Source organism: Limanda limanda, chromosome 12 (genome assembly GCF_963576545.1).
Source record: "Limanda limanda chromosome 12, fLimLim1.1, whole genome shotgun sequence".
Classification (NCBI taxonomy): domain Eukaryota; kingdom Metazoa; phylum Chordata; class Actinopteri; order Pleuronectiformes; family Pleuronectidae; genus Limanda; species Limanda limanda.
The window spans coordinates 18,488,565-18,630,707 of NC_083647.1; the positions used below are offsets into that span (position 1 = coordinate 18,488,565).

General features: G+C 41.8%; 9 protein-coding genes and 1 non-coding gene across 10 annotated transcripts; 5 read left to right on the plus strand and 5 right to left on the minus strand.

Moving 5' to 3' along the window:
* Positions 1-411: 411 nt before the first annotated feature.
* Positions 412-4,353, minus strand: LOC133014953 (transformer-2 protein homolog beta-like). The gene is made up of 8 exons (XM_061082165.1): positions 4,321-4,353; positions 2,875-3,008; positions 2,606-2,765; positions 2,017-2,205; positions 1,800-1,915; positions 1,540-1,680; positions 1,278-1,348; positions 412-1,076 (listed from the first exon to the last, which is right to left on the minus strand). Exons 1-8 carry the CDS (start codon positions 4,351-4,353, stop codon positions 1,066-1,068), a joined length of 855 nt encoding a protein of 284 aa, XP_060938148.1. The 3' UTR covers positions 412-1,065.
* A 583-nt stretch (positions 4,354-4,936) lies between these two features.
* senp2 (SUMO specific peptidase 2) lies at positions 4,937-11,688 on the minus strand. The gene is made up of 17 exons (XM_061082432.1): positions 11,388-11,688; positions 10,605-10,666; positions 10,421-10,533; positions 10,011-10,077; positions 9,807-9,888; positions 9,484-9,652; positions 8,448-8,554; positions 8,268-8,350; positions 7,900-7,948; positions 7,738-7,819; positions 7,484-7,636; positions 7,266-7,397; positions 6,609-6,833; positions 6,378-6,457; positions 6,208-6,292; positions 6,028-6,123; positions 4,937-5,939 (listed from the first exon to the last, which is right to left on the minus strand). Exons 1-17 carry the CDS (start codon positions 11,564-11,566, stop codon positions 5,877-5,879), a joined length of 1,827 nt encoding a protein of 608 aa, XP_060938415.1. The 5' UTR covers positions 11,567-11,688; the 3' UTR covers positions 4,937-5,876.
* Positions 11,689-12,802: 1,114 nt separating this feature from the next.
* pcnt (pericentrin) lies at positions 12,803-52,314 on the minus strand. The gene is made up of 59 exons (XM_061082578.1): positions 52,175-52,314; positions 51,178-51,207; positions 48,836-49,012; positions 48,347-48,490; positions 47,382-47,531; positions 46,360-47,294; positions 45,902-46,246; positions 44,969-45,326; positions 43,993-44,397; positions 43,667-43,885; positions 43,220-43,315; positions 42,947-43,090; positions 42,232-42,466; positions 41,935-42,014; positions 41,518-41,815; positions 41,088-41,188; positions 40,768-40,879; positions 40,411-40,537; positions 40,063-40,182; positions 39,902-39,977; positions 39,311-39,379; positions 39,097-39,208; positions 38,944-38,984; positions 38,652-38,863; positions 37,813-38,266; positions 37,404-37,601; positions 37,197-37,268; positions 36,652-36,756; positions 36,197-36,349; positions 35,358-35,504; positions 33,517-33,677; positions 33,139-33,311; positions 32,773-32,954; positions 32,524-32,686; positions 32,059-32,301; positions 31,387-31,619; positions 31,045-31,152; positions 25,195-25,215; positions 24,587-24,823; positions 24,327-24,500; positions 24,004-24,156; positions 22,969-23,148; positions 21,893-22,867; positions 20,613-20,783; positions 20,297-20,486; positions 19,787-20,121; positions 19,575-19,677; positions 18,868-19,040; positions 18,513-18,779; positions 18,208-18,338; positions 17,695-17,824; positions 16,725-17,516; positions 16,393-16,599; positions 16,063-16,281; positions 15,539-15,765; positions 15,368-15,447; positions 15,156-15,276; positions 14,915-15,042; positions 12,803-13,291 (listed from the first exon to the last, which is right to left on the minus strand). Exons 1-59 carry the CDS (start codon positions 52,220-52,222, stop codon positions 13,260-13,262), a joined length of 12,072 nt encoding a protein of 4,023 aa, XP_060938561.1. The 5' UTR covers positions 52,223-52,314; the 3' UTR covers positions 12,803-13,259.
* Positions 52,315-53,308: 994 nt separating this feature from the next.
* Positions 53,309-55,426, plus strand: zgc:112416 (uncharacterized protein LOC550509 homolog). Its single transcript, XM_061082166.1, is given in 8 exon segments — positions 53,309-53,386; positions 53,492-53,548; positions 53,699-53,756; positions 54,054-54,127; positions 54,295-54,549; positions 54,647-54,707; positions 54,806-54,942; positions 55,232-55,426. Coding segments are annotated over 8 exon segments (915 nt in total).
* A 1,511-nt stretch (positions 55,427-56,937) lies between these two features.
* On the minus strand, positions 56,938-57,010 carry trnak-uuu (transfer RNA lysine (anticodon UUU)). The gene has a single exon. It is a non-coding gene; the product is annotated as a tRNA-Lys (tRNA).
* A 349-nt stretch (positions 57,011-57,359) lies between these two features.
* atg9a (ATG9 autophagy related 9 homolog A (S. cerevisiae)) lies at positions 57,360-66,652 on the minus strand. Its single transcript, XM_061082661.1, has 20 exons — positions 66,535-66,652; positions 66,228-66,283; positions 64,823-64,974; positions 64,674-64,717; positions 64,533-64,597; positions 64,237-64,386; positions 63,913-64,054; positions 63,646-63,786; positions 63,410-63,530; positions 63,130-63,305; positions 62,915-63,037; positions 62,569-62,756; positions 61,670-61,823; positions 60,948-61,127; positions 60,579-60,791; positions 60,019-60,251; positions 59,766-59,883; positions 59,389-59,662; positions 58,817-58,962; positions 57,360-58,719 (listed from the first exon to the last, which is right to left on the minus strand). Exons 3-20 carry the CDS (start codon positions 64,923-64,925, stop codon positions 58,711-58,713), a joined length of 2,580 nt encoding a protein of 859 aa, XP_060938644.1. The 5' UTR covers positions 64,926-64,974; positions 66,228-66,283; positions 66,535-66,652; the 3' UTR covers positions 57,360-58,710.
* Positions 66,653-89,084: 22,432 nt separating this feature from the next.
* myo10l1 (myosin X, like 1) lies at positions 89,085-117,329 on the plus strand (the record flags this gene model as incomplete). Its single annotated transcript, XM_061083115.1, has 42 exons — positions 89,085-89,198; positions 99,189-99,347; positions 100,671-100,858; positions 101,648-101,782; positions 102,393-102,517; positions 102,653-102,666; positions 102,806-102,890; positions 103,087-103,193; positions 103,517-103,646; positions 103,739-103,857; positions 103,965-104,111; positions 104,217-104,317; positions 104,589-104,655; positions 104,799-104,891; positions 105,019-105,087; positions 105,170-105,252; positions 105,569-105,671; positions 105,761-105,841; positions 105,933-106,057; positions 106,186-106,303; positions 106,428-106,534; positions 106,625-106,917; positions 107,033-107,946; positions 108,229-108,352; positions 108,442-108,583; positions 109,307-109,411; positions 109,566-109,661; positions 109,769-109,862; positions 110,013-110,068; positions 110,378-110,520; positions 110,781-110,975; positions 111,196-111,353; positions 111,437-111,557; positions 111,706-111,854; positions 112,507-112,655; positions 112,733-112,940; positions 114,554-114,690; positions 114,902-115,025; positions 115,429-115,776; positions 115,858-116,034; positions 116,140-116,331; positions 117,225-117,329. Coding segments are annotated over 42 exons (6,300 nt in total), but the record flags the coding sequence as incomplete, so codon positions are not given.
* Positions 117,330-121,508: 4,179 nt separating this feature from the next.
* On the plus strand, positions 121,509-127,993 carry pttg1ipa (PTTG1 interacting protein a). The gene is made up of 7 exons (XM_061083218.1): positions 121,509-121,691; positions 122,460-122,512; positions 122,735-122,843; positions 123,087-123,189; positions 125,068-125,130; positions 126,585-126,631; positions 127,235-127,993. The coding sequence occupies exons 1-7, from the start codon at positions 121,598-121,600 to the stop codon at positions 127,270-127,272; spliced, it is 507 nt and encodes a 168-aa protein (XP_060939201.1). The 5' UTR covers positions 121,509-121,597; the 3' UTR covers positions 127,273-127,993.
* A 1,299-nt stretch (positions 127,994-129,292) lies between these two features.
* Positions 129,293-133,481, plus strand: sumo3a (small ubiquitin like modifier 3a). Its single transcript, XM_061082318.1, has 4 exons — positions 129,293-129,425; positions 130,345-130,473; positions 130,640-130,711; positions 130,839-133,481. The coding sequence occupies exons 1-4, from the start codon at positions 129,405-129,407 to the stop codon at positions 130,899-130,901; spliced, it is 285 nt and encodes a 94-aa protein (XP_060938301.1). The 5' UTR covers positions 129,293-129,404; the 3' UTR covers positions 130,902-133,481.
* A 1,652-nt stretch (positions 133,482-135,133) lies between these two features.
* Positions 135,134-142,062, plus strand: LOC133015989 (thrombospondin-type laminin G domain and EAR repeat-containing protein-like). The gene is made up of 13 exons (XM_061083286.1): positions 135,134-135,215; positions 136,280-136,503; positions 137,009-137,379; positions 137,782-137,872; positions 137,993-138,149; positions 138,234-138,365; positions 138,451-138,521; positions 138,914-139,075; positions 139,173-139,380; positions 139,492-139,724; positions 141,183-141,361; positions 141,535-141,636; positions 141,909-142,062. Exons 1-13 carry the CDS (start codon positions 135,134-135,136, stop codon positions 142,060-142,062), a joined length of 2,166 nt encoding a protein of 721 aa, XP_060939269.1.
* The last annotated feature ends 81 nt before the right edge of the window (positions 142,063-142,143 follow it).

A 142,143-nucleotide genomic window follows, 5' to 3' on the forward strand; every position in this document is an offset into this window, starting at 1 on the left:
AGCTCCCCTTATTGTAGCCATTTTAAGTCGATTCACTCCAAATCAATTGGTGTGGATTATGAATATTATCTAAAGGGACTTAACATAGTGACTTGGAAACCTAATGAATTATACAGATGAGATAATAATTAAAAACATCTAATTTGAGCTGTATATTGTAAAGCAGCCAAGAGCAGTTCATCAAAGTTTAAAACATGTCATTTCCTGTAGCCAGCAGGTGGCGCTTCAATGATGAGTCAATATTGATATGTATCTGATCAGGGCGGGACTGTGAATGTGTGAATGAGGTTTGAGGCTGAAAGAACAATACACAGAGGAGTTATAATAAATCCCTCTTTTTTCATATTTCAAAATGAAGCGATGCTGAATACAAGAATTCAGACAAATCATTTTTTATTTGTCAAGGGAAAAAACTTTATATCTTTGATCGGACTTCATGGTTCATCACTGGAAGCGCCCCAGCCTCTAAATCCACGGGGCAAAGTGCACATTACATGTTACTACAGTAAATAAACATATTTACAACCCTCCCCAAATAGTACTTACTATTATAAAGAGATACAATTTGTGTTTAAAACACATCACTGATCAAACAACGTAGGAATTTCAGCTACATACAAACATTAAATTAAAACTTGTGATTTAACTTCCACCGAAAATTCTTCTAATGTAAGACGGTAAGTCTGTCGACTTGAGCCGATCAATCATAAACAAGCCAAAACTTACTTATTTTCTATGTGTTCATTAGCAATAAGGATGTCTAAAAACTGACATCAGAAAATTCATTAAGAATGAAAAGTCATATTATTTGTCGCAGATCTGGAGCATCGCAATTTTCTCGATGATACATTTTAAAACACTATTTTCATTGTTTCTTCCAAAAAGATTAAATCATCAAAAGAGCTGTGGTTCTCTCACAGACACATTTCAGGAAAACTCTATTTCATCTTTAATACAAAGCAACTCCAGCATCTGATAACATGAATAATCAGGTAGATAAACAAGAAAAAAAACATAAAAAGAAACAAGCCATGAAATTAAATCTGTCGACTCTTCTCATGCAGCTCAGTAGTGACCTGTGAAGAAAATGACAAAAAGGATATGAATATATTAAATAAATGTTAGTTCTAGTGGATCCAATAACTTACAATCTGTTTCAATGACAACTAATGTGTGAAAGTTGAACATCTGAATTTTTATAAGAATTGTAAATATATATATATAATATATATTCTAATCGCTTCAGTTGAACAGACAGAAACATGGTTTAAACTTACGAGGCGAGTAGGACCGGGATCTGGATCGAGAGCGGTACCCCCTGCTGTAGTAAGGAGATGGAGATCTGCGCCTGGAGAGAGAAGAAGAAAAACCCATAGCTCCACATGTTTAATATCAATTAGTTTGAATCAGGCAATTCTGAAAGCGGAATTTGGCTTTGAGGATTATTTTAAAAGACATCTGGCTGACTCAATTTCAGTTAGAATAGGTGTTATTAGCAGAAGTGCTATCAATGGTTCAAACGGGCAACAAAGAACCTACCTGTATGATCTATACTCTCTGTCTTCATAGCGATCATAGTCACGGTCGTACTCTCTGTCGTAGCCTCTGTCATATTCCCTCGAGACGCGACGTGACGAACCACCACTGCTGCTGCCGCTGCCGCCTCCACCCCCACCCCCACTAAAAGACACACAGAATTAAGTTTACTGGCAGCCTGGAAGACACCACAGACAGTAACTTCCAGAAAATATCTTGCCTCTAGAAATATATGAAGCTGATGATGTTGGAGAAACACTCACTATGTGGGACGCCCCATGTAGATTCCAGGGGTGGGGGTGTGGGCTCGTTTTGTGATGGAGAAGTCCACTCGGATCCTGCGTCCATCGAGCTCCATTCCATTAGCACGCTCCTTCGCCTGGAACACGACCACAAATAGACTTTCACAATAAAAAACTACTTTCTGTGAAATGAGAACTAACACAATTAATACATGTTACCCCATCTTGTTCTCCATACCTCATTGGAGTCCTCACGATTTTCAAAGTAGACGAAGGCAAAGCCTCGCGAACGACGCGACTGTTGGTCGCACACGATGTTGACGTTACTCAAGGGGCCGTATTTAGAGAAGACATCCCTCAGGTCCCTCTCGGTTGTGTAGAGGCTCAATCCAAACACACCCAGGCAGCTGTTGGGATCTGGGTTGGCCTGTGAGAGAGGAGAATGTGAGAATACTGTGGTGTAAAAAGCTGTTCATAAATACATGTGCATTGTATATGACATTCATTTGATGCATGGGAATAAGCTGGAAATTCACCGAGCGGGATAGAGTAGCAAGCAATGCTTAGAGGTGATAGCTGACAACATTTATGGATTTTCCATGATTTGACAGATTTTGTTTAGAAATTAAATGGTTTGCATTTCAAATGTTCAAGCTTTGGATGTAAAATTCAGAAAGACTCACTGTGCACAACAAAAGGGGTTTCACTCATGATCTTCTCAAATAAAGACACTGGACACCAGTTCACCTCTGTTCAAGTGCTGTGAAGGTTATCCAATCATAAATGTCAGATTCACAAACAGAGCACATATGAAAGGCTCTACATACCCGGTTACCAAGGTGTCTGCGTCGGTTTGACATGGGGGATCGGCTGTGGCTGCTTCGGTGACGGTCCCCCCCGCTACGAGACCTGCTCCTGGATCCACATCGGCGAGAGCGGGAACGAGATATGGAATGGTGCCTGCGTGAGCTTCGGTGGGACCTGGACCTGGGGACAGACGTAAATGTAACACCTACTTCCAATACGCACATAAATAACGGTTAGAGAAATGTAGTTTAAAAATCGACTCATCACAACCAACTGAAGCCCGTCTTACCTAGATTTGGATCTAGATCGAGAACAAGACCTGGACCTGGATCGCCGGGAGCCCTCTTTGGAGGGTGCTGGCGAGTGGCTGGTGGATTTGGCAGAGCCCCGAGGGGATGCACTCCTCGAGCCGGGCCGAGAGTCCTACACACACCGAGGTCAGAATCACTTCACTGAAGAGGGTTGGCCAAAATACAGGAATCAAGGGGTCAGAAGGTGGTGGCGCTCGCCCTCCACTTGATTCTTTCAGAAAGAGATCACCATATTTTTGATGTTCAACAGGTTTTACACAAAATAATGAAATTTGATAATATAAAGTTTTACATGTTAACAAATGTTCAAAGTAGAAATTTTACAATTTAGCTTGAAAATGTGATTGAACAAAAAATAAGCCTAAAACATACGTAAGTATGGACCAGTGATGTGTGTGATTAAGAGAGGAAATAAAATGTGCATGCTTTAGAGACAGAAACAGGATGAAATAGAGCAAATTAGTTAGGAAATTACTCATACCCTGGTAAACTTCTGATCTTAACTTCATTACTTCTTTAACTTCATTACTTCAACAACAACCCCTTCATTTCTTCTTTCTTCTCTTTGACATTATGACTTCTTTTCTCCTCCTCTTCCCCCATTTACCATCTGCCATTACAACACTAGAAGTGGGGACAGATGTTGACCGCTTCTTTTCAGCATCCAACACATTAGCATGCATCAACACCATCAGCGCCAAACATAACAACTTCGCATCTGAAATCGTCTTCCGCCTTTTTCTTTCTTCCAACCTCAACCTTAACAAAGAACAAACAAGGGTGATAAGGCATGATGTTGGTTTCTGTGGAAAACCAGAAAGGTACAAAGAAAACATTTGCAAAAGAACATAGATCAGATGAATACATGTCTGTATGTTAGCTTGACAAAGTCTCAAGAGCTGCAACACAAATCATCTATTTGGTCAATTTATTAGTCTGAGTATTTTCTTGATTTCATCTCAATTATTTGCTTCATTTTCCCAACGCTGAATATTTTCTGTTTTTTAAACATTTGTGAGTTTAACCTCAAGACATTTATTGTAAATCATCATTTTGATTAATCGATTAATACAGGAAACAATTTAACCAATGATGAAAAATAATCAATAGTTGCAGCCTTGGTGGTTTTTAGTGATAATTAACAACCATTCACCAACACTGTTATATCGGTCAGTAATAGAGAGGTGGGCTACACCTGAAGCTGGGCTTTTTCGGCCTCTTGCTTTAGCTGAGCAAACATTTACGCTACGTTTATTAAACTATATTACCTATATACGTTTAATACATCTAGCTAGCAAATGAAGCTACGAACATTCTCACACAGAAGACATGAAGTGCGTTTCCATCATCAGCCCTGCAGGCTCTGCTAAGCTGCCTTAAATAACATCAGCTGAACGTCTTATTTTTAAAGGGGGTTTTCTCACCTGCTCCCTGAACTCTTTCTGGTTGTCACTCATTTTTTTTACGTTGTCTGACAAAAGATGCGTAAAACCCTAAGTGCTAAAGAAGCGTTAACGACAGATTCTACGTGATAGTGACGGATTAACGCGACATAGAGGAGACTGATCGGAGGCGGTGACGGACTGCAGGAGCAAAACAGCTGGCGGTTTCCTGTCAGCTGGACTTTCAGAATAAAAGCGTATAAAAACACTTTAATTTTCTTAACGTAAAATTTTTAAGGGAAAATAAATGTTTAAATTTTAATTAAGAGCAACAACAACATTTGAGTGTTACACTATTACGACTACCACTGATGCAATTGATCTTTGAGTGTAAAGTTTTTATAATTTAGGACTATAGACTGTATTTTAACAGAGAACCAACACTTACCAAAGCTGTGTCATATTAACAATACCTTGGACTTTATGTTGTTGCTTTATGCAAACGCTTAATTTCCTATTGTTTTCTAAACTATTCAAGCTTTAAATGTATTGCTTTAGTATTTCACAAAAACAGAAATAGAGCTGCATGACCTGTGTTAAACCTCTGTGGTCTACATCTCGCTCCATGTGAACCCTCGGAAAAAATATCAAACTCCAATTTAAATAAAAATACTTTATTAAAGGGGAAAAGAAAAATCACATTTTCATGGCATCTCAAACATGCATGTGTGTACAGTAGTTTGTTAAGCAGTATGCTCTAGTGTTTCTCAATGTAATAGCCTTAAGTAGCCTCTTGCATTTTGATCATAAAAAGGTTCACATACTTACGGCGCCTTATGTTAAATACGGGCAACCAACTATCAATGCTCATTCATGGAGGAAAAACAAACTATACACACGCACTCCAAAAACCCTTTCTCATTCAGTCGTCATAAATAATAGCAAAATATATATATTACAAGCATTCAACCATGCATTTGTCTGGAAAGGAGGTATTATAATTAATTATCTCTACGTCAGAGATGTAATTCCACAACCAATGTATTTCTTTGCCATCCACCGTGTTGATCGCAACTGGAAGAGAACAGCCAAATGACATTAACAAATCAGTGACTACAACAATTTAAATAACAAATTTTGAGTCCAGCTCCTCAGATGTGACTTGGATATAATTATGTGTGACTCAGTAATTTACAAAAAACAAAATAAGAGCATGTTGAGCTCAGTGTAGGAGGGCTGAAGGCACTTCAGGCAGTACTTTTAACCAGTAAACCTAACAATCCAAAGTCAATAAAAAAAAAGCTGTTCTGTCAGTAGTGCCAAAGCTTGTATACATATCTAATAACTTAATACTGTCTCCAATTAGAACTCAGAGATTACAAAACATTTATATGTCCCCGACCGGAGAAGGGACATGACCGACTCTTAAGACTAGTGTTTCATCTGCCCGACTGGGTTTGATTTCTGTCCAGTTTTTGGCCCTTTTTTTCCCCTTCACCAATCACCATGTGGTTACTGTACACAGATGTTCCTTCTGTTATCCGTTATTAAAGTCTCTGTTGTACAAGGGTTAACAGACAGGAGATTGCTGTGACTCTCTATAGCAGCTTCTGATGGAGGATTTCCCAAATCATTAACTTCCTGAACAGCGGCATGTGGCACTGAAGAGACACAAGCAGATGACACTTTCAGTTTAGAGGAATAGAATTACAGAAAAGCTATGATATTAGGTGAATATACAGTTCATACCTGTTTGAAGGTGAAAGGCCTTCCTTTTGCGATATAGTCAGCGTATTTACAGGCAAAAACACCACAGTCACTGCCATTTTTCTGCTGGGGAATATCCTAAAGGAAACCACAATTTATAAATTAACCGCACAGGAACGGACATATTGTTATAGTCATGCCCTTCATCCCAGTTGGACTTACTGTGGCCCTCAAGCTTCCTATTGTCCATTTGGCACCTTCGAGCTCTCTGCATTTCTTTACTTTATGCTCCTCTTTAAGATAGAGGCTGGAAAATTAGCACAATGTCAATTACGTAAATAACATTTAAATGGATCAGATAACTACATCTTAAAAGCACAATGGGGACTCACAGTAATTGACTGCAGATGTCATCATGTCTCTGGCCCATTGAGTCATATGACTTCACTGTCTTCGAATTAAAATCAATGACCTAGAACGAGTGTAAGAAGAAACTTTAAAACAGGTTTAATACCAAGTTTTTGATTGACAAATGAACAATTGATGAAAGAATCACAAACTTCAATGAGGAATAGACAGAATACATAATCAATCTAGAGTCAACTAAGGTTGTTCTGACTCACAGCCATCGCCCAGTGGACACCCAGATGCAGAGGGACCAGGACGAGGTCGTAGAGGAAGAGGTCGACGGCTTTGGTCCAGCGCTTCACGGCAGCGTGTCCTGCAGCCTGCCCCCCTCCTCCCCCCCGCAGCTTAGGGAAGAAGAAGGTGCTAAACGAGTAGACTCTTAATCCTGTTGCTTTGACAGAACAGCGCTCCATGACCAGGGACAGGTAGAAGTTCATCACCTTGGCAGAGGAGACAGAGGAAGCAAAATATAATACATGTTGAAAGTAGACATAGGTCACATAACTGACTGCCTTTAATTTGATCAGGAGAATACAATTTGCAAAAACAAAACAATAGGTTGATCTATTGATTTATAATTCATATTTATACATAGTAATATATTCAGTATATTGTCAGCATAGAAGGGGGAATGCTCACTATGTAATGATCACATTTGCATTAACCGCAATTTGGAATTCCATATTTGAGAAAGCAGGTTATGCAACAAACTGTATCCATAGCAACTAGCTATAGTAGCTGCTTCCAACAACAAACAGAACATGTGATTTCAGATTTCCATATTTTACTGGAAGATTCAACCCCTAACCCAGTGAGAAGTGTCAATGTGTAGCAGCTGGAGAAGCTGTGGAGGAATTCTAACTGGACGTTACCTCATCATTGAGCCAACTGCCTTCCTGCAGCGTGGCCAGGTCTCTCTGTGTGATGCGAAGTTTGAAAGCCGCACTTAGGACGAGGTTGGGATCGCTCTGAGCCAACGCACCGCTCACCTCCATTGCCATGTCCTACATAAAAACAGGAAATGCAATGAAATAAACTGTATGGATACACAGTGAGAATAAATCCAAGTATCTGAAACATTTAATCGTACTTTTGTCAGCTTGGGTATGTCTTCATCGCTGTGCCTGGCGTGTGCTGTGAATGCAGTATGTGTGTCAGGCAGACTGACAGCAGGAGACTCTCTGTCCACTAGACTGAGGCGAGACGCTACTTCAGCAGAGAGGTCCAACTCTGCAGCCTGTTTCTGCCAATACACGGCCAGAGGTAACAAGTTACAATTAGGTTTCCATTATAACTGCACGAGTGCTGTGACACTCTGGATGAGAGACAGTGGGAAATAGTTACCTTTGTATTCCTCACAGGTTCTGTGTTCTCAAAGCTGCCACTAAAAGACTTGCTGAAAGTCAGGCCGCCGCCGCCGCCCCACCTGGAGATGATACAGAGAGATGTTATATATATAAATAAAATTCATCGACACACACACATATGAAGAAATAATACACTAACCTGTCCTTAGTTGTAGATGCATTTCTCCATGTAAACATGCTTGGGGCAGCTGTACAACAGACACAAATGTCAGTTCAACGACACATTTTCAATGATGAAAACAAATTTCTGTGAGACGTGTAAAGGATCTGTTTATTTAAGATGTGAGGATGTGACGATCTGCAGCATCTATATTTTCTGTGACAGTAAATTAAATTGAGATTTTTGGCTAAAGCAAAGAATTTGAGGACACAAGAATTGTTAGTTGCTGTCTTGGACTTAATTACATATTACTGGGACTTGTATAGAAGAAATATAAGCTTAACTCAAAACAGACACATTTACAGATTCTACCTCCTTTGAAGGTGAATAATGTCCACGTATCTTACCCGTGTATCCCGTCCTCCTGGGCACCGGCTCAAACGTTTTCCCTGAAGCAGCAGGTTTGTGATCACTCTGTGACAGTGACTCACTGGGAGATAAAGGAGAAAACGATCAGTTCATGTCCAACAGTTAAATGTTGAGTGGATCTTGTTGGAATTTCTCCAAAACTCAACTTGAATACTCACTCCTGTGGTTTTGTTTGGTTGAAAGGCAGTGGTTGACTCTTGCTGTATTTGTCTGTCACCATCTCCAGCAAGCGTCTATAGTGCTCCTTATTATTCTGCTTTATGGCCTGGAGGCAAAGCGGAAACACATAACTAACACAGACAACTGGTACAGAGTCTTAAAGCATGACTTTTGAGCCGATTCTCTTGGTAAATATAAAACTCAAAACTGCAATCTGGATGCTGAGGAGCAGGAGTTATTTAATATAAATTACACAGCAATTTTGCAAGTAGAAGCCAGTTAACTAGACTTTGTAGAACAGACGCCTGAGCCAAGAGACAGAATTTGTGCTTAGTAAGGTTACTTGCTAACGGTGGTTCACTTCCTACTGGGAAAATAGGCAAAGTAACGTATGCTGAACACCTAACCTGCTCCAGAGCAAGTCATGTTTGATATAACAGATCAACTCATAGGAAAGAACAACCTGCTGACCAATCAAGTTTTTTTTTTTTTTTTTTTTTTTTATAAATGACATCCTGATTCGTAGAAGATCCTAACCCGACTGAGCACATTGAATTACGTTTTCGTATTTTTTTCAAATGTCTGTTTGACATTGCAAGGGCTGCAGCTGAACGACTAAAGCTACAATTCCAATTCCACGCAATGGCAACACATTAATTTAATGAAATCCACAAATGTAATTATAACCAGACCTACGTGTGAACCAGTGAAAGGGCAGTGACATTTTAAGCCTATTAAATTACATATTAACACACTCACAGATTTTTTTGTCAGCTGTCCTTCCACATTTGGCAGCAACTGTTGTTTTTAGCCTGGATTATGTGTTAAACTTATTTGTGTTATATTAGTTTGCTCTTCATTTGTAAAATATGCCACTCTGCTGCCAGTAAACTTGTATCATCTACACTTTATAATTTACATGAAATCTTGCCTCTAGTGGCATCAAGGAAACTAAATGTTTAAAGAAGTATTCAAATATACAAACAAATTATATGACCAACATCAATGATTAATACAAAAAATTCAGTATTTCACCTCTTCCACAGTAAGACTGGGCTTGTAGCAGCGGTTGTGACCGAAGCCACTGTAGGTTGGGTCGGAGAGAGTGGTTGCCACCCTCATAGTCGACCTCGGCGGCAGCAGCTGAAGGGAGGCTCTCCTCTCTCTTTCCTTCCCTCTGTCAGGGAGGCCTGCAGGCGTCCCACTGGATTCAAAAAGATTTGACACATAAGCAAGGGAGCTTCTTCAAAAGGTGACACTGTTGAATCATTAACGATAAGGCAGCTCTACAAGTATGATCAGTAGTGGATTAATGAAAAGGTTTTGGTGCAGCTAATATAAAATACTGGACATCTTGCCTGTATTTCCTCATTAGAGGAGGTGAGGAGCTCTGAAAGGGATTCTTGCCTCCCCTGTCATTCACTCCACCAACTGGTTTATCTGTTGAATAAAGACAAAATGACAATGTGATTTAAGAATGGATAACACAATAAGAGTATGGATGAGACAAATAAGCATTAAAAAAACAGTATTTTCCCTCAGGAGTAGCTGCCTCCACTCACCCATTCTCCACTCAGTAGTGTTCATCCACGAAGTGTGGAGCTCATCTATCCCCATCAACGTGACAGGCTGAATTCACAGAGAGATACAACAACAATAAACGATGGAGAAAACAAACATAACAATCGAGCATCACACAATAGTTGGGCTTACTTCCTGATCTTCTAACAACTCTGTGTATGGCTGAATGTGTCTCAAATGCAATTTAATTAAGCATGTTGTGATCAGATTTTTCTTCCCAACTCAACTCCACCCACGTAGGTCTTAGCAGGTTTATTTTGTGTAAAGAATATTCAGTGTTTCTCACCACATGTGGAAAGGCTGAACTTTGAAGTGCTCAAACTGTATTCGTGGTTTTTATGCTCAGGATTTTCTGGTCAGGTTAGAAAATGTGGATCCATGGAACACAAACCTGTGTGTCTTCATAACGTCTGGGTTCCTCACGCCTGGTCGTCAGAGGTTTGCGCAGCCTGAGCAATCCAGCTACCCCGGCCACAGTCTTCTTCAAAAAGCTGATGACTACATCTGAAGCACAGGACAACAAGTTTATACGTCTGGAATCAAAATATTGAGATTGTTCTTAGTTGTAAACAAACCTCGTCTGCGTCTTTTCACCTCTACTGGGTCACTGTGGCAAACGCTGCCTGCAACATCAAGACTGTAACACAAAAATACAAGATTAGACTTCAGTGATTCTAACGACATCTCAATGTTATCGATGAAGATGTGACAACACCTTCAGTTTGTTTCTCTTACAAGTTGCCAGTACATTAGTTACATTTGGCTAAACCTAATGTTGTATATAAATAAATAATTCTGAAGTTGATAATGTTCAGTCCTTGTTTATCTCAACTCTGTTATAGAGAAGTGTTGAATCGCCTTCATCATCGAGGGCGATTTTGATGATGATGAACCTGTAGTTGACGTGATTCTTTCACATTTAAACAAATCTACACTTTCACTACTTTGTATTTTCAAGAGTAATATTGTTAACATATGAGAGGCCTAATATGAAGTAGAGATGTGTGTTAATATGGTTCAGCTCAGGAGAGTTCAGCAGTTAACCTGGTACAGTTGTTGTGTTGTGCTAGCAGTTTGCTAACAACACAACAACTTGGTAACAACAACAGGCGAAATTCAGGATATTAAACAAACAACTTTGCAGTTTAATGTCGCTGATGATTCGCCCTGTTTATCGGTCACTTCATCAATCAATCAATCAATTACCGTCGGTCAGAACTTCAGGTGGCTCACGTCCAACCCGAGTTTACACACGTTTCATAGATTAGCACCCGAAGCCGGTGAGTGTTAACACGTAGAATTGAATCGTTAACACAAAGAGAGGTTACAAACAATAAAGCTTTTCTCCCACCACCGACCTCTGGTAGTTCCGTTTGGCCGCCCTGCCGTGGCTCTGCTGCCGCTGTGCTTCTTCTGTGACGGAGGGTCGCCTGGCTGTCTCCCCGCTCACGTGCCCTCTCCCGGGCCACTCGGTGGGCTTCTGCCCCGTAACGGGCTCAAACAGCGACGAGAGGCCGTCCACTATCCATCCATACATCCCCGACAAATACGAAAGAAGGGAACCGGGGTCTTCCGCGCGGTCCAGGACTGTTTCGCCGCAGAGAGGACGTCAGGCCGACGATGTGCGACACAGACCGCTCCGCCGTTATGTTAGCTTAGCATAAGCATCGCTGTGTTGACGCGCGGCGGGTGTGCGTCACTGACAGCTTCACGTAGGGCGAACGTTCTGTGTGTCGGGGGCGAGCCGCGCGGGCGGAGTTGTAGCGTTGCAGCTGGGTGGAGACACAAGCGGTGTGTGCGGGGTTACAAAACTAACGAACCCCTGATCTAGGAAGTAAATCGCGTCAGAGGGACATCCAGACTCTGATTGGCTGCTGCGGAGCTGCTCAGGTCATCACTGCTGCGTCATAATGGTAAAAATCAAGACATGAGAAATGTTGTCATTTATAAAAAATATTTTAAATAAAATTCAACTGGAACACACAATTGACGAAATTTTTTTTTTTTTTAAAGAAATTTCAGATATTTTTCAGTTATTTAAATTAGACTTTAATTATATGAATTAAATAAATGTACATTTATTGCAGTCTCACAACAAAAGGAGACTATATACAGTATATAATATCTAATATTCATATGACAAACATAAAAATATACTCTACATTATACACATTTGTTCTGTTATACTAACACATGTTAGTTTTCCCATTATTACTAATATATAACACTTATTGATATATTTGTCTTTTGTATTTTTATAGTTTGTACATTTTTTGTCTGTGGATTTCATATAAGCAATTACTGGTTTCTCCCATAACCCACACTTTAAAAATTCGTCTCTGCATTTTGTATTAGTGTAAAATAAAATAAACTAATGTGTGTGAATTGTGTCCATTTTATTTATTTATTTTTTCTTTTTCTGTGTGAATGAGTGGCTGTTCGAGGGGATATAAATGAAAATGTTTGTAAATTCGTAATAAAAATGGATATGCACTTGAAACTTCAATAAAAAATATTGTTAAAAAAAAGAAATGTGTATGAATTTTACAGAATCTGTTTATCAATGTTCAGCTATTTTTTCTCCTCATTATCTTGAAGGTCAGCATTTAGACAGAGTTCATGGATAGCCAATAGAAACTGGAGTCAGGTTCCCATTTAGGTCCAAACATGCTTTTGAGTAAAGCTGATTCTGAGTTAAAGAAGCGCATCAAACACAAAGCACATGACATTAAAAACAGCCGTTTCTTTGTTTAAAAACACTCAGTCCCGTTGGTTTGTTGTCAAACATTTGAATTATTTATTAACTTTATGGTAGAAACATAGATGATACAAAAACAAATATTCAATAACACAACCTCTAGCTATGTTGATCATGGATTTCCAGTGTAAAGCCAGTGCACATTTGGACGCATGAACATTAGTCTTATGTACATAGTAACAACAGGGTATAAAACATTAGTAGAAAAATAGCAAACAGCAATATTCAAAATTAAAACATTTGTTCTAGCAACATCTAAAGAGTGACCTTCAAAAAACTGAGGCACAGAGAATACAAAAGTTGCATTAGAAAATTTAAAAAATAATTTATGTACGTATAAAATTCACACCATCAGAAAAAAAAATCATCTTACATCCTATATTTATTTCTTCATGTTTCTACATGGGTGTAAGGCATGGAAAGATTTGGAATGGTGTGCTGACAGGATACAATCATACGTTCAGTGGACGGATTACTTTTGGTCGGACTGGAGAACAGACGGGCCTAAGAGAAAAAAAATAAAAATAAAGTATCAGGAAATGCAACAAATAAACTTAACATCGAGATTTGCATAAATAGCAACAACACTCATGAATCTTGACTTAAGTCAGCTGTTATTTATAACTTTATAATAAAACCTCAGTCATCATTCTTTTCTAATTAAGAAAGAAAGCTTAAAGTAAATGATAAATGAATGAGATAAAACTGAACTATTGTACAGTCCAACATCAATTATGTAATCAAAGATTATTTTTGCATAAATCAGCTCGAAAACAGCTCTGATAGAAAAAAAGACTAGAAGACCTATATTGTATTATATTATAAACATCAGAAAATATTGCAAAGGCAGGTTAACAGAACATCTTCATATGAAAATATTAAATTCTGTAAAACCACACATGAGCAAATGGAGCTGCAATTGTTTGTTGTCTGATGGTAAAGAAATAACCACATACTGCATCTACTACACCAGGTGTGGCTCATTATACTGGTAGAATTATAATGGTATTGTTTTTATATGATTCAGTGCATTTATTAATAATTATATATACATTTAAAATATATAACTTGTGATAAATGACCAAAGATACATTTCACACTTTCAAATAAAACAGAAGAGGGTAAATGAAGTACACTATACATTATAATACATAGGTAGATTTTGATTTGTTTCAAGCTCAGATTTGTGAAAATGCATGAATACGGAAGCTCGACGGGTGATTTAAATCTCAGTTGTCAGAAAGCCCAACACCAATAGGACGTCAGCTAGAAATAATATCACCTCAACCAAGTTTTCCTAATTTTTAAGCAAAGTTTAAATCTCTGCAAGTTGATGTTAGTATAATTCTGTCATGTTCTGAAATAAAATACATTCAAACGCTTTGAAATATACTCAGTTATATTACATATTTGTAATCAGCAGAAATGATCCAAAATGTGAATTAACAACAGCATGACACAGGTATGAATTATATGAGAGTCCGAAACCTGGAGGACAGACTGGAGTGTTGTCACCTCTAATATCTGTTGCACTCCGTGACTGCTGAACTAATTGGGAGGAGCATTTATTGTTTGGTGGAGTGAGCCTGTCACACTCACACTCACCTGGACCGTACAGGTAAAGTGGCGACAAGCAGCTCAGGTACAGCCACGTCCCGTTCTCCTGCAGCCAGCGCTGCCGGTAACCAATCATATCACGGGAACAGGCTGACCGTATCTTCCTTTCCTCTTTAGCGAGTCTATGAGTCTTGCTTACTGGGTTGGGAGACGATAGAGCACAGAGGTATTGTGGGATATGATAACACCGTCCCAGAAAGCATAAGGGTGCCCGTAAAACATTATTATTTTTCCTATAATAACGTTGTACCGTCTTGTACTGAACTCGTCCGGGGAGAAAAAAAGTGATCCAAAGAAAGAGGCTTGCATCTCAAAGCAAAAACAAATACACCCTGTGCCTTGTGTGCACACGCTTTTTTGATTTGGTGCCCAAAACCCACGAAGGTGAGCTGATAATGTGGGATAAAGGAGGATACTGTGAAATGGGTACCACTACCAGTGATTCCATTTCTTCCATCTTGGCCCATTCAAGTTTCCTGTTTCACCCAACTTGTAGGTAAAGCTTCTCACCTTGCCTGACTCCCACCAACCGTTGTTGGACTTTTTCTAGATGGTTGATATATTCTGTCAGTGATCCTTCTGGATCCTGAGTCGACCCCCCAGGATGCCCATAGGGCAAAGCGGTGCTGGAGTTTGACCTGAAGGAAGACGAAAACAATTAGTTTCAAGTAACTGACAAAACTGTTAAGTCTTAAACTTAAATATTTCCAGTCTCAAGTAAAAAGACTCTTTGATGAAGTGGGGACCAAACCTGTTGTGCAACCTGAAGGGTGATTTGCTGGGTGGGACGAGAGACGACACTGTGTCTCTTTTCAGGGACGAGTCGTAATTTGATCTCGACTGTTGCTGCCTCAGAACTTCAGCTTTAGGCCCTGAAATAGACGGTAAGATTTAAAATCCACCCACTCGTACAAACACAGACAATTGATGAATATTATGTTAAACTGGGTTCATCAGGCTGACCTGGAGCATGACCATTGACAGTCCCAGATACAGATAATCTTCTGATCGCTTTCTGCCATTTCCTTGTCAGGAACTTCATTCTGAAACAAAGAGTGAGGAGTTTGATTTATCCACACACAATGTCGAGGTCTCTCAAACTACTTTTAAATGCTGGTAAATATATAAAGCTACCTTAAGACCGCGATGACAACTCGTACAACAGCTCTAAATCTTCTGAGGGGTCGCTGCAGCGAGGAGAGTGGGGGTGCGGGCCACACCCCCATACGAGCGATGACACACAGTGTGACCTGCTCACAGTCCTGGAAACCACCCAGCAGCAGCAGCAGGTAACGCTTCTGGTACACCAGAGCCTTCCTGAAGCTCTCAGCACGCAGGTAACGCTCATACAAACGCTGCACCTGGAAACCAGTAAACAGAAGATTTACGTCAGTGTCTAACAAGGAGATTTATAAATGTAATTTGGCTGGTGCAAGTAGCAATCACAGCTTAATTCAATTAAGGTGCTTCATTCTCAAGTGAATGCTCCCTTGATACCTTTTAACTGGTAATGTCATAATTTTAGGTAAAGTAAAATATCTAAAAAACTGAAAACTGAGACAAATAATAAAACACTTTCCAGGATCACGGTAAATCTTTTTGAGTTACACAAAACATGGAGTAAAACATGTTTGTGTGTGTGTCCATTTCCTACTGACCTTGCTGTTGCTGATCACTTCATTGATGGGTCTGTTTTCAGTTTCGCCCGTCACCTTGGCGAGCTGGTTCTCCGAGTGGCGCAGCTGTCGCTCCAGGTAGGCGAGTCTGTGTTTGTGAGTTGCTCGATCCTGACTCAATAATGTCACACGCTCCGTCAGCTCAGAGTTCTCACTTAACATCTTCTCCAGCAGAGTGGAAGATGGCGACGTTGCTGAAATCTACAGTGAGAACAGAACATTTAACATTCAATAAAAGGTTTGTAGTGTTACTACCACCATCATTAATTTCAACAACAGTGCTGTATGTAATAATTATAACCACTTCTGTACCTGCTGGTTTTGTTGTGAGCTGCCTGCCTGAGCTCCGTCAGTTTGGAGCTGCTGCTGTGTGGATGCCGGCTTGTGTTGTTGCCCTGTGGTCCTTCCAGACATCCTCTCAGCAGCCATCTCTCTCTCGTCCCGCTCCAGCTCTGCCAGAGTCTGTTGCAGCTCCTGCATTCGCTGCTGATCCTGCTTCCGCAACAGCTCCAACTCACACTAAAGTGGGAAATGTGTATCAGGTGTGCTTCTTTGTCTCTAAAATTATCCTGAATGTGAGCATTGTATTTTCGTGAAAGAAGTGAGTCCATTAGAGATGAGTAAGAACTTTGTTAATATCTTACCAATTTGTTATTGGTCCTCTCCTGACGCCTCTCCCTCTCCATCTGATCTTGCCGCCCCTTACTCCTTTCTCTCTCCCAATGCTCCTCCCTCTCCCTCTCTTTGTCCTTCATCAGTCGGAGTCTCTCCTGCATCTCTGAGAGTTCCACCCCGAAGCGTCTGGACCGCTCTCTCTCCACTGCCAAAGTACTGCTGGCTTCCTGTTTCTGCTCCTTCAAGGTCTCCATCGCCACACGATGTCGAGTGGCGGCCTCCTGTTCCCTCTGCAGCTCCTCCCTCCTCGTTCTGTTCTCCTCTTCCAATTTCCCCCTGCTCTGCAGTAGCTCGGTCCTCATTTTGGCCATCACGGCTGCCAGCTCCTCTCCCTGCCTTCGCTCCTGCTCTAGCTGGCTGCGCATGTCAGAGATAAACTTCCCGTCTCTGGCTGAGTCGGCCTCATGTCTGCGGCTAAGCTCCTCCACCTGCCTGGAGCATCGGTCTCTCTCTTCGTCCAGCTTCCTGTGAGCAGCTGCAAGTTTTGAGTGAATCTCACACGAGCGGGATTCTGCTTCGGTCAAGAGACGCTGGAGTTGAGGCTTTTCTTTCAGGATGAGATCGTGTTGCATGGCAGAATGTTGACGTTCATCTTCTAGCTCCTTCTGGGTGTCGTCTACACGTTTCTCCAGCAGCTCACTGCGTGACTGTTCAATCTGAAGCTCACGCCTGAGGTTGCTGCATGCCACCATCTCCTGCTCTACATGACCCTTCAGAGCCATGACCTCTGACCTCTGCTGATCAGAGGATACTTGCATAGCCTGGAGGGAGAAGAGGTGGGTCATCTTTCAGAGTATAAAAATGAGAGCTGAAGCACACTTTGGATTCTTAGCACTGTCTGATCTTTGACAACAAACACTACAGAGCCATGATATTGGTTTTCTGTGTTTAAGCTAATGAAATGTATATTTGATACAGTATAAACTGTGCTCATCTTACCTCTCTCCTTTCTTCCTCCTCTCTGTCTTTACGGAGACTCAGAACTCTCTCCTGATCCAGTTGTTGTTGAAGCTCCTGGACTCTGGTTTGCTCTTCCTTCAAAGCCTCTTCACCTTCTTCTACAGCGAGCCTAAAAAAACCACAGCATTACTTAACACCACTTTTGGAATTATTACGTGGAAGCCCGTTTGTGTTACTGTGACAGAAATATGGTGAAGAGAGCTGTAGTTCAAACAAGGCCAAACAATACATAAAAACACATAAACAAATTGGGAGAATAGAGATTCCCTAAATGGATGGATCATTTTTGGAAGTTAGGAGGGCGACCAGTTACATTTATTGACATGATCCATAAGATAATATATAGTTATTCCGAATACAGCAAACCATCAGCTTTGAAATTCCTCTTTGATGCATTGTATACAAAAATCTTTACTTACAATGAAAATTTGATAATGGTGAATTGACTCATGTCTGATATATATAATGTAGATGGCTTGTGTCCTGTTGTACCTGAGCGATTGCATTTTGTTATTTTGCTCTCGCTGGGTGTCATGAGCACATTGCAGTTGTTTCTGTCTCTCCTCCAGCTCTGCTTTCAGTTGGGATTCAACCTGTCCATCAGTTTCACCCCTGTTGTCAGTCTGAGGGAGGAAGACAGAAGATCAGCAAAGATAGTCAACTGAAATTATGAGATGAGAAACCAGTACATAACATATATAAAGTAAAAGATAAAGTTTTACAAACAAAAGGTTAGAAAACCCCCAACCTCACTGTTGAGGTTTGTAAAATCTTAAATCAAAACTACAGAGACTCACTTGTGTGTGTCTCTGTGCCATTCGACAGAGCAGCTCTCGGAGAGCGACCACAGTCTCCTGCAGTGCCCTCTTCTCCTGCTGCCAGCTCATGGGGGGGTTAGAGGATGATTTATCCATTAGGGTGGAGCTATCGCCACAATGAGACTGCGCCTGACTCAATGAGATAGCGTTTAAGTCTGAGGCATGAGGCTGGGTTGAGGACGTGGCACGCCGCTGGGACAAGGTGAGAATTCTGCAGCTTTCTTGATAAACCTTTTTCAACAGATTCTGCAGAACGACAGGGAAAGAAACTGAGTAACAATTCAGGCTATGGGAGTTATAAATAGATTTACTGCCAAGTGTATATGAGGCCCACCTGAAGATCAGGAGATAATAGGTCATCGCTGTAGCTCATGCTACCTGCCGCACTGTCTGTGTTAGCCGTCGGGTTCATTCCTCGACAGCGGAGATACTCAACAAACTGAGCATCCAGCCTTTCAGTCTCTTCAAGCTCCACTTTCAGCCTCGCACCCAACTCTGAACTCACATCTGAATCACAAGAAGACAACAGAAGAGTTAAGTAGATAAGTCTGGTGAAGGTCTAAATTTGTATTACTGTCAACAAACTGAGTCTAATCAGTTTGTCTGTGTGAGTAAAGCTTTAATAAAGCTTGTTCTTCTGACCCAAAGAACTCTATTTTGTCCAAAACCTATTAAAAACACGTGAGTCAGACCCACCACTCCATTGACTGACATACTCACTAGTTTATTTTGAGTCAATCCCACACACACACACAGTCATTCTATGGTAAATATTAGTACACTCAATCTGCAGTTGAAAATAGTCCCAGCAAAATACATGATTTACTCTTGAGTAACATCTGCTAAAAATGTCAACAGTTTTTAAAAATCTATATTACACATATAAAAGTGGCATCTGGGTTGCTTGATTTTCTTGGAGACATTTCATATCTCATCTTAAACGCAGAGCGGCTGCCTTGACCTATCACCTGTTGATAGAAACCATCACGTGGATAATTGAAAATCTTCACTGATAACAGTCATTCATGTGCAAATACTCACTGCTTCCATATCCATCACTGGCCCACTCTGGTGCTGAGAGGGAGGAGGTCGAGCCAAGTAGAGACGGAGGTTCTGTCTGATCAAGTCCTTCCAACTCGCGCATCTAAGAAGAAATTTTAAAATATTTATTTATATTTGAACCCAACTAAAACACAGGAGCTTCTTGCAGAATGACAATAAAATAGCCTGTATAAAAGTGTCAGATGACATACTCGGTCGGTATCCAGAGAGTCAAGCATGGAGAAGTTGTCAGAGACGGAGGCCGATCCTGGGGAGCGGGTACTCCGTGTGGCTGGATCTGGAGTGATGGTCCGAGAGTGGGGGGGTTCCATCTCAACCCTGGGAGAGGTCTTGTGTTTGGGCAGATCCAGGCCGGTGCTGTTCAGTACGCTGAGCTCAGACAGACGAGAGCCCAGGACAGAGGTATGGAAACGCTGCAGGCTTCTGTCCTCGGAGCATTCCAGTTTCCTCAACAGCTCCGGAGAGCCCAGAGAGGCTTCGTCCCGAGAGACGCTCACGATGTCCTCAAAAGGTCTCTGAGAAATTTCTGATGATCAAGAAATATTTAAAAAGTTATTGTGAGAAAAAAATTCAGTTTCTTAGGGCCCTTAATTGTCATTAAGGGTCAAGAGATTAACATTGTTTATGCGAGAATAAAAAAATGTACCTATTCAATAATAGTGTAAAATTATTTAATAGTACAAAGATTCATTAAGTTTTACCTTTCTGTTGGTATTGCTGTTGATGATAAAGTGTGTCCTGCTGTTGACAGTGCTGTCGGAGCTGCTGTAGTTCTCTCTGCTGATAGGCTTGTTCCTCTTCCTGCACAGCCAGGTCCTCCTGCAGACGCCGGAGCTCTGCCTTCAGCCGCTGGTTGTCAGTCTCCAGGGCGACAAGGGCACAGTCTTTGGTCTAAAACAGAGGATCCAACCGTTACATTTATAATACTCCAGACTAAAAGATTAACTTGTAGATGATCTGTAGTTAATATTGTGTGCTCATATTAGTTAATATTGTGTGCTCATATTATATTCCCACCCGTCCTTCCTCGTGTAGTTTCTCAGCTCTCGTTGTACTGGTGCTCAGACCCTGTTTCACTGTGGTCAGCTGCCTCCTCACAGCCTGATGCTCGGCTCTCAGTCTGATGAGCTCGTCCTCCTTCTGTCTCAACGCAGTGTCTGCTTTAGCCAAAGTTGCCTCAGCATTTGTCTGATAAAAGGAGAAACATCCATAAAAGTATTGAGTGTCACTTTCCTGTACAGGCATGTGAATTCATGCCCTACATTTTTCGTTTTCTTTTTCCGTTTTTCCAGAGCCCTACATGAGCAGTTGATGAATGGAATTCAGTACTTTGCAAAGCAACAGCATTTAATTTGGCACCACATGTCGTACACATCTACAACTAAAGCTAGCTTGTGTACTGTGACCATTTGCCAAAAGCAGCTGTGCAGCAGTACAATCAAAGTTTGAAAGAATGCAAAGACAAGCAGCAGCAGAACTAATGTATTTCTTCTTTCGTTATCTATTTTATAAAAACCACAACTTGTTCTTACCACATCCTGCAGCGGAATAAAAAACAAAGTCCACCAGCTTTAAAAACAAGAGCTAACAAAGATTTTCCTCGTCCTTCCTCATTTTCATGTCACTTCCTCCGTGCAAGATTCTGCCGTCTCGCTGTAACACGTCATTACGCACCTAACTATAACCAGATGTGGTCTCGACTGCAGTTGCAAGCAAAAAAAACATTCCCTGTCTGGGGCCTGTTGAGGCTGGTTTACAGAGTTACTTGGTTGGCTTTGCATTAAAAAAGCAAAAAAACAGACTTAAAACCTAAATTCAATCAAGCTGCCCCAAATTGCACATACTTACAGATAGAATACCCTAAAGTTGCCCATTTTTTCCATCACAATCCATAAATTATTCAATTGTAAATCAGTGAAATTTACCAAAATTCTTTCTCACAATGTTAAAGAATGCGATAAAAATGTTTTTGTATCTGCCCCTTGATCCAGATCTGCACCATACCACATCCTTCCACCAAGTTTCCTGTTAATCCATCCAGTATTTTTGCTTTAATTTTTCTTAAAAGCAAACCAACCACCCAACGCACACAGTAAGGAGTGAAAACATGGGGCGATAAATATAATATGATTTATAAATCTTGAACAGATAACAGAAAACTAAGGTCTGCTGTGTACTATGAACTATGTATACAAACATTAGATGTTAAAAAAGATTGGTACTTAAATAAAACATTTAATTTCATAATCTTTTAATGTCATTAACCTTGAATAAAAGTTGTATCTACAAACACTCACCAGCACCTCCGTTTGAGTCTCTTTTTGATTGGTTTCCTTCTCTCTGACTTTAACCGTTAGGTCCTGGATCAGGCTCCTCAATGAAGTCACTTCCCGTCTGAGCATCTCAGTTTCCTCCTGAAGTTGCTTCTCCTTACTCCTGAGTGCTTCACTTTCAGCAGAAAGCTCGTTCTTCTGAGTCTCAAGTATTCTAATCTTTTCCCTTTCATCAGCAATCATTTTCTCCATATCTACCACCTCGGCTCTGATCTCCTGGGTTTGTCTCTCAAGTGTAAGGCTGGTTTCTCCGAGTACCTCCATTTCTAGTTCCATCTGCTGCTCTTTAGTTTTTAAACTTTCAATCTCTGTCAGTCGCTCACGTTCCACCTCTTGAAGATCAGTAACCAGGCTGGTAAGGTAAGCATTATCCTCCTCAGATGATTTCCTCTCGTCCCTATTCTCTTCTACCTGGGCTTTCATCTCCTCCAGCTGGGCTTCCTTGAGGGTGAGGAGACCTTGGAGCTCATCTACCTTTTCCTTCTCAGCTCTAAACCTCCTCCCCAACTCCTGCCCGTGTCCTCTGTACTCTTCCTCCTGGGTGTGCAGTAACCGCTCCAGTCCCTCTCTCTCTGCTACCGCTGTTTCCAGCTGACTCTGAGTGGCCTTGAGACGAGAGCGAAGGGAACGAGAAGCGGCAGAGTGAGTCAGACTGAGCTCTTGCTTCAGGCTACTCGGCCCTCCCCTCCTATCCTTTTCCTGGATGGTGTCGTGGTAAGGTTCTGGGCTGGGAGCGGGTGAGGGATTGATGCTGTCACCATCCTGAGAGTCGCTAACTTCATGCATGTTGGGGCCTAGTGTGGAGAGTTCTGCCTGCAGCGTGCTGATGACCTCGTGAAGGCGCTCCTCTTCTTCCTCTTTGTCCTGACGCACTCTGGTGATTTCAGACTGAAGATGTTCCACCTGTGAGCGAAGATCCTCAAGTTCAACTTCAATATCCTGTCAGGAAGATTAGAAACGGACAATTCGATTTTACATCACCACCTCATCGGCTATATTCTCACACTGTCTGCATGTATCTGTGTGTTGTTTACACTGACCTTGTTGTCCCCGGTGATCTCCAGCTCCTGTTCTAATCTTTGGATCTCATTGTTGAGGTGATCAATTTCCTGGTTTTTCTCCTGCAGTAGAGCTGAGGGGAGGGTCTCTTCATTTACTTCCTCCACCTCACTTTGCTCTTCCTTCTCCTCCTCAAGTATTTCTAGATTAGATACAGTCTCCTGCAGACAGAGTTTAAGATGCAAATTCCATTCAGAATCCAACTAAATAAAATAGATATTTGGAGTTTAAAGATTAACCAATGCAAATCTGAGAGACAGATTTTGACACATCAATCATAGATCGAACCAAAACTAGGGCTGCGAGGGGGACCGGGCAAATCCACTCCGCGGAAAGTATAAACGATTCACTTACTATCGCCGTCACGTAATGTCGAACCACGGCCACTAATCACAGATTAACGGTCCACACCATCAAGTGCAGACCACAAGGTGAAAAATGTAATGTAGATCTAATCTCTTTCACCTTTGCAACATCTAAGACATTAAAGGAATCTATGATCACTGACACTCTGACATTATACAGATACTATGGATACAACAACCTCATGTTTTGATGGCACGTAATCAAACTTTGACGCCATAGTCACACCGTGGGACAAAAACTCAAAAATCAATGTAATTTAATTCTCCATGTTGTTGATATGAGCCCTAACCGAATTTGAAGTTGTTACGTTTTTGCCACGCCCTTTTCAAATTACTCCAGGATATGTATATTATCACCACTTCTGCTAATATTGGTGAGTTTTCAAGCATGTCTAGGCACTAAAAAAGGCAATTAATTGGCATGAATAATAATAATAATAATCATGTCAATTTCATTTACTGCTTCTTCTTATAAGTATTAGATTTTCATAATTAAAGAAAAAAATGTCAAACACACAGTATAATCAGGGTCGACAGTGGAATATTGTGGGCTGTGTATCTAGATACACAATCTAGATCAAAGGATCTTAGAGGGAGAGATTAACACTACAAATAGATAATGATTTGGTGTAAAAACAATGTAGTTCTTACCTTCAGTGCAGCAATCTCCTCTTGGAGCTCATTGACACGAGCTGCATTCTGATTAGTCACTGACTCCAGCTGTAGTGTGAGGTGTTTTAGTTCAACTTCTTTGATGGTCAAGTCTCTGTGCACATTCTCCAGTTGGCCAAGCAGAACCTCAACCTGAAATGCACATTATTTTACATTAACAGGCATACCATACAAAGTTTATATACCTTTCTGGATACCTTTCCCCATTTGTACCAGCAGGTGGCACTGCAGCCAAATGTGCAAATAAAAACGCTAAATAATTGCTGCTACTTTCCACCATCTTTTAATCACATCCTACTGACCTCTTGTTCTTTGGTCTGTAGACTCTGCTGAGCAGTGTCAAGGGCATCCCTAAGCTCCTGGGTGGGGTCACGTGTGTTGTCATGGTAGCAGTGTCTCATATCATCCAGTTTGGACTGCAGGGCGGAGATCTGAAGCCTGCTGGACAGCTGCTGCTGCTCCAGTGCTTGCTTATCCTGGCAGGAGGAGGAGATGAGGGAATTCTTGAGAAAAAAGTGAAAGTGCACACTTATATAAACTGAAAGTGTTGATCTGTTCTTACTTGTGTGAGCTCCTGCTCTCTCAACTTTGCTCTGTGAAGCTCTTGTTCAAGTTGACCAATAGATCGGTTACTCTCAGCAGTGTTGAGCAGCGCAAGCTCAAGTTCTCTGTTACGCCCGGCTAGCTTGTCTATCTCCTCGTTGCGTTCAGCAAGGTCACGCTGGGCCTGCTGATTGGCTGCGAACAAGGAAGCTTGGTCGTCCATCTTGTCTTTGATGACAGCTTGTAGACTTTCCACCTGCAAAGACATACCAGGGACAAAGTTTTGAATAACAACTTTTAAAACTTAAATGGGGGAAAAAATTATTTGGGAATGGAAATTATGATTCGTAGCTAGAAAAACCAAGCCATGCCGTATCTGCAGCCACTGCTACCAAACACTGAATGAAGCCGCTCCAGAGAGCAGTGACATAGAGGTGAAGGACAAATGAAGTGCAAACCATGCAAATGAATGTTAGCAAACAGAAAATTAAATGGTTGATGAATTTTTGGCAAACGCATGAAGCACTAAAATTACTCTATGGATGATCGACTTAAAAGAACAATGCACACCATGCACGGGAGTCAGAGGAGCTTAGAGAGGTAGACTACGGTTTCATTTTTTGTTACCTGCTGAGCCAAGTCCTCAAACTACAGCGATCAGTTCAGCACAGGAGTAAACACATGGTAAAAGTCAGGCTCATTAACACACAAACAACAAACAAACAAACACATTCATCATGTCAACCTCTGTGAGTAGAACTATACATTTTTCAGTTAGTGCATGTATCATCCAATCAGCAAAACATGAGCAAACGCATCACAGCAACCAAGTATAAAAAAAACTTTGACACGGAAACTTAGTATCGGTCAATATATCACAAAAAATGTATATTATATATTAACACCAATGTCAAGGTGACCCGTTCACTCTATGCATTACATCATTAAGTGGCCTTTATGCAAACCTTATTGGAGGATCAAAACATCCCACAGATGTCTGCCATCTGCCTGAAAGGATAAACTGCTCGATTCAGGCGACAACTACTATTTAAATCCAGAAGTCTGTCAGCAACAGCTGCAAATTCCACTGCAGCCAAGATGAAGAGGAAACCAAAGCAGCCTAGTCTGATTTATCGTTCTGATTTGCTCAAATAAAATCCTTGTGCAGGGAATAATGCTTATCACAGAGTAAGCACATCGAGTGATAAGGTCACAAAATGGTGCTTGGTGGTTGTTACGGACAGTGTTCTGTATGTCCTGTATGTATACATGTGTTGTGTTCTGTCTTGTGTTGTTGTTTTGTTCCCACATCCTTATAGACTGGTGTTGCCTCCAGTGACTGGAAGGGGGAGCTCTCGGGCAGGACGTGCCAGTGAAGTGGCCAGAAGAAGAAGCATCATGGCCGCTCATCTCACCTGCATCCAATCTTCCAATCACCCCACCTGTGACAGATCTCTCGTCAACCCTTCCCCTTTAAATAGTCCTGTGTCTGTTTTGTTGGCGAGAGGAGGCTTTTGTGGTGAGCTGTGTCAGAGCGCTGATTGTTTTGTTTGGTCCTGATGTTTGCTGGTGTCTTGTGTGAGTTTTTACCAGTAGTTTAAGTTGTAGCAGCCTACTTTTGTTTTGTCTTTTGTCTTTGTTTACTTTGGTTGTTGTGCGCACAGGGACTACAAGGATAGGTAAGATACTCCGGGGTTTACATATCACACTCACGTAGGTTTACTGTTTGTTAATACCTCAGGTTAGAGTGAGCACCACCCGCTGTACTTTTGGGTGCTAAGCACCTGTAAAGGGGGGGGGGGATTTCTTTGTGTTCTTTTTCTTTGGTGCCACTGTTAGTCCTTGTTGATCCCTGTGTTGCTTTGTCTAAATAAATACTGTCTTTATCTTATATCTGGTCTTGTGTTTTGTGTGATTGCACCCTCACTTATTCAGACCTGTTGCATTTATGTTATGTCCAGCTACGAGCCACCAGGGGGCGTAACATAAATTGGGGGCTCGTCCGGGATCTTTGATCCTAATTAAGCAACAGGTTTGTTGAGTGTTGGTGTGCAGTGCACACGTCAAGTAGGCTGTTGATATTGGTTAGATTAGTTAAGGTTTGTGTTAAGGCTGGTTGAAACATCATGGACACGTTTGATCTTGCGTGTTTTCTTAGTGATCCTTCTGTGGAACAGATTGATCGCTGTAAAAAAAAAGATTTGTATGCCATTGCGGCACATTTTGAATTTTCAGTCCCCCCAAATCAGCTAAAAGCTGAATTGAAAGAAGCGGTCGTATGTATGTTGGTTCACAATAAAGTGCTTGGTACGGGCAGCAGTGCCGCTACTCGTGCGCCCACTATTCCATCCTCATCTTTGTCTTCTAACTCAGAGAAGGACATCAGGGAGGAAGAGGTAGCTGCGGCCTCTGATCTGGAGATTAAGCCTCCGCTAACTCTGCCCCGACTCTCTCCATTTTCCTCACCTAGAGCAAGTGATGATGCCCGCTATAGGCTACGCTTAGCGCGCTTGCAGATGGAGGCGCAGGAGAAAGAGAAAGAAGCAGAGTATAGTCACAAGTTGGCTATTCGTAAAATGGAATTAGAAATAGAGGCGGATTACCGCAGAATAGAAATAACCGCAGATAAAGAGGTGAAGTTAAAGCGCCTAGAAATAGAAGCTGCTGCTGCGAGTTCAGCTCAAACTCGGTCTGTATCTGCTGAATCCTCCGCGCCGGCGAGAGGTTTTGAAGTGAGCCGAAATATCGTGCTAGTACCTCAGTTTCGTGAGGCGGAAGTAGACTCATATTTTACTGCCTTTGAGCGAGTGGCTACCTCCCTGCAATGGCCAAAAGAGGTATGGTCTATAATGCTTCAATGTAAACTCACAGGTAAAGCCCAGGAGATTTTAGCTTCCCTCTCTCTAGAAGACAGTTTGTCATATGACACTATCAAGGCAGCTGTGCTTCGTGCATACGAACTCGTGCCGGAGGCGTATAGACAAAAGTTCAGGACATTTAAGAAATTGTCAAGTAAAACTTTCGTGGAGTTCGCCCGTGAGAAAGAGACTTTGTTTAATCGCTGGTGCAAGGCAAGCAACGCGACTGATTTTGACACTCTATCTCAATTGGTTCTCATCGAAGAGTTTAAGAATTGTCTGCCTGATCGAATAGTGACGTATCTCAATGAGCAAAAGGTTGGGACAGTAGGGCAAGCTGCGGTGCTTGCTGATGAGTTTGTGTTATCGCACAAGCAAACATTTGGGATTCCCCGATATGAGAGTAGGTCTTTTACTCCTTCTGCCTCGGCTAGAATGCAGTCTAGTCCGCCACGTTCCTTGCCTCTCCGCTCTAACGAGGAACGGGAGTGTTACTATTGTCACGAAACAGGTCACATAAAGGCTGACTGTTTTAGGTTAAAACGCAAGCTGTCACAGCCAAGCAAACGACCAAAAGAGGTTGGTTTGGTGCAAACATTGTTGGGTCCAGTGTCACTAGTCCCGGAGATGGAGGACAATACTCTGGAACCCTGTTACACACCATTTGTGTTGGACGGCCTGGTTTCCCTTAGTGCGAATGCGTTGAACCAGCATCCAGTGCGCATATTAAGAGATACTGGCGCAGCACAGTCTTTTATATTGTCAGATGTGTTACCTTTTTGCAATGACACTTTAAGTGGCTCCAGCGTGCTTGTGCAAGGCATTGAAATGGGCTTTGTGTCTGTGCCTCTCCATAAGATACATTTATCCTGTGACCTAGCAAATGGAGTGTTTAAAGTGGGCGTGCGCCCGTCTTTGCCCGTTAGAGGCGTCACATTTCTGCTAGGGAATGACATCGCTGGTGGCAAAGTTATGCCACTTTTAGAAGTTCAAGAAAGACCTGAGATTTTGCAGCCTGATGTGTTGGCTCAGGACTTCCCTGAAGTGTTCCCTGTGTGTGTGGTCACCCGTGCTCAAGCACGTAGTCTGGGTGAAGCAGTTGATTTGTCGGATACCCTGTTCGCTACTGAGGTGTCTGGCCAGACTCTTTCCCCATCTGTGATTATTCAGTCTACTGCTGAGCCGAGTGTCCAGCTTAAGGTTCAGGGCGATACTTCCACCACAGAGACAACTAGGTTGCCTATGGTACGAAGTAGTCTTATTGCTGCTCAGAAGGAGGACGTTACTTTAGCAAAGTGTTTTGCTGCGGCTCTTGCTCCAGAGATCGCTAAAAATAAAGAAATTGATTATTTTATGGAAAATGATCTACTGATGCGGAGATGGAAATCTCGCGCTGATTTTGATAATGAGTGGAGTAATGTTTTTCAGATTGTTGTGCCTACACAGTACAGACAGTCCGTGTTATCTCTGGCTCATGAACATCTCTGGTCTGGTCATCTAGGTGTTACGAAAACCTATGACCGAGTGTTGCGACATTTCTTCTGGCCAGGTTTGAAGCGAGATGTGTCTTCGTTTTGCCGTACGTGCCACGTATGTCAGATTACGGGGAAGCCTAATCAGGTTATCAAGCCTGCTCCTCTTCACCCGATCCCGGCTATAGGGGAACCCTTTGAGCACGTGTTGGTTGATTGTGTTGGTCCTCTGCCAAAAACAAAATCCGGTAACCAGTTCCTGTTAACAATCATGTGTGTAGCTACCCGGTATCCGGAGGCTATCCCTCTTAGGAGTATAACAGCTCAGTCAGTAGTAAGGGCCCTGATCAAGTTCTTTTCTACTTTCGGCCTTCCTAAGATCGTGCAAACCGATCAGGGTACCAACTTCCTTTCGGGTATTTTTGAACAGGTGTTAACATCCCTCTCGATATCACATCGGATCTCGAGTGCTTATCACCCTGAGTCGCAGGGGGCACTCGAAAGATGGCATCAGACGTTTAAGTCAGTGTTGCGCAAATATATCATGGAGACCGGTAGGGAATGGGATGAAGGCGTCCCTTTGGCTCTATTTGCCGTTAGGGAAATAGTGCAAGAGTCACTAGGTTTTAGTCCAGCAGAGCTGGTATTTGGTCACACCGTGAGAGGCTCTTTAAGGGTGTTAAAGGATCAGCTAACAGACAAGAGTTCGTCCACCCAGCGAAACGTGCTGACCTACGTGAGTTGCTTCCGAGAACGACTGCACGGGGCTTGTAGTATCGCTAGGGAGAGTCTCTCTGCTGCACAACAGGGTATGAAGCGGCAGTTTGATGAAAAAGCACTTCCACGTTCTCTACAGCCAGGTGACTTGGTTTTAGTGTTACTGCCCATTCTGAGTAATTCAATGAGTGCTCGGTTTTCAGGACCCCTGATAGAAGACGGAAAACCAGAGTGTGTCATATAAATATGTTGAAAAATTATTACAACAGGAGACGTTGGCTTTGCTGCTTGCGCTTCAATTTTTTGAGGTGTATGTTGGGTCTAGTGCGGAGCCTGTGGTGATTTACACAGACCACAATCCGCTGGTGTTTCTGCATCGCATGCACAACCACAACCAACGACTGATGCGTTGGTCTTTGTTTATTGAGAATTACAACCTGGTGATCCACCACAAAAAGGGCACCGAGAATGTGTTTGCAGACGCTCTGTCTCGCGTGTAAATATTGTTGGTCAGTAGTCCTCAAAACCTCTCTGTTGGAAATTGATATTGATTTTGGGTTTCCGGGATGGTTTAAGGTATCGTCAGCCCTGGGCTGACTCTTTATGGGGGGGAGTGTTACGGACAGTGTTCTGTATGTCCTGTATGTATACATGTGTTGTGTTCTGTCTTGTGTTGTTGTTTTGTTCCCACATCCTTATAGACTGGTGTTGCCTCCAGTGACTGGAAGGGGGAGCTCTCGGGCAGGACGTGCCAGTGAAGTGGCCAGAAGAAGAAGCATCATGGCCGCTCATCTCACCTGCATCCAATCTTCCAATCACCCCACCTGTGACAGATCTCTCGTCAACCCTTCCCCTTTAAATAGTCCTGTGTCTGTTTTGTTGGCGAGAGGAGGCTTTTGTGGTGAGCTGTGTCAGAGCGCTGATTGTTTTGTTTGGTCCTGATGTTTGCTGGTGTCTTGTGTGAGTTTTTACCAGTAGTTTAAGTTGTAGCAGCCTACTTTTGTTTTGTCTTTTGTCTTTGTTTACTTTGGTTGTTGTGCGCACAGGGACTACAAGGATAGGTAAGATACTCCGGGGTTTACATATCACACTCACGTAGGTTTACTGTTTGTTAATACCTCAGGTTAGAGTGAGCACCACCCGCTGTACTTTTGGGTGCTAAGCACCTGTAAAGGGGGGGGGGGATTTCTTTGTGTTCTTTTTCTTTGGTGCCACTGTTAGTCCTTGTTGATCCCTGTGTTGCTTTGTCTAAATAAATACTGTCTTTATCTTATATCTGGTCTTGTGTTTTGTGTGATTGCACCCTCACTTATTCAGACCTGTTGCATTTATGTTATGTCCAGCTACGAGCCACCAGGGGGCGTAACAGTGGTGAAAAAAGTTCCCCCTCATGCAGTATGTACACTTCCGATCAAGATGATGGGCCTCACCCTGTGTCCTTTGTTATCCACACTGGACGTTTGTCTGAGTTGGGCCTCCAGCCTTCGGATCTCCTGTTGGAACTCGTCTCTCTCATGTTCACGCTCCACAGCTTGCTCCTGTATTTATAGGAATTAATTACATGTTAGACTGTGTCTACTGCATTAAGCAATAACAGAAGGACCCGTCTCTGGCCCTCTGAAATAACACTAAAATTAATGTGAAATTAGTTTAAAGGGATGTATAAAACCTTTAAACTAATCTTAGCAACAATTACAGGGAAGCTAAAAAAGCAGATTAATTACATTTTGGCATCACATTATAATAAACATTTAATATATCGAAACATTCACCTCTATAAACTGCCGGTCGTGTTTCAGCTGTTTCTCCAGTGCTTGGACATGCTGGTTGAGGTCTTCAGTGTGAGTCTTGTTGTGCAGCTCCGTCTCCAGGCCCTTGGTTTCCTGCTCTTCCAAATCTCTCTCCAGGGCCCTGAGGCGCTGAGACAGAGACCTGTGGTCCCGCTCCGCCTGCCGCTGCAGGTCCAGTCTGTCCTGGGTCAAATGCTCCGTCTCTGCTAGTAGAGCTTCAAAAATGAGAGAGGAAGGTGAGGCTGACTGGTTCAGCGTAAATACATGGATGCTAAAGAATTTTGAAAAGCAGGCAAGACAGAAAAGTTACTGAATGCATTCTTAACGGATCTGATCTAAATCGCTGTTATATAAGTAAAAAACAACAAATAACACAGCACGCCGAGAGTCTTCGCTACAAGCTACTGACGATGGTAGAGTCTCAAACAGCAATCTCACACAACACTGCAAATATACTGCAAATTCATCCCCAACCCCCCAACACACACACACTCCACTCTGACCCACAAACCTGCGTCAGGATCTAAATTCAGCCCATGGCCTACGGACAGAAGATGCATCTGAGCACAGACATTACATAAGAGTATGATCAAGCTCACTACAGAGGCTGTGTGACACTATATTCTGTATTTCACAAGTTCTTCTTCCACTCACCTTTCTCTCGATCCCCCAGACCGGCAGAGAGATGCTCCTTCTGACGGAGGAGAATCGTGTGCTCCTCACTGAGCTCCTGGTGCTTCAGTCTGAGGCTATCCAGCTCCCCAGTGATGCTCCCCATCTTATGCAGCTTAACCTTAAGATCCTCCAGCTCCTCAACTAGTCTCTCTTCTTGTGCCTCCCTCTGCTGGAGACATTCATCTAGGACCACTTTCTCTGCCATGTAGCCATCTAGGAGCCCTGAACACAAACAGAATGAGGTAAGAAAAATACATAATATGCTTTAGCTTCTTGTGCTTAACATCATTAACAGATGGGTTATGTTTAAACTTCAGTTCAAGTCATGAAATTGGAGTACGAGCAGGATAGAACAGCGTTTTAAGGATCAGTGGATTAACGACTGTAACTTGGCAGCAGAAGATGAGTCAAGTGAAGCAAAGCCATTGAGGATGCAGTGCTCACCCTCGGCCTTATGGAGCTCCAGCTGGAGTTGACTCTTCAGCTTTGCGTCCTGATCGAGCTGCTCCAATAAGAGCTTGTGCTGCTTAAGGAGCTGGGCGGAATCTTCTCTGCCCTCAGAGAACTTCTCCTCCAGAGAAAGGTGGACATCATGACTCTGTTCCAGCTGGAAATAAATGAGAAACCCAAATTTATAAGACAACATTTCTTGCGCATTGTTGGGTGAGATCTGTGGGTCTATGCATCCTTTACCTGTGTGTTGGCCTGGTTGAGTAGCTCCAGTAGTGTGCCTACTGTGTGTCGCAGTCTGCCGCAGGCATTCAGAGCTGCCTCTTCTCCGCCAGGACTGATCTCAGTATCTGAAATGAGCAAGCTCTCACAGAATAGCTGGGTCAGCTCCACATCCTCTGTTGACAACTCTGAAACTGTAATACCTTCAGAAAAAAGGGAAAAAGTCAAATGTAATTGTTGTATTGATATAAATATTGACCCCTTGGTCTTTAAGGAAATGATTTAATTCATATCTGTAGCTCTAACAAAAATCCATGAACCAGCCTGAGCGAAAAAATAACTATGGTTGTGTCGTATAACTTCAGAATGAGCCAGAAGCCAACTTACCCGACTCGTCTGCATCTTTGATCCCTGCTGGGCTCTTCTGATAAGTCGCCTGCTTATATTTGTTGGTTCTGGTACTGATCTTTTGGCCAATTAATTCCTCTGTTGCAACGATGCTGCGAACAATCTCAATCAGCACCATCCCTATCTTTTCATTGGCCTTGTGCAGATTATATCTGGGAGAACAAAAGTGATATGTCAGACCAACACATACAACAAACCAAGTGATTAGGCAGGGACATAAGATATTTAAGCTATTAAACATACTGGCATGCGTCTTAAAATATCACGCGTAAATGAAAAGTAATGTTCAGAAACAAATAAAACACACAGATAACCCCCTTTTTTGTTATGCAGGTAAAAATAACTTATATCACATACCTTTGCTCTTTGGCATTGTGCAAGTCATCAGTGAGCATCTTGAGGTGGTTGCCCCCCTCCTGACTTTCTCTGTCCCTTCGCTGGAGGAGGGTGTCCAGGGTCTCCATCTCCGAACGCTTCCCTTCTAACTCTCCCTGCAGACAGCCAACCTCTGCCCGCAGCTGAAAGACAATGGACAAAGAGAACTTGTTAAATTAATCTACCATCACTAACCTACTGACTAAACTCACTGCCACCTGTGTAATGACATGTTTAGAAACATACTCAACTAATCTAAGGGACGGAAACTAGACATGACAACCGGTAAAGTCTTTGTAACAACACAGGTAACAAATCCACATGGTTGACAACATCTCAACAGAGCCAAGAGCATGACAAAAGCATTAGGTATGTTCTCCGGAGTAAAACCACTGGGAATCAAACCAGAAGGTAATCTGAGTCTGAGACATCGACTTTATCCAGATATCACAGTGAGCACATCCACTATCAACCGAAATACACTCAATCTACTGAAAGAAAAAAAGAAGGAGAAAATTTTTATTTAAAACCAGCTCAACCATACACACATATTGACTATAACCATCGGGCCTTCATGGCAGATACTTAAACTGCAGAAGTGAGAAAAGCCAGAATCTAGATGTACTGCTTCAATTTAGAGTTTTCTTTCATCCGTGCTGATTTTTTCTTACCTTTCCTTTCTCATGCCGTCCATTGTCCCCCTCTCCTTTCACCATTTCTTCCCTCTCTTTTCCCCCCTTCTCCCTCCCATCCAACGTCTCATGCAGCCACCTGCCTCTAAAAACAATGCTGTTGCCCTGACAACAACACCCGCCCTGACTCTCTTAAGCCTCTCCTGTCTAACCTCATGGGCTCTTAGTGTGTGTGTGTTAATATCTCACTATGAAAAGCCAAGCCAGGCAGGTGCCATGGAAACAAATATAAACATAAATTAGTCCAAAAAAACTTTTTTTAAATGAACACAGACTTAGACTTAGAAAGTAGAGCAATACCTTAGTAGTAACCAAGACGATCCAATTAAAAAGGTTTCAGTATGCTTCAAATCTCCACAACAACCAAACGACAACAGATTTATGGAAATTAACTCCAACACATCAAGGCTTTGCTCCATTGATTTCATGACAGATACAAATGAACAGAAGCAAATGCATGCGCAACAAACAAAATGCATGTTGCTATGCATTAGAGTTTACAAATTATTTAGTCCTCCTAAGTCTGTACTTTACTGTTCAACCAGAGCTGCAATAAATTATTTAGTACATTATCTTTGACTTTTTCTAATCTCTCAAAGAAAATAGTGTAAAAATGCACAATTTCTTGAAACCTAAGCTAATTTATTTAACCGTTTGATTTTTTTGATGAGGAAAAGTTTCAAAGTCCACTTTTAGAAGCAAAAGGTTGGGAATTTTAGAATTTTCAATTAATTTAGCTCTACTTTTTGCTTTAACAAAGAGAGCAGATGTATGACACACCACACATACCCTCCCCTAATGTAGCAGTTGAAATGTTAATGGCTTTAATAAGTTGTAATATTGTACAGGTGCCAAACTTCTGCACCAATATTGTTACTGTCCATTCTTAATTTCCAAATCATCAAATTATTTACATTTTCTCCTTCATCTCAGTATGTACTTTGAATATTCAGAATAAAACAACACATCTTCTCAGGCCTGTATAGTCCTGTCCCTAGCAAGCAAAGTGAGCAAAGTGAAGCTGCACGTGTCATCCTATTTTACATTTACTTTTACATTTGCAACATAATTTATAGGAAATCCCTGGAAAAACATAAGACAAGATTGCAGTTATTTCAATATATGCACTACCTGGGCCACCACAGCATCAAGCTTCTGCAGCTGGGAGGTGAGTTGGCTCATTTTGCCAGTGTAGCTCTGCTCCTTCTTCTCCTGCTCAGATGTGAAGCTCCGCCTCAGGTCTTGAAGCCCCGCTTCCTTCTGCTCCTCAAACTCCGTCTTTAAACAAAGCAAAGATGTGGGTTCATGAATTAAAAGATGCGAATCTTAAAAACCTGCAGAACCATGAAGGCATAAAATATCTCTGGCCATGTCTCGCTGGCTTATAGCTGACTACTGGGCTTCACATTTCAAATGGTCAAACGCTAAAGGTCTGGAAATAAAAAAAACTACCTTCAGCCTTAAAACCTTCAACATCAGAGGATAAAAAGCTTAGATCCATCCCATTTAGCCACTGTTCAGATGGCAGCAACACAAACACACGCAAGAGCCGGCAGCACAACAATTCAGAGCACAGGGAGACAGACGGACAAGAACACTTCTACATCGGTATATGATGGTGGGATTATGTGGAAACTGGGTTTGAATAAAGCTCCAGTGGGACAGAGTCCAAGGGAAAGAGCTATCCTTTGGAGTGAACTGGTGCAGCTGGGGCTTAGAGGGGGATGCGCCACAACACACACACACGCACTACAGCTCTCCATAATCCAGAGCGATTACATAATGGCGTTAAAAACAAGCGCTTTGAGTCAAATAAATACACAACTTAAAATAAAAAGGACCTTTAAAGTTCAATCAGATATTTTACGCATGAATTGTTTGTTCACTGCGTAAAGGGTGTTTCATTTCAAAGATTTCAAAACAAATTGTTTTTTTTCCCCGTTTCTCACAAGCATCTCTGTTTTTTCTACCTTCAGTTGATTAATCCTGTCCTGCAGCCTCTCCTCTGATTGGACTTTGAGGAGCTCCACCTCTTCTATGAAGTGCTGACGTTGCCTTGACGACTCTTCTTCAAGCTCCCGCCGACATGCCTCCAATTCCCGGGCGGAGATACCCCTCAACTCCTGCGGCAGGACACACATGCGTTTTAATACTATAATATTCAGGCAGTTGGTCAAATACTCAAATTCAAAGTGCTCCTAAGAAAAACAAATCCATGGCGTATTTGTGCGGCGCCACAAATACACTATTATAAAGGATGAACAATGACTCTGTGTAATCCTGCCTCTAATGGGCTGTAAGAGCAACAGAAGCAAGAGACGAGAACTCTAGTGACAACCATTAAAAACAACTCGCTAGGCAGAGCTTGAGATGTTCACTCATCCTGTAAAAGAAGGATTCACACACACTATCATGCATTACACACCTGTAGCTGGAGTTGGTGCTGCTTGATGAGCTGCTCTTTCTCAGCACTGTATGTGTGTGAAAGCTCCTGGAGTGCAGCATTGTGATGTTGCTCAAGCTCCAAAACCTGAGTGAACAGATCAGACCTTTAAGACAAATCTCATGCTGTATATTAAAAAGAACATAAATTGGGGGAAGCAAGTCTAAAAACTCAATTTACTCTTGAGAATGTTTTTGTACATCACCAAAACACTTGAATGGAATTTCATTATCTAAATATGGCATTGCTTACTTCGAGTAGGATTTGAGGACATAGAATTTGTACATGTCCTGAAAGAGCTATATTTGCACCAGCAGTGTTCACCAGCAATAATAAAATATCTCTTCCTCCAAAAAGATTTGTTTTCAGTTTATATTTGGATGTAAAATTACTATTAAAGTAAAGTACTATTAAACTATTATGTTGTGCAAATATAAAATCAGATCTCATTCTGTAACCAGTGTCCTCGAGAGAAGAACCTTCAAATTCAGTCTTTTTAAGATAGGACAAGATGTCAGGGAAAGTACCTGCATCTTCAGGGTCTCCAGAGCTGTGCAGTGTTCATTGTCTGAGGTCTCTTTTTGAGCAGCCAGCTCAGCCTGCAAGAACAAATCATGAAAAATAGAATTTAGGGAAAAGTCAACAGTAGAAGTTGTCAGCTATATGTATTTTGTAATCTGATTAACTGTATACCAAATGTTAGCCAGAAGCCCACCACTCTGTCCGCTTCTCACCTTGTGAACGTGGCTGAGCTCCGCTGCCATGGCACTAAACTTTTCCATTTGCAGCTGAGCCAGTTCTTTCCTCAGCTCCTCCCTGATGGACAGTTGTTCTGCAGCGTGGAGCTCAATTATCTGCAGACATTCTGACTTCTGCTCATTCAGATCTTGATGGTGCCCCTCTTCAAGCTGTCCCACTTCATCACGCAGTGTCTGAGATCAAAGAAACAGGAGCATTGTGAGCATTTTGACTTTCAAAAGGAAAATCCCTCAACAAACAGGGTTCCTAGGTTTCACCAAGTTCAATTTAAGATTTTAAAATGCTTTTTATATACATTTCAAAGACCTGCAGATTTGTTGTTTAAGGTAATGTCCTGAGTATGACAGTAACATTATGTTTTACTTATTATGAGTGCCTCCTTACTTGCACTTCCTTCAGGTAGGTGGCCTCCAAAGTGTCCATATTACCCAGCATCCTCTTTTCCAATACATCCCTCTCCTCTTGGTGTTTGCGAGTTAGCTCAGCTTCTAAAGCCTCCAGCTGAACCTGACTGGTCTCCTGCATCATGGCCTCCAGATTTGTAAGGTCTGCCGTTCGTTTGGAATTGAGGGCCGCTTCCAAGGCGACAATCTCTGCATTGTGTTTGGAATCGAGATCAGCGGCTTTGGCTACAAGCTGATCTCTGTGACTGGCACTAAGTGAATCTAGCTGTGCTTTGTGTTTGGCATCGAGGGTGTCCATCTCTTGTGAGTGTTTGTTCAGTACAGATTCTCTCTCATGTTCCAGCTCCGTTTGAAGTTTGTTCTTTAGCTCTGACACAGAGTTTTCGTATGTCTGGACCAAACGCTCCTCCAGCACTATTTTTTCCTCGAGGAACCTGAACCCAACAGACAAAAACAGTACTGAGCTTTGCATTTTATATGATAATTAATTAAAAGAGAAATGTATTAGAGCTACAAACATTAAAAACAAAAATGCACTTTTTCAGTAGCTACAACCCTAATTATATAACTGCACAACAAATCGAGCCTTTGCCCAAACCCGACAGACATTGTTTCTTTTGTTCCCTGATAAGAGGCATTTACAATTGTACAAATTGTATCAAATTAAGTAGATAACCCATCCAGCACAACCAAACCCGAATTTAATTAAAAAGGTTTGTCTAACAAGTTTGGGTTGGCACCTTTGTTCTGTTTTTCGGGAGAAAAAGCAATCCCACACATACTCTATGACATTCTGGTCTTGACTCAGACAGATCTCACCTCTCTTGAGCCTGACGCAGCTGCTCCTCACTCTGCTCCTGGAGGAGAGTAGTGAGCTCCTTGATTTCTGTTGTCATGTGTTTTTGTGCATTCTGTATTTCTGCATCATGCTGTTCACTCAAAGCAGCCACTCTGTCCTCCAGGGTGTGGATCATGGTCATCCTTGTCTGCAGCTCCTCAGTGTGACACCACAGCCTCAGTTCGACCTCCGCCTAATTAAAATCCACATTTCATTATAAGATCAATAAACTCAGGATTTAATTTGTTGTATAGATAGATTTTATTTTCTCACCTCAACCTGCAGAGCAGCCTCCAAACGGACTCTGGTAAGCTCTACGACAGAGGACAAGCATTAGCATCATCTAACATTACGATAATCGTTTTTTTTTCAAAACAGTGTATGTGTGTATGTGTGTGTGTGTGTGTGTGTGTGTGTGTGTGTTACCTTGCAAGTGTTTCTCAGAAAGTTTGGCTTTGAGTTGCTCCATCTCCAAAGCATGACGAGTCTTCATCTCTTGCAGCTCATCATAGTAATGGTCTGTGAGGTCTGAGCTCACCTGACACACAAGTGAGAAAATGAGAAAGTAAGCGGAAAGCTTTCCAGGAACATGTTTACGTGGAAACGCAGACATTAAAGATTGAGGGATTGAGTGTCTCACCTGCTGCACGTCTTCCTTAAAGGAGGATCTCAGATTGGAAAGCTCCATTGAGTGTTTCTCCTCCAATTCCTGGATGAGACATAGAGTCAAATAAAAATAATGAAATAATATTTGAAATAGTGCAATGAAAAAAAGAAATGTAATGCTGTTTAAATGTGTGGAAAACCTCACTCCACTAATTGAAATAAGAGCTTGCTAAATGCTCAACTTTTTCTAACAGTAACTTTGTATTTTAGCTTCTTATGTGCAATTAATTTCACTGTCCATATGTTCACACTGTACATTACATTACATTACATGTTATTTAGCTGACGCTTTTGTCCAAAGCGACTTACATTTTTAGTACACTCATACATATTATGTTTACACTGTATGTATACATATAATATAATCCATTTTTATTTGTTATATCCTGACATTAAAAGTATTGCAAGCTAATTATTATTACTAAACTTTAATATTTACTTTTGACTGCCCTCTTCATTAATAATAAATTATATTACCTTATCTAAAAATTCTAACTGCTCTACACCAAACATTATCTGACAACAAAATCTTAAGCTGATCAAAATCTTATGTTCACATCTTTACCTTGTGTTTCTCAAACTTGAGGCTGGTATCAGAAAGATCGTATTTTGCCTCCTCTGCTTCATCATGAGAAATGGAACTGAAGAGAAAGAGGCAAAGATGTTACTAACAATGTAAGATTTCAGAACATCTGTGTAGCCTTATTAAAAAATCTACTGAAATACCTGTCATTAGCAGTTTTATTCAAAGACTCTTCCAAAGCAGCTTCTACCATTCTTAGCTGGAGAAGAGCTATTTCCTCTCTGTAGCTCTCTTCAGTTGCTTGCAACCTCTTCTCGAAGTACCTAAAGGATGACGAAGGTAATTCACGTTTCATTTGATGGGATCAAGTAAAGCAAAAGGAATAACAGGAAAATTGACTGGTAACTTTTGCAAACTGTGGTAATTTAACAACATGCTGTGCAAAATCCATCTGGGACAAAGGTTCTGTTTCGATCCTAAACATCAGAGGACTATGTATGTTTGTGTGTGTGTGTGTGTGTGTGTGTGTGTGTGTGTGTGCGCTCACATACCTCCTGAGGCTTTCCAGCTCAGCCTCATTCTGCTCTTTGATTCCTTGTTTTTGTTCATTAAACTCCGTCTTTAGGCGCTCGATGTCATCAACACGAGATGAGCGAGCGATAAGCTGCTCCTTAAGTTCTGTGAGACCAGAACAAAGACAAAGACAGAACAAAAGAACAATAGAGGGTAAAAGAAAAAGTTTTATCAAGTTTCCTTTTCTTCCAGGCATCATATCACATTACAGACATTGTTAAAGTAAAATGTTTTTGATACCCTACTTGGGATGTTTTGACTATCTTAACTTTAGTAACTACAGTAGGTGAAATAAAGTTTTTTTAACAGAGGTCAGGCCAGGTCGTCAATGTTACCTCCTAACTCTTGGCGATTCGTCCTCATGCTGTCCAGCTGAGTCCACAGCTGAGCTACTTCCTCTTCAGAGTTCTTTTTCAGCAAAGTCTTCTCCTCCTGAAGGAGAAGTACCTGTTTGACAGAAAGGAAATAAAACAAAACCTTATTTAGATATGAAGATATGTCGATATGTATTGTTTTGTAGTCTCGTTATCAATGAATTAATGAAATGTCTTCAAAATAAAATGAACAAACATTCAAATACAAATAAAGATTGTTGAATTAATACAAGAATTTAAGGACAATTTGATGACGTGTTCTTATGTTCCAGTGAACTCACCTCTTTCAGAAGTTGCTGTTCCCTCTCCTCTAGATGTAGAACTTGCTGCACTTTCTCCTGCAGAACTGCCTTTTGACTAGATACCAATTCCTCCAGGGAACCTGATCAACATTCACAACACAGGAAGAAAAGCATTTTTCTCAATTATCACATAAAATACATAGGATGCAAAACAGAAAGAGCAACCTTTAAATCTAAACAACCTGACTTGCTAATTTTGCACAAGTCATTGCAAATTTGTGTGCAGAAATGGGGTGTTCTCAAAAGAAATGCCCTCCCCATCGGTCAGTCAGCATAATTACCTATGCTGAACTACACTCTGATGTAGAATATAAAAATTTGAACAAAACAATTCGTTCAAATTTTGTATCCCTGAAATTGTGAGTTAAGAGTTTTCCACATCCTTAATGAATGGATGGATGGAACTCACTTGCAGCAGCATCCCTGTCAGCCCAGGCTTGTTTCAGCTCCTCCTCAAGTTTTTGGTTCTCCTCCTTACTAGATAACTGGAGTTCCTTCAGCCTGGCCTGTGACTCCTTTAGCTCTGACTGGGTCTGCGACAGAGCTGCCTGGGCTTCAGATAGAGATTTGTTGATCTGGGTAAGGGAGGTCTGGGTGCTTGCGAGTTCTGTCTGTGTGGCAGTGAGGCTGTTCTCTGCCTCTGACAGAGATGTCAGGAGGTTTGAGCGGGCGCTCTCAGCCTCTTTCTCCCACTGCAACCTTAGAGCCTACAAAAGCAAAGGAGAAGCAAAAAGAGAGAACGATGATTCTCATCATAATAGACAATATGTCTGTTAAATACCAAAATTGCCTTGATCAAATACAACACAAATTTACAAAGTTTAACCTGTATCTCTTTAGCCTGCTTTTCTTCCATTGAGCCTTTCTCCTGAGCAACACGAGTTTCCCACTGCTGCTTGAATTCATCTGAACACACACAAGATAAAAAACACAAAAGAAAATAAGTTCACCTTCACCAAAGAATGTTGAGCTTTCATCTGTCAATGTGCTCTTCTTTAAACAAAAGAAGCTTCTAAAGAATGAGCATGATTCACCCAAATCCACAGTGATAAACATGTTGAGTGCACCCACGGGCAAGCATGAAGAGGAACTGAACAAATGCAAAACACTCATCTGGACGAACCCATGTCTCGTTGGTGCAGCTCCCGCAGTCTGTCCAGCTGCTCCTGGTCTGTCTGTCTGAGCTGGTCCAGTTCTGCTTGATGCTGGGTCTGCAGGGAGGCAGTCTCTTGAGCAAAAGTCTCCTTCAGGGAGGGCTGGACTTGGGTGACAGCAGACTCCTGAAGTTGCTCCAGCTGGGACATGTGGACATTGGTCAGGCTCAGACGCAAGGCCTCAAGCTCAACGGTCTTTTGGTCCTAAGGCAAAAGAAAGCATGAGGTGTATTTTTCGTTAGCTTTTCTGGAATTTATAATGACATCACATGGGGAGTAAAGAGAGACGATATTTCACATTTGAAACATTAAGTTCTCCTCATATTTCTCTATAGCTATTTATAACTACATTTGAAATTATCCTAAGTGTGAAAATTCCAGTACATGTGATAGCTAAGACATCAAAACTACGAAAGGGTTACATAAAGGAGAAAAATAGACAAATGGTATTATGTGTTATTAAACTGCATGCTGTGGCTTAAAGGGACTCTCACCTTTGTTGCATTTGAGAATTACAGCACATTCAAATCATCCCGCCTTCCTCCAATGCCCCACCCCTTCTTTCCCATCCGCGGTGTTTTATTTAAGAAACTTAACCAATTTAACCTTATCCAAAAAAAGTGTAAAAATGCAACAAAGGTGAGAGTCCCTTTAAGATGTTCCACAGTGCCGGTGTGTGTGTACCTGTGTCTGCTGCAGTTCAGCTTGGTGGGCAGCCTCTAAGCTCTCCCTCAGTTCCAGCGACAGCTCTGTCTTCAGTTGACTAAGCTCCTCGCTGTGTTTGACACTCAACTCTGACAACACCCTCTCATGCTCACGTTCAGTCACCTGCGGGGAAGATGGAACAGGAGGCATGATCAGTTGAAAAATACATAAAATGGCTCAAGCTAAAATAATACAACTGGCAAAGCATTTAATCTCTTAAAGACACTAAGCAAACTCTTCCGTCTCCGATACCTGTTTGATGAAGCTGATCTTTCTCTTTTGTTCTTCCTCCATACCGGCCTGCTGCTTCAGCAGCTCTTTCTCCAGGTGAGTGTTCAACTCAGAGATCTAGGTAGATAAGCAAAGGAAATAAAAGATTAAAATGCTGCTGGATCACCTATTTTAATTCTAATGATTTAAAACTTCTGAAAACTAATTAAACTGAATGTGGATCTGTTTTAGTTAATGTAGCAACTCATGGGGAAATAGTAAAAAAATAACAGTGATGCATTGAAAACTGATTATTTTGTTCCTTGTGCCTCCTAAAGATTGCATCACATTTAGTAGCTAGTAAAACCTCACACAAACAAATGTCCTGGGAGATTTAAATAAATGCAAATATCTATATTAGATGTTTTAGAAATGAGCACCATCATAAATCTATTAAATGATGCCCTGTGTGTGGTTTGTATATCTTACCTCTTGTTGATGTTTGTCCATCAAGATTTTTTTCTCCTGTTGGTGAGACGTCATGAGCTTCTCTCTGACATCCTCCACAGCCAGGACCTGCTTCTCCAGGAAAGCCTTGACCTCCTCATCCCTCTGCCTCCTCTGCTCCTCCATGAGATGTTTCACATCAAGAAGCTCTTTCTTCTTCTCCTGTCTCTCTTCCTCCCATTTTTCCTTCACTTCAGCAAACTGTTAAATGTTTTGCATACCATTTTATTTTTTCGTACACTAGTATTTCAAACAAACATGTTTACAACAAACGGATTAAAATAAATCAGCCTGACATCATCTCTTACCTCAACATCCTTGGATTTTAGCAGGTTCTCAAACTGTTCAAGTTCCTCCTCTAAGACTTGCTCCATTTTTTGTATCTGCTCGTCCATCTCTTCTTCTTTCCTCTTTTGCTCCTCCCTCTCCTGCACTGCCTGGGCCTGGGCCTCCTCTAGCTTATCCAGGTTTTGTCTCAGACAGAGGATCTGAGACTCCAGTTCATGCTTTTCTTTCTCGGCCCTGTCCAGATTGATGTTGGTCTTGTCCAGCTCGCTCTGCAGTCTCTCCACCTCTGCTGCGACATCCAGAAGCTGTGCATGTGTTGTGTCAAGCTCCTTTAATCTTGTTTCATCCGAGGTCCCTTGACTTAAGGCAGCGTTTAGCTTTGTTTTTGTCTCCTCTAGCTCTGATATGAGATGGTCACAATGTGCCTAGAGAAAGAAAGACAGAGACATTCCTTTAGGTTTCTGTACATTATATGTTATATGGTATGTTATTTTTATTTTGTAAAGCCCTTGCCTGCCAGGTCAAAAGATCACAGGTCCCACTGACTACGTACTTACTACATATATATTCATATTTTTTTGTTTTAATGTAATATTCCCCACTCCACCCGGTAAACATCTGCTTCTTTTTAATATTTTTCTGCTTAATTTTAATATGTTATACGTTATATGTTATATGGTATGTCAATTTTTTTTTAATTTTTGTAAAGCCCGTCTACTGCATAGATGCTGCCTGCCATGTCCCAAGAATTTCACTGCTCCAATGAAGCTGTCATTGGTGCATGAGACAATAAACTTTGATTTGATTTGATTTTGATTTGAATATATTATTTATGTTATTTTCAGTTCTTCCTCCATTATGCCCTTATCTACATATTACTGCTGTTTCATACTATTTCCATCTATCCAAATTGAATTGGGCTAGTCAAAACAAAAAAGGCACACAGAGTATATTCTTACCGAGCTGTTAACAGACCCACTTATCGTATTTTAATACCTGTAGCGTTTTCAACTGGTTGTCATCTCCGAGCTCTGCGCTCTGCTTCATCTCCTGCAGAGAGGATACGAGCAGCTCCGGCTGTTTTTGATGAGACAGGAATCCAGCCTCCTTCTCAAGCTCCCCCACCAGTTTATTTTCCTCCTCTGATGGAATCGTACCAGGGGCGAGCAGCGGAGTTTCAGCAGCTTCCTTTCCGAGCAATATTGCTGCTATCTCTTTTTCTCCTTCTTCCATTAAGGCACCGAGTTTGTTCTTCAGGTCGTCTTGTTCGTTCATCTCCTTCTCAACGTGTCTCCTCTTCTCCTCCTCAAGTTCCCAGAGAGCCTGTCTGAGCTCCTCTGTTACTTGAGCCCACCTGAAAAGACAACAGATTTAAAATGCTAAGCTTATTCAAATAATCTATGAGTAATCATGACACACAAGCTCACTTTGAGTGAAATTCATTGAGTTTTAATAAAAATGTAAAAAGTAAATAAATTAAATCAAATTAAACATATCTAAATGTATAATAGGTACTGGCAAATCTAATGTAATACCAACATTATGTATATTATTTAAATAACTAAATAGCTGTTTATTTTTGGGAGTAACTATGGCTCCATCAGCAGTGACACCACTGTCAGATTTTGTGAAGTATTATTAAGAAATGTGTAATCCATTAAAAAAATATATTAGAATCAAAATATTGACCACAAGATAAGACTTGCTTTTAATTCAGCTTAAGCCTTTCCATGATTCTGTTAAAGCCCATCATTATTTTACCCATCACTTATTTTTATTGGATTACTGTATATGTGTCTTTTTTAACTTATCTTTTATGTCTTTTACAATGTTATTTTTCCTGTGTACAGATCGTATCTATGCAATTTAACTTCTAATCTTTTTACCCATGCTTTTTTCACTGTGCCTCAACACCTGTGGATTTCTTACCTGCTCCTGGCCTCCTCCAGGTCTTCAGAAGTCTTGTCAACCTCCTCCCTCAACACATTCAAGTCCCTGTCTTTGAGAGCCAGCTCCTCACGGAGCTCGCAGCACTGCTGATTCAGCAGCTCTTTTCCCAGGTCCGTCTCCTCAAATTGCTGCTCGGTACTCCTGTCCAGATCTCCAGGGGTGGAGTTGTGAAGCCACTGAGACAGACTCTGAGGATTGGAATTTTCAGTCCCAGGGTCGTGGCAGTGTGGGATAGAGAGGCTAGATGTGTCGTTTTCATCGAGGAGACGGTTTGAAATTGAAATCAGGGGCTCTTCTCCCAAGTGTTCACTGCTGAGCTCAAAACTATAAAGAGAGGAAAAGAGATACATTAGGGGATTTAACTATAAATATGGAGCATACAACATGAAAATAGACCGACACTCATACAGATTAACTGCAACATGAAGTCCTCTCACCTGTGGTTTGCAGAGACATCCAGCTGACTACAGTGTTCAAAGCTTTCATTAACCAATGAAGATTGAGAGTGTGCGAGAGGAACTGAAAAGAAGTATCTCTCCATCATAATGTCCCCAGGTACTGATGCATTCATGCTGTCTTCATTGGGTCCACTTTCCAGATTGGCCTCATCCGCACTAATACTTTCATCACAACTAAAACCAGCTTTTGCTTGGTTCTGTCGATTTTTAGACGCTTTAAGTCCCATGACCTCTTCTTCTCTGAACTTCAGTTCTTTCTCCCTCTCCTCCAGCAGCAGCCTGACACTCTCCACCTCCTCCCTATGCTCCTCTTTAAGCATCTGCATCTCCTCTTCTTGTCTTTGTCTTTCCTCCTCAAGGCTCTGGAGACGAAGGGCAGAAGTGGCCACCTTTTCACCTAATCTTCTCTCTGCATCTTCTTCCTCCTGAAGTCTTTTCCTCAGCCCCAGTACTTCACTGTTCAGTTTCTCCTTCTCCTCTTTGCACTGCTGCATCTCAAGGCACTGGGACTGGACTTGGCTCAGTTCGTTCTGGAGATCTTGCAGCTGTGCCTCCTTTTCCTTTCTATCTTCTTCCCTTCCATTCTTCTCTCTCTCCAGTAAAGAAAGCACATGTTGGTGTTTCTCCAGCTCCTCAGAGAGTTTAGCACATATGTGTCGACTCTTTTCTTGTTCTTCTTCAAGCTCCGCCCTCAGTTTGTCCAGAACAATGTGGATCTCGGGGTCACCTTCACCGTTGAAGCCTTCAACACTTGTTTGAGAGGCAGCTCCTTCACTTCCTGATCCCTCTGTTGGCGCCTCCTTATGATTGAGGTTTGCATCTCGGGAGCCGTGGCCATGTTGAAGCTGTTGTCGATGAGTGTTGAGGACTTCAGAGTCTGACTGGCTTTTGATTCGGAGAAACTCAACACTGGTCTGTATGAAAGACAATTCAGATAATATTCAGTTTTCGGTCACTTCACCATAGCAAGTGTGGCTGTTGTAGCTTTGAGTGACACTAACCTGTTGGAGCTGCCTCTGTAGTGCCTGAATCTGTCCAGCAAGTGAGTGCGCCTCCAGCTGCACCTGGTCTCTGCTGGCCAGCGCATCCTGCAGGTTGGAGCTCAGCTTGGCAATTATCTCATTACGTTTCTCCACAGCCTCTTGTAATTGCTGCAAATATAAATCGATTTTATAATCACAGAAATACACACGGTCATACATGGACATCTTTCCGCAGGCAAAGGGCAACACAATTTGAGAGCATGGCATTTATTTATACAAGATGAAATTAATAACAGAAAAACTAAAAGTAATATTTTTGCTGCATGGTCAGATAGAAAACTGATTGACTACACGAACAAGCATCCTAAAGGTACTATGTACATACGAATAATCACTTTTGTAATGTGAAAAACAATGTGTGACCATATAGTCAAGATTATTTAAGGTAATTTTACAACAGTTTCCTGACCTGAGGAAACCCTGTTTCACCACAATTCTCTACAAAGACTTTCATATTGTAGATGTACTAAGCTGCAATTTCAGATCAGTGCACCCAAGCAGAAGGGGAGACAGTTACATTTACCATTTGGTTAGTGATTATGGCAGACACAGAAATTCACAAGCCCCATTAAACACAGTCATGGCAATACCATATAAAGACATCCATTGTCTTATTGTTTAAACGTAGAATGAAGACAAATCAATCTGTTTGACCAAACACAGCTAAATACTTGGCAACATGGTATGTAAACAAGAACAGTTTAAGGGCTCGGTTTCCATCATGTGAATTTGGAGCCTTGGATTCTAGTGCAGAGTATGTATCTAAGATCATACCCATCTTTACCATACCTGGTACTTTCTAGTCTTAAAGGCAAAATCAAAGAAGGGAATAAGACTGCTAAGTTATGTTGTAATCCATTTTTATCATGTTGTAAGAAATTATATATCCTTAATGTGCAGTCATTTAATATGCCTGTATATACCTTGAGCTGTTCTCTGCCAGTAAGTGCCAGTAGATCCTCATGTCTCAGCTCTTCAGAAGGGGACGGGCTTTGCTTCAGGGTGGGGGGCTCATCAATCTGTCTTTGTTTCTGCTGAACCACCGATTTTGCTGGTATTTGAGGTTCCTGGAGGATCAAATAGTTTTAGAATTAAGTATGGTTTTACTTTCTATTTTGTCACCTGCCATGAATATCTACGTTGATCTATTGTGGGTGAAGTTTCCCTTTAAAAAAGGTAGTAAATGGTGCCACAGTTAATACTGCAAGGTTGCTATGACAACACACCCTACAGGCAAGAAGATGGTTAGTGACCCATTTTTATAATGTATGTTTACAGAGCAGGGGGCACGGGCCACTTGTTAAAGCCTACAGTGAGCAAACAAAAAACAGACAAATTGTGGAGGTCGGTTCGTGTGAACCGTGAATAAAACGGAGTGAAGCCATGCAGTCCAGCAGCTGTGTGTGATGTACCTCATGGTTGGTCTTCCTGTTCAGCTGTGGTTCAGTGGCTGAAGGAGGAACTGGTTCTACGCGGCGGTCTTGCGTTGAGCCGTCATTCTGCGCGACAGTCGAGCCCTTCCTCTTCTGCGTCTTTTTCGCCGCCCCCGCACTGTCGCTTTTCGCCCGCTTCTGTCTGAAGCTAGCAAGCTGCGCAGGAAGGACAACGATAGGTAGATGGACACGTAGGTTAGGACCACTGAGCACCACCACACGATCAGCATGGTGAAGCTCAGGGGTCAAAGGTGAGAGACAGCTAGAGTCCAGAGTAATGTCCTCATTGGAAAAAAATTTAAGTAATCAAAACATCATTGTGAGATCATACAAGCAAAAAGTTGTTGAAAGTTCCCAATGCAGAAAAAAATAAAGATTGCAAGCCCTTATTTTGATGAGTCAGGATTGAGCAAAAAGGACAGTGCCCAATGAAGCAAGAAGAAATCCCACAGTCACACCCAAAAATAGACCACACCATAACCTGGCAAGTTCAGAATGAGTTGACAGTGCTATATATTCTCAAATCTCCAGATAGCAGTTTAAGCCCATGAGGAATACCGGTTTTAGTGACACACATTGGACAACCTCTCGGCAGATGAGAAACGAAGCAATGTTTCAAAAATAGATTAAAAACTTAAGGTAAACATCCATTTCCTTCACTTGATATTTTTCAGCTTTTAAAAAAAAGTCTAAAACAGACTCGTTGACTGAAGCTTTTTGAGAAAACAAAAAGTCTGCTCTGAAATAACCAAGGACAAAATTACATTACGAATCTTAGCCTGAGAAGTTCATCAAGAATAAAAAAACATCATCCACAATCCAGCCAGGATGTTTCGTTTGAATTCCAGAGTGACCGATTTGATAGAAATCCACCTCAGTCCGTCGCTCTCTCTCTCTGAGCCTTCATCTCTTCTTTAAGCAGCTTAAATCAGATTACAGCATTCACATTGTGACAGAGACCCTCATGAAGTCCTCCATCAGTGACTGACAAATCAATCAGAGACTCCCTTTCCTGCTGGTGCTCAGACGTGTCAGTTCCTCCGCATCAGGTCAGCTGCTTTACTGTCCAGTTGTAGATCTTCCAGATGGAATGCTCCACACCACATTTGACCCAACCCCTCAGCCTAAAGCTCCCTGCCAAAACAACGTACAGTGCAGAGGGATCCACAAACTCTGGATAGGGGATGGCATGTGTCTAGACTGAGGAAGGAGGGTGGAGACTGGGAGATGTACTCGCATGGAGAGGAGGAGACAGAGCTCAGTGTGAGGCGAGCAGCATCAGTGTGAATGCTCACTTCAATTTGAGCTTACATGTCCTTGGGAGAGCTACTTGTTGCTTTGTGCGATGAGTCACATACAGTACATGTGTGTGGCAACATTGTGTGTCCGTGCGCACCAATGTTTTTATTCTGCATATCACATGCCTGATTATAATGCAGATTGAAAGTTTGCTTTAGGGCAATACAATGCATCAACCAAACACTATACCACACCATCTTCTTCATTTGACTTCTAAAAAACAGTTTAATCATTCCTTCAGCTCTTCAATTAAGTCTCTTCCCACCTCACATCATTTTACTGCTTTCTTACCCCTGATTAGTTAAAACCCCACCCTTTGTGTCCTTTCATCAGCAGATTCACCGCCTCCGCCTGCCACAACACTCATCTTTGAAAGACACATCAGCCAGATGAGCTGTGTTTAGCTCAAGGCCACTTTTGCACTATTGAGTCAGACTAACCAGCTGGCTGGAGCTTCCTGTGGCCAAATCAGATTTAACTGGACTGAACACTGCCATTGTGTTCTACTATGTCAGCAGCAAGACACACCACAAGATGATGCTGTGGATTTAATGTGAACAGCTTTTAAATGTGTAAGTTTCATATATATGTATATATGTTCCATGCTTTCAATGTGGCGGAGAAATCAGAGCCTTCAGATGCAACACATACATACAGTGAAACCAACTGACAGCAACGAATCACCATAGCAACACCATTCATGCAGATTCAAGTGCAATGTCGGACCTAACTAAACCTCATGGGCTCACTGCACCACCTGATGGCCTGCAAGCAGCATCACAGTGTATGCAATCCCCTAAATTAGACATTTGTTTATAAAAAGGCACTGCAGGCTTCCTTTCGAGTTAATAACCTCGGAAATCTAAAGGGTTGACAGCATTTACATCATAGTGACAGAAACCAAAAGAAAGCCCTGATTGCCCACTTGATAGAAACAAAATATATAAATAAATAAATAATAATGTCAACAAACCAACAATCCCAAACAAAGTCAAATCCCAGTCACCAGTTGGTATACTTACTGTCTGGTTTCGTGGCATGTTGGTGGATTTCTGTCATAAGGAACACCAGGGCTTCAGATGAATTATTTCTTTTATAGCATTCAGCAGAGTTATTCATCAGCCTAATCTTTTCAATGTGCTCCACCATGAGATAGAAGGGAACAACATCTTACAAATGTAATTCAGTTAGATCACAACCGAACTAGATTTGGACCTAGACTGTAGACAACGTAGTGTGATTGTTCATATGAGGTCATTCTTGATTATTGGCCCATTACTAATATGGTCTAATATGGATTGAATAATGTGATGTACAATAAATATTCCTGAAATGCAACATTTGACAGTTACTTCAGTCATAGTGCCAAAATATCAACAACAAAATAAAATATATAGTCTTCGTTTTATATTTGACTTTTTTATATTAAGCTCTTTTAATCTTGCTTTTATTTTTATGTTTATTTAACTATTGCAGTGGTGAACTGACCAGGTTCTACTTGTTTGTACTGTTGGTTTATACTTTCATTTTCCTGTTCACTGCATATGACAAACCAACCTTGAAACCTGAAACTAAAACATGGGTTGTACTTGCAATGCTACAGCTCAGAGATAAATATTAAACTATTAATTTTTATGATTTCACAGGTTAGAAATGATATCCTTGGTCTGTGTACGTGCAGATGTCTTCCTGTTTTGGACTTCCAGTGTATCCAGATGGATTAATTCCTCATAACATCCGATTATCTTCCTACACGAGTGTTATTGTTGTCGTTAGCATATGTGCAGCATCGGCTAATGTTCAAAACGCGGGCATGTGGCGCGCTGAATGAATTAACCTATAAATGTCTGTGATTCAAATAGTAACTCGACTCTGAGTAGAGACTAACTAAACCATCGTACAGGCAGGGTGGACGTTGGTGTAGCAGCTAGGAGAACTAGACGTGGACGAATAAGTAGCTATGACAAAAGAGTTAGCTAACTGCTAGCATTAAGTGTGCGTTCCTTCTTAGTGACAAACCTTGGCTCTCCCCGCTTCTAGTTTCCTCTGCCGCTCGTCTTCATCCATCTCGGCTTAAACACAACCATTCAACGTTCAGGACGGAAGCACTAACTCCACTAAAGAGCAAACTTCTAGCACAAGTTCGCTCAAACTAAATCTTGGAGGTTCCACGGACACAACTGTCAACAGATCATATTCAATATGGCCGCCAAGACGTTCCAGCTCCGCCCTTATCGAGTTTGCTTGAATGAACGGGCCAATCACATCGTTGCTGTCCGTGTGTTCAGCCAATTGCGTTGAGGTTGGTTTAACCTCTTCCTGCATCGCGAATGACCCGCCTCGTATCTTAGACGTCACTCAAAATCTGAACCTAGCCGACCAATGAAATGGCTGTGTCGTGTGTGCAAGTTTGGATTTCCTCCTCTTGTAGCCAATCATGGAAGAGTGACACAAAACGCACATCTGTTCACTTTGCACTGGAAAGTTCAGTTGCGGAGGAGTTTCTATAGAAACGGATCAACCCACAATACTTAGTTATATATATTATATTTATTCACTTTACACAAAGTACAGTGACCAGAAAAGTTACACATTCACCTTCACCGTTGTATATTGTTCTGAACGTGTCATTTTTCTAATGTGTGAATTCTATGCAATCCCACATTGACTCCACCATGTTTGTTCCAAGGATAATTCTTTATGCCACTTGCTTTATATTAGTGGCCTATGACATACTGTAGAATCAATTTAGGAATTAATGAATAATAGTGTAAACATCAGAAGTGCCTAAAACCTTATTTACACTTTACTAAAACCAACGACAATGAAGTATGTCGTACAAAACTGTGTCAAAAGATTCAGGCTGAAGTTATTCAAACCACAATGATTTCAATCATTTGTGTTAGTTCTTACTGAAATTAGCACAGAATAAATCCAAGTATGGCATTGGTTTGTTTCTAGTGTTGACTGAACTTCTTTGGTTGCTAAGGAACAGCCTGGTTGCCAAACATCAATTAATTTATTCTTTTTTAAAGACATATCCACTGAAAATTAAATCTTTTATGTTGGAAGATTTACACTCTTCCCTCTCTCTTACATAAAGAACAGGTATGCAAGTCATGGTCAAGTGCCATTGGTAAACAAGGTTGTCTCATGGCAACCTCTGAATGCCTGCACTCAAACAAACAGGGCAACAAAAGGTTTGTGTGATTCCGAATGCCAAGATTTCAGGTAAAGTATTTACCTGCATGTCTAGTGTTGTAAGCGATTGTTGTCAATCCAGTACCGCAGCACATTACGATACAATAACAGTTCCTCTTTTGTGACATTTTGTAGGATGGTAGCTCCACTGTTAACCAGATGACAAAGCTCAAACTCAGACTGCTGGAGAAGGTAGGTGAGAAGATAGTCTGGAATTTTCACAACGCTTTTGTTTCAACATCAGTCACTTAAGGACTTTTTCTTCTCTAAAATCCTCAAGTAAAATTGTTATCTTGACTATTATAATTAAAATCAAGACACACATTTTTCTTACATTCCTAGAGACTGGAAAACAAAAAGCAGGATATGGACGACAGAGCAGAGTCGGCACAGTCTGCAAGTAAGATGACAAATAATTATTTGTGATGGAGAAAGTTGGTCATCTTCTTCACTAGTATAAACAGAAACCTATTACATCCATTTATGTTAAATTAGTTATGTACAAAGAAAACATACTTACTGCAAAAGTAAACCTGGTAGTAAACTGATGTAATGGTGAACGAGGAAGGAGTCTTGGGAACTTATTAAAGGAAAGTAACATTTTAAGAAGACACTGCAATGATATAGGCGGCAAACATTAGTGATAATAAAATGTTTGCAAGGTTTAGTTTGTGAGAACATGATTTTGTCTGCACAGGGACTTATGATGGGCATCTGGATGCACTGCATGTTGCACTGAGGCGAAAGCAGGAGCTCCTACAAAGACTGAGGGTCAGAACAAATGCTTTTATATTTGTGTTCCAAGATTATATTTTTTATTTACCTATAACTACCTTACAGAGGGATAAACAATACATAACTAATGTAACAAACACATAACAAACCAGGAAGTCCCCAAGAACTAATAGCATTACTTGTAACTGTCAATTCCTGTACAGGACCAGCATATGTTAGAAGACCTTCATAGACCTCACACCTGGGGAGGGTCCAGAAGAAATTACCAGTCCCATTTCGTCACTGTCCCACCGCGGCTGCCAGCACTCCCATCCATTGTACCCACTCACATCCACCACCCAGCCCCGGCTTTGACCCTCCAGCCGCCTCCACCACCTGCTGTGCCTCCGCGCATCATTCAACAGACTGTGAGGCACTCAGCATTAATCTCAGAAACAACCCACACCCCCAGATATGTTGTTTCAACTTGCAATCAAGACAGGAATAGTGTAAGAATAGTGCAAATGAAATATGCAAAAAGTAACCACGACCTCCTCTTTTTCTTTTTCACTTCAGCTCCCCCAGCATTCTCCACCTCAGCTGTATCCTGCTCTACGTTCAGGCAGCGTCAAAGAGGGTATACATGAGCAGATTGAGATATGTCTTATTTGAGTCTCTCTGTGTTCATCTGTTTGTTCATATACAGTGTATGTGTTTGTGTATGTTGCATTATAGACATGGTGGAATTAATGCTGATGCAAAATGCCCAGATGCACCAGATTATAATGCACAACATGATGCTGAAAGCCATGCCTCTTATGGCCCTGTCGCCAACCAGGGGACCCGATATCTGTGCCACCCACGTTGGACAGGTAAACACAAACACACTCTCTCTAACTAAAGCTGTATTCAGACCTTAACTCCGGAAAATATCTGAAAAATTGGGTCCAGACATTTTCTGGAGTTTGCCTTATAAATACAAAGAAAGCAGGAGGGGATTGTCTGGGTCAGTCAACATCAGGAAAACGTCAGTGTATGTCTGAAAGCTACTTTAGAATCAAAGCACAATGTTTCCACTCTTTACAAAACTGTCATCTCTATTTATATTCCCAAAAACGATATTTCTAGAACAGTTACCAAATAAACCCTATTTTTGTGCAGCCAGATGTCAGGACAAGAGGAGGTGCTGTCCATCATCATCATCACTACAGCCCTCACCCTGCAGCAACACAGCTGCCTCCTGTCAGTTACCCTCCATGGTTATCATCAGGCATCCCAGCAGGACAAGCAGGGGGTCACCTACCCCCCTTACACCATGCAACAGCACCAATCCCACTCCCAACTGTCAATGCGTAAGATGCACATGCACTAAAAGATAAATTTTATAAAAAGCAACATCACATTACCGCGATCCTTGCTTCTCTCCATTGGCTGAATTTATTTGAAGATTTTACCCCTTTTAAAGCACACCAGGGTCTGGCCCCAAGCTACTTCAGAGAACTGCTGACCCCTACTTTGGCTGTTCCAAAGTCCAGGTTGAAAACTAAAGGTGACCGTGCTTTTGCCCTCAGGTCCCCTCGGCTTTGGAACTGTCTACCTGACTAGATAAGGCTCGCCGAAGTTAAATCACATCTTTAAAACACATTTTTATAGACTTGCTTTCAGGGAATGTTGTGTTATTACCTGTTTTTTTCACCTTTTCTTGTTCATTTATTTTTATTGTCATATTACTCCATTTTTGTGTTCAGGTTTTCATGTGACAAAGCTCTATATTTATATTTATTATATTAACTATTAATTAGAACACTCATATGTTTCCGTCCACCTTGACGTGGTGGTCTGGCCTCCTTGTCACATTGCATCCTGCTGATTGCTATTTCTCTTTTATTTACGTTTTTTGCTTTGCTGTCAAGTTAGTTTCTAAACTCTGTATTAAAAAAGTGTATTCTTTTTATTACTATATTGTTATCATTTTTCCTAATATATTTTTATATTTTTTTACCTTTTTTTTTTCATTTGTCTGTTTCCTTACAGGACTCAAGTTTATCTCTGAGAATCCCTTGAGTAAAGTTTAAAGGAGAAGAATCCCTGTTTAAACAGCAGTGGTCAAACATTAGGAAAATAAAACTTCAATAACCAAGATTATACATTAAACCCATTGCGCATCATTCACCAATGGAGTTACTGTTGACACACTTTATTGTGGACATGAATCATGTATGAATGGAAGACAAATAAACCAGATAATAAACAGTGACGATCGTGGGAATCAAACTTAATCTCAGCACGTGTTTTTTTTACCCCCTTAAAAAAAACCACTTGGTACGTCACCTGAAGTGCGCAACCTATCGCGAAGTTTAGACTAGCCCTCTATTTAGTGAAGTCCATTTAAAGAGCAAGAACATCACGGACATTAACAGGTACGTTTGCTTACTAAGGTTTTAAGTTTGAGCAATTTATGTGTATAACGTAGTGATGACGAGATGAAGCTTCATGGCGCTTTGAAGCTCTCCATCCAATCGGTTCACTCGTGGTTCATTAAGTTTCGCAAGGCTTTGAACGTCACCACAACGTCATCAACACAAGCCTTTATACTATACGCACTTCACAACAATGCTAGAAATGTATCATGCTAGCTTAGCCAAACACCTGCATCGTAGTTGATTCGCATCTGGATAAAATGTTGCAAATTTAGAATAACGCTCGTTCATGCGCAATTTCAATGGAGACTTTACACACATTGTAGTACAACTCTTCGTGTTTCGCTTTCCTTCTTTTCAGTTTAGACTTTGTTAATTACAAAAAAAAAGAAGATTAATTCACGCTAGAAAATGTTCATCGGAGGGACGAGAGACGCAAAAGATGTTCGCCCGAACAGGGACTTGAACCCTGGACCCTCAGATTAAAAGTCTGATGCTCTACCGACTGAGCTATCCGGGCTCTGAAAACATGTACTTGCTCATTTACATGAAATATGTCGCAACCAGATCATGATTATGACTTGCAATATTATTGTCTAGATGCTATGTTAGTCAAATAGCTACATAGGGTGGCATGCTAGCCAGTTAGCACCTATGCCATTAGCTGTTAGCGGCTAACTTCGCTTAGGGCAAAGGTAGTGAAGAGCTAACGGGCTAACTGCTAACGTGTTAGCCTTCATGTCTTGCTGGTGCCACCGTTCAGACTTCTCGCAACAGTAAAACACAACGTTGGGTCAAAGCGACTCTCCGGCCCAGTATTAACCAGCCAGTCCGCGGCCATCGTCATAAAACTTCTCAACACTTCTTCGTTAATGTTTTCAGTGTAAACACAAAATCACTGAATCGTGTTTAATAGATGAGATTGCAGCTGTACAAAATGGTAGTTTACAGGATCTACAAACAGTGATCACTCTTTTAATCTAACTTTACAGCGTTGAACCACAACATTACCATCAATCGTCATGACACGTCCCTTTTGATAAATAAAATAATTAAAAAACTATATGAAAACATACAAACAATCCCTCAGTTGATTAAAGTGCATATTTCTCTTAAAGAACTGTGGCTTAATGTCATGCTGTGAGTGATCAGGATCTGATGGAGGGTCAGTATTCTTTGGGTGATGTCTGTACAACTCTTCAGAAGACGGATGGATTTAGTCATGCACTTGTGCTCGGGGCGTCTTGTATGACAACAAATCAATATCCCATGCTTTAAACAGCATCGCTTGCCCACAGCACCCATAGAAAAATAGAACAAATAAAACAATCAAACAGGTACACAGTAAAACCTGGGTGAAATCAGATGACAATGTGCTCACACACAGCATCTCTGGTTAGACAAAATTCTGGCCTTATAATTGTGTTAATGTGATGAGTTTGGTATTCTGTATGGTTTCTGTGACTTTACCCAATAACATTTATTTACAAATACCAGGCTTCTTTGTACAATCTATATTTAAAATTAGTTTCTAACTGTGCAAACTGGGCCAAACGTCAGGAAAAGTTTGATAACATTTTCAAAATGTCAGTCGAACTTTGTAAAGCAATGACTGCACAATGGAATTTAAAAATAGACAGAGATGCAAGCTGCACAGGCGTCTGATTCCAGAGCAGATATACACAATGAAAGTCTGTGTGTGACCAACATATTTTTGAATACATCCTGGTTAAATGCTGTTACTTTTAGACACAATAAATTCTTCAAATTTTGAATTACTGCAATCACCTTGTGGTCAAATTGTTTCTCAGGAGTGTTTAGAAGTATTGTTACATCGCAGCAACACAAAAACTGTCATTATGTATTCCCACGACACCATAAAAACTGTAGAATTATGTAACGTATCAATAGCAATTGTAAATAACTTGATCCTGTAGGTCCTCTTCTGACGCACAGATCCGTAGATTTACCCTGTAGGCATATAGGAAGTCATAAAGTACATCATGGATGTCACAAGCTCATTGTGTCCTTTAATGGCCGACAGTAACATGACTCTAAACTAGTCCAGATGGTTTCACTACTGGAGTATTTTCAGGGATCATGGCACATCTTTTGCATTCGCATCTTCATCTGCGTCCAATCAGATGGTCAATCCTGGGGTGAGGATATGATGAGTTGTCTATGGAAGGCGGGGCGATGATTCGTATTCACATGGCGCAGTTATGTAGTCTAAAGTGAGACAGAGGGAACAAAAATATTAGTTTACTTGCAATTTGCTTGGGAAAAATCAACAACACCATCCCAACCAATCTAACACAGTGTTCACCTTTTGTACGTTAGGAGGCATCTCATCCTCTGAGCTCTCCTCCGGCACTGGCCCGTGGTGTCGTGGTGCTCCCTGGCCGTCGTCTGCCCACCCTCCCATGGGGAGACGGGCTGACCTCACCACCTTCCCCCCTGCACCAAAAGAGTCTGGAGAGCAGAAAGTTTGGTTGTTCAGCAACACTGATCTGTACAGCACCGGCACTGCAGTGATCTCAGTTGGTGGTTTGCAAATACTTAAATAGCATGAGCCCACTTAGTTATTATATTAAACCAGTGTTAGAATGTAAAAATGTAAAAAACTCAGCTGCTCACTTTTGAGAAAGTTGAGAAAGTTTTGTGCATCATACAACTTGTTTTTTTATCCCAGAAGTTCTTCTCCTAAACTGATCTTACATCTTTTTTTATCCATTGTTTTCATTCATAAAACATAACAGTGCTAAAAGAAGTGCAAGGCCTTTGTGACAGTATCAAAAGAGTTAATATGATCTGTAATGTAATGTTAATCTACTATTAGAAGGAGACAAGAGAAATGTAACATTATATGAGATAACATATACAAACAGTAATAGATACCAGTGGTTGGTCTGCCATATCTCTGATGGCTGCTTCCCTGTGATGCTGCTGCCGCCTCCTGGCCCATGAAGGTACTGCTGGTGGCTGAAGCTGAAGTGGGAATGGCACTGGGACTGGGAACTGTGGTGGGGTAAGTGTGTGAGCGGGGTAAATTTCTAGAACGAGGGGTGGGCTGGCTCCTCACTTCATCTGGAATGCTGTCACTGCTTTCATCGCTCTCCTGCCTGTGCCAGGTGTGACGAGACACCTCGCCCAGGGACTGCTGTTTGTGAAGCTACAAGGACAAAACACAAAGATACTGTCGGACGTCTGATGCATGGGACTCAGGATGGAGAGGATCTCTATGAACATCTCTCATGTGGGCACATCAAACTTACCTCATGCATGTAAATTGCATGGATGCTCATCTCAGTGGAGGCATACTCTGATAGGACCAAACTGGTGAGCTGACCCTCCCATGCACTGCTGCCCGAGCTCACAGTTCTGGCATCAGTCCTACAGGAGGAGAGGGAACAAATGTGAAGACAATTATGAAATAAAGAGGAAAAACTGGGGATGAGAACAGGGAAGAAGGCAGCTAAGTGATTATGTTTTGAGTTGAGGCAAATTTACAAAGTAGTAGTTTCTTACCCCGAGCTTGCCATTGCTTTGCTCATGGCTGACGTGTTGCAGCCGGCAGTTTGGTGAGCGGCACTCAAACTTCCTCTGAGGTGCAGACTGCTGCTGATTGGGGAAAGAGAGCGCAAGGCAGATGCTCCGTCGCTTACACCAGCTGCGTGATTGGCCAAAAAGCTATCTCTGCCAAAATGGACAGAGCCCAGCGTGGAGGGACCTTCCAAGAGGTTTGCAACGAGGCTCCTCGGCTATAAAAGAGAGAGAGATATAGCAAGACGTTGAGACAGAGATGCACTTCCTCCTTAAATGTAAACCATTTAAGGAATTAAGGCTTGTTTACTTTAAGAAATTCAGTTATAAGGTAAATGAAATAAAAATTTGAGAAAACAATTTTGTGCAAAATTAGATTTAAATACAATTGGCAATATTATCTATTGTTAAAACGTCAATAATTTGAGAGATGCAGAGAAAGGGTTGGAGAGAACAGAGTCAATCTAATTTTACCTCTGAAGTGACAGGACATTTATCCTTGCATCACTGTGACACTGAACATGAGTGTTATCTTGTCTCCATACCTCAGACTCGGACAGCGAGAGTGGATGATTATCTCCAGGAATCCCGGTGGCCTCTCTGTGAACTCTCTCTTTCAACTGGCTGATGAAGTGTGTCGTCTCTTGAGGAGGCTGCCACTGAGGGTTGGTGATGGCAAAGTGCATCAGAGATAACTCTGTTTTTCCATCCTCCGCCTGCTGGTAGATAGACGCCTCTGTCTTCCCTGCTGACATCCACTAAAGAGGGAGTAAAGTTTTAAGACATACTCATTATTCAACTTTTAAATTAATGAATGTAATACATGCCAATCAGTTTATACCCAAGTACATTAAATGTGTCTACAACTGTGTCTACATGAGTGTATGACTGCACATGTTGTGTTGGTCCCTCACCGCAGGGTGTCCATGCTGCCTGATGTCCATCTGGGCAAAGGAGCACGTGTCACCCACCCCGATCACCTCCACCGTAAAGTTCCTGAAGAAATCAATGATCTCCAGAGACTTTCTCCTCAGACAGAAGATCAGGATGATGGGAGTCACCACTGGACTGAGCAGCTCCTCTAGAATAAAGACCTGGAAGCAAAACACATGGACATTGATGTAACAGTCAGGTACAGGGATTGAGCAAAGTTTTACAAAAACTAACATGAACATTTGATTCTAACAAAAATAATATTATATATTAATTTTGACTGAGATGTTGAAGAAATATTGTGATTTAAAGATTTAGAGTTTTAAGGTGCCATCAGATATGAAAGGAGGGATTGTAGAGTAAATCCACTCTCCTAACAAGTACCGACAAGGTATTTCACACTGAAACTCTACATTTCTTCAGTGGATATACAGACAGCAGAAATCAGTGGTTTTTAATGGTCTGGTTTATGACACTGTATGAATGCAAATAATATGTGAAAATAAAGTTTGCTATTAGAAAATGAATCTGTGTGTACATTAAACAATAATCTCAAGATTATTGTAATTGCATTGAAAGTTAAATAGGAATTCATGCTCTAAGAGAATTTGTCAATATTTTGCAAGTGTTGACATTTTCGAGTGAATTGAAATGTGGCTATTCTGAGTCTCGGTCTCTTTTCCTAATCAATATTTGTACTCACTGCTTTGTACTGGAAGAGCTGGGAGAACTGGTCGCGGGTCTCATATCTATGTGCGTTGCCCTGCCAGTGGTCGGGCATGTAGTGGATATGAGCCAAAATAACCCGCAACAGCTGCTCAGGACAAAACACCATGTGCTTATCAGGAATAAATGACCTGAAGAAAGAGAAATGGTGGAGAATTAGAACTTAAATCTTGCAATGTAAGTTGAAGTATATTGGATGACAGCTGGCTTTCACTGCCCTCACTAAACACTCCGTTCAAGGCAAATAAACAGTTCCCTCTGTTGAAACTCAAAAATCAAAGCAAAAGACGTTTCTACCTTTAAAATGTATTAGATAAATATAGGTCTAGAATTAAAAGATAAACCATACATCTACAATCTAAGGAATTCTGTGAGTCTTGAATGGTTTTAAGTAAGAAACTGAACTGCACCATCTGTTAGTAGAACTCCCTGATATTTAAGAATTTAATTCAGAGCTAACACACATATTAAGTAGTCAGGAGCTACTTAAGAGAGGAAACCCGCTTATTCCCATTTTCAGTAAACTGCCCAAGAGCATTAAAGGGATTATAAATCTGGGAAGCTTTCAAAGTGCAATAAAGGAATGGCTAAGGGATAACATACGCTAATTTTCTAGTTGGAGATTTGTCCCTTATCCATGTTGTATTTGTTTATCTAATGTTTGCTACTTGATATTTGTTTTACAGTGATGAACTTAATACTTCAAAAGGGAGGAGTGATCAACTAGCTAAGTTTCAGATGTGTATTAAGTTTTACTGATTAGCTGATTAAGGCTGTGCTACTATAATCTTTGCTCCCTCTTTTCCTTAAATCAACTGTGTGCATTTAAATAGATGAGACGAGCAGACAGATTAAAAGGTTGACGCTCATCCTGACCTGCAGACTGTGATACACACTCCCAGCAGAGTGATCGACGACAGAACATGTTCTACTGCAAGAACATCCTCGTCATAGATGGTCAGGGCGATGAGAACCGCCAGGAGAGACCCAGCAAAGAACGCTATATTTTTGGCAACCACCGTCAGCAGTGGTGAAAGGAAACAGTTCATGTACTTGGACGCAGCCTGGAGGGAATGGAAAGAGGAAGAGGAAAGGAGGAAACAAAATAATAATTAACACTATGAGCATGGATGAGAAGTACCAGTGTGTCATGGGACTTTCTGAACATCCATGTACAGAGGGATTCTGTGCATTTATTAAAAAGATTAGCTAGTCCACCGACCTTGTAACCTTTGCTGAGGCGTGACATGAGCTCGTGGTCCAGCTCGTTGAAGTGACGCAGGTAACAGCGACCGTAGAGAGACCAGCATCTCGCCCCCAGAGAACCAGGCTCTCGCTTGATCACCTAGATAAAGAGACATGCAACAAACTAGTGTCTAGGGCTTTATATAAAATATGTTGGTCTTTACAGTACGTATCTTGATCTGGAGCCTTTACCTCAGTGTAACTAAAGAAGGCGTAGAGAATCTGCCACACCAGAATGACCGGACACAGTAGCAGATTGGCGATGCCGATCCATAGGATGCGAGAGGCGAGCCTGTCAGCCAGCTCCAGCCTGTTGCCTCCTCTCTTATATTCTGGTTTTAGGCTCCACTCATTCTCAAACAGAGAGCCTACAGAGAAACAAATATTTGAATAAATGGATGTAAAATAGGCGAATATCAAAAGTAGACGCATATCGTACAAATATAATGAGTCGCAGTGACCATACACACACCTGGCCCCCAGAAGAAGATTAGCTCAAAATTGTACTTGAGCCCCCGAGTGTAGAAAACACTGTCCCCAAGCATAGGAAGTCGAAACCGAACAGGAAGGAGTGACTTATTCACCATGGCAACCTGGAGAAGAGCAGGAAGACAGCTTTGGTTTGAGGTCACAATGTTTTCTTATAAACAGAGACAGATATGTTAGTTTTGAACTGTGTTATTATGATAGCATCACAAATAAACGCACCATGTAGTTTTTAAAGCGGAGGATGCGGTGGTAGATGTCGAGCTCGGACAGTTCCTTCTTGTGGATGCAGATCTGGTGTTCTTTCTGGATCTCCACTATCCTGGCCTGGACCTCCTGCCATGTTGCGTAAGGAAGCTCTGACTGAGAAGAAAAGGCTCGGTGAAGGCTACATGAAACAATATATTATCATCTGAGACTATAATAAATCTGGCTGGGTCCATTTAATGTGAACAGAACAAATCCCATGACAGTGTTTATCTGACTAACCATGGTCATCTTGAGGGCATTGATGTAAAAGGATCGGATCTCCCAGTAACAGCAGACATTGTAGATGAACTTGACGAGCCGATGTAGCCAGAACACCCCAGAGATTATCAGCAAAAAGATCACAAACACATTGTCTCGGATACTAGAGGAGAAAATATGAACTTTTATCAGTAAATGTTAATGTACAGAAACGTATTCAGCAGCATTTCGGTCTGTCTGGGTAAACAACTTCACTTCAAATACATTTAAGCTTAATCAGTGACGACAGAGGGGATGATCTATTCAAACTGATATATGGTTGAAAGTGTAAATGTGAATACTCACTGAGCACTGCAGACGTTTACTGGAAGGAAGGCATCTGGCAAGGTAACTTTAGAGGAATCCGTGTGATTTACAAACTTGTTGGCAAAGAGGATGTCATAATCGACACAGTTAGCTAGAAATACGGTGAAGCCGACCACAAACAGCAATTGACTGCATGGAAAAAGAAAGGAGGAGGAGGTGAGAAAAGACAGGAATAATTAGGAAACATGAAAACATGGATGTAAGGCATATTACAATTCACAGACGTCATTTACTAGTCGGAAAAATAATATTTTAAGAAGGACAAGGATACGTACACCAGCTCAAAAATCTCTCCCAGCAGCATACAGGTGAATCCATTCTTCTGATGCAGATTATAGACGTAAGGAAGGTCAAGGAAAGCAAAAAACAATTCACAGAACAAAAATAATATTTGCCAACACAATGTTCAAGGATATTCTCTGAAAAAACAGGTCCAGATTTTCTATGTGGTGCCACTGGGCTGCAAAAGAAGAGAAGAATGTGATTCTCTATGCGATAAATTCATTATCAATTTGTATTCTGAGTGAGTGTGTGTGTGTGTGTGTGTGTGTGTTTGTTGTCATACATTTGCCTCCTTCAGGCACATGCATCAGCAGGTTCTCCTCTCCAGGGGGAGAGTCGCTGTAGGAAGCCTCCAGCCGCTGGTACTCTGTGTCAAAGTGGGCCATCGTGACAGCAGCTTCAGTTTCACCAAGTCGCCGAACCCACTGCTACAGCCTGGACAAGAGGGGAAAGCAGCGGAAGATGAGAGCAAAGGAAGAGTGTTCGAGATATGAAGAAATTGTAAAGAAAAAATGTAGAAAGCAATATATATAACAAAGAAATTGAGAGTACCTTACCATTGATCTTTGAGGAGAAACACTGCTAATAACACTACTAGTTTTTTCCCCCATTATTTAAAATTAATTTCTCAAGGAAAAAAAAAAAAGGAAAGTTCAGTTTCACCAGATCCTTCTGAGGAGAGATCAGCGACAGTGCAATAACCCGTTCCCTGGTTTCTTGCTTACTAAGAAGGTTCAAAAGTAGACCTGGTTAAAGTGCATTTTCCTTATTCAATATTGAAGCCTGCTCATGCTGCACATGCTTCACAGGGGTAGTATAATGCAATCTGTCATATTGGGAGTACAGATATGTATACGTGTGTGTAATTTCGTGCAGATTGGCTGGACCTTTGCAGAGGTATGCTCTCGCCATTCTTGTTTCTCTCTGCAGTTTGATGTGGCCATATGTGGCTCTATACTACTTTTGATTTACATCTATGTTACTGTGTGTATAAGCTAAATGTCAATTCAACAAACCACAATCTCAAATGCTGTGTGGTTGTAGGTTGCCCTTGATCGAGACACGTGTGTGTGTGCAACTTTCATCTGAGTGGGTAGTGGTGTGTGGCAAGTTTATGTGCTGGCTCTGTGGTCATAATCTTTAACTATCTTGTAAGATTAGCACTACTCTCCTCCTATCCACTGTGTACCTTATGACTGCATACTATGTTGCACTGTGAACTTTGTTTTGATTACTTATTTTGTTGCTTGTTGCGTATTTTTGTGTACCTTTATCAGAGAGAAACAGAATTTCAATCCCATCTATGTCTGGAACATTATCAGAATTGACAAACAGTTTACTTTGACTTTGCTCTAACACCTGGATATTGCATCTGCTCTTGTCAGTCATATAGAAACTTAGAGATGAGCTAAAACGAAACCATAGTAATATGCTACAGAATACAACTCAAAAAGTACAAATAATGGCACCTGGGCGGCAAAGAGAATATGGCAGGATGGCTCCATAATGCAAATGTCTTATTTAGAAGTAATAACACTGTGATGTTGTATAAGAGGAAAGGGGCGGTTCCCTTGGCATGGGGACATTACACCGCCGCTCCAGATGAGATTTAGCTCAGGTTATACACAGGTTCACCTCCTACAGGAAATACATGATACACCTTATGTCAGCTGAAGACGTTTTATTACCTCCATTGCAGAACAGCCCGTCCCGCCCAGCTCTTGTGTTTGCTCAACATGCCCAGCTGTGGAGAAGGAGGAAGAGACAGACACGTCGTTTAAAGCGAACACAGTCGATGTCCCCTCGGCAGGGACAACACAAGGCTGAGTCCACTCGGGGAGGGGGGTGGCTGGTTAGAGGGAACAGCGGGTTCAGGTGTTGTTGTTGAGCTTTGACAGCAGAGGCCCGTCTTCGAGATAAAAACAAACATGTCCCCTCCCGAGACCACCAGCCCCGTCCCGCCTCATGTGAGGGTCCCGTCCCCGAGAGACTCACCTGCTCCTCGGCCGTGTCACAGTCAGATCCCCCCCCTGGTTCTTCTTCTGGTGTCCGTGTTGTTTAAAAACAGTCTCTCCGGTTGCTTCTCAGTTTCGGTTTCCACACAGCAGCGAGGCATCTGCCGCGGCTGAGTGTCAGCGCCTGTCGTCCAATCAGAGGACGGGGTTCTCCAACTGCTAGCTCAGCAGCCAATCGTGTTCGAGGAGGGGCGGGCTCTGTAGTGATCCTCCATGACGGCTCCTCGCCACCGACTGTGTTGAACTGGTCTTGACTGCCATCGTCTGGTCGTTTATAGAAACACGACCACTACTACTACTATTGTTATTATTATTAATATAATAATAATTATTGTTGTTGTTGTTGTTGTTGTTGTTGTCGTACTGGTTATTGTTGAGTACAATATTATGTTCAATATTTCTTAATATAGTAGTACTAGTAATAAGTAAGTAATAATAATTATAAAGAATCAGAATTATTTTTATTGCTAAGTATATTTGCACATATTGGAAATTGCCATGGTGTGGTTGGTGCACTGTACATAAAACATAAAACAACAATATATACATTAAGACAACAATATATACAGTAAAATGTATATATGATTCTTCTTCTTTCTGCTCCTTTTCATTCAAGATTTGAGATGTTGTGTTTGCATTTCAATTGGTTTGTTTGGTCGATGAATTAAAGAAACTTATATATAACAATAATGAAAATAATACTGTACGATCACATTAATGATGTGTAATCCCTGATGTATCACCTATTACTCAGTGGTGTAGCAGTGAGGAGACAAGTCAAACTGAGTAGGCTCCCCCTCAACACGTGAATATAACAAACAAGGCTTTACAATTGTAACCTGGAGTTTTGATTTATGAATGGTATTAACATTATATTTAATGTGTTTGAGTTAGTTTAGTTAATGGCCTAAATAAAAAAGAAAATGACATAAGGCAACACCTCCCTAAAGAGCCATTTTGAATATGGAACATGAACAGATGCATATGAATTAGACTTCATGCAGGTATCGAGGGTAACCCTTTATTTCCGTTTTACAAATTGTTTCCTCAAGAAGTTTTCTAAAAAAATAACAAGTTGATTTCTTATTAATTACAGGACAAAGTGAGACTATGGTTCATTCATAACAATGTGAACTATAAATGAACATTTACTTGGGCTTAATGTAGCTGTTCTTTTAGGAAATCCTATTTTCTTTCTATCTGTTAGAACTGTATTCTTCTCTCCTTGCAAATCACCAAGTAAATAAACAAATTATGAGGAAATGATTGAACACTCATGTCAGACTCTTATGTTCTTTTTTGCACATAAGATTGTATGAATTAGATTTCGATAAGCGTTCAGCAGTTGACTCCACAGTAAACATGATGCTCTGCAAAGCCAAGCTCATCTTCTGTCGCTCTCTGCTGTGATGAATATTCATATATGATCGTTAAGCCTCTGGAATGACAGCTGGGCTTTTGTTCACTGTGTCAATGCAGCAATTACTCTGTTAACACATCACTGTGTGTGGGCTATATGTGTGTTAATGTGCATGTGTTTGTGTGAATGTGTGTGTGTGTGTATACCTTTGTGTATTTGACTTAATGATGAGGATTTCATTAACCAGTCTATCCAACGAGAAACTAATTATTGGGATTTATTATTACTTTCACTCCCAGACATGGTTATGGAGCAACACAACAGTAACACAAACACATAGACACACTCACGAATATACAAACACTGTCATTACTGTTCATTCTCTGACATTTCTACAGGTTCTTCATTCATCTAATACATTGTAACCTCCCTCTTACACATATGCAATAAAGAACAAATTATTTAACCATGCATGTCTGACAGTGTGTGTATTTGTTTGTGTGTGTTGTACATTTAAAAAAGGCAGGGGTGTCTTGAGTCAGGGGGGAGTCTGTGTAATCCAGTTATTATAGTGATCTGCGTAATTTAATCTGTTCTGATTAGGATTAGGCTTTATTCAACTTAATCCAGGAGAAAGAGTCTGTCACAACCCAGCGCACCACACAGGAACCGAGATGTTGAGACAACACACTGTATGATTCAAAGCGGTTGACTGTGAGTCAGAGTCTCTCTGTGCCTCTACACTAAATTGATGGGTCATGTTTGAGCTGATTACTTAAATTTGTATATGTACAGGAAAATAACTAAGTAAAACCAAATTGAAAAAAGTAAAATGCAGATGTTGCAGATGGATTAAAGAAATTCCCAATTTTTCTGTCCTGACTGACTCAGTGAAAAAATGTTTAACCTTTTTGCTGATCCCATCGGATGTAATACAAACAAAAAGGAATCTTAAATAGATTATCTCAGCATTTACTTACTGATTAAGTACCTAACGGCTACATGAAGCATTGACATAACATTTTAAAGATAATTTTATCCCGCTTCTAAAACGTTTATTGATTTACGTATTGTTGAGTTTATTTAAGATTTAATCACATTTATTAAATGCAAAATCTCAGCTTTTGAATAACTTAACATATTGTATAATTCTGACCGAAGTGTGTATGTGTGTGTGTATGTCTCTAAGCATGTGTGCTCTGCTGCAGGCTATAGCCGGATGATTAAATTACCCCACTGTCTGTCGGGAATTAGAGGGCTGCATTGACAGCTAATTTGTTCCAAAGACGTGCTGTCATGCTGCCATGCAGCCCATGGGTGGTGCATGGGGTTAGCAGGGTGGGGGAGTGGGGCGTGTCAGGTGGGGGTGCTCTGGGTGGGGGTAGGGAAAAGGGAAACAGGATGAAGTCATATCTCTATAGAGCAATTTAATTAGATCAAATCCTTTCCCGTGCATGCACCAATGTAACCCCCCCCCACACACACACGCATGCACACACACAGATACAAAACATCAAACAAACTACAGAATTTTTTTCTGAAAACATTGTAGTACAGTATACTACTGTTAGTAAAATAGTATTTGATGAAACGGCTTTGATCTTGAACATTCTAGGAAATTCCACACCTATAGACTGCAGCACCTAACTAACATAATTTCCTACTGATCATCTTGAGGCTTACCATCGTGAGCAGGATGTATTCAACCAGCAACAAACAGCTGAACAATAAGATTAATCCTGATTCAAACTGATCACGATGACTTACAACAGAAGAACCACTGGACAGGTCAACTGCAGGGATTGCCGGCCATTTCAACGAGATGTCAAATATCTTGAATATCTGTTGGGCAAGGAGAGGGCCCGTGGTCGCCAACACCGAGAGTGAAGACTCCAGCTTTGCCAAGCGCTTAATGAGGCCAACGAAAAGTTGTCCAAACTGCAAACCCCAGAAGAAAGAAACCCCTATAGCGACAGGGACGAAGAAACATGGCAGCCCAAGGACAAACCAGCAGGTCAAACTGTACAAAACAAACAGCTGAAGTCCCCAGCTGATCCTTTGGAGACTGAGTGGTTTGAGGAGACGCCCGAAAAGAGGAAGAAAAATCGTCTGGGACTGAGGAGGAGGAGGAAGAAGCAAAAGATCGTTGCGCCCAAACAACTGATTCACACAAAGGCCCACACAGAGTGTGCAACACATGATATCAATTCCTCGTCCGTGTTTGATTCAAGTGGAGATATATGACTATTATAGGTTAGATTGTTTTTTGTGTATGTGGGTGAGCGTGAGTGTGTGTTACATAAGCGTAAAAGAAACAACCTGAACAAAGAGATCTATGATCTCTGCTTTCTTCTTCTAACGATGAAGGGGAGGTAGAGGGGCGAGGGACCTAAATCTCCCTGTTTGTCCCGTATGACTCAGAGAAAACTATAATAAGACTCATGACATTTAACATTAAAAAAAAGAGTGCAATCGAGAAAACGCATATATCTGTGTAATGGAGGTGGAGATGGGGGAGGTCAAACATTCATTCATAAGTTGCTGACATGGCACATTTGGCCTGATGGGTTTTTTAATGTAGTGCTTGAATGTTTCAATATCAGACATATACTCCATGGTGGGCTGGTAGTAATTACAACCTGAACACGTACAATCCATTTGTTCCATTTAAAAAGAGGCCTGGTCAGTAAGTTCTCTCCTATACATGACCTTCTTCAGTCCCTCTTTATTCTCCTAAGTGTGATTTCATTTTTAATCCCCAAACTGTGTGTGTTGCATGAGTCATACAGATCAGGTGACAGAGTGTGTGTTCGCTGTGCACAAGACATGAATCCATGAGGCGTGTGCTGCTCAGCATCATGGTCCTCAGGGAGTGAACTCTGACACCAGACCACATGGATCGTACCCCACATGCACCACTGTAGCTCTTCTTTGTTAAAATTTACATTTTCACCTGAACTCTTTACCTTCTTTGTAACATTTGTACGACAAATATATATTTCTGTATGATATTTATGATTTTATTTACGTATCTGCAGTTCAGAATGTATCTTTGCACAATCTTTGTCTCTCTCCCTTTATCTTTTTGTCCTCCCTCTGTCCACACTATAATCTGTCGCTCTTCTTTTTAAAATGCATTAATATTAGCAGCTTCAACATCCAGACATGCAAACGCCCTCCAGACCGGCTCACCAGACAGATAGGTTATTGGTCAAAGTCAGCAATGTGGTAACAATCAATACAGATGAAAGACGGTGGTGTGTGAAGATGCATAGAGACCAGCTGGAGGAACAGCGAGTGGAAAAAGCGATGGAAACACCCAATATTAGCTTCAGCAGGTTACTTTAAGGAATAGTTGAAAATTCGGGAAATGAGGGTTGATACCACTCTCACATCTGTAGGCTGAACCTAGCAGTTTCTTCCTGTTTCCAGTCTTTAAGCTAAGCTAAGCTAACCAACTGCTGGCTGTAGCTTCACATTCACCTCACAGATGTAAGAGTATTGCAGATCCTCTTATCAACCAGTGGCCAACAAAGTGATTCAGCATATTTCTAAAAATATGAACTATTCTATGATAGAAAAAGTTTCCTTTCACCTTAGAATATCTGCATTATTGCTGCATCACCTTATGACCGCACCATGGAAATTTACATCTCACTATGTGAGTGACTGATGTTGAAATCCTTCTGCTGTGGACAGTATTTGCCCGCAGAAGTTTCCTATGACGTGTAATTCAGCATGTATTAAATTAGAGACACTAAGTAACCTCATCTGCTCAGTATTGGATTTTCTCAAGTGTTACTGTGTGTGAGTGCGTCATTGTAAGTCGCATAAAACATAATTTAGTGAAGAAAATGAGCTTTTAATAAAGCCTCTGCAGTATGAATACAGAACATACTGTATGTGGGATCATATGTGATCATGTGATGAAAGGATGTGATTCTCCAACCGACAATGACACGATGAATGACTTAAAGCTAATAAGCTCTTCAGTTGCTCCTGACCGCACTATTGTTATTTAATTTAATTTAATTTGTCATTATTACTGATAAATAAAACTACTTTAAAATTATTTAATTTGAATAATAATAATAATCCTTACAATTTAAATAGGGCCTCAATGTCTGTCAGTGCTCGGACCCTAGATTTATCTTTTAAACATGTAACAAGAAACTTTATTTCAAAGAATTCTGAGGTGAATTATTTATATGATTGCTTTACAACATTATAACCTTGTTACTCTGTGACCGTTTAGAAAAAAAGAGCGCTTGTTCAGAGCCGAATTTGACCCTCAGGCCTTATTTTGGATTGTCCCATTTTACCAGTAAACCAGCACAAAGGAAGGTTGATGATCGATGAGGGCATTTCACACAGCGTTTTCTCTGCGCCTCTTTGATTCAGCGTGTCCTCTCAGACGGCCGTAAACAGATGTGTCTGCAGTGAGACCGTCAGGTCACAGGAGAGGAGAGACCTAAAGAGAAAGAGGGGTAATAAATTTAGAGAGATTTATGGATGCTGCGCTCGTAAAGCTGATTGGCTGTGACCCTGTGAGTGATGCCTATTAGCACATGCAACATATGACATGTGCACACATACACACACACACACATACCAATGTAGATGAAATGATATGCTTGTGATTAACTGCATGTAAGACTTGTTAGTCAGCGTGCTCCAACATTATCGAAGACTCACCATCACGGATGGGTGAGCTTGAGTCTGAGCTCTTCAGTAATCTGTCTGCGTTTTCACCCACAGGACCAGAGGACCATTGATGACCTGTCCACAACACACACTCGTCTCTGACTTACACACACACACACACGCACACCCGCACCCACTCACAGTGTATGCAGAGTAACAGAAATAGGAGAGGGAGACATGAAGGAGAAGCACTGTGATCAGATGAGTAAGCAGAGTTCTGCTCCTGACCTGCAGGGGACAACATCCATCCCTCTCTCGACTGCTGAGGGTCACTTAGTCCTGGTGTTACCATGGTAATGACAATTTAATGGCCCAGACTTTTAATGTCTGTGCATTTCAATGTATGTGAGTGGGGCTTTCCCTGAATCTGTGTGTTCCTGTACACATGTGCATGTTAGATGAGATGCCCTTTGGGTCGATGGCTTTTAGCCACGTAATTACGAGTAGAAGCCTCCCCACCCCCAACCCTCCTGCCCATCCTCGCCTCTGCACTCCCATGACATTTCTGTGCAAATCTGTGGCTGTTGCATTTGGTCTATTGACTTTCATGCAGACCCAGATCAAAAATTATGTCCAGGCCGTTTGTTTTATGCACCCTGGAGTACTGGTCAGGACGGGGTTAGAGCAGACAGTATGAGCTACAACAGGACGTCTAGCACAAAGTTATATTTTGAAAAATCAATGAAGCATTTCTTTGTGTTAGCGTACCTTACAACCTGGGCTTTGACATTATTATTATATTGATTGTTTACTAAAATGATCGGTCAAATCAACAGACTGAAACCCATATATGTTCAGTTTATGATGATATAAAACTGAGAAAAGCAGCACATTTACCAGACAAAACAGTTACCTGGTAAATCACCTAAATGATGATCAATCATTAATAGAGGATTGATTTTCAGTTGATCGACTAATTACCAGATCAAATAACTTTTTTCAGCTTTCAGTGAAAACTTACAGTAAATGCACGGTCTATTGAAAATCTTCCACAATCAGCATATCCACCTCAAACTTTTGTCCTTCAGAGCAGGACCTCATTAAAATTTAAACTTCTCGGAAAACAACAGAGATCACATGAGTCCATTATGGTTTGTAAGCAGCACTGCAGACAGTTAATCAAACAGAGAGAGCTGTAACCTGTGTTAGGCCTCTGTCAACTAACAGAATGAGGAACCTGACCACATCACAACAAAATAACATTCTCAGATATTCAATATCCTGTGTAATTAAAGACTCAGACTTGTAATCCTTTTTTAAATAGTCTTTTGAGGCTTGGTCATAAACAGATTTATATTTAACAACTTATATAATGTTATACTGTAATAATATCAGATTTTTTGCTTGATTCTTCATTTTGATCTTTCTGGTTGTAATGAGGCGCCACTGGGGTGCAGCACTGTCACCTAACAGCAAATGGTTGTAGGAGAATTGTGGAGAAGTATGTTTTCCCCACGTCTACATGGATTTTCAATTAATAGCGAGTAGTTGCCACATTAGCATATGAAATGGATCAAAGGTGGGATTGGATATTGGGTAACTGAACAAAGGCTTTTCTGTCAGGACTATTATTCTTGTGGCCACTTCACTGTAAGAACAGAGAATCTCTCCTTCAGGTTACAGTGAACATGAGTGTGTTCAGTCCTGCTGAAGTCTCAGGTTCACCCCCCAAGTTCTCTCTTCCCTTAGGGTCCATTCATATTAAAGATTATGAAGATCAGGTCTCATTTCCTGACTGTTTGTGTATGTGCACGTGTGTGAGCCCGTCACCCCTGCTGACACACACACTTTCAACAAAAAGTGGGGCCCCCGTTGTTGGGTCTAGCCTTTGGACTGTCTCCCTGATGAAGATGGAAGGCAACGCTAAGTAATACGTCCACACATGCATCCAGGGGCCCCCCTATACCTCCAGGGCTCCAGAGGGAGCAGCCTGAGCTTCACAATACTTTACCCCAGAGAGGCCTCAGCCTGCTGGGCTGCTGATAGCTGCACCTGGCCCCTGCTGCCTGGTCTTCTGAAGAGGAGAATAGAACCTCACACGGTCCAAATCACATAAACCAGCTGTTTATATGTTCTATTCATACAAGCATGTGTCACTGGGGACGCTGCGATATCCTCTAGGATTTGGGGGTGTTTTTTACCCCCTGTCGTTCTGCTCTGGTCCCATTTATATGTGAGTGTGTTGTGAGATATCATTTTTCACCCCACACAGGCTCTGACCAACCCTGTAACCAAGCCTCCTCCTCCTAATGCATCGAGAGGGAGGCTTTTTAGGAAAGATCTTACAGAAATATTAATTCTCCCCCTCGCTCTGTCTCTTTGTGGTCTGGTTTTGGAAAAGCACGAGAGTGAATGGTGCTGACAGCTCTTGCCTCATGGCTAATTTAGACATCCTGTCAATGAGTGCTTGGGGATTTCTTCCTCAACGTTGTTATGTATTCATATCAACTCTAAAATTCATCTTTCAACAATAATCTCTACACATCCAAAGTAGGTGTGAAAACGCAGTAGCACTTTTTTGAAGTTTAAAGTAGCTTTATTATGGGTTAATGAATCTTTCACTATTGCTTCAGATCACTTTTAGGCAAAGAATGAGAAAACCCTTTGGATCATAAGTAAAGTTAAGTAATTTATAATCATTTATAAAGCTAAAACAATCTCTTCTGCAGTTCAGCACCAAATTTGTCATATTGTTTAGACGTTTAAAACTATTGTCTACTGAAGGTAGATACAGGTTTGCAGCCCAATTTGTTACTATACCATACATATGAGGCTTTGGATCTGCACCAAACTACACCACACTTATATATACCAGACCCTTGAATATATGTAATTCCTTGTAAATCAGTGAAATGTCAAAAAGCTCCAAACAACCCACCCACACACCAACCTATACCAACCAACAAAACAACCAACCCACCCACAGACCAACCAAACAACCAACCCACACACCATCCTATAAACCACTGTCCTTGGGTTTTTAATTGTGTACAGTATACAGGAATGAAAGACAGGAAACTACACCCGCCTCAGTAAAAGCAGCAGTTTTTCCTGAAATTGTCAAGCGAAGGGTTATACTGGTCTTAGACTCTTTATTTCATGTTGTATAAATCCTTGCTTAATCTTCTTTTGGACAGAAAACACAATAGTTTCTAAAAGCTGAGGCTGGAGCTGCTGTCTGGATCATTTCAGGATCAACACCTGTAATTGGGCCAAGTGGGACAGAAGCTCTTTCATCTCTTCAGTTTCCCCCAAAAAAACATACCATAGGCTCCCTGATCCCACTTGTGACTGGAGATAAAAATAAGAATCCAGATGTGCACATCAGCCCTCAACCATAGACTGATCTCAAACTGCAGCCAAGCTTCAGAATGCACCACTTTGTATGTGTGCATGTGTATGTCTGCATGTGTGTGTCTGCATGAGCTGGTTGTGTGTGTGTGTGTTTGAAGGAGGCTGAGTCTGCACCGCCCCGTTGGTGTGTGAGGTGGAGAGCATCGAGCTCACTCTGCCCCCGGACTGGTCCTCTCTCTCAACCCCACACACACCACACTCACATCCACACATGCACACACACACACACATATACATGCACACACACTTGCACGCTGAAAGGAGGCAGGACCTGGACACTCCTGCAGCGGCTCCCCGGCGTGGACGTTTCTCAACACTTCATCACAGCCTCCTTTGGATTCTCCTCATGTGGCGTCTCCTTTGCGCATAGAGACAACGCTATACCGAGGTGCGTGTGTGTACGTGTGTGTGTGTGTGTGAGCCATAGACTGTACATGGTGTGAGCATACTGAGCTTTTTCCCGGAGATGAGGACAAACGCCCGGTGAATGGGACACACCGACACGGAGGAGGCAGCGCTACCTTCCCCCCATCATCTCGACAGGCACGCTCGCCCTTTCCGTCGGCGTCTGGGAGGAGAGTAGGGAAGGATGGACGCGTTTTTCACCGAGGTAAGAAAATGTGTCACCGGTGTTCAGCTCAACATGAATGACAGATTAAGCGTTTTGATGCAGCCCTTGGATTTGCACCCATGCACGAACTGTATAAGCTTCTGTTTTCAGCTGATCCACATCGGGCTCGGTTGGGGCAGGTGTTGCTTTGCTTCTCTCGACTTGAACCATTACCTGAGTGTCTCCCCACCTCCACACACACAAGGAATAGGCCTGTGTCATTGCGTGGTCATCCATATATCGATTATTGTTATTTTTATGATCCCTGCAAAGCGCAAGGGGGCCTGTGGTGGGTGAATGAATGAATGAATGAATGAATGAATTCAGAGCAGAGCCGCAGATAAATTGGCCAAACGAGAGCTGACACGGGCTTTTGCATCCATAAGGCTTGCTTTCGGATTAAAGCCAATCTGTCAACCGAGGGTGTATATATAAGACCGTGTTGGCCTCCAGCAGCAGCACCATGCTGCCCGGGGAGGTAAGGCACCCGGCCAATGCTCTCCATGGCCGGGGATGCAGCGAGCATCCACAGGGTGGGCTGGGGCCGGTACTGGTCTGCAGGAATTGAGGAAGGGGGTGGTGGAGGAGGAAGAGGAGGAGGGGGAGGGTGGCTATCTGGAAAGTGGAAGACTGAGGAAGAGGAAGGAGGAGGTGGAAGGATAATTTTACGTGTGTGAATGAATTAGTTGGGACAGAAGGGGGTTTGAAAACTGGTGTCATAATTGAATATTAGGTAAATCAGTGATTCAACCCTCCTCTCATCCTGGGATTATTTGACAAACCTTCCTCACTGTTGTTAAACCAGGAGAGATCAAGTTTTATCCCCCTTTCCCAAATTTGTACTGTGATCTTCACACACTTCACACTGGCACGTGCACACACACATTCACACAATCTGAGGAAACAACTTGTCCCCCCCCCCCCCCCCACTGAATACCCGCCCTCTCCAAGCTACTTATCCTCCTCCCTCTTAAGTTAATCTGATATGGGTTTAAATGCCTCTCACATTGGCAGCGATGTCATGCCATTTATTGGTCAATGTGTGTCTGTGTGTGTGTGTGTATGTGTGAGAATGTGTGAAGGCCACGGCACCGGTGTCAATACAAGGCCTTTTCTGTCGCAGCGTTTATGTGTCATATTTACAATAAGACGGGTAAATGGTGACACGACATAACTGTGACAGCTGATCCTGTCGCACACAGAAACACAGCAAAATGCTACAACCATCTCTGCTGCTCCATTTCCCATCAGTCTGTGTGCGATAAATCAATCCCACCATTGATTCTCAGACCACCACATAACCAACCCTGCAGCCCTGCACAGCACAGACTCTGAAAGCCAATGCCAGACTTGAAAATGGAGTGACTTATTGAGTTATGTATATTCAGGCTCACGGCTCTGATACCCAGAAATATGACTTCATGCAGTGGGCCACTGAGTATCCAATCCTCTCGGGTGTTGTCTGTCCCACATCCACTTAGTTTCATTCCTCCGCTGTCCCGATCACTCCACCCCTCAGTCTTATGTCCCCGCAGCATTCCTCCATTTGTCGCTCTATCCATCCTCTAAACCAGGAAGAGTGAACAGCTGACCGCTCTCTGTCTGTCTCTGTCTCAACCCAGGCAGAAAACATGATAGCCGGCCAGCCAGCCAAGCATGAAATGTCAGGTGGCATTAGACGACTGAATAATCCCCTCATTTCTGAAATGGTTGGTCAGTAGTAGAATATGCTTGTTGTTGTGACGTGAAGTGCTCTAAATAAAAACACAACCCAATCCTCTTCTGGTTACGGTAGATGGAAAACAGTAGTAATGTTCCTTTGGATACATTTGAGGCAACAATGAGAAAACTAGAGGGACATTAAAACATAAGAGCATATTTCATTTTCAGACATTAATTTACCAGCATACATCAGCTACACCTGCACTGGGTTATATCAGTTATTCTTAGGAATTATGACTCACTCTTGATGGAGAGAGATGTGAAAGTATGTAACCTTTATTGCAAGTTCTGTAAACCCACTGTACCTTTACATTCAGGAGGTGTCATGGAAAAGAATGTGTTTTAGAGCAGCTGCATATATTATGCAGTTTAGTGTGAGATGGAAACATCTGGTTTTGCAGACGTGGCTGATTTTAGGTCAATCATCAACTTTAGGGTCCCTACTTTAGTGTATGTTGTGAAATATAATTTAATAATCATCCAGGTTTACATCATGATGTTTGCTACGTAGCAGTCACAACTATCATGGGCTTAAATAAGACTTCATAAATAGTTTTTGTGCTGATGACTGTTTTAGTTTATTCCACATTTTAGTTTAAGAACAATGCAACTCACCATCAGTTTATACCTTATATGCTTTGAATTTTCTAGTGTAAATCTCAACTCTATTTTTTAACATTGTCAGCCGTAGTTACAACCACATTACGTTAAGGCAAGGCCGTTTTATTTATAAAGCACCTTTCATACACAAAGGTAGATTCAAGGTCCAGGGGAATTTAGGGAATCACCCAAACACAGCACTGCATTACAAATACTTCCAAGAAATTTTGAATATAATAAACACAAACAGAGCAGACAACAGACAGTAAACTAGGTGAGAAGTCCTACACATGACACAGACAATAGAGGCTTTAACATCTACTACGACAAATGCTGAGACAACAGCTATTGAAATAGACCTTGCAATGATTTGTTTTCCTGATGGAGTAAAATTGGAAATGTTCCACATAAATACATTGTGTATATCAGGGTAATTTATGGTAACAATGCAAAGATGTATTTCCATATTTTCTTCCTTTTCTTTTTCTTGCTATACCACATTGAGGATCTCTTTAAAATGTCTCTTATATTTACCATAAGAGAAGTTGCATATATACTGGAAACTACAGATCTTCACGCCTTTGTGTTCAGATTACAGCAGAGTAGTGTGATGTCTGTGCCATTTACCAAGAAGCTACATCAAGATACTCTGTGTTCTCAACACCCTAGTCCGTGTGTGTGTGTGTGTGTGTGTGTGTGTGTGTGTGTGTGAGTCTGTGTGTGTGTGTGTGTGTGTGTGTGTGTGTGAGTGGGAGGTAGATGACATTCGGTCTCAGTGGTGACATTTTGTGTTTTGTGTTGGTGATAAGTTTGGACAGGATTACAGGTGCACAGCCACCATGAACTGATAGCCGGGTGACAGACAGGTGTGAACACAGAGGGAACAGTGTTGGCGACGGCGTGACACATTATCTCAAACCTTCTGTCATTGTCGCTTTATCATATCTCTCTTTTTATAGCCCGTACTTTCTGTCCTGTCTTTGCCCTCTCCTCTCTTTCTCCTTCTCTACCCTCTGGAAGGCTGTAAATTATTATTTACTACTGTAATTTGTTGAGTGGCCACTACACACCATATTAAGAAGGGTTACAGAGCAGGGAAAGTGGTCTCACTCGGAAGGGTCGCTTTTTTCAGGCAATGAACTTGAGCCGTGATAAAATATGAATAATCCGGATGCATTCTTTGTGGTTGGTTGCATATGAGCTGTGAAACATTAATGCAAACACAGCAATATCAAAGCTGCTGTGACGGTGATTTCTTTGCATCTTAAATTCGGTCATTTCTTTAGTGCAGTTCATTTTGACTTACAAAGCTATAAGGGTACAAATAGCAGAGCCTTGTCCATAGATTGTCGTCCATAATTATGCGGTGTTTTGTGTGAAGCACATACTGCGGGAAGCTTTCTCAGCGGAGGGAAGGTAGCAGTCAGTGGAGATGTGTGACCTATATTCAGCAGCTCCCAACACATTTGTTCTGCTCAGGAGCTGCATCAGTTTTACTTCTCTCTCTCTCTCTTTCCTCTCTTTTCCTTTCCCTCTGACGCTCTCTCTCTCTCTCCCTGCGGCCACTCTCTCCGAGCTTCTTCATCTCGCTCACTCAACCACTTTCTCTCCTCCTCCTGGCATTTTTCCAGTTCTGTCTCTCCACTCCCTCACATTTGTCTCCTTCTCCACCCGTCTCACTCTCATGGTTGTTCTGTGAGAGTAAACTCGGTCAAATTGCATTAAAGCTCTTTTACCGAGTGTGAATGAAACAACATCTCTAGGAAACCTATGCTTCTCTTAGAGGGGCTATAATGGAGTTGGGAAATATGAACAAAAATGTATATCTTGATTTATTATTACAATTATTTTGATAACAATTAATATAACAATGAGTTCTTCATTTTCAAAACATTACATTGTATGTAATGTTTTGTATTCTTCACTCATAATTTGTGTTTCCTTAGTTATAGTGTGATCGTTTTTTAATTCCTGGACCGCTGTCTGGAAATTTGAGGGCTGCAACTAACAATTTAACAATCATTTTCATTATTGATTATTTAATCAATGAATCAGTTGATCATCTGCATCAGTAAATAGTGGAAATGCCAAAAAAAGACCCAAGATGAAATAATGTCTCGTTAAGTTTAAAACCTGAAATATTCAGATTTACAATAATATAAAATACATCAGCAGAAACTGGAAAGAAACAATGGATTTTGGCCTTTTTTTCAGTAAAAATTATTTAAAAAATGACTGTAATATAATTTGTAATTGTACTATTGCTTCGGTCAAATAGTTTCTGCTGCAGTTATTAGAGCTGTCAGATAAATTATGAAGGAATTAGGTCATTTAGGTCAAACATTCCCTACATTGGAAACTGGCAACACAATCTGGTTTTCATCCAGTTTTTTAAGCTACTTCCAAAACACACGCCTCCTCCCACCTACAGGCAATGAGAAATATAGGCCAAATACATGCAAGTGTATAAAACAAAGAGTTGCTCACATACATGAAAATACATGACAGCATATCCCACAATCCTCTGCACCTGAACACCATCTCCCGACATCCACCAATGCTGGGAGGAGAGAGGCTGTTTCCATGGTACCCTGTTTCCACACTGTTGCCGGGGAGTCTTGTTGCCAGGCTGCCAGGGGGGTGGGGTGTGTGTGACTGTAGTTAAATCCAAGATGAGAGAGAATGTGATAATTAGCAGACTGCTCAAAACTGGCCTCCGAAAGAGGATTTGCACTGTAGATAACACACACACATCCACGCACACACACGTGCACACACGCACACAAAAACAACATTAACAGCTGCTTCAATCTGCCTCTTTTATCCCTGCTTGTAATTTAGCGGCGGACTCTGATCTGGTTTACGTTGGATAAATCTTTCATGTGTTTGTTTTGGATCCAGGACAGGTTCAAAGGTTATCCTCCTAAAGCTCCACATATTCCAGAACAACTGTACCGCAGCCAAACACAGAACACTCTACACACACTCGCACCACTTCTGTACCCACTGTAAGTGTGTGTGCGGGAGCTTTGACCTGATGGCTTCTCTCCGAGTGTGAGCTTTTTTTTTTTTGTGCTACATTAGTCAAATATTCCAACAAAGGATGAAGAGGCCATTTTGTTGGGTTGGAAAGGCTTTGAAAAGGAGACATTTTAAATAAAGACTTTTATAATTCTGCTTTTATGATATTGCTTGTTTAAAGTTAGGAATTGGCTGCAGCTTATGATCATGTTCATGTTGATTTTCTCATTCATCAGTAAAGGAAATAATAGTTTCAATTTCCAGAATCCAAAGTGTCTTTATACGTTTTATTTTGTCTGACCAACAATTTAAAACCAAAGTATATTCAGTTTACTATCATGCATGACAGAGAAAAGCATCAAATATTCACACTTGAGAGAGTGGAACCAGAAAATATATGTTTTTTGCTTGTAAATCTACTCAAGGGAAGTAATAGTGAGTTATCTCATGAAACCTTTGATACTAAGATGATTATTCTTTACACCTAACCCTAGAATCCATTTGTTTTTGATTTAAACTGTAATCTATTTCATTGTCAGATGTGACTCGTATCGTCAGGTGACACTCATGCCTATACATGCACAAACACACACACGCGCGCACACACACAGACACACGCACATCCGCTCACATAAACACATGTTGTTGCTCTACTTCCTGCAGCCATAATCCTCTGAAAGCTTTTGATATTCCATTAAAGGTGATTGCATTGTCACCTTTAACAGAACAGGACTGACACAGTTTAGGTCCCTAACACAGACAGGGCTGCACCACAGGATCTAGATCATAGGGCTAAGACATCTGTCTCATGAACTGTACAATAACCTGCAGGACAGCGAGTTTTGTCATTCGTGCCAAAAGGACAGAAACAACACTCTGCAGCACATAGTGTAGGAGTCCAGGAGGACTGGTTCATATGAGAAGATGTTTGGGTGGAAATAGAAACTGTTTAGATAAAGATGGGAAAAAAAGTGGCAAGCGTGAAAATCAGATATGCTAGCTTTACGTTTGAAAACATGCATCCTTGACTTTGGCTTGGTTGTTAAAAATACATCCCTCAGTGGACAGCGCAGAGTCGAGAGTTTCTGAGAACAACAAACATGGCGACAGTGGAGGAGGTTGTGATAATGTTGTTCAGAACTTCTTAAGAAGGTTGTGGCCTGACCGCCTAGCTTGAACTATTGGCTACTAGTTTGCGATGGCCTCACACCAGCTGCCATGACGGTCAACTTGATGATGTTCTGACCGAGAACAAAAGACCACACTCATCTTCAGACTCTCCCTTCATTCAAGAGCTCAACTACACACCGGTATAGTTTTGTGACCGTATCTCGCACGATTACAACACTATTGCAGTGACAATATCTATAAACACATGTATAAATCTGTCTTTGTCCTGTAATTCTAACAATAGTAAACGTCTCCATGACATGGACGATATAATCAAGTTGAGTTGTACTTGTATTTTGTGAATCTTGGGTTTGTGTGTCAGATGCGGCTCTGACGTTGTGGTTCAAGTAACAACTGTTATTGAATCGTGTGCTGAGAGCTAGACAAACACACACACATTCAAAGTCATCTGTGAATGCACCCTATGACCTTTGGTCTCATGAGACCCGTCTGTGTCCTCCCAGCTCCACGCTGGTCGTTAGTTATCTTCCATTAGGTGGTTGACCAGTCAGCTGTTTGTTTTATCATTTATTTATCTGTGTCCATCTGTGTCTCCCTCAACCTCCTATACTTTTAACTCTTGGTTTTGTTTTGTGTTTTTGCATTTCCTATGATTGTCTCTTAAAACACAGAAGACAGGTTTTTGTGTAACAAGATGTGTTGATCTTCACTTGTGAGTCTTTTTCATCTGCAGTCTGAGGTTCATAGTGTGTGTGTGTACGTCTGCAGACACTGACAGTACGTTTGTGACGAGAATTCACCAGCGTTAGTTTGGGTATGAGTGTCTCTCGGCACATCAGAGATTGTCTCCAGGGCGATGCCTCAGTCAAATGGCACGGTCGTCCCTGTGATCACCCGAGCATGAACAAGGCCCTTATCAGAAGCACAACACACACACACACACACACACACACACACACACACACACACACACACACACACACACACACACACACACACACACACACACACACACACACACACACACACACACACACACACACACACACACACACACACACACACACACACACACACACACATGCAGCTGTTCATCGGTCTGGGCCTTGTTGCCTTTACCTCAGCATTGAGGCATTGATACATACGACTAAATATTCATACAAGAAAAAGGTCTCCTCATAGTGAAACTTCCAGACGGACAGACATCTCTCTGTTTCTTTATTTTTATCATCCGTAAATAATAAGCCTTTATTCATTTGAAATGAACATTTGACTGAGTGTAGCTATTCCAGGTTTATGCAGGTATTGTTTTCTTGCACAGGATGACAGTCAGATCCTCAACAGATCAGATTTTTCTATAACGCAGCTGCAAACAGATACTGTTAAAAAAAGTTCCTGTGCTTTCAAGGAATTTCTGATGACAGATACAGATTTTAGAGCCAAAGAGACACTGCTTTCAAAATCTGTGTTGTCAGAAGATCGAACAGATATGTAGCCAACAGCTACATAAGAAGCTGGATGCAAGTTTGTTTTTTTGCAGATTTCACAAACTATATTACATCTTTTTTTAGAATAATAAGAACTTCAATAATTCATGCCAGTATCCAATTTCCTGATTTCAAAAACCTTAGGCTGGATTTGAGAAACATTGATATGTTACATGGAGGACTCCAGTAGAAAAGCAGGATACAGATGCATTCAAACGCTGTGTCCGGGTTTCTGAACTTACTTTGTTGGTGCAGAACTTTAGTCATTTAAAAAAGCAGTATAGTTTATATTTAGTCTGATTCTGATCTCGACTTCCCTCGTATTTTTCCTGAACCTGATAAATCTGATGTCTCTACAACAGCTGCCAGGTCTTTCCATTATGAATAAGTGGTTCATTCATCCAGTCAGTCAGTCAGAGGAAAGACGAATGTCTGAGAGAGGATTAAGCTATAAATCGTTCAATATACTTTAAAGATCACTTATTTTAGACTCCTCACCGCTGGACAGCATGGCACCGAGGAGTGACCCCTAACCTTCACAAAGAAATTCAGCTTAGAGCTTTTCTTGAACTGGACGTTTTGGTTCCTGTTGGTGAGAGAGAGCCGGGTGTGAGATGTGAGGTCAGAGGTCGTGTTTGAGGGTAAAGTGACAATTGAGGAGAGTTGAGGTTTAATGGAGCTTGACAAAATGATGATAGACGGAGCTGGAGGCCTGGGAGGAGGGGGGAGGGGGCGGTTGACCGGGTTCCGGTTTGGATTTCACAGATCAGGAAAAGAGTGAGAGGCATAGGTGTTTTCAGGAAATGCACTGAAGTTGACAATTTGTGTATGTGATAGCCCCCAGTGAAGACGGCGACTTGGAAAGAAATCCGGATTGCAGAGCTTTCGGTGATAAGGGCCAACGCTCCTGCATTCTCCAACCAGGTGCACCTCCTTGCTTGAATGTTCCGGACATTTCCCTCTTGTCGAGAACGTGTCTGACCGGGACAATCTCCTGCTGTGCTCTTCCTGTGTGAAGAGCAAACTCAAGAAAACGTCCCGACCCAATTTACCAGACATTGTCCAGAGTTCATCCCTGAAAACAGCTTTACACATGTAAGGCTTTACGGAGTCAGACCTGGAGTTTGTTGTCATGCACGACCATTGCTGCCTGTCTGGGGCCTGTAATGGACGAGGGGGAGGGGAGAAGTGAGGGCGCCAGGAGGAGGGGATGAACAAGGGTGTTGGTGGGTGTAGGTTGTAATGATGGCAGGTTCATTTATAACCTTTCGTCTCCCTTTCGCTGCGCTTGCCCCAGTGATTGCACAGTACATCGATCCGGGGACTAGACACCCATTTACTTAAAGTGGAGATGGATAAGAGAAAGCAATTATATTCTTCTTTATGGAGAACGAGGCCGAAATTGCACAGAGAAAGAAAAGTTTATATATTTAAAGTGTTCTTTATGCCACAAGAGCGGGCGTTCAAGGAGCAGTATTAGAGGCCTAAAGTGGGGTCAGAGGTCATTTTATCAGTTAAAACAGGATGTAGTTAAGAGCTGGTGAGCACGGAGCCTTACGGCCTGAGGGAGGTCATCAGGTCAAGTCACAGCATCATCGCCATTGTAACGGCTCCGTGTGCTGGAATGTGGCTGGTGAGAGAGAGAGAGAGGGAGAGAGAGAGAGAGAGAGAGAGAGAGAGAGAGAGAGAGAGAGAGAGAGCTATATATAGAGAGTTGCTGAGGAGAGAACAAGAGTGAGAGAGAGAGAGCAGAGGAGGCTCTTGAATTTTTCAGTCGACCGAGTGATTCTCGATGTTCGAGACTCGTTCATGCAAAGTGAATTAGCATTTAATTTAACATGCAGTGTATTAATTCAGTCTGTGAGTGTATTACGGAGCTCGGACGGACTCAGGAAAACGTTTAACGTCGGCAGTGTAACAGTTTCTTTAGAAGCATTATAACACAAAATTATAATATTAGTTTTTTTAGTTTTTGAACCCTCTGTCTGTTGATTTGTCTATTAGTTATTTTAACATGCACTCTGTTTGCCTGTGTGATAGGGCATGGCCACTATAACAATATCGCAGGTCACAATTCACCAAACAAATGTAATATTTTCCTCGCTTGTACAGAATCCTCATCAACTCTTGTGATTATCTCCTGGAATGGGAAATGTCCAGTGTTATTGAGGCTGGGAAGTTACAATGATGACAAGAGTTTATATTTAGAAAACAGCAGCAGCATAAAGGTCTGACTCCAAAAGCATTCTGAAGCCCCCCCCCCCCCCCCCCAAACCCCACCTTTGGCGACTTAACTTTAAAGTAGGGTAACGTCCATGTACAGTGTGGTGTACTGTGTGTGTGAGTGTGAATAATTCTCTGCCTGGTTAACTCTGTATCCTGGGGCACAACTCTGAGTTTCTATTAGCATCAGTGTGTGAGTGTTTGTGTTTGTGCAAGACAAAGGCAAAAAGACACAAAACAAAAAGAGAGAGAATAGGAGAAAAAGACTGAAAGTACAGTTGTCAGGCGATGCTCAGGGGTGTGGGACCATCTGTTGCTACAACAATTCATTTGGGTCCGTCCCCTGCTGCTCAGTTCATGCGGATGCTCACATCTGGTGTCTTTTAAGGACTCCAGCTTCTTCCCATTCTTCCCATTTAAGTAGGATTGTCTGGAAACTAGACTAAACTCCTAACTAGAAGTCAGTCATTGTCAATACTTTTCCAATAAATAATCATCCGGATTTAAATCTAGACCTGAACAAAGGTAAGATCAGCTGCACAAGACAGAGAATGGGAATGAGATGGTATTGGAGATGCAATCATATTCTACATTGTTTTATCAATCAGAAAATGGTGAAAGATGCCCATGATCTGTCCTAAAGGCCCAGCAAAATATTTAATTTACAATGACCCATAGAGAAAAGTGACAAATCCTCACAATCTAGAAGCTGAAACCTGTAAATGTGATGATATTTTTACTAAAAAATAAATTACTACAATTATTAATCAGTTCTGTTAAGCTGTATTGAATAGTAGATGATTTACGTTTTGTTAATTGACCAAACAAATCAATTAATTATGGGGACGGTGGTCACTCAGGATGCGTAGCCGGCCGTCCACTAACTAGAGGGTCAGTGGTTTGATCCCAGTCTTCCCCATTCTGCATGTCCGTGGGCAAGATATAGAATCCCAATTTGCCCCTGACGACATGTGTGAGTGATGTATGATGGAGAGAGTGTTCCATATGAATGCAGAGTCTGAATGTGTGTCAATGGGTGACTAACAAATTAGTTGTAAAGTGCTTTGAGTGGTGATCAAGACGAGAAAAAGGATGTATAAATGAAATATGGAGCATTATTGTTGTTGTTGACATCTGAGCTTGTGCTTTGGTAAATTCACAAATGATCCAGTGTCCAGTCTTGACATTATTCAGCAGATCTGTTGACTGACTCTCATTCTTCCTCTCCTCCCGTTTCCTCCTCTCTTCTCTCCACTGCTACGCTGTGCCCCTTTTTAGGGCTTGGAGGTCAGAGGTCAGGGTCTGCGTGAAAGAGGGTTTTGTGTGTGTGAAAAGGTCCAGGAAGGGCACGCTTCCTCTGACCCTCAAACAGCCCCCCCCCAGCCTCATCCCACCCCACTACCCAAAAACATGTCTTCACCTCTTCACCTCTTCACCTCTTCACCTTCGAATTCAATGATTTACATTATGGTGACTTGGTTTTTGTCCCCATAGGGAAGACAAGTCCCTGTTATGTAACTGAGTAAACAGGTTTAGGTCCCCACATCATGAGTAACACACACACACACACACACACACACACACACACACACACACACACACACACACACACACACACACACACACACACACACACCCACACACACTGTGTTGCTTCACCATGATAGAAAGTCCAGATGTTAGTCTTTGACTCCCATTAAACACATCTGTCTGTGCAGCCAAGCACACTCATCATACAGAAACACACTGGATGAACTGTATAGTACATTAACAGATGAAACTACCTGTCAGTGTCACTTTTTACACAAAGTAGTAGAATCAGTGCAATAAAAGAATTTTCTCTGCGAAGGAAACCATGTGGGGCTGCAGCTACAAATCATATTTTGTTGATTAATCTGATAATTAACTTCTCAATTACCGTCAAGAGATGATTAAAAGATAATTGGCAATAAAATATCAGATAATAATAAAAAAAACCTCTAGACTATTTCCCACAGTCTAAGAAGATCTATTTCACAAGCTAGATTTAATTGCAGTACAATATACAAAGAAGAATATGCAAATATTCTAGTGTATTTTTACTTCATTATAAATAAAATGATTAGTTGATTGTCCATCGTGCTTCAGCTTCATTTTGGTTGACCACAAGGGGATTATCATGTATTTCAAACTCTGCTGAGAAGTTGTGTTTGCTTGGGTGATTCTGTTGGATAAGAGCTGACGACCTCCTCTCTGTTCACCAGAGGGTTTGTGATCTTATCTTAACTAAATATTCCTTTGTCTGTTTCCTTTTCACAGCTTAACTTCAATCTTTGTATGTTTTTATTTCACAGGGAGCCCGTGTTTGGGTCCGGGAGAAGGAGCAGCTTGTTCCCTCCACTGTAAACTCCTGTGCAGATGGAACCCTTGTGGTCACAACTGACTATGGCGAGGTAAGAGATGTGCACAACCACACTCGTCTTTGAGATCGTGCTTGAATGTAGCACCAAGGCCAAGTTATCATTCTGCAAACTGACCAGATTTTGTTAAGACCTGGAAAATCTGATAGGACATATGCTTGTAAATGGAACCTGACAATTTATTTACTATAATGCAGCACGGCTTCTTGTTAATATGGAAATGTTATCTTATTTTGTTACAGCGGAATACTTGTCCTAATGGGAATCTGTGCTCTGAGGGAAACAGGCAAACCCGGTTCCGTTTTGGTTGCAGTTTATAACTTTATTACAGAGTCGGCAGTAGAGGGACGGCAGGAAATACAGAAAGGGAGAAATGTAAAATGTTATTTTTGATCAGCACCGTAAACCTCAAGATTATTAAGTTGTTTCATCTAAAAACTGATTAAAACAGTAAAGGTAAAATGACTGGTTATTTAACATACTTTGTAAATGGAAATATTCTTCGATCTGAAAACACATATTTCATTAGCTTGAACTGAACAGGAGAAGTAAAACAGTGCCAGTGGGGGATTTCTGCTGAGCTAAGCTGCAGTCGCTGCTTGGAATAGTTCACCTGCTGTGTGTTCACGTGAAAGGTCAGCGTTAAGGAGAGGCAGCTGTGCAGGTTCATCTGCTCCACATGTGGATCGATAGAAACTCATGATGCTCCACTTTCCTGTCCCCAGCTCCTTCCTCCTCCTCTTCCTCCTCCTCCTCCTCCTCCTCATTCATATGCAAAATTCATCTCTGACACACATTCAGCCTCCAGAGGAGAGTCCTGATAGATGTAGAGCAATATGAACGCTGAACATGCCTGTTCCGGTATTGTCAGATGTTAGAGTGTCGCCATGCTGCCCCCCCCCCCCACCAAAATAATGGAATTGAATGTTTAAATCTCATTATGGGTTTGTGCGCGCGTGCATGTGCTCATCTAATCTGTATCAGAGGAAGGACATGCACACATTGCTCTTTGGATTAAATTTTTGGGGGATTGCAGATGTTTTTGACACACACACACACACACACACACACACACACACACACACACACACACTCACACGCTCCAGTTGGCCGCATTTAGATGGAGCTAATAATAGACTTGGCTCTTCAGCCCGAATTCAAGAGTCTCAATGCTCCATTTATTCCCCTGAAGAACATCCACATCCATCCCCACAGTTGTACAATGAAGTGGTGTTTCCTTTTTGAAACATGCACAGACCAGACGCTGCTGCTCTAAAAGCATCGTCTCATTATGTAGCCGCAGCTCGGAGTTCCTGTCCGGGGACACGGCAGGGGACAGACAGGCTTTTGGTGATGGGAGCGGGCGTCCTCTCCACTCAGGATTATGAATGTCCTCACCCTCCCCTGCCGCCATCCGGCTCTCCCTGCCTCCCTCGGCCCTCCCTCTCTGCTAGCCGGTGGTGTTTAAATGTTCACTCTGCAGGAGCTGGTGAATATTTGATAGGGAATCAGCAGGGTGTGTGTAGGGGGGTCTGACCCATGCATTAGGACCCCCATCTCTCCCTGTGGCTCTGCCCTTTGAACCCAATCCCCTGATCTTAGTCAGAAATACCTTTTTGACTTCACTGAATCCCAGAAGCATTTTGAGTAAAACCTCAAAAACTTACTTGCATGTCGATGCCAAAGAAGAAAGTAAAAATTGCAAAAATGTAAATGTTGCAGTTTTTCTTGCTTGTTTTATTTCCCCCTCACTCTTTTCCTCCTCATATTCTCTTCCCTGCTCTTCTGTCGCTCTGCTGCTTTAATCTTACAGACTCTGACCCACTTCACCAAATCACAGATTCTGCGTTACAAATGCTGTGGCTGCGAAACTATCATGTTAAATCAGCACAACTCACTGCCGAGGGTAGATACTGCACAAACCCGATCATTCATCCTCGATTTTATGCTGCATTCTCAGGACGGAGCTGTCATGTAACAATATTTGAATATTGACAGTATTGCCAGTTCAGAAGGATTAATTCATGGAAAGTATAGGAGGCAGTGTTTGTTTTATTATTACTTTTCTATTCACTCATGTAAATAATTTCTGACATCATGCGCGCTGAACTTTTCATGGAGGGACTTTACAATTAACCGTGTCCCAATTCAGGGGCTGCATTCTGCGGAGGACATGATTTATGAAGGCAGGGCTTCAGTAGACAGAGTCACTGGCACGCAATGAATCCTGGGATACGTTGACCAGGGAAGGATCTACCCAATGGATGCTTCGTCTCTCAGGAATGGCAGGACGTATTTGTCTGAAGCTTTAAAACGAGACAGCCTAGTTGCGCCGCTGTGTAGCCATTTGTCCCTCGAAGGATGCGGCTCCCTGAATTGGGACACAGCTATGTTACCGTAGTTTTAAATATGCGTAGTCTAGAATCGAACAAAAACTAGGTACCAGGTCCCTGCAAACTTGTATGACCCCTCTGGTTCTGCGATCCATGCTGGTCAGGTTTGTGGGGATAGCAGGAGGCACAACAGAGGCACAGTCTGTATATTTAATCATATTTGCATCATTATTCACTACCTGATATTTATGACCATCAATGACAGCTGGAAGTTGAATTGCCCGATGAATCAAGAGCTAAACCAAGCAATCTCCTTGGATTGGTAATATCCCAGATCACGCACAAATATCTCATCCATCATCTGAGGTTTTCCCTTTCCCCCCAAAGTCTCTATAACTTACTGTGTAGAAAATACAATTAGATTAGAATCAGATTATATGAAATTTGAATGAATCTGTGAAACTAGGTCAGCAAAGAACTGGTTCTAGATATAGACAGAAAAAAAATATTTCACTGAAGATAATACAGCGAATGAGCATAAATGAAAAGATGAACCCTTAATAAAACAGACGATCCTAACCAGGCCAGGCAAAGTGAGAGTGGAGCCTGACATTTTGTACACACGCTGGAAGCAGTTGGCAAATCAAAACTCAGAGTACTCACTGACCAATCAGAGCAGACTGGGCTTCATGGGGAGGAGGGGCTTAAAGAGACAAGAGCTAGAACCAAGTGTTTCAGACAGAGAATGAAAAGACGAGCGACAGAAAGGGACAGTCTGTATTTTCTGAACATCAGAACATGTAAAGCCTTTCAGGTGACTGCCCAAATTAAAATAATGAGCCTGAATTTTCACCCTTTATGAAAATTTTAAATCTTGTATTTATAATCGGGCATGTTCAGGCACTTCAGAGATATTCCTCGTCTTGTTGCCATGGATACAGTGTCAGACTCCTTTCATATACTGTAGTTTTATTCTGATGTCCTAATGTATACCTGCATTGGACATGTACATCCCCACAGGATCGTACTTTACATGGGAACAGTGTGTAGACTGAGAGAAAACTCCACTCTTACACAGTGTATGCACACACGCACACACACACACACACACACACACACACACACACATGCACAAGCTTGGTCGTACACACTCTGAGGTGACGTTTGCGATGAGTTATGGACAATGTGTGTTACGTGACCTGGATTTCAGTAGCTAGCGTGAAAGCTGCAGTGAGAGCTCACGCGAGCAGAGAACATGCTGCGGGGATGCCTCTGCTCCCTCGGCACACAAAACATAACTACGTTCTCTGACACACACACAGACACAGACACACACAAGAAAAAGTGACACATACTCTGTTGAATGCGCCCTAATGAAAAGCGCAGAAATGACTTGTTTCGTCTGATCCGGCTCAGGAACAAGCTTATGCTGCGGTGTGATCTCCTGACCCACATTCCCCCTTCACAGTTTCAGATTTCTAACCCTCCCAGGACCTCATAGTTACTCATCTCATTTAGCATCATATAATGAGATTAACTCAACTCTGTCAAACTGGGCACACAAAACCACAGACACACAAACACACACCAACTGTAACGACGGTCACACACACTCTGTCTCTTGCTCTCTGTCCGTCTCTCACCTTCAGGGAACAAGGCCGTGATCCCTCTCGGGAGGGATGAGTGTGGTTTGCAGAATCCTACAGAGTGATGGCTTATGAAATGTGTTATTCCCTCCAGTGCTGTGGGGCAGAGGAGATATAAACGCAGTTAAATCTCATAGTTGACCTCTTTTTCTCAAACCAGCTCTGTGGGAAAAGAAACAACGGAGCACATTTCAGGTTTTGAGTTTTTAGCCATGCTAGTGACATGTTTCTATTGATATTTGTTTCCTGGTAAACTTGACAGATTGAACAAAACTTTATATGAGCATTAATGTTCCCCAGATGATGAATCATAGTTTTAACGTTGCGCCATCATCAGGCAAATGTTACTTTTCCAAATACCTGCAAACTCAGCCTCAGCTACACCATGTATAGTTAGCACAGTTATTATAGTTTTTATTACGCTATAGCATTATATTAATGAACATTCATTACCCTAAGTACAGCTTCTCCATTGGTCCTTTAATGGCAGTAAAAAGGTCTCTGCACCAGACGCATCGTTCAAAAGGATTTTACTCAGTCTCTTAATTAATCATGGGTGTGTTTTAGTGCCATCTCCAATTCCCTTTAAAAGCCTGATGCACTTGCACCTTGGCGGATGCTGTTATTTGCCTGGTAGTAAAAGAATAACTGTCTGCTCAGAGGAAATGGATCTGTTCGGGCACAAAGTTAAAGTGCGAGAGCAGACAATGTGTGTGTAACAAGCAGAGTGTAGGTGTGTTTCTAACCACTTATGTAGGTCATATTGGTATCTTGCTAATATGCCCATAAAATAACATCGTTGACAGATCTAATGTGTTCGCCAGTTGAGAGCCATGTCCCAGTAATGCACCTGAATCCACCTCATGGTGAGACTCACATGCTACTGGTCGCTGTGAGCGCTGGATTGAAACTGTGTTGGTGTGAAATGAGTTAAGACACTTGCATTGGGCCAGTTTGTGAAGGAAGTATGATACGGCTCTGCAAGTAATTTTTAACTGAACAAACATAAAATGAATAGGGTGAATGATAATTTTCCCTTCTTTTTATCTTGGTCTTTTAAATGTCTCCTCAAATCTCCTTAACAGACACAAACAAAGTTTAATCTTTTGTAAATCTAAAGCAAATTCATTTTTGGGATTATTTGACACAATTTAGAAAAGATTCAGGTGTCTTTCAGATACCTAAAAGCCCATGCATTAAATAATATTGAATTTGGATACTCAAGAATAGATTAAATATATAGATTTTAAGTTGTCACATTAGTTTTTGAGTTACCTCAGCTCCCTGTAGATGCTTGCACATAAGTAAATCAATAACTTGGCCCATTCTCCCTGCATACATAAGAGTCCTGCTGGCCACAGCTTCTCCTTTTGCTTCTAATATATTCGGATCTGAAGAAACCCATTATAAAGAAATACCTCATCAAAGATCCCCAATCCTAATCTGAACCATGAAGGTCTGCAGGATCTGATCCCAGGTCAGTGAGGAGAGGTGCAGGTGTGTAAAGTGCCGTGCGATACTGTATCTTGCAACAGTGAATATAGGCCTGCAGAATATATAGGTCACTGTGCCCACAGCTCTCTGTCTTCAGCTCTCTCGCCTGCTCTCCACTCTCTGCAGCTAATCTGTGAAGTCAGATGAAGAGGCTTTAGAGGGAGACCATTGCTTCCACTTTGTGTCTGTGTGTGTGTGTGTGTGTGTGTTTGTGTGTGTGTGTGTGTGTGTGTGTGTGTGTGTGTGTGTGTGTGCCTGTGTTGAAATGAACAAAGCAGGTTAAGAATGGTGTAATTGTGCTGCATGGCGGAGAAAAGCAGCAGAGACGATGATGAAACAGGAGAAGAAGTGTCGTCTGTGTCTGAGCGAGTGTTTATTGTCAACAAATCCCATTAAAAGACCAAATCCCCCAAACAAGTGTTGCAATAGATGGTATTCAATACGGAACAATAGCCGTGGTGGACGCTCAGTCGCAGGGACACCAGTTCACAGTGATAAAAGATAAGGATGTCAGGATGCTAACATGCTTAAAATGATACTGCTACCCTGGGGATATTAGGTCTAATGTATCCCATAGTCTCTGAAGGAAGATGGACAAAGCTGAAACATTCTAGATGTGGTTGCAGACGTCTTGTGGTTTAACATTATATAAAGTCTGCACATTATGGGTCGTGGAGTGGAGCCGTATCGATACGCGCTCTCAACATCTCGATTAACTTATTGGTTGAGCGTGAGTGTTTTGGGTGGGACCTTGCTACCGGGGCTCCACCCCCAATCGCTAGGGGCGGACTCCAAATGCACAAGATTGCATCGTTCTTATCCGGGACATTTTAGCTTAATTTCTGGATAGTGGGAAAACGTGTCAGGAAAATCTTTACACGTTTAAAATAAATTAAACTTTATTTGTGGAGCCCTTTTAAATATTGATGTAGCCTCGCAGACTTCATCTCCTGAAGAGAGAAACTGCTGAAGACAAATCACAGTTGGTTAAACGTGCACTACTTTTACTTCAACATTATCTCATCCTCTCGTTGCTCTGTCAGTCCACTGCATGTCAGTCTCTCTCTCTCTCCCTCTCTCTCTCTCGCTCTCTCTCTCTAATGCTGTCGTCCTCGCTCCAATAATGAATTATTGAAAATGAAGAAACCCATTTCAAACTGTCTTCACAGTCAAAGTTGTGGCGAGTGCATATGCTTCCCATACAGTACATTATGCTCATGTCATGTGCGTGTTGCACTTGTGTGTGTTATTGTGCACTAAGGAGCCGCGTACAAAACGTGTGTTAAAACCGACAGGATTGATCTGGAAGGATTTTATTTCAGTCACTGACATACTTTCTCTCCTTTCAGCATCTTCTCCTCTGAATTATTCGTTGATGGGTTTTCCTGGTTTTCCCTGAACGTCTCTGCTTTAGCTGCTGTTTTTTTAGGTTTTATATTTGAAAGCAGCTTTAGCATTGGAGGCTATTTTAATACCCAGACGGTAGCTCACGCACTGTTTGTTTTAATGTTACAGACTGAATATTTTCACAGTGAAAATATTCCTGTCTTCTGGATAGAAAATAATGATAGAATTATGATCTAGATCATTACTAAAAGGGGCACTCCACAACTTCTACACATAGAAATCAGATTATTGTCATTTTATTTGTCTATTCAACCTTTCAAAACTGTGGTATTATACCAAATACATTATCTATACATATACACATATACATGCATGCATGTGTCTATTAGACCAAAGTCCTGACCCAGTTATTTATTAGGTCCTGGTTAAGGTCAGGGGTAAAATGTAAATTGAGGCTAGGTTATGGTTAGGATTAGGCATGAATGTGTTAGGGTTAATGGAGATAGCTTTGCGTGTGTGCGTGCGTGCGTGCGTGCGTGCGTGTGTGTGCGTGTCTGGGTGCGAAGCCTTATTTTCTGCTGCACTATAATTTACTCTGGATTTCAAAAGCATGCTTGACTTTCTGATTGAAATTGTTCTCAGTAAACCTCCAATTACAGGCCGGGGTCTCAGATTGAGCAATTTACACATTAAGTGAATCTGTATGAGTTAGCACACAGGGATCCATGCATGTTAGATAGTTAGATCAGTAAAAACATGAATAAAACAGGTAGAGGGGATATAATATGGAGGTTATAGGAGACAGCAATGAAGAGGGAAAGTGGAGGAAGAGGAAAAAGAGGAAAAAAAAGATCATGGGCGGTTGAAATGTGGGAAGATGCAGTGCGGGGAAAGCAGAAGAGAGGAGAGTAAATTAATGAAGAGTGGGATGGAAGAGATCGAGAGTACAGAGAGAAAAGAGAAGCGAATGACAGAGAGGGGGAAGGGATGAAGGCGACGAGCGTCGGGAGAGATGAGAGAGAGAAGTTATGTTTGAGACATGAAGTAAAACAGAACTCAAAAAGATTCAAAAAGAAATATTAAGACATAGAGTGAGAGAGGGATTTAATAGGGCGACTAAGTAAGAGACAGGGTGAGAGAATGTGATGGACTTGAAAATAATTTGAGAGTCTTTCTCCCGCACAGATGCAGGAATTCACCCAACACATAGATTCTGTGTTGTGGAAATTAAAGAAAGAACTAAAGGAAAGGGACCTTAACTGGAATATAGGAGAGGACATGGAAACACACGGTGGCCAAGGACAGTTAAGGATGCAGTTGCAACAGTTACAAAAAAATGATATTGTCAAATACCAGTTAAATGGGTCTCATTATTAAATTATATTTATATTATTTGAAGAGAGAAAATGAAGAAGCTATTAAGCTTTATTCAGTGCTTGATTGCTTGTTTCTTCTTCTCGGTAATGAGTCTCTATGTCAATGTTAAATCCCTTATTGCAAAGGCTAATGCTTATCAAGGGACAGCCCCTGAAATTTGATCTTTTTTATTTCCTTTGTTTTCGATTTGTTTTTAATTTTTTACATATTTGTCCTGTTTTGTCAACATTTGTTCTTCTACGTGTTTTTCATTGGGTTACTGTAGTATTTGGACATTTGCCGCATTATGTTCTGTATGTATGGGAAAAGTACAAAAAACAGGGACAACTAGAAATGACTCATAGATTTATCTTAATTATTGGTGGAGATGTAAAGAAAGACATACATCCCTGGGTCTGTCCCTTTGTCCACATCTGTGCCAAAATTCACTGGATTCTGTTTTGGCCCAATTCCCATTGTTTCACCAAGTTTCGTGGAAATCTGTTGAGTAGTTGTTTTGTAATCCTGCTGTAAAAACAAACAGATAAATAAACGGATTGGATCGGGATGAAGTAAATACAGCAGTATATTGGTAAATATAGCACACACGCTTCCATCTGGACTCAACAAACAAACATTTTATTTACAGACAGTTGGTGCTCATGGAAACGATATTATAGCTCTGTACGTTACTTTGCCCTGAGAGCTCTGACTGCAGCTCTGAGCCGGGGAGGACTGTGTTACTGGAGTGAAATGGATTTATTTAAAAAACGTGACGTCTGAGCGCCTACAGCGTGGCCCTGTGCCACACTCAACAGACTTCTAACACATCTGACACACACACACACACACACACACACACACACACACACACACACACACACACACACACACACACACACACACACACACACACACACACACACACACACACACATACACTAACAGTTCAGTACTATAAAGGCTGGTTTCTATTATTGGAGAAGTAGATTTCACTGCAATGAATAAATGACATTGATACTGAAATACATTCACTATTATGTCCAGTAAAAGTGTGTTTGTGTGTGTGTGTGTGTGTGTGTGTGTGTGTGTGTGTGTGTGTGGACTATATACATGAAAGAAAGATGGGGATCGTCATGTGTGTGTCTCTGGCCTGAATGCACACACACCGAGCTGCTTTCACCTGTCAGGTGCTGCCACATCAGATCTGTTACACTTCTTCTCTCCTTCTGTCCTCACTTTCTTCTCATACTCCTTCCTTTTCTTCTTCTTCCACTTTGCCTCCTTCCCCTCACACGGTCAGGTTATCTTGTCCCAGACTGCTCTCTCGTTGCCATGGCGACAGATGACATAGATGAAAGGGGGGAGCTCTGTGTGTTCTCATCATGTGGATTTTCGTCCTGTTGCAACAAGCTGTCGTCTTTCTTTACTTTAATCTCAAGATATTACTGTTATCATTCAGTAGGCAGCATCACACGCTTCACAGCTGGACATAAAAGAATCATATTTACATTTTCCTTTGTCAGTTTGCGCTCTTGTGCCAAGTGAACCAGCGTAATAGACGATGCAATGCAGTCCGTCTTTATGCAACACAACATAGCATTATCATTTTCAGAGTGTGTGATGTATATAACTAGGAAAACAATTATAAGACGATCAAAATTAAGAATGAAAAACTCAATTTTAGTTAGTGCTAAGCTAAGCTAACTGCTTAGAAAGCTGCAGCCGCAAATATCACTTGATAAATATACTTAAACTAAAGCTGATCAATAAACGCCTGTTATATATTCTTCACGTGTATATGAAGTATTGATAAGTGACAGTGAGTTTGTCTTGTTGTGTCCCAGGTATTGTACCTGCAGACGGCCGAGGTCACCAGGGAGCGGGTGTACGCCATGCACCAGTCCAGCATCGACGGGGTGGAGGACATGTCAGCGCTGGCCGAGCTGCACGAGGCCGCCATCATGCACAACCTGTACCAGCGCTACAAGAAGGATAACATCTATGTGAGTGAACCGAATGTGTGTGTGTTGTTGTCACACTTTGGCAGAATTACTGACGGCAATGACACCAGAATCGAGTTAATTACCAGCACCAGGACCTTTGACCTTCTAAATCTGATCACTTTATTCTTGACTTAACTTTTGTACCAAATTTTGAAGAATTGCCTCAGGGCGATTTTGACATATCATGTTCACAAGAATGGGATGAATGATCAAATATATTGCCTCTGGCCACTTTCTGTCGCCTGTGCTGTGAAATTTAAAAGAGACAATCAGCAGACTTATAAATTATTGACTTCATGAGGTTATAGTTCCCTTTTAAAAAACTGTTTTGACCACTAATATGATGATAAACACATTCACAGTATTCATTTTAGTAGTGTGTATTTACAAGTGTAAACATAGTATAGATCGGATATTTTATATAATCAAAATCATGATGACGAGAGAAATGCTCTGGCAGTTTGTTCATGTGTATCTGTAATGAATGGATTCATTGATTCATAAGACTTGAAAAGACAACTACCTCTGTAAAATCAATATTGTGAGCAAACGTGTATAAAAAGTGTACATTGTAGATCCCGGTTATGATATGTTGAAAGTTACACGTTCGGGAACCTGAGGATTACCATGACGACAGTGGGAGTGACCTGATCTAGATGATGAAAATGTGTCCATAGACGGATTTCCCATAAGCTGATCAGCTGAATTTCATCTTTCTGTGTCACAGTGTGTTCACGTGTTCACTCTGTATGGCGTCCAACTGTTTTATGTGTGGTGCACAGTCAGGGTAATATGACACGATGGAGGTGATGCTGACCTCAAGCTTTCTTGCTTTCTCGTTCGAAGACAAGGTGACTGTTTCACCACAAATAGCTCAAAATAGAAATCTGTCCTCCGTCGTCTTATTCATTCGACCTCAACTTTCTAATAAATATCCTGTGTTTTGTTCTCCCTTATCCTCCAATCTAGAGCACAAGACTGCTTTTATATTTGACATATATGAACTGCATGTGTTTTTGTTGGCACGTGTGTCTGTAATTGGGAACACGTCTGTTTATTTAAAACAGAAAGAAATGGAGAAAACCTACAGCAAAAGAAAAAAGCTAATAAACAACCCAGAAACGACTCCAATGCCGCCCACTGTCCAGAAACAAAGCCAAAATATCCCACATACAAGCGGTGCTGTTCAAACCAACCATTCATGATAATTATAGCATCAAAGAAGACCCAAACTTACCAAAAATATATATACAGTATATATACAGCCCATGAAACATGTTACGGAGATAGAAATGGCTGAACTGTCGTATCGTGTGTTTTCAGACGAACATTGGCAGCATCCTGGCGGCCGTCAACCCTTACAAGCAGGTCCCTGCTATGTACGACCCAGAGCGGGTGGACCTCTACTCCAAGCACCACCTGGGGGAGCTGCCCCCCCACATCTTTGCCGTGGCCAACGAATGCTACCGCTGCATCTGGAAACGCCCCGACAGCCAGTGTGTCCTCATCAGGTGAGTTCACACGTCCACTGTCGCTGTGATTCCTGCCTCACGGCCTCATGTCTGTCCATTGCTGTTCCATCCACAGTGTTCAGTGTGTGCTTGGACTGTTCTCTCAGGGGATTGCAGGGTATCCCAGCATGCACCGGACGACAGGGTGGTTCCATTCTTCTTCCTGCCCTACTTACCTGGACTTGTTCTTATATTTATTATACTTTATCATGAGGTCGTAGCCAACACGCTGAAAATGGTGCTGAAAAGATAAGACTCTTATCTTGGTGATAAGACTAATTTAATTAGACCACAACAAGCATGACATAACTCTTTGAGTATGGTGAAGAAACACATAATAACAGCGATGAACTGTTAGAGTCGTTGTGACATTCCTGATGTATTCAGACGACTGAATCAAGCACAGAGAGCAAATTATGAATTTTGAATTTTGTTCAACATGACCTGCTCCTCAGTGAAGCTGGTTGATTTAACCGCTCCTTGACTGCTTCTCTGAGTGACTCACTGGACTTGTGGGGACAAACATGTCCTTGTGATTTCGATAACGCTCAGCCTTCAACTCACTGGGTCGTGATTGAGAGGGACTGGGAGCTAATGAGCGTATCAAAGCTCAGCATCAATTACACAAGTCAGGACGAGGATGTGGGAATGTCAGAGAAGGTCACAGTGCATTTAATTGAATTGGGTTGTGTGTGTGTGTGTGTGTGTGTGTGTGTGTGTTTGTGTGTGTGTGTGTGTGTGTGTGTGTGTGTGTGTGTGTGTGTGTGTGTGTGTGCTTGTGTGCTTCAGTGGTGAATCGGGCGCAGGGAAGACGGAAAGCACTAAACTGTTGCTGCAGTTCCTGTCGGTGATGAGCCAGAAATCAGGAGGAACTCCTGCTTCAGAGAAAACCACACGTGTGGAGCAGGCCATCGTCCAGAGCAGGTAAACAAAGAAGAAGTGATGAAGACAGTTTCTTTCCTCTTTACTTTATAAAGTCTCAAGTCTTTAAGGACAAGTCCAAGTCAAGTGACTTTTAAACCAATATATATTTTATTATTGATTTATCTGGTTATTCTTCATGTAATTGATTAATAATTCTTTCATTGATGTTTTACATGGATACTCACAGAATTATGAAAATTATGATTCAATTCTGTTTGCATGGAATTTAGATTTGTTTTTATATCCAATTAACGAGTTGGTGTAATTTAAAAAAATTCAATTTGGTGTAACCCTGCACATTATTCTACTGTTTCAAATTGTAGTAGTTCAAAGAGAAAAGATAAAGTCTTTTGGGAATCAAAGCAGACTTGAGACCCCAAGTCTCAAAGCTGCCCCTGAGCAAGACCAAATCCTGTGAGAGTTATCATCGCTTGAATCGGGCATTTAGTGATGTGTGTAATTGTGCTCATATGAAGCATGAAAAAGAAACAGATAAGTAAAGGTCAGTCACAATGTTGCTTTAGGAGAAATGCAGTCATTGGTGGACTATATTCTAAATATCACAGCAGACGACAGTAACCTCAGGTTTTCTTTGACATGTTCCCTTCAGTCCCATCATGGAAGCGTTCGGAAACGCAAAGACGGTTTACAACAACAACTCCAGTCGCTTCGGGAAGTTCATCCAGCTTCACTTCTCTGAGTGCGGCAACATCCAGGGAGGCTGCGTCATCGACTGTATCCTCATTCATACTCCAAATAAGATCATATTTATTAGATGTATTTTTATATATAAGGATTTAAAGGATCATAGAAAGCTTTGACAAGGCAGCTCAGGAGTGATTGTTGTTTCCTTGACTCTCCACCCTTCAGATTTATTGGAAAAGGTAACTCTGTATTGGAAGATGTCCGAGGCTGTGGCCTGCACATGTCATGTTTCAACTTATTACCACTGACCTGTCTGTGTTACATAGTGAATCACAATGAAATTATAATAGAGTCTTTGCTACATTGTTTTTGCTGTAGAACCGTGTGGTACGACAGAACCCTGGAGAGAGAAACTACCACATTTTCTACGCTCTGTTGGCCGGAGCTACCAAAGAGCATAAAAGTAAGGAAAGCTTGTATCAGCGAAACAAACATGTCTTTAAAAACTAAATTAGTTTCTGCTAAAACATTTCTTATCTCTAAGAAATGCACTTGAGATAGCAATCTAACGGAAGTGTGTGTATAATCGCACTATAACTAGATATAAAATCTTGCATCTCTACCGCTGTCACGCTGACGTTATGAATTTCCTCCGTCAGGCCTCTACTTCCTGGAAGACCCTGCGGAATCGTTCCACTACCTCCGCCAATCAGGATGTCTGAAGGACAAGAGCCTGAATGACAAAGAACTGTTCAACAGCGTCATGGTCAGTTTGTCTTCATTACCGACTGTGACTGTTTCCTGTCGTTGTGAATGCATCCGACCAGAAACATCTCCCGCAGCATTCCCAATTTATTGGACATTGTCTTAAAAACAACTTATAAAGTAATTAACTGCTTTGTATTTTTTCCGCCTCTGCCTGGGAGGTTGTTTTTCCTTTTGTTCATTGGATTTCAGCAGATGACCTTAGATACACAAACAATAACATTTGTGGATTATAACCATTGCAGTTTCACGTTTACAGTTAATTATGACACGTTTTTGAAGCTGTCAGTGCCTGATCTCCTCTCGTGTGTGTTTCTCGTGCAGGAGGCGCTGAAGGTGTTGGAGTTCTCGGAGGAGGAGATCAGAGACATGTTCAAGCTGCTGTCAGGAGTCTTGCAGCTGGGAAACATTGAGTTCATGACTGCAGGAGGAGCCCAGATCACCACCAAGCAAGGTCAGTGAATGCCTCGTGTGAAGTGAGTATAACAATGAAAGCTGAAATGGATAATTTAAACATGTATAACACATCTTTGTCTGTGTTTCAAGTTGCCACCAATGCCAGTGAGCTGCTGGGCCTGGACACCTTCCAGCTGTCCGAAGTCCTGACTCAGAGATCCATAATCCTCAGAGGAGAGGAAATCTGCTCCCCTCTCACTATAGAGCAGGTATATACATGCACATGCACACACGTTTATTCTCCCCATGTATAGATGCCTCACAGCCTCTTCCCGACATCCTAACTATCCCTCGGGTTTACCTCTCACCGCTGCAGGCCGTAGATTCTCGGGACTCTGTTGCCATGGCGCTATATTCCCAGTGTTTTTCCTGGATCATCCTCAAGATCAATCAGAAAGTCAAAGGGAAGGAAAACTTCAAATCCATCGGCATCCTCGACATCTTCGGCTTCGAGAACTTTCAGGTCAGAACTCTGAGCTTGACTCGGATCTCCTGCATGTTTTACTGTGAGGACTCTATTTAATCAACATGTGGACAGGCTGTTTATAAGAAGTGTTTCCTCCTCCAGGTGAATCGATTTGAGCAGTTTAACATCAACTACGCCAACGAGAAACTTCAGGAGTACTTTAACAAGCACATCTTCTCTCTGGAGCAGCTGGAATACAACAGGTGCACTTCAACATACATCTACAGCACATGTATTCATATTGATATGAACATTTAGAAGTGTAGAACATGGAAAACCATTAGGTTAAAATATTATTGACACAATGTTTTTCTCTCAAACACCACCATTATGTCACATATACCATTCATGTCTATGCATAAAAATACAGTTTTTTAAATTTGTTAAACAATTTCTTTTTTTCAGTGATATAAAGTTAAAGAAATCATGTAAACCACTCGTTCATGCATGATTGTTTGGGTTTCCTCTCTGCAGGGAGGGGGTGCAGTGGGACGCCATCGACTGGATGGATAATGCAGAGTGTCTCGACCTCATAGAGAAAGTAAGAAATGGCTTTTACACATCTTAACACTAAAACTAAACCCAGTAGGATCTAATAATGTTGGACTGATGTCTTATTTGAAGTGGTGCTGATTTCATAAAGACGACACAATAACATGAGGCTTTTTTCCATCTCTCCCTTAGAAACTGGGTTTACTGGCTCTGGTGAATGAAGAGAGTCGATTCCCCAAAGGAACCGACTTCACTCTTCTGGAAAAGCTGCACAGCAGACACGCTGTACGCTATTTACTCTTTTCTTCATGCACTTTATGTATTATTCAGACAAATGTTGAGCTGCTTTGCTTCCATTGAACATCACATTAAATATGAATGGATATGTTGATCTTTTTCTTGTTTGCTGCAGACAAACCCTTACTATGTGAAGCCAAGACTCGCTGATCATCAGTTTGGTATCAAACATTATGCAGGGGAGGTGAGTTATATGAAACGTAGCCAACACATGGTACATTTTATCGTGCACATCAGAAACATTATGATGAACATGTTTCCGTCAGGTCTTGTATGATTCTAAAGGAATCCTGGAGAAGAACAGGGACACCTTCAGAGACGACATCTTAAACATGCTGAAGGACAGCAGGTAGGACGCTCTGACACACTGTGAGTGAGTAGTCAATTCAGACTGTAATAGATTTGACTAAGTGATAGGTTCATTTAAGTCATTCGAAGGTTAAATGCTTGGAAATTTAAATGCATCTGGATTCTATCCAGCTTCATCTTGACCCTTTGATGCAAGTCATTCGACAGATTACAACTAAGAGTGTTTAAGGCTAATGTCATATCTCGCCATGTTAAAGGAAGGGAAACCCGTTCACCCAATCCAATTCATGTTGTCTCCCCTGACATATCTTATCAGCCGTAGACATTTAATCTGTTGTGTTTCTGTGACTTCACAGACTGGATTTCATCTATGACTTGTTTGAGAAAGTTGGCAGCAGGAACAACGAGGAGAAGATGGGAACAGCCAGACGTAAACCCACAGTCAGCTCCCAGTTCAGGGTGAGTGATGAATGCATTTAACTTATAATCATTTGTAAATACACTCAGAAGAAGAGCTCTAAGACTTCCTCTCTTCCCCGTCTCCTCAGGATTCCCTCCATGCTCTCATGGCCCTTCTGAGTGTGTCCAACCCTTTCTTCATCCGCTGCATTAAACCCAACATGGAGAAGGTCGTTCTGCTTCTGTCTCACACTCACATGAATACTCTCTCATAGCACGATCGCATCTTAAATACTTTTTTTATTTACATTTTATACGTAGAATCCCAATGTGTTCGACCCGGAGGTCGTCCTGAACCAGCTGAGGTATTCTGGGATGCTGGAGACTGTGAAGATCCGTCGTGCCGGGTTCCCCGTCCGCAGAACTTTCAAAGAATTTTTCTCTCGGTAAATATCCTAAAATCGGAATTTACCGTCATCTTCTTTTGTTCTTTGTGTGTCTCCGCCAGAGTCTGTTTGCTTCTGAGGACTTGTCTCATCTTTTTCTTCTGCTTAATCTCTCCTGTCTCATCTAGGTATAAGATCATGCTGAAAGAAAAAGTAGCAACAGCTGGAGACGATAAAAAGAGGAGCACAGACATTCTCCTTAAATATGACAAGACCAAAAAAGAGTGGCAGTTCGGCAAGACCAAGGTAATGATTAGGAGCTTTTGGCAACACCTCCAGACAAGGGTTAGGGTTAGATTAACATTTTCCACTGTAGAGGGGTTGTCTGTAAATTATCCTCCTTTTATAACTTTTTAACTTTGCTCCACAGGTGTTTTTGAAAGAGTGTCTGGAGCAGCGTTTAGAGAAAGACAGGGATGAAATCCGACGGCAAGCTGCTATGATAGTCCGAGCTCACCTTCTCACTTTCTCTGCCAAGTAAGACCCGTCAGATATGAAATAGTAGAAAAACAAAGTTCCCTCACTCTGTGACACTGTGTCCCATGTCGACGCCCGTTCTGTCCACAGGAAGCACTTCAAGCGCGTGCGTGCCGGCGTCCTCACCCTCCAGAAACACTTCAGAAAGCACCTCCAGCGCCGGCGATTCGTGAAGCAGCGCAAGGCGGCTCTGGTGCTGCAGAAACACAGGCGAGGTCAGGTGGCACGCACTCGTGTTCGAAAACTCAAAGAGGAGAAGAGGAAGAGGGAGGAAGCGCAGAGGAAGAAGGAGGCTGGGGAGGAGGACAAGAAGTCGGTTGGTGAAGGGCAACAGGAGAAAGAGGGTGAAGGATCTGAGGACAAAGACGAATCAGGAGAGGCAAGTGCTGAATCTTCATGGTCTCAGGGATAATGCAGCTTGTGCTTCCTTTGATTTTCAGAATAAAGCAAATGTGGCTTAAAATGTATCTTTCTCCGTCTCTTCTTGTCTCCAGGAAGGCACCCGGCAGATGGAAGAGATCCTGCAGCTGGAGCGGGAGATTGAGCGCCTGCAGAAGAAGAGAGAGGACGAGGTGTCGCAGCTTTGCGAGTCCTCCAAACAGGAGCTGCAGCTACGCCGCGACGCTGAGATCAAACGGATGAAGAAGGAGGCGTCTCGCAAGGCCACGGAGCTCATCGACCTCCGGAACTTCGAAGGCGTGGATCCTTTGCTGGTAGGGGCCGGAACGAAGCCTGCTGCCGAGGCCAAGTCTCCCAAAGGTGCAAGTGCAGCTCGAGGAGCATCCAAAGAGGAGGAGGTGGACGAGGGCTTCCACGCCGAAGAGGAGTGCATCCCTCTGCCTGACTTCCCTCCTCCTGCAGAGACAGATGCTCCCTTGGATCAGGACATGTTTGCCCAACTCCCTCCTCCACCACCTGCCTTCGCTGAGGGGACAGTTCCTCCTGCACCACCTCCTCCACCTCCCCTGCCCACAGATGATGTTCTTGCTGATGGAATTCCTCCCCCTCCGCCTCTCCCAACACCTGGAGATGACTCCACCGTCCCTCCAGCTCAACCACCACCACCACCAGCACACCGACCTCCCTCGGGAGTAGGGGAGAAGAAGGAGGCGGCCAAGGAGGAGTCGGAAAGGAAGGTCAGCATGGTGGAGAGCCTGGACGGCGAGGAGCCCATCTACAGCATGCCGGCCGACACAGAGTCAGATTATGATCAGGAGGAGGAGGAGGGGTCCGTCACAGCCGGAGACGACAGCTCCGTATCCGGGAGCAACAGAGGAAGTGCCGCCCCGGCGGACGAGGAGCACCCGAGGAAGTCGACGTGCACCAACGCCAGCATCGAGTCCTACAGAGGCAGCTCCGACTCTGTGAGGAGACACACTTACCCGCATCCTCACACGCGTGCCCGCAGACATGTATGAACATCTCTGCAGTGAAAATTTCACTTTTTATTTTGAATTTGACTCAGTATTTTGATAAATGGAAGAAAAAAGGCTTCTTTTTTTTCTCCTTTTTCTTCTTCTTCTTCTTCTTCTTCTTCTTCTTCTTCTTCTTCTTCTTCTTCTTCTTCTTCTTCTTCTTCTTCTTCTTCTTCTTCTTCTTCTTCTTCTTCTTCTTCTTCTTCTTCTTCTTCTTCTTCTTCTTCTTCTTCTTCTTCTGAGTCATTATTCTAACTGTTATTGATTCTATTGTTGCAGTACGCTGACAGTGATGATGAGCATGATGGGATGATGGACACTGATGAAGAAGTGACAAACGGCCGAGTGTTGTTGCTAAATGGAAACGGTCCTCCGTATTTCCACGGCTACCTCTACATGAAGGGTGAGAGCATATTATCTAATATTCAGTACTTAAAAAAAACAAATGCTATTTTAATTTGAAATTAAACCTCTTTTTTTTTGCTCCCTCAGCTGGCCTGATGATCCCTTGGCGGAGGCGCTGGTGTGTGTTGAAGGACGAAACCTTCATGTGGTTCCGCTCCAAACAAGAGTCGCTGAAGTCCGGCTGGCTCTACAAGAAGGGAGGAGGCCTCTCCACTCTCTCACGGAGGTTGTTGTAGTTGTTACTGAGTGAAGCCTGCATGCTAACAGCATGAAACCACCACTCTGCTGGAAGTGAACAGTAGAAACTGATGCAAAGCTCTCAGTTGAATGATTATGTTGTTGTCTAACCTCTAAAAACGTCACCCTTTAATACTGAAATGTGTAAAACCTAAGATCACCTATTTTGTGCCTGATAGTGTTCATACTGCATGAATTTAGCAGTTTAACTAGTAGTTGCATGTTCGTAAAAAACTTTCTCACTAGCTTTAATGACACAGGTTTGTTGCATATGAATCAGTTAATACAGTATTTGTTAATCCAGTGTTTGAGTCTCTAACTTGAAGCTTTAAACCCTCTGCAGTACTGGAAAACTACAATATCCCAGTCAAACTGATGTACTTTGATTCATTTGAAATACATTTAGGGCAAAGGTCAGTAATTTGGTAATGTCTGGAACACTGTTGAAAGCAAAGGGAAAAATGGCAGGGATGGTTTTAAAAGGAAAAAGAAAATTACTATTATTCAAAAAGGTGCATTAAAAACTTTGTATATTGCACTAATATAGATATTCAGAAGAGTCACCATCACCCTTAGATGCAGGAATTAAAATAGAAATTTACCCTAATCTGTGCACATTTCATTTAGAATCAATTCAGATAAACCTGTCTGACGTGTGTGGTGTGTGTTTGTGTTATCTTGGACGTTAGTTTCATTGAGTTTGTTTTTACCTCAGAAACTGGAAGATGCGCTGGTTTGTACTGAGGGACAATAAACTGATGTACTACGAGAACGACAGCGAGGAGAAGCTGAAGGGAACCATCGACATCCGGGCTGCAAAGTGAGATTCAGAAAAAAACTCAAGTCATGTTCACTACGTCTTTGTTCTCTGAACAACAGCTCTAATGGTATCCTACGTGTGTGTGTGTGTGTGTGTGTGTGTGTGTGTGTGTGTGTGTGTGTGTTTGTGTGTGTGTGTGTGTGTGTGTGTGCAGGGAGATCCTGGATAACCATGAAAAGGAGAATGCTCTGAACATCGTGACGGACGAGCGGACCTATCAGGTGTTTGCTGAGTCACCAGAGGATGCAAGGTACCGTAGAGACTTATCTCACTCAGAAAACAGCAACACATTATATCTGAGATTAATTTCTATACACTGTGACACGTTTGTCTCTGTGTGTGTGTGTGTCTGTGCAGTGGCTGGTTTAGTGTCCTCAGTAAGGTGCGTGTGTGCACTCCGGAGCAGCTGATGGAGATGTCCCATGAACAGGCCAACCCAAAGAACGCTGTGGTCAGTCTCCAAACATGGGACACCCATACATTCCTTATGTGTTTTTACATTATTCTTCACTTAGAATTGCAAAACACTATGAATCACGTTTGTAATCACTGACCTAAACTAATGATGCACGTTTTAAATAATTCTCCTCTCCATCCTCAGGGAACTCTTGATGTTGGACTGATCGACTCAGTTTGTGCTTCAGACAACCCTGATCGGTAAGATATCAAAGAATGATCAAACAGAAGAGACATGCTGAGTTACAGGACTGTGACCATTTTGTATTCGGCACAACTTTCTCAAGCAATGACAATATCCACATACATCTTGCATTTCAAAATAAAACATTTTTAACTCTGGATTAAATGTTAATCTGCTGCTGATTGAAATAAAACAAGTTATTATTTAAACACTTTCTTACTCTTTTTTTGCCTTTTTAATGGATTTGAACACGTGACACGGACCTTTTCCCTTATTATACAACCTAGAAAATGTAAATGTATTCAAAAGTCTTTTTGCTTTTTCAGGCCCAACTCTTTTGTCATCATCACTGCAAATCGTGTGATCCACTGCAACAGCGACACACCAGAGGAGATGCATCACTGGATCAGTCTGCTGCAGAAACCAAAAGGAGACGCCAGGATCGACGGGCAGGAGTTCCTCGTCAGAGGTGGGAAAATATCATCCGTGGGACATTTATAAGCTTTTAAAATCATTATATATATTGAGATTTCATTACTTGTCATAGGAAACAAGTAAGTATATTTAAAACAGAACATGTCAATAACAATGGTAAATCGACATATAAAATAGTGTCACACCAATAGGGTTACCTACAAATCCACATGGGTCTGGCTGTACCTATTGCTTACTCCTGCTGTCACTGTTACTGTAATGTCTCTCTACTCCTGTGCTCTCATCTTCGTTCAGGTTGGCTGCAAAAGGAGATGAAGACGAACGCTAAGAGCACCTCCCTGAAGCTGAAGAAACGCTGGTTTGTTTTGACCCACAACTCGCTGGATTACTACAAGAGCTCGGAGCGAAACTCCTCCAAGATGGGAACTCTGGTCCTTAACTCCCTCTGCTCCATCATTCAGCCGGATGAGCGAGTGCACCGGGAGACAGGTGAGGATGAACAGAAAAGGAGGAGAGGGCAAGTTTAATCAGGGATTAGACCGAGGAGGTGAGGAGAGACATGTGCAGTTATGTTCATGAAACATGTACCAGGGACTGGATTTAAAACCACTAGATTACAGAGAAAATATCCCTGATAGAAAACCTGAGTCTCATCCCCTTAGTGTCAACATTTAATAAGTGTAGATGCTGATAGAGATGGTTTTTACAGGTTACTGGAACATCATAGTATATGGGAGGAAACATTCTTACCGCCTCTACACCAAGATGCTGAATGAGGCCATGAGGTGGACGGCTGCTATACAGGGAGTCGTCGACACTAAGACGCCCATCGAGACTCCAACACTGCAGCTCATCAGAGACATCAAGGTAAAATACACAGCCGCCTTAAGAGAGCTTGTGATAAGTCATCAACAGGCAAACTTGTATTTAGCCTGCTTGTGTGTCCTCAGGAGAACAGTGTGAACCCAGACATCGTGGAGCAGATGTACAGGAGAAACCCCATCCTCAGATACACGCAGCATCCTCTGCACTCCCCTCTGCTGCCGCTGCCGTATGGAGAGGTCACCAGCCGTAAGTGAAACTGACCAACAACAACCTTTTTCTTTCTCGTCATCTTCTTATTTCCCAAATTAGTTGTGTTTTCATTCAACGGCTGTATACTCTGGAGTGGATGGTCTTGGTGGTCTTTGCAGTACACTGTTTGTGTTTCTCTGTGCAGTTCACAGGCAGCAGGGTTACGCCAGCCTGCAGGACGAGGCCGTGCGAGTGTTCAACTCGCTGCAGGAGATGGAGACGCTGGCCGACACGGTGCCCATCATCCAGGGCATCCTGCAGACCTGCCAGGACCTGCGGCCGCTCAGGGACGAGGTTGTGTGTCTTATATTTCTAATAATTACTTTTTTGATAGTTTTACTTCTCATAGAAAAAACAGCAAAAAATGGAGTAGGGTTTATGATGGCATTATATTTTGGGGTTGTCTTGTCAAATTTCAAGAATCCCTTGAAGGAATTCCTCAAATTTCAGACAAACGATGAACTGATTTGATTTTGGGGATCCAGGGTGAAAGGTCAAGGTCCTTGTGACCTCTGGTTCTTGTGACAGTGAAATTTCAGATACACGTTTGGGGAATTTCAATACATTTGGCTCAAATATTCAGTATGACTCACAGATTAATGGATTACATTTGGGCGTTTAAGGACAAATGTGAAACCGGCTTCACAAATTATGTTTTTGGCCTCTAGAACAAGATATCTCAATTTAGCCTTTAGGGAATTTCTTTACATTTGGACCAGTTGTCATTTGGACTCAAAGATGAACTGAATGGTTTTCAGTGGTAAAAGGTCAAAGGTCACGGTGACGTTGTATGTGTCTGGAAAGAAATGTATGAAGACTGAAGCTGCATTGGTTGGCGGAATCATACAACTGCAGGGCAGTAATTCTAGTTCATTTATAAAATCATGATCACGACGATCCGTGTGTCTGTGGTGATTTGTAACTTGAATCTCCTCCATGTTTTCAGGTATATTGTCAGGTGATCAAGCAGACCAATCATGTGTCTCAGCCTAACAGCCCAGCCAATCGAGCCCACTGGCACCTGCTCACCTGCATGAGCTGCACCTTCCTGCCCAGTCGAGTCATCATCAGATACCTCCGGTTCCACCTCAAGAGGTCAGTGTGTGTATTTCTTCTCTGATGTGTCGCTTATGAAGTGAAAGTGTCATAAATATGTGTGTGTTCCGACTCAGGGTACGCGAGCGCTTCTCCGGCACAGAGATCGAGCGCTACGCCACTTTCATCGGGGAATCCTTAAAGAAGACCAAGTCTCGTGAGTTTGTTCCATCCCAGGAAGAGATCGCCGCCCTGCTGGTGAGACAGGAGATGAGCACCACTGTCTACTGCCACGGAGGAGGCTCCTGCAAGATCTCCATCAATTCACACACCACAGCTGGAGAGGTGCACAGCAAAGAACAAACACATACACTCACATAACATCTTCTTTAATCTGTTATTTATGTATTCTGTAGAGCCATATCAAATAGTGTGTCTAACTTTTGGTTTGTTTTTTTCCTTTTATCGTTACAAATTATATAACAAGAACAGTGTGTTCAAGTTAATAAGGTCACTCTCCCTGCTCACATCCTTCCTCAAAGACCCCACCTACCGGGTAACTTGGAGAGTATCTGTGTCAGAACCTTGTCAACTCACTTCTGGGGTCCCTCAAGGTTCCGTCTTAGGTCCCCTCCTCTTTTCTCGGTACACCTTTCCTACCTCAGCTACGAAGATGACACTCAATAAATTCTCTCTTTTCCCCAGTCTGAAACACAGGTAGCAGCACGAATCTCTGCTTGTCTGACTGACATCTCTCAGTGGCTGTCAGCACACCACCTGAAAGTCTATCTTGACAAGACCGAGCTACTTTTCCTTCCAGGGAAGGGCTCTCCCCCCATGACCTTACTATCACCATCGACAGCTCTGTGGTAGCCCCTACCCAGACCGCAGAGAACCTGGGTGTGACACTCGTCAGTCAACTCTCCCTTAACGCCAACATTACTGTAACAAACTGCCCGTGTAGATACATGCTAAACAACATTAGGAGAGTATGCCCCCTTCTCACTCAGAAGGCCCGGCAGGTTGTGGTCCAGGCTCTTGTCATTTCACGCATAGACTACTGCACCTCCCTCCTGGCAGGTCTACTTGCTAGTGCTATCCGACCTCTGCAGCTCATCCTGAATGCAGCAGCTTTGACCTAAGTTCTCTCACACTACTCCGCTTTTCCGCTCCCTTCACTGGTTACCAGTGGCTGCACGTATCTCTGAGGAGCCGCCGTGGCGATGTAAATAAATCGCTCTTCTTCGTGCAACACAGGAAGAAGAGCCGACTTCGACAAAAAACATTACTCCGCCTAGTGTTCTGGCGGGGAATTGCATGGCAACACGCGCAACGGTTGGAAAACCATGAATGAGAACGAGTGCGGGCCCCTGACAACGCAAAAGCATGCTCCGGCCTTTAGCTGTCCTGGCTCCTTAATGTTGGAAACAAGCTCTCCAATGACACCAGGACAGCAGAAAGTCAACGTATCTTCCGCCACAGGCTTAAAAGATGGTCAAAGTCAAGTTGCCCTTGTGTACTGCACTTACATGTAGCACTGTACAAACACTGTAGTTTGGATTTTTAAGAGCTCATGAACTAACATGATTCTTGCTGTTTTGAGTTTGTACCCTCATGGTTGAAAGCACTCATTGGAAGTTTGGAATTGGAAAATGTCAGCTAAATGATATGTAATGTAATATAAAGGTCAAGAGATGGCTTATCAAAAGGACAGTTGTAGAGTAAATCAAATCTAAATTCCCGGTGCAAACAACTTTTGACAATGGCGGGCATGACAACAGCTCCCATGATCCCACTCTGCTTCAGGATGTCATCAAACTAGGTCTTATGTTATTGTTTCAATTGAGAGACCCAGATAGCGGCCAGAGTTACATATCGTACATTTAAGATCCAGTTCTAGATCATACAAATTAATTTTAGAGTAGAAACTAACCAGTGTTCATGTGATGCTCCTGCAGGTTGTGGAGAAGCTGATCAGAGGTTTGGCCATGGAGGAGAGCAAGAACCTGTTTTCCCTGTTTGAACACAACGCCGTCACAGACCGGGCTCTGGAGAGCAGAGTGATCGTGGCAGACATCCTGGCAAAGTTCGAAAGGTATCTCAGTTCGTTTACACCGTGGATCAGCAGTTTTAATGTTGTTGCAGCTTAGTTTTGACATTTAAAGTTTATTTTACAATTTAAATCATTTCCAGAGGCTTTGTGGCCCATTTCCATCCTATCTATAAATCTACAAGATTTGCACTCAGTACAATTGTTTTGCTGTTTTTGGGTGTTTTGCTGAGTTTTTGTTTGTGTTGTTTTCCAGGTTGGCAGGAAGTGAAGAAGAGGAGGAGGAAGGAGAATGGAAACTCTACTTCAAACTCTACTGCTTCTTGGATGTGGAGAGCATGCCCAAAGAGGGAGTGGAGTTTGCCTTCATGTTTGAACAGGTGAGAAAAGAGTTACACTAACTGATAATTTCCCTCTAATTAAAGACAAGGGCATTTTTCTAAAAACAGATAAGACCACTAAGGATTAATACAAAATTAGTTATATTTATTATTATATTTTTTATTATAATTATACAACATTTCTGACTTGTGTAGACCTTGTATCACACAACATTGTGATTTGTTTGTAATAAATACAAAATAATCATATTTATCCATAATTAAATGACTCCTGTGTCTGTTTGTTTACCATCTTTTGTCTTTAGGTCTTTAAATAAGGCCTTGTAACATTATTTATATTCTTTTCAAGACAAAGACACTTCTCATTCTTATTTGAAAACACAAGGCTATTTAACCCATTTGTTAATTAGGTAATATGTGTTGCTCTGTGTTTCTCCGTCAGGCTCACGAGTCTCTGATAAGTGGTCACTTCCCGGCGTCAGAGGAGACTTTGCAGCACCTGGCCGCTCTACGTCTCCAGTATCTCCACGTGGACGCGGCAGGTCGGGCCGGCTGGAGCCTGGGGACTGTCTATCCGATTGGACGTCTCCGCAATCGCATCCTCCACTCCACCAAGCCTGGCGTGGGGGCCGCAGGTGGAGCCGGAGCAGGCGGAGGAGCGGGAGACGGGAAGGGCCTGGTGGGAGGACCAGGAGGTGTCGGCCCCGCGATCGAGAAACGAAAGACCCCAAGCTTCCTGGACGGGTCCCTGAGGAGGAGCTTTAAGACAGGGTCCCTGAAGAAGCAGAAGGTTTTAGAACATTGACTACAAATCCTGCATACTTTGAAGTAAAACAAAATACCAACAGATGGCTGATGTGTGTGGTTTCAGGTGGAGGAGGAGCAGATGTTGGAGATGTGGGTGAAGGAGGAGACGTCTGCCACTCGGACCAGCGTCCTGGAGAAGTGGACCCGGCTGCAGGGAATGCCGCAGCACCAGGCCATGCTGAAATACATGAGCATCATTAAGGAGTGGCCCGGATACGGATCCACCCTGTTCGATGTGGAGGTGAGCAAATAAGAACAGAAGTGGGACTGTGCAAGAAAATCTCAAATATTGTCTTTTGAAATCTAATTTTTTTACCTTTCCCCACCTCTCTCTCCCCCCCTACAGTGTAAAGAGGGCGGCTTCCCTCATGATCTGTGGTTGAGTGTGAGCGCTGACAGTGTGTGTGTTTATAAACGAGGTGAACCCAAACCTCTGGAGACCTTCCAGTACGAACACATCACCTTCTTTGGAACTTCGCAGCCCTGCACCTACAAGATCATTGTGGACGAGAGGGAGATTTTCTTTGAGACTCCACTGGTGAGAGCTCATTCTTTTTCTGATTCTTCTTATTAATTCACATTTTTATTCATATTAGTGTTTATCCATTTAAACACTGCAATGACTCTTTTCTGCATCAACCAGAGCACATGTTGGGGCAATTTGAGTACGAGCGCAGGGTTTTGGGTGGAAGCATCATAAAATGTGAAAATGTGAAATTTATAAGTCCTGCTCTCAAATTGAAGGACCACACAAAGTGTCACCACAGTCACCACAGCTCGCCATTACCCAGACTCACTCTGTGGTCACATTGTTCTGTGGCCACAGAGTGAGATCTGTCAGCTTTCGGGTCCATTACCGCCACCATGCTTTTACTCTCTCAGGTTTTAATGTTAATCGATTCTCGGTAAAACCAACGTAATTTGGTCAAAAACCCTTAAAAGTATTGAGATCGGTACCAATCTGCTTTACTGAGAACTGTGCGTTGTATTTGAAGAATATTTTCTCAGTTAATCGATTAATTGTTTGATATATAAAACATTGGAAACCAGTTAAAAAATGCCAATGGGATTGTTATGAATATTTTGGCATTTTAGGTAAAATTATTTAATAAACTATATCTGATGTGATAAAAAAGAGTTGCTCTATAATTTTCTGATGATCGACTCATTGATTAATTATCTATTATCTTTGGTTTTGAACCTTGGTTTGGGCGTAAGTTTCTTTTGACTAATGTTTATAAGCAAAATCTTGCAAAAACCACAAGACGGATTTCCATTAAACTTGGTAGGAGGATGCGGTGTTGGTCAGTAAAGAAAAAAAAATGTCTAAATTTTTCAACATTTCTATTGATTTCTCAGAGACTTATCTGACATGTTTAAGGGACTGGTATTCATGATACAAAACCGACTGATATCTTTTTTACTCTCTAGGTCGGAGAGGTCACCAAGATCATGAGAGCCTACATCAACATGATGGTGAAGAAACGTTGCAGCATCATGTCTGTGACCAGCGTCGGCAGCTCCTGGCTCAGGTGATCGCCACCAACCAGCCGGAGTCCTCGGTTTGTCCAGTGTCGATCAGATGCCTCGGCCTTCTTCGTTGGTTGGTTGGTTTTGGATGGAGGCGGTCGCACCAACCAGCTTAACCTCATGGTGGAGTCGAGAGTGATGTGGAAGGGCGAGCGTCAGAAGCATTACGGGGGGGATGGTGGCCAACCGCACACTCTCTCCTGGCCTGGGGTTTCACTTGGGATAAGGGAACCGTTTGATAAATGAGCATGACAAAGACTTTCAAATTACATAACCCCCTCCCTCCAGTTGTAGTCCTGCATGTAGGTGTTCAAGCACAATCCAAACTTCTCTCTGCTTTTCATAAATGGACAAACGAACCTCAGAGTTTACAAGCACAACTCAGCCTGTCCCAGGTGCCCCCCCCCCCCCCCCCCCATGTACTGCCAGACAGAAGAAAAGCCACACGTCCTCACTTCAGTTCCTTTCTCACTCCTCTTCCCACGTCCAGGAGTCTCTCTCTCTTTCTCTTCACGTGTCGTCACTTCCTGTTGCATCCTTATTTGCTGTCGGTACTTTGTTACGATGCTGAATTCTTGTTCTTGCTTGCTTTCTCTCCGTTCTCGTCTTTTTAACCGTGACATCGTCTTGCTTCCACCACTTTGTGACTGAGAAAAAGGACTCCATCATGACCATTCTTCTTCAGGGCTACTCGTCGGTGCCACCGTGTGGCAACAGGAGGTATTTGCAGCCAAATGAAGTGGCTTTAAATATTTCTGAACACTATCAAATCGATATTATTGAGAAGAGAGAGAGCAGGTTTTGCTTCGGAGGCTCTGTGGTCCCATGACTCAGAGTCTGTGCATGGTTAGAGCCTCGCGTGGCTCTAGAAGAGAATATCAAGCAGAATATTATGAGACAAAATGTTTCCCTATCTATGTCTACATATAACACACGCAGCATAAATCTACTGTATATTCACATACATGTAAACATGAACTGATGTATCGTTTTGTACTGTATATCACACAATATAAGAGTTATTATTGAATTTCCAGTGGCCACTGCACTGTACAGTATATAGATGATGCCACACTAAATGCAATGTGAAACCTCTCATGTAAAATACATACAAAATGAATGGTGTGACCGCTGTGTGTGTGAATCTGATGCCAATACATCCTTCACTGGCTGTGCCATTAATGTGACTCACAGGCTATTGACATTTTACAGTGTTTTAATGGATTCATCATCAGTGTTTTCTGTGGGAGTCGCTTCCAAAGCATCAATCGGAGAAATGAAATAATGTAAATCTGCGTCAGCTCGGTCTACTAAAATGCATAAAAGCTCCAGATTGTCTCTGTTTTCAACAATGTGACTTTTACTACTGGTACTACTCTTATTACTGTACGCCCCTCCCCCCCCGCTAATGAAGCCACCCTGAAGTGCTGTGTGTGTGTGAGTGTGTGTGTGTGTGAGAGTGTATTTATGGTGTTATCCAAACTGTTGGAAAAGAAAGATGAAATGAAATATGAGAAAAGAGAAATAATATTACTGAGTGTATTCCTTGGAAATAAGACGTATTTACATGACTAACCTTTGCAAAGAATGGTGTCGTGCTTGTGATTTAAGGGGAAAGCATGGGCGGGTTTAGGGGTTATTTATTTCTTATTGTACCGTGTGTATTGCAGTGGGTGTGTTTGGGAGGAAAACGTGTTGACAATGTACTGGAATTCTTTTTTATTTGCATCTCAGTGGAAACAAGGGAACAGATAAAGACACTGTGAGGAAACGGGATCAGAAATGGTTTCATTGTGCACTGCGAATGCTGAAGGTCATCACTGCTCTGTGTGTTTGTGCGTGGGTTTTTCTCTGGACTGAAAGTAAAGTCACTGCTCCGTCAGCATCACCTGACAATGTGTCACTGCAGATATACAGCAGCATCCCTTGTGTGGGACACCTCCAGAGGACAAAGTGCACAACAACACAGTAACAAAGAAACATAACACAATCCAATAAACTGTCAGATTAGGTTGAGCTAAAGGTTATGAACTAGTTTTCAGAACCAACAAGGATTTAAATCTTTGCCCTGAAAATGCCTTCTTGCTTCTGAAGTTAAAGTCGTCTGTTGTGTATCTGCAGTGCAATCCAAGACTTTAGAAATACTGAGCTCAGTGTTTTTAATTGTTCCTGTGGCCCTGACTACACACACACACACACAAACACACACACACACACACGACCCACTGGGATCCTGCCTATAGAGTTAGAATAAACAGAACTCACTCTGAGGTTCCAGTTTGAACTTTTGGTGGTTTTAGTTTCGAACTAAAATCAGTGCCAAACTCTGAGAAAGTAAAAAAAATATTTATAAATAAGCCATATAATTACAGAGGAACCCGTAGCTGACTGTTCTTATTATTCTACACCTCTGGTTCTGTCTGTCACTGATATTACACTGAGGAGGAGGAAGTTGCCCTGCAGTCGCTGGAGTGGGATCAGTGAAACACACAGATCACAAATCTGTCTGGAAGGGCAACTCCATCACAAAGGGTCCTGTTATCAGCCGCAGGCGGCCAGAGTGGGGCCCGTTCTCATGTGAAGCTATTTATCATCATTACATAGTAAAATATTGTGTTTGTTTGAGAAAAAAAAGAGAAAGAGAGAGATATGTGTGTTGTTCTTTTTTATTTGTAACTGGCTTTACAAGATTATGCTTTAATAAATTATTGGAAATTGTCCTCTAATGATTTGTTTGTGGATTTATTTTGACACACATAGGCCAAAGAAGCTGGATGAGCGTAACTTTATTTACTTAAATACTTTGAAATGCTTGTATTTTAGCAGTATTTCCCTTGTAAACGCATCCATACTTTCACTTTAATACTTTTCCATTGAACATACTGTACATTTAGCTCCAAATGAACAAACATAATTTAATCTACAGGCAAAATATGTTCTTATCTAACTAAAAGCCTTCTTTGCTTTAACATTCATCATCTCCTAGTGAGATTTTTATAGTGCCCACCAAGCAATAAGTAATTAAAATAGTTCAAACCAACTCCACCTTGATGGGATATGGTGAAGTGAAGTTTTATATAGTGGTGCTTCAGTTTAACTGACCATTCACCATGGTTCACAAGTGCTTTTCAGTACAAATCCTATTCATGTACTCGTTCATACAGCACTTCTGTATACAGCAAATTTCTATCAAGCAAGATTCAGACACAATCATCGGCAATTTTACTTATAACAGTCTATATGTGCATACAGGGCCGGGTCTAGGCAGGGGCAAGAGGGGGCCTGGCCCCCTCAAATAAATGTTGTGCCCCCTCAAACTAAATCCCAATTTATAATAATAATAATATAATAAAGCACAATGTCCCCTCAAGATTTGTGGCTGCCCCCTCATACATGCCTGTCTAGACCCGGCCCTGTGTGCATGTATACAGTATGTGTATATAATGCACAGTAAACATTAATGAGCATCCATCATGCTGTGCCATAGCACTTCACTCTAGTACTATGTCTCTCTTGCAGTCGCCGGTCGGTATTAAGAGGTTTATATTATACATTTTCTCTGTATTTTACAACATTTTATTGCCTATTTTATACTTTCCTCTGTATCTAATTTAAACCTTCTTACAAGCACATTTGTATCATATCATATAGCTCTTACCTTTTAGATCTTATTGTTTATCTTCGGTCTCACATATTAAATCCCATCTCATATGGGAAACGTTAAATTGTATATTTCATCTTCTCAGTTTGAGGTTCACTACCAAGGGTTGGAGTTGCAGGGGATCGAACCATAAACACTCTGGTTAGTGGACGACCTGCTGAGCTGCAGATGCAACCGTAAACAACTTGTTCTTAGAAGAAAGGTGCAGAGGGCTCTTTCATAAAAGTGGGGACGAATTGCCTGGAGTTTAAAATTTTTAATTAACAGGATAATTTATTTCGAATATATTGACGATAAAATACATTTTGTCTGGGCTTGTTTTGTTGAAGAACAAGTTACAGCTTTGTTTTAAAATAAGGCCAATCATCACACAAACACACACTCAGTCACACTCACACACACCCACCCTTACAAACACACACAAGCCTTCCCTCCTCCCAGCGTCTCCGGTGCATAATGAGTGTGCGTCAGGCTGTTGCGCTGTGTTCCTTGTGGGTGAGTTCACTTCTCGGGTTTCAGCAGCCGGATCACTTCCTCCTTCCTTTCGCTCACGGGTTTGTCGAATCTCCTCAATCGATACATCTGTGAAGTTACATCTGAGTTAATCTCCTGGATGATGATGATGGATTTGCGGATTTCGCTGCCTGCTCTCCTGCTCGTCCTCGGTTTGGCGACGGTCTTCGCTGAGACTGCCGCACCTGGCACAGGTAGGAGAGGAGATTGGTGACTCAGTGGTGACTGAGGATTTAGTGACAGAAAGAAAAAGTCACTTTTAACATTGATTTAATCTGTTTTAGCTGTATAACTTAAAATTACTCCCCCACCTATTTAGAATAACTTCATTTTAGCTTTCTTTGACTTCAGAGTCCATGTTGAATAATGGGGACAAAACAGGACAGACAACCACAACAAAATAAACTTTATTAAAGCTGTGTTCCAAGTCCACGATTATACTTAAGTTCTTTGTATTTCCTGGCTGAAGATCATGTATAGTAGAACAATGTAGGAGGAACTTGGGTAAAAGTTGTGTTTCTGTGTCTGTTGCTTGTTTGTATCGTTGAAACCTCCCGGCAGGAACAATACGTTTCTCTTCAGGTCACCTTCTTCCGCCCTCAGGGTCTTAAAACCAGCAGAAGTAGCAACAAACAAACTGACCCCAAAATAATGAACCCGTGGAGGCACTGAGACAAACCCAGCTTGTGTCCTGCGTGGTCTGCTGACAATAACATGACTGGTCACGCTGAGGCCTTGTGTGTTTACTGTGCTCTGTCTCCATGGAAAAAGTCCTCAGAGGATTAGCAGTAGTTACAAAAACCCCAGTGGAGACACACCAAACCTTCACGCCTCAGTTAATCAGCTCCTGCTAATCTCTCTTATATTTAAATCGCTTGTACTTTTCCTCGTGAAGGAAAATATGTCTCTGTAGATTGTTTAGTTCTCGCTGACTGTTTTCTTTTTTTGTGTGTGTCCCTCAGCGTGCGAGAAACAGAATGCAACCAACTGTGAGGAATGTCTGAGAAATGTGTCGGTGAGTCCTGTGAGAAATCCTGTTGTTTCTGCTGGGTTGACTTGTTAAGGAACCACAGCAAATGGCTCCTCCTCCTCCTCCACCGACTCATACTTGTCAGACTGGTTTGGACGCCTGCTCGACAGCACAAACACACACCTGCCCTGAATACCACAGGATGCATTGTTTGGTTGAATAATAGAGGAACAATTATGTGCTTGTTTTTTTTTTTTTGTGTGACAGTGCTTGTGGTGCATCACCTCCAAATCGTGTGTCACGTATCCAGTGAAGACCATCCTGCCCCCCCACGCACTCTGTCCACTGAATGATGCACGCTGGGGGCTCTGCTGGAGTAAGAGCTTACACGTACACACGCACACAAACACACACACACATACTGAGATTGTTTTTATTTAATTTATCTGCACATGAAAAAAGAACAATTATTATGACATTTACATTCTCTTAGGCACAGTCACACTTTTATCAAAACAACATGACACAATTTTTTTTGTAACCCATTGTGGGTTGATTTTTGTGTTATATTTTGAAGGAAGCTGTGGACATAACGTTGTGTTTCTGTCTCTGTCTGTAGTGAACTTCCAGACCCTGATAATCACCCTGGCGGTGTTCGGTGGAATCATCATCATCGCCTTCTTCGTCTGCTTGTTCTGCTGCTGCAAGTGCGAGAACTTTGGGTAAGTTAGAAACCGAAGTTGTGTTTAATCTGGTTCCTCGGTTTTGCAAGTTAACCCTTAGTCCGCCCTTTTCATTTCAAGTCCTACTAATATGTCTTTCCCTCAAAGATTTGTCAGAATATACAGATCATCACACGAGTCCACAGTGTGGGCTTCATGTTACAGAGGGTTATAGAGAGTTTAGGTATATGGATGAAAATGGGTACAGTTCTGAGTTAGATTAGAAATGGTTAAACGTAGGAAACTTAGCTTTGGCAGTAAATCATTTCACTTCCTTCATATTTGTCATTGTGGTCTCTTTGTGGAGCTAAACTCATTACAAGGTGAAGTGATTATGATCTGAGGAAACGTCAGGCTAATCGCGTGCGGATAATAAAGTCAAATACTGAACATTTCTGTTGGCTAAGGAGTGGTCACCTGAAGGTGTGTGTACAGCAGAGGTGTAAAAAGTACTGAAATATTGTACTCAAGTAAAAGTAACTTTACTTTGATGACATTTTACTTAAGTACAAGTAAAAGTACCCATCTAAAAATCTACTCAAGTAAAAATAAAAAGTAGTTTTTTTTTAAAATGTACTTTAAGTAAAAGTTACTTAGTTACTTCAAACAGCTTGATGGGGGCCGCTCCTATACAGTGCAAAAAAGGACAAGGGGTCATAAATCCAATCCAAAAACAGTTATTTTTAATTAAAGGAGAATCTTTACAAATATAAGTGCAATGACATTTAACATGTCAAACATTAAACATTTAACATGTCAACACAACATTTAAGAACTTTTGGGAGGACATGTCAAGACATGAACCACATGACAGCTAAAATAAAAAGTTAAAATGCCGCTGTCCCACTGTATATTTAAACTTTTGGTTAAACTTTGGGACCACCTTTAGAGCACTAGTCTACAAACTTCTTGTTGAGTTTGAGCATTATATAGCTGTTGCCTCTTTTGCGTTTGAAGGCAAACTGCTTGCTGAGATATGGCCACGGGTTTTCTTCATCTGCTTTAATCTCAACTGGCGGAAAGTTTGATGCTTCTGCTTTTTGGTCGTCCGCAATATCATCCTTCTCTAGCTCTCGCGGGCTTTCATCGACTCCATCATCCACTCTATGCAGCATCTACCACCGGTGTTGTGCAAGTTCACACCTCTCATGAACTAGTTCATACAAGTAAACATGAACTACTTCACGTTCATAGTTAACCATTTAAATTCTGAACTAGTTCACAGTTCAGTTCATTTCATAGTTTTAAGGTGGAAAGTGAAAATGAAAGACAACTTGTATTTTAAAGAAAACTTAATCCATCACTACCCCTTGCCTTAAACTGTACTTCATATGTATCAATTACTATATATATATATATTATATATATATAATAAATGTTTTATTATTGCTAATTTTCCCTGTTTATTTAAGGCACAACAAATCAAAGTTTTGATACATTTATTTTGAAATGGTTTCTTATATTTTGAAAAGGCACTACCTGAATAATACGGAAAAGATCGCTACTGGCAGGTGTGCCTCGCTGTTGGAATGAACGCGTTCTTTTGAACTCGTTCATGCACAACACTGTCTACCACTGCAGTGAGAATTGCCTTGCGCCTTGAACTATGTTTTTTTTTACTCAGTAACGGATGTAATTTCCATTGTAGCAAAGTACAATACTTCAGTCAAAATCTACTTAAGAAAAAGTAAAATTACCCATTTCAAAAACTACTCAAGAAATTACAAAGTACACAAAAAAATTACTCAATTACAGTAACGTGAGTAAATGTAATTCGTTACTTTACTCCTCTAATGTACAGACACGATCCAACGCACGCTGTGTATTTCCCACGATCTATAACTAACCATGACCTTGTGTTGTGTCTCTGTGTGTCAGATCAAGTTCTGAATCCAAGATACAGCAACAAACCGATAAGACGAAAACAAAGCAGGAAGAAAGGTGAGCAGCATTGTTCTGTGCATGTGAAACTGACTGTGTTCATGGATTGTTCTTTTGTGTTTGTTCCTATTTCATTTAGAAATGTTCATAGTTTATCCATTAGTTTTTCTGTGCTTAAAGCATAAAGAGGAACGACGCGTCTCCACTTCCCACCTTCCAGAAAAGAAACTATTGACAATACGTGCACTCGACCAACCAGTCACAGCTGTCAATTGTCATGTTTGACCCCATTTCTTATAGCGTCAAATAACTAATCATAAACAAACATTCAGGAAAAAGTAGCAAACTTCGGCTTGGCAGGAAGCAGCATTTGAGAAAAAGTTATTCGATTTAGTTTGGTCCATGTCCCATGAATTAACATGGAGGAGATGGGACTCATGCTGTAGCCAACCACCAGGTGGCGATCAAGACACTGGGGCTTTACTTTTTGGGAGCTGTCATGTCGTCCCTCTTTATAAAGAGCTAATGGGTTAAAGATGTGTTTCAAGAGACCGTGTCCATCTCCACAATAACCTCAAATGTCTTTATCTGATTAGCCTGGTTACCAAGGGAATCGTTGCTATTATCAGCAGATCAACCAGTGAGTTATGGAGGGACACAAATACCACTTCAGTCTATTTCACCAAATCTGGACTAAATTCACAAACAGTTTTGCCAAGTGCTGTTGAGCAAATTGAGCAGTGATATTGAGAATAATAATATATGACCATAAACTCATCTCGACAGGTTTGTCTTCACCAGGAACAGTTTGTTCCCACAGAGCTTTCTCCCCCTTGATCAAAAAAACTCACACTTCCTTGTCCATGTAATTATGCAAGACTTGTATTTCCTGCTACACTTATTGTTCTCCTAATAGTACATAAGCCATTTAGACTGCGTGCAGCTTTTCCCTACAGCACTGTGAGGCACTATGTTTGTCAGCTGTAAACTTTGACGACTGACTTATCGAAAAATGTGTGCAAATTAGTTTGCTTAAAAATGGAAGTGTGCTTTTTTCAAGTTTGAGTTACTGTAAGCTTAGTCAACCTCTTGATGTAGCAATGATTTTAATTGTTTCATATTCGCCTTTACAGTACAAATGCACATACTTTATTTAAACACACTCATACAATGGCTCCATAATTGCAAATCAAATAAAACCTTTTATGGCTTTAGGGTTAGATCATAAAGTTCATGTCACCTTCCCCCTGTGTTATTGCTTTTCAGTTGTCTCTTAACAGTTAAAATATTTGTGTTGATGGTTTAACGTCTACAGTGCGACTGACGTACCTGCAGTAGCTTTGTTCATAGCCATATCAGTTTCCATCATAGCACAGCACAATGGCTGTGAGGGGAAAAAATGCAAACGTCACACAGCCCAGACTGGTTTTTGGTCATATGACTGTTGGGAGTGTCTGAACTAAAGATATCAGTCGTCAGTCCACAGCTCATCGGAGAATGTTTTGTCTTCACAGGAGGTCAGAGATGAAAGAGAGACACGACGAAATCAGGAAGAAATATGGTGAGCTCTCTTTTTTACACATGTGCAAACAAAAACAGTGCAGACACAGGATTTTCTGTTCCTTAAAACAGAAAGTGACAATTTTTTTACTTTTGATGGGAGTATTCATGGGATAATTCATTATTATTTATCTAATAGAAACATATTATTGATGCTTCTTCAAGACTTTAGCAGAGGAATGTGTCCATTTACCATTTTCTACCCTCTTCTCATTGACTTGTTAATCCTCTATTCTTTATCCTTCAGTCCCACTTCACAGAAATTTGCTGTGTTACAGCAGCAAACATCAGAAAAAAATAATAAATAAGTACAAGTGCAATATAAACTTCAGGAAATGTTTAAAAATACATGTGAAGAGGATTGCACATATAAGATATTGAAATTACACCCACAGAAAACAGGTATTTCACAGAAAAATATGTTAATTTAAAAAAACTTTTAAAGGTGCTGGCAGGCAAAAAATGTTTTGATACCCTTACGCTGGTTTAGTGTCCATGTTTCCAGCCTTTAAGCTAAGATAAGCTAAAAGTCTTAAGAAGTTGTGTTTCCCTAATGTGAAACTTTTATATCAATGATTGACACTGACTGTTGATGTCTCTGCAGGTCTAGCTGGACAAAACCCGTACTCCAAATTCGCATGAGAGCATCAGACGGACCTCCCTGACCTCTGAGGACTAGCATCACCGACAGCAGCAGACTCCCTTGCTTTTGTGAGTGAAGACGTGAGCTGAGGATGAACGTAAACTATAATAATGTAATGTGATAGAAGTGACTATAGTGTCATTCAGCCAATGATCAGGAGTGTAATGTTCACTGTAATGAACCGAGAGGCTGGAAGTGACGGAGAGAATAGGTCTGTCATGTGGCTGCTGTAGCATCAGTCCACTCATATTTATTAGATCGGTTTCATTGCACAGTTCGGAGAGAATCATGTTTAGTAGCTGAACAGTTTTTCCCCCCTTTTTTTTTCAAACAAATTTGTTGCATCTCTACATTTTCAAATGTCACATGTTTTTTTTTGTTGCTCTGATTTGCTGCTGAATTTAGAAATACATTCAGAAATTATCCTTATTTTTTTACCTGGTGTATTTTCTTCTCATTTTGTTGTTTTTATTGTGTTGTCACTGTATGTCCCACTCATAACAATTTGTTTTCACATATTAGGTTCAGAAGGAAATATCCATTCTGTAACATTGAAATGAAATTTTCAACCTAAAGCGATCACTAACAGTTGAAATCAGTCAAATTCTACCATTATGTAAACGACTTCTTAATTAATTCTGTCAATGACACTGGACTTTTGTTGTGTTTGCGTTGCCTGGTCTGCATCATGTTGCATAAAAAAACATTATTTACCTTTTATACTATATGTCTTGAGTTTTTCTGGGTTTAAACAAATCTAAGATCATTGTATATTAACTTTAAGCAGGTTTATTCAAAATAAAGCTTTATAAAAAAAGACTATAGCCATGTTCAACATCTTTCAACATAATTTCAAAGTGAAACATTACAATTATTTGGTTTTGGACGTTACACCCCTGCAGCTACCAAAACATTACTAATGCTGCACTTGACATGTGTTCAGTAAATACGTGTTAAAAAAACCCGACGGAAAGTAGTTAAAGGGACAGTTCACCAAAAAATGTAAAGTCACTTATTATTTACTCACTGCTTTGTTGATGGAGGGTTGGGTGAGGTTTTTGAGTCTACAACACACTTTTGGAGTTTCAGGTGTAAACTGCTTTTCTTGGATTTGGCTGCAACGCTGTTTACCGATGAAAGTGTTTTGTGGACTCAACACTTCACCCAGCACCAGATAATGATTGAATTTTCATTTTTCTGTGAACTATCCCTTTAAAAACAGGTACATTTAGATTATAATAAAAAACATTGTATCCTTGTTTCCAACTAAAAATGTGTACTTACTGGTATTTCTCACTTATGAAAGAACAAATAATCCACATTTTATGGGTATTCAGAGGTTTATATAGCCTAGGTGCCAGACGAACTTAGCCCCGCCCACAACATTTATTGTTCGGGAAGTTCGGTCTGAAGCTGTTCGGACCAATCAAATTGTCAGGGCGGGCTTTATACTATGATGGACAGATGATCAACAGTTACGTCATCAACTACGTCATCAAAGACCGCTTGGGTTTACTTTGTTTTCCACAAACATGCCTGCCCCTGGAGAGCTGAGATGTGTAGATGCTGCCACTGAGTGTGTAAGTTCTCTGTGTATCCTTAAATTATTTTTACAACACCGGCAAAAAAAAATCGTTCTTCATCTTCTTCTTCTACTTCTTCCAGCGTGCGTGCAGTTGAGTTCTGTTGACAACAACCATGCGTCGCTCAACATACGTCACATACTACGTTGCTCTGATTGATTGAAGGTCTATCCAATTGAGCGAAGAGGCATTTTTTTTCCTAGTGCGGTTGAAACACGCCCCATATCAAAGCCCACTGGAGCGGTCTCAGACTCATATTCTGACTAGAATCATGAGTATGACAACTAAACGTCAGTCTAGGCTTTATATGTAGTGTCAGGTCTTCAGTTCGCGTGCCCGAGTATTTTGCATCGCTGCGCGCTCCCGCGTCCGCGCTCCCGCGATTTAGCAGTCACGTGGTCCGGCGTTGGCCAATTGTTTATTTGCAACAGCGGTTCCAGGCGCGCACCCGTCAGTGGCGGAGACGATAGGACAGAAGATCGGCAGAGACACAAATAAAAGACAATTCAGCGATTCCTGTGAAAAGCGGCGACAGAGAAGCAGCCGACATGTCCGAGGAGAAGCCGAAGGTGAGCGACGGAGGCCGGGGAGGGTCATCGGGGAGGTTCAGTGGAGCCTCGCCGGACCTGGGCTCTGATGTGCGGGAGAAAATGGCCTGGTGTGCACGTTCCTGGTTTGCACGTTTCTGTGAACCGGCGCAGTGTTTGTGTCGCAAATGAATGAGCCGCCGCACAGCTAGCATCCCGGCTAGCGGGCAGCCCACCGCGGGGCCGGAGAGGGTTCGATCCCCGCCGTGGGCTGCTCGGAGATCCGTGTGTGTGCGGAAACCATCAATTACATCGTGATTGTCTTTTGCGGATTTTTTTCCTTTGTGGAAACCACGCAACGTGCGCAACGCAGCGAAATGCCGCAAACTCCAGATGGCGCAAACCCAGGGTGACGCACTCGTATATAAAAAACAACAAAACCCTGTTAATTTTTCCGCTCTGTTGTGTTTTTCTAAACGTCTTGGATTTCTCTCGGTCGCACAGCAGCTAAACAAAGCTGTTAGCATCGTTAGCCGCCGGCTGCTAAACTCTGCTTCGGTCCTGAAGGGCTGGCGTGCCGGCCACCTAGCCTGGAGCTAATCATGCTAACGCTAGCATCTGTGACTGCTCGGCAACAAAACACGTTCCAACCTGAAATCCTCACGCTGGTTTGTTTTGGTGAAAGTGTCTTTAAACCAGAAACCAGCGTGGTTTCCTTCAGCACACGTCACTGGTGCACTTCGACCTGACCTTTATTTTGAAATGACGGTTGAAACTGCAGTTATCAGTCTGATAACGTGCCTTGAGGATTTGTCTCCTGGCAGCTCTGCCATTATCTGCATTGTGTGTCAGTGTTAACCTCCTAATGTCGTGTTTGTGTGGTCTGTGTGTGTGTGTTTGTGTATGTGTGTGTCTTCCTGGTTAAGCTGCTGGTTTAAACTGTCTTTGTTAATCTTCGCAGGAGGGAGTCAAGACCGAGAACGACCACATCAACCTCAAGGTTGCAGGACAGGATGGGTCGGTGGTCCAGTTCAAAATCAAAAGACACACACCCCTCAGTAAACTCATGAAGGCGTACTGTGAACGGCAGGTGAGCCCGAGGCCCGGATGACTGCTTTTTAAAATGTCCTCCTCCACAGCAACATGTAATTATAGTGGACGTGCTTTAATGAACCCTTCATCCTCTGCATCAGCTGGATCACTGCTATTACTCCTGTATTAATAATCCTGTGCACATGCCTGTCTTGCTCCTCCAGGGTCTCTCAATAAGGCAGATCAGGTTCAGGTTTGACGGGCAGCCTATCAACGAGACGGACACACCTGCACAGGTAACCCATCAACACTATATTCCCTTAAAACCTGCCTGACGACTTCCTGCCTTAAATCATTATCTTTTTGATATACGATGATTTTATATCTGCTAACTTGAGCTTCTGTCCCCTCTGCTCCTCTCAGCTGGAGATGGAAGATGAAGACACCATAGATGTTTTCCAGCAGCAGACAGGAGGCCACTGCTAAGTCCCTCCCATCTCATTGACGGCCACCCTCAGACCACGCCCCCTCCGCCACCTTCACTGTCCCTTCCCTCCTCATCGCTCCTCTCCGCTTATTATTATTATATTATTCTAATTATTATTATTATTATTTCTTCAGTTTCAAGATGTCTGTCATTGTTTTTTGTCAGGTGTGTGTGTTTGGGGGGGCCACTCAGCTGTTTGTATACTGTCTAAGCCAGGACTGAACTTTTTGTGCGCGTCAGCAGTCGCTCTGCCGGCCAATCAGGACAACCCTTTCCGCCTGGTGCAGCAGGCTGTGATGGGACCCGCAGTGTGCCACAGCTGTGCCTGGCTGTGTCCGTGCTTCTCATTCACTCTCCAGTGAAAATGTAGTATCCAGTAGTTTATCGCGGTTGTCATCCAGCAGGGGTCAAACACTGGGCTCTGCAGGTTCTGTCCCGGGGTCACAGTCAGGGGGGCAGGAAAAACCTTTTTGGAAGTGGAGGCACTGTCTGAACTAAATACACACCCGCCTTCCATTTCACTTCGCTCTCTCGTGTGTTTTTTGTCTGAATGGTGGTGACCCCCGTCAAAATGTATTTTAATTCTCTTCGCCTTTTAGGTGCTTTTGCTAAAGACTTCTGCAATGTTTTTCTATTTTTGATTTTTCTTTTAAGAATTAACCAGGGGGCTTCTTGATGATCGATTTTTTTTCTTTCTTTCCTGTACATAAGTATCAGAGCGGATGTTAGATAAATGTTGTGGGGCTTGGACCAATACTCCAAAGACCGAACTTCTGTTTCATATTTGCTGTACTTGGATCACCTATAAAAGCAAACTGCAAGGTTCAAAACTGTCAGATTTTAAGGGAGTTTGTATTTCATTAATGTCATTCGCTTTTTTCTTGGACTGCTAATAATTTACGTTTCTTCTGGCTTATCCGCGGTACAGACTTATTCAGTCATGCTTTTAGGGCCAGCTGTCTCATCTCTGTATTGTCCTTGCGAATGTAGGCTGGTGGAAGATCTGATTCTACATGTGCTTTGAAGAGGATCGGCCTCTCCCTTTGAGCAAAGATATTCCAACAAAAGTCAGTATGTTAGCTGTCATGCAATGCTGAAGAACCTTTTATCTGCTTTGTCTACTGTCGAGACAATGTTTTGCTGGTGTGCACAAGACGGACGTTGCAGGCCAATTTTATAACTGCAGTTTCTGAAAACATGAGGTGTCTCACGTGGTGATGAATGTCTACGGTATTTGGCAGTTAGGAGAAGGATGCATGCTGTTTTTTTGCATCTCGGGAGGGCATGGAGGTCAACCAGTGGCGTTTGGGAGATAAAGTGTTCCGTACCCTTGGTGCCCAGTTCTTTGTACATGGATAAATACGTTGGTTTGATTTGATTGTTGATTGTCTGACACAAGCTTGGAGTTTTCCGTTAGTATTAAAACAGTCAGTCATTCAGCTTAAAACCTGCAAAAAGTACAAACTTCTTCAGAGGGAGTTGGATCATTACAACCCTTTTCAGTTAATTGTTTTTTCCCCCCATTGTTCTTATTTTGGTCAGATAAGCCCACAGGTGATCAGTATTGTACAGCTTAATAGGGTTAGAGTTCCAGTTTCAGGACTTGGGCAATCTACAGGGAGGAAAGAAATATAATATTTAGAAATATTATGTTGACAATAGTTTTAAATCAAAATAAATTACAAATAGTTTCTTTACCTTTTAGAATAAGCCATCTATTTGTACATCAGGAGCCGGTCCTTTCCCATGGAGTCCGCCATGTTGCGCCACCATGTTTTTACGGTAGCTCAGAATGGACAAAACCAAACACTGGCTCGAGAGAACCTTGCATGTTCGTGTGTTACTTAAAGACCCCATTCGCTTTGCTTGGAAATGGAGGGGTATTCATTTGGTTTGACACCTACATACTAAAAAACGCTACAAAAAAACCCCAGTGCAGTCTTGGAATAAATGTATTTTGGTGTGGTATGATCCAGAGCGAAGGACCATTTTAAGTTTAGTATGAAGTGAACCATTGTTGTGCAGAGATGAATTAAAATCTTCTCTTGAAGCAGTGTTTTTTTTGAGGAGGTGTAACTGGCCCTGTGGATTCCACTTGTTCTAAAATGTAGTTACTGTACTTCAGCAAAATTAGAAAGGTGCAGTTATTTTAGGAAAATAATTAAACTGTAGTCTAATGTTTTACACCTGTTTTTTGAGCTGATGTATGAAAACGTGTTCAGGTTTCACCCTATCGCTATCTGCTGTTCTACCGCTGTCCCCTCATTTGTTAACAGAGACTCGGTGGTTACTCCTGCAGACGCCCCTCTGTATGAGCCAATCACAAGTAACGATCGTGGCTTTCAGCTTCCCCCTCTCGCTAAATAAGAGCACAGCTATAAAGACAAACTAATCAGCCTTCCACTTGCATCTGAAGAACCAAGTTAGCTGCACAAAGGAAAGCGTCTTTTTGAGAGCTAAACTTCAATGTACAAAGAACGGGGTCCAGGTTGTTGTCATGTTATTTGTTTCTCTACTGATTTGTACATTATTTGTGGTCTTTTACTACTGTATACAATAAATATAGTTTGGTACTCAGATTTGCTATCACAAGAGTCATTATTTTGCTTTTGTGAATTATAAAATGTAAGAGCTTTCAGTAAATAATGGAATGTATTTAGGATGTGAAGAGTGTGGTGTGTGGCCTAAATGGTAAAAAGGCAACTAGGTGGCGCCACTCAACCATGACGATACCTGGTCTTGTTTTGGTTTGACATTGTTCTGTCATTAAAAACCTACACAATACATTTGCATAAATACCTACCCCAAAAAAATAGAATCCCACACATAAGGGTGTGTGAAGCTTTTCTTATTAGAAATTTGCAATGACCTTCCATTGTGGATAGCCAACCAAAACCTTATTCATAACCATAACCAATTAATACCTTAATTTAACCTAACCACGATTCACATCTTACAGCTAACCTTAACCAGTGTTGCCTCACTTGGGGGGGATCTACTGGTCTTTGCAACGTCAGTATTTATACAGTGATAAAGAGGACAAAACAAAGAGTTACACATAAACTTGCAGTGTGATGCTGGAAAAATAACACCAGATAAAAGATTTCAGATAAGACGACAAATGATCACTAAATTGAATGATGCAGGTTAAAATCTATTATCAAATACATCAGAGAATGATTAGTATTATCTGACAGTGTATCACCTTCCAGGATGTCCTGTATCACCTGAGGCCTGATGAGGAACCTGAGATCTGATCTGATGAGACTGAACAGTTGCATTCAGATTAAAGGCGGCTGATGAATCAAACCGGGAATAAGGAAAATCATGTGCACGAGTGGACGATTAACTTTACTTCATTGAAACTACAACATCCACATGTGTGCCATGCCTGGAAGGAAGAGAGATTGATGGCTGGATACAGGAAGATCAGGGCTGGGCAGCATTGGTATCTTGTGTCCTAATCTAGGCGCAGTCTATGATCTTAATGTGGGCGAGAGGAAGAGAAGCTGAATGCATTTGCCTTGTAAATGAGCCGGTCGGTGGATGAGAGGATTCTGAGAGATCTGACACGAGCTTAATGTGACAGCTTCTCTCAAAACACAGAGTGATTACTGAAGGAGTGCCTAGTAACCAGCAAAACAAAGTCAAATTGTTGTTACTACTATCAAATTGTGTGTGACTGTTGACAATTATAACTTTGTCAGTTGACAACAAAAACTACTACCATTTATTTAAAGTTATTTCCGTGCTCTCTCCTGTGACTGATATACTCCAATCTGAGCAGGTTTAAGTAGTGCTATTATTGGCAAATACTTTTGGGGCTGAGGCGCTGGAGAAGCTCCAACCCTCTGGCAGGTCTGTGTCATCAGAGGCGGTTGTGGGAGGATGAGTGACGGGCTGTTCAGTGATTTGCATGGCCCCGGTGTTTAAAAGGAGCTGCAGGTGCAGGATTCTCCACACAGATGAATGGATTTCTCTCCCAGCACAGGAACTCTGCTGCTACTATTTATGAATCTCAGGTTGCAGGCAAGGCTTTGATGAGTTCCAGGAGAAATCTTTCAACTTGACATTTTTCTTTTGGAGAAAGCTGATCAAATTCATTTGGATCAATATGAAGAAAACACAATGGTCTGGTGTGTATAGTCACTTAATATAGAGCAAAAAACGAATATACTAAACATGGAGACAGTCGCACCAACTGGCAACTGAACCAAACAGGTTTTTTGAGATGTCATCGCTGATATTTCTGCAGCTCCTTCTCCTGGGGTTAAGGGTCATCAACGCCACAGACACATGGAGACACTGTACAGGTATGAAACCATTTTAATCTGTTTCATCTCACCTATTACCTCAGCAGGTTTTCAAACATTTGATGCTCGCTTAATGATTTTTCGGTGCATGGTTCTCGGTTTCATCTTAAAATCTGAGAAACCCCTCTAGCTAAAATTCTTGTGGATAATTCCAACTGTCTGTATCTGCTTACAGTACAGTGGGAGTGTTTGTGTGTGCAGTATTGCGTGCAATATTAACTTAAATTAATATCCATAAACAAGTACAGACACTGGATGTGGTTAGGATTTCGCAGAAATTCCATGCACATCACAATATCGGGGCGAGCACTTGGTGTACTTATGTGACGTCTCCTCCATTATTCCTGCAGCCCAATAAATGTCTTTCTTTTAATAGCAACAAATTCTAAAGCTCCCGCGCCACCCAGGGCTATTTCTCTCACGCAGCATGGAAAAAAAATCCTTACTTCTCAATACTACACTGTAAAAAACTCTATTAAAAGTCCCTCTTTAAAAAGGTTACTGGAGTAGAAGTATGTAAGTGTAGACAGGAAAATGCACTTGAAGTATTAAAAGTGTTCACTGCAAAAAAAGGACACAAAGCTTGATTTATGGTCTTAGTTATACAATATCTACAATACTATAACATAATTTAACATTTGAACATCTTTTGTCTGCCAAAATCTTAAATTGGTGATTAAAATGTGACTAATACCATTAAATAACTGCGGTGGAATACAAGTTACAACATTTCCCTCTGAAACATAATCAAGTAAAAGTTTTTAGTAGCAGGGAAAGAAAATATAGGTGCTTAGTTTGAATAGTTTTTTGAAACCTGGATGAGTATAACTATATGATGTTAAACAAGAGAATAGCACTAGTTAGATAAGTCTGAAAAAGGAACTTAATCTGCAGATAAACCTTTTTTAAATAAATTCTTTACTATCCTGTTAATCATCTCAGGATGCTCACATTTATTTTACGACCTCTTCAGGGGTCCTGACCCCCAGGTTAGGAACCACTGATTTATAGGTTGAGACAGTAAAACTGTCTTCACGACCTCTTTATTTCCTTATTGTTTGCAGATTTGTTCCCTCTGGATCTTCTGTCTTTTGTCCTGGAGAGGGACCCCTCCAGACTCGTGCCCGGGGTGCACATGAAGCAGGCCGAAGGGGTGAGGGGGGTTCATTTCTCCAGCCCTCATTCCTCCATGAGCTTTCCCTCCTCCCAGCTGCTGGCAAGCTGCGACCTCTTCCCAAAAAACTTCTCCATTGTTGTGACTCTAAAAGTCCCACACATTTCCCAAAAGGTGAGAAGCAGTACTCAGAGCCTTTACTTCAGAAAAAGGACGAATACCACAACGTAAAGATACATTCAAAATGTTTTCTAGAGTACAGAAATAACATAAGCACCGGAATTTAAGTTAATTTTGCAGCAGAATAGTGTTAAAGGTAATATAAACTATTTTATGTAATTTTCTGAGCTTTTTGGTAGGTAAGAATAAGTTAAACTATAAATAGCAGTCGGAGGTTTACTATTAAAATGTAGTTGTGTGAAGTAAAAAGTATGACTGTGTTTAACAAATATTTAACAAATATTTATTATGATTATTCCTCAGATTATTTTATAAGTTGATTATTCATTTTGTCCATAAAGATTTAAAAGGTGTTTTTTTTAACAAAATAACCAAATTAATAAATCAATGATCAAATATTTTTTAACAAGGAAATCTACCATATACTATATACTTTGTTACTTTCCACTTCAGAACAATGCAATATCTTTGAATGATTTTCCTTATTGTTTCCTTACAGAGAAATGAATACATCTTTTCCATGTCGATGCCAAAAACAGAAGAGAAAGGAGCAGTGACGGAGAAGGAGAACATTTTGGAAAGTACTAATAAAAGGAGTATCAGGGAAGATGGAGAGGAAAAGAAGAAGAAGAAGAAGAAGAAGAGGAAGGAGAGGCAATTCCAAAGTAACGAGGAACGTGGACGGATCATCTTGGGACTGAGGTTTTCAAGAAAATCCCTGCACTTCCTCTTTAAAGGTCACGGAGGGGTCGTGGAGCACTGGGTGTTTCGAGGCACCAAGTTGGCTGATAACCAGTGGCACACTCTGGTTTTAACTGTTACCAGTCAACACGTGAGGCTGTCGTTGGACTGTAACCCGCCACTGGAAATGTAAGTTACGTTGATGTTTGGTTTTGTTCCTCCTGAATTCTGTCTGTTTTTTGTCTGCCTCCCGCCATCCTCTCTTCCTGTACCATCCCAACCCCCTTGAGGGATAGTAGATCCTTCACCACAATACAATGGCACCGCTCCAAATCTGCTCACACCCCGCAGCCACATCATAGTGGCCTGACAGTGTGTGATGGATGGTTTTAAGTGGAAACTCCCTCTGGCGCAGAGAAGGGAGGAATATCAGCACCCAAACTCAGTGCTCACCTGATATAGTTCATGACTCATATTTTCCTGACGACTAAAAACAGAAAAACAGAAGGGAACTGATTTAATTACCCAGACTTTATGCTCACTTACAACATCAGGTATTAAAAAATGATTATCTCCTTTTATGGCAAACAGCATTCCCACCAGGCCTTTCCCCTCAGACGTCAACATTCAGGGATCCAGATTCCACATCGGCAGCCGGGGAAGATGGAAAGGCTTGTTTTCAGTAAAATTTATATTTCCTCATCATTAACTTTAATGGGGCGCATAAGAAATACGATTTAAATCATTTCAAATTACACAACTAATACATTTTTCCAATCATTTCCTTCCGATCTGCTGTCAGGGTTTGTTAAGGCAGCTGGTTTTGGTACCAGGCTCAGACGCCACCAATCAGATCTGCCCATCTTCCGACCCCCAGCTAGCAACTCTGTCAGTACCACCTCTCCTCTTAGACCTGCCCATCACGGGGAAGGAGACAGACAGCCACCTGACTTCCTACGGTAACTTTTACAAGGCAGTTGCAAGATTTATATCCCTCCTGCTTCCGCCCTCCTCCTTCCTAACTGTCTGCTTGTTGTGATCAGACACGGAGGAGCGAGTGTCAGTGGGTTTGGAGCGTTCGTGCTCGGAGATGCTGCAAGGTCAGCTGTGGTTCAATCCGCTCAAGAAAGGCCTCTACCTCTGCGACGGCTCCGTGTGGGTCACCGTGCTGGAGGGTGAGAACCACACAACTGTCACCAGCGCATTTCTCCTCAGTGTGGGTAGAGAACTGATCAAATTCTCCCCTCTACGTGTTCACAGATCATGAAAGGCTGGACTACGTGTTGGAACATCAGGTCCTGACCACCAGCTCAGAAACGCATGATATAGAGGTATTTATCTACTTGTTTGAAAAGGAATATTTGTGTATATTTGTGGTGTCTGTTCTGTGGCTGTGCCTGTCGCCCACTAACCACAGGGTTGGTGGTTCAATCCCCGGCTCCTCCAGTCTGAATGCAAAAGTGCCATCAGGACAGAGACTAACCCCAAAATCCCCTGATGGTTGTGCTAGCAGTGTATGAATGTTGTGTGATAGAAAAAGCTTTGTGTATAGAAGTGCTGTGTGAATGGATGAATGTTACTGTAAACCACTTTGAGTTGTCAATTAGACCAAAATAATCATATATAAACACAGTCCTGGAATCCTCACTGTACTTACATGTAAGAGGGTGGGAAACAAACTTGGTTATACGATTTAGTTTTTGCTTTTCTCAATTTTCTTTAGGTTTTCCGGGTACCGGGCATCGGTCTGATGGCTGCCATGGCTCAACGCTCCAAAGCTTCTGGCTCTGCTGTGTATCTTTGGACCCACTCGGGATTCAAAGTCTACCAGAATATCTCCACACATGAAGCCCTAGCCTGGAGACACTTCAACATAGGAAAGAAAGTACGCCAAAAAGGAACACAAACAATATTAGACTTCCCTGTTTAGTCTTATTATTCTAAGCTTGACCCAATATTTGCTGTTTTATTGTTTGATGTAGATATTTCTGGTGGTGTCTAACTCTGGGGGAGAGTTGGGCAAACGCTTAAACAAAGAGTCTGGGACTGACTTTTCTGTGATTTACAAGTGGAGCAAGAAAAGAAAACAGTTTGTGCGGTTCCAGTCTCTGCAGACCTACTCTGCCCGGGACTGGGAGGCTTTTACCATCAAGCAACAAACCTATCTCGCTGTGGCCAATCATAGACAAGGTAAAAACGAATGAAACACATGATAGAACTCAATTGAACTTTCAGGATCCCTGCATTGAACCTCTATGAAATATTAAAATACAATGATTTCTCTTCTTGTTTGTCTTTTAGGGAATAGCAATCACACTATTGACAGTGTGATATACAAGTGGAACAGGTTAACAAAGTCTTTTGAGGTTCACCAGACGCTGCCGACCTCGGGGGCCTATGACTGGGAGTTCTTCACCGTCGGACCGTACCATTTCCTGGTGGTCGCAAATGCTTTTGATGGAGTGACCACAGCTGTAGACTCTGTCATCTACGTTTGGGTCAATGGACGCTTCCAGGTGTTCCAGAAAATTAAGGTTTGTTGTGAACATATAACTCCAAAAACTTTTTAAAAACTTGAATCATTCAGTTGTTGGGCACTATGACGTACCACAGGGTGAACTTGGCAGGTGTTCAAGTGTCTGTGTAAATTTAGATTAGTCGCACTTTGATGCAAGATTATGCAGCGTGGTTTCCATACATAGAGTCTTTGTCTGAGCACCTGGGCTTTGATGAGATCAGTATCTTTGAGATCAGTATGAAAACCCAACTGTACACAAAGAAGGAAGTGAATACAAACAGGGAGAGATAAATGGGAAAAGAGATGGGGGAGCGAGAAGTGCCAAAAATAGAGTGTGTGGTTTGCCATGATTGGCTTCAGCGATAGCAGTGCTTTGACATGTAACTGATAGACAATCATGTATTTAAATCCAGCCACAATTGAGTTGCGTTGACACATTGATAGTCACATGAGAAACCATAGGGAGGTGTGTGATTAAGGGAAACTCCCCAGTGCACTTTGAGGGCTCCCCAGAGCACCCTGGGGCGAGTGAAAATGAATCACCTGAAATTATCAAATGAGAGAGAAAACATAATAATCACAACTTCTAAACATGTTAATTACATGGCTGCATTAATGAAACGGTTAATTCATCCACCACCTGGACGGAAAATTTCAATAACTTATGTATGAATTACCATTAAATGGTGCATGGTCCCCAGAGGATGAAGTCTACTGACTTGGCTGGTCCAGCAACATGTCAATAATGTCAATATTTGTGGGCCTGAATTAAATATCTGATCAACCATTGGATGGATTGTCTTGAATTTTCACTCAGACGCTCAAGTTCCTCACAGGTTGAGTTTTAATAATTTTGATAAACACTTTACCTCTAGTGCCAACATCAGGTCAAAGTTTTCACTTATCCAGTATAATATCTTTCACACATTTGAGCAGATATTATTAGTTCCCAGAGGACCTGTCCTATTGACTTTGATGATCCTCAGACTCTTTTCCACCAGAAGTTTGTGCTTTTGATGACACTTTTCAAATACTATTGGATGGACTGCCATGCTATGTATTTGTTACAAGCCTTCATATTCCCCCTATAGAAATTGTAATACGTGTTCCCCTGACTTTATAACTAGTGCCACCACAAAGTCAAAATTTGAACAAAAACAACTAACAATATTCTCAAGAGCATAAGCTATTTATTTGTTTTCGTGTTAGCATGCTAATGTGTTATATATGGTGACCGGGTTAAACATATTCAGATCATAACATTGGCACTGTTAGCAATGTTAGCATGTAAATGTTAGTAACTTAAAGTGCTGCTGTGTCTGAATACATCCTCCTACAGCAGCTAGCATGGCGGTAGACACAAGCTGGTTTCATTTGTTATGCAGTGGGGATTCTTTGATGTCTTCTTTGATGTTTTAACACTTCCGACCTCCGCCACGCCAACTGTTTGTTTTCTTTCTTACATTCAAACTAGACGTTCTGCGCCACAGACTGGGAAATGTTTCAGATTGGCAGCAGATTCTTCTTGGTTGTTGCCAATGGACACAGACTCCAAGGTAATGAACCAAGTCGATATGCCATCAACTCCACCATCTACGAACTGGACTTGAATGGACAGCTGTTTGTCCGCTTCCAGGATATTATCACCTACAGGTACACGTCTGCAAGTATTTTACATATATACTGTATGTATAGACTACATATAAAACCACACTTACCAGAATATGGGCACTTGGACATTCATCATTGTGATGAGAACTAATTAAAATGACTTTTGGCTACATCTCCTTCACTTGCAATAACCACATACCGTCCTGTCTCTCCAGTGCAGTGGACTGGGAATTCTTCAGCCTCGGGGAGGAGCATTTTCTGATCGTGGCTAACTCCTTTAACGGAGAATCCTACTCCCTGAACAGCGTTCTCTACAGGTAGTCAACTTGTCAACTTGTCAACAACACCCCTCCCACTGTTAAATAATTCACCCATGATGATCGGGCCCTAATTTAGAGCTGAAATCAACTCGAGGACATACACTCTTGTAATGTCGATTTATTTCCTTCCTGTGAGCTAGACACGGGAAAGCATACCAGCACTTTTGAAACAAGATGATTCACTAGGAACTACGAAATGGCACACAACTATTTTTCAAGGAATTGTTGAGCAGATGCAAATACACATTAATTCTTATTCTCTGTTTTAGATGGCAGGGATATGAAGGCTTTGTTCCTGTTCATTGGCTCCCAACCATCGGGTGCAGTGACTGGGAGTTTTTCAGCTACAAGGGACAATCCTATCTGATCTACTCTAGTGCCAAAGAGCCTCTCTCCAAAGTGTTCAAGCTCAAAACCTTTTAGTGTGTTTGTGTATGTGTGTGTGTTTGTGTGTGTATCTTTTTGTGTCTGTGTTTGTGTGTGAGAAATTGTTTGCAAACATGG

Excerpts from the sequence above, each read along its gene's own strand:
- LOC133014953 (XM_061082165.1), bottom strand. The coding sequence starts at position 4,353 with ATGAGTGACAACCAGAAAGAGTTCAGGGAGCAG. Across the intron at positions 2,206-2,605 it reads GCAGACACCTTGGTAACCGG|GCCAACCCAGATCCCAACAG; the intron begins GTATGTAGAGCC and ends CCTCTCTCACAG. Across the intron at positions 1,349-1,539 it reads AGAGAGTATAGATCATACAG|GCGCAGATCTCCATCTCCTT; the intron begins GTAGGTTCTTTG and ends TTCTCTCTCCAG.
- senp2 (XM_061082432.1), bottom strand. The coding sequence starts at position 11,566 with ATGTATGGATGGATAGTGGACGGCCTCTCGTCGCTGTTTGAGCCCGTT. Across the intron at positions 8,555-9,483 it reads CCAGTCTTACTGTGGAAGAG|GCCATAAAGCAGAATAATAA; the intron begins GTGAAATACTGA and ends CTTTGCCTCCAG. Across the intron at positions 5,940-6,027 it reads GGCCTTTCACCTTCAAACAG|TGCCACATGCCGCTGTTCAG; the intron begins GTATGAACTGTA and ends GTGTCTCTTCAG.
- pcnt (XM_061082578.1), bottom strand. The coding sequence starts at position 52,222 with ATGGATGAAGACGAGCGGCAGAGGAAACTAGAAGCGGGGAGAGCCAAG. Across the intron at positions 31,153-31,386 it reads ACGACCGGCAGTTTATAGAG|GAGCAAGCTGTGGAGCGTGA; the intron begins GTGAATGTTTCG and ends CTATAAATACAG. Across the intron at positions 20,487-20,612 it reads AACTACACGAGGAAGGACGG|ACCAAAGACTGTGCCCTTGT; the intron begins GTGGGAATATAA and ends CCTCTGTTTTAG.
- atg9a (XM_061082661.1), bottom strand. The coding sequence starts at position 64,925 with ATGGCCCACTTTGACACAGAGTACCAGCGGCTGGAGGCTTCCTACAGC. Across the intron at positions 64,387-64,532 it reads GGAGAGATTTTTGAGCTGGT|TCAATTGCTGTTTGTGGTCG; the intron begins GTACGTATCCTT and ends TTTTCCATGCAG. Across the intron at positions 63,306-63,409 it reads AATCTTCTTCTGGGGGCCAG|GCTCTCTGTTTGAGAATGAG; the intron begins GTGTGTGTATGG and ends GTTTCTCTGTAG.
- pttg1ipa (XM_061083218.1), top strand. The coding sequence starts at position 121,598 with ATGATGATGATGGATTTGCGGATTTCGCTGCCTGCTCTCCTGCTCGTC. Across the intron at positions 122,513-122,734 it reads AATGTCTGAGAAATGTGTCG|TGCTTGTGGTGCATCACCTC; the intron begins GTGAGTCCTGTG and ends TTTGTGTGACAG. Across the intron at positions 123,190-125,067 it reads TGCAAGTGCGAGAACTTTGG|ATCAAGTTCTGAATCCAAGA; the intron begins GTAAGTTAGAAA and ends TCTGTGTGTCAG.
- sumo3a (XM_061082318.1), top strand. The coding sequence starts at position 129,405 with ATGTCCGAGGAGAAGCCGAAG. Across the intron at positions 129,426-130,344 it reads TGTCCGAGGAGAAGCCGAAG|GAGGGAGTCAAGACCGAGAA; the intron begins GTGAGCGACGGA and ends TAATCTTCGCAG. Across the intron at positions 130,712-130,838 it reads AGACGGACACACCTGCACAG|CTGGAGATGGAAGATGAAGA; the intron begins GTAACCCATCAA and ends TGCTCCTCTCAG.
- LOC133015989 (XM_061083286.1), top strand. The coding sequence starts at position 135,134 with ATGTCATCGCTGATATTTCTGCAGCTCCTTCTCCTGGGGTTAAGGGTC. Across the intron at positions 135,216-136,279 it reads CACATGGAGACACTGTACAG|ATTTGTTCCCTCTGGATCTT; the intron begins GTATGAAACCAT and ends TATTGTTTGCAG. Across the intron at positions 137,380-137,781 it reads TGTAACCCGCCACTGGAAAT|CATTCCCACCAGGCCTTTCC; the intron begins GTAAGTTACGTT and ends TATGGCAAACAG.